The following is a 124,219-nucleotide window of genomic DNA, read 5'->3' on the forward strand; positions in this document are numbered from 1 at the left end:
AGGGTGGGAGGGAGATGCAAGAGGGAGGAGATATGGGGATATATGTATATGTATAGCTGATTCACTTTGGTATAAAGCAGAAACTAACACAGCATTGTAAAGCAATTATACTCCAATAAAGATGTTAAAAAACAAACAGAAAAGAAATGCCAAGAGAAAAAAAGAAGCAGCTGAAAGGAGGTTTTGCTTAACACCTGTCTGCTTTGACCATGTTGTTAACTTCAGGGTCCTCATCTCAAACACAGTAATAGTACCTACTTTACAGCATTGTTGTGAAGTTTTAGTGAGATAAGAATGTTAAGTGTGGAGAATAATAAGTGCTTAATAAATGGAAGTTATTATCAATCTTAATAATTGTATTTTTGTTGTCAGCAGGGTTCAATTGATGTTCAAATTGACAGGTTTCTGGATCAGAACTAACCTTTATTTTTTTTTTATTAATTTTTACTGGAGTATAGTTACTTCACAATGCCATGCTAGCTTCCACTGCACAGCAAAATGAATCAGCCATACACATGCATATATCCCCTCCATTTAGGACACTACAGTGCATTAAGTAGAGTTCCCTGTGTTATACAGTATGTTCATATCAGTTGTCTATTCTATACATAGTATCAATAGTGTATATGTGTCAATCCCAACCTCCCAATCCCTCCCACCCCACCCCTTTCCCCCCTGGCAACCATACATTTCTTCCTACATCTGTGTCTCTATTTCTGCTTGGCAATTCAGGTCATCTATACAATTTTTCTAGACTCCACATATATGCGTTAATACATGATATTTGTTTTTCTCTTTCTGACTTACTTCACTCTGTATGACAGACTCTGTATGACACTCTCTAGGTCCATCCACGTCTCTACAAATGAGCCAATTTTGTTCCTTTTTATGGCTAATATTCCACTGTATATATGTACCACATCTTCTTTATCCATTCATCTGTTGATGGACATTTAGGTTGCTTTCATGTCTTAGCTATTGTAAACAGTGCTGCTATGAACATTGGGGTACATGTGTTTCTTTGAATTATGGTTTTCTCTGGGTATATGCCCAATAGTGGGATTGCTGGGTCATATGGTAGTTCTATTTTTAGTTGTTTAAGGAACCTCCATACTGTTTTCTATACTGGCTGTATCAATTTACATTCCCACCAACAAGGTAAGAGGGTTCCCTTTTCTCCACACCCTCTCCAGCATTGTTTGTAGATTTTTTGATGGTGGCCATTCTGATGGGAGTGAGGTGATACTTCATTGTAGTGCTGATTTGCATTTCTCTAATAATTAGTGATGTTGAACATGTTTTCATGTGTTTGTTGGCCATCTGTATGTCTTCTTTGGAGAAATGTCTATTTAGGTCTTCCACCCATTTTTTGATTGGGTTGTTTGTTTTTTCAACATTGAGCTGCATAAGCTGCTTGTATATTTTGGAGATTAATCCTTTGTTGCTTCGTTTGCAAATATTTTCTCCCATTCTGAGGGTTGTTTTTCATCTTGTAGATGGTTTATTTTGCTGTGCAAAAGCTTTGAAGCTTAATTAGGCCCCATTTGTTTGTTTTTGTTTTTATTTTCATTACTCTAGAAGGTGGGTCAAAAACATCTTGCAATTTATGTCAAAGAGTGTTCTGGGGGCTTCCCTGGTGGCGCAGTGGTTGAGAGTCCGCCTGCCGATGCAGGGGACACGGGTTCGTGCCCCGGTCCGGGAAGATCCCACATGCCGCGGAGCGGCTGGGCCCGTGAGCCATGGCCGCTGAGCCTGCGCGTCTGGAGCCTGTGCTCCGCAACGGGAGAGGCCACAGCAGTGAGAGGCCCGCGTACTGCAAAAAAAAAAAAAAAAAAAAAAAAAAGAGTGTTCTGCCTATGTTTTCCTCTAAGAGTTTTAATGTGTCTAGCCTTACATTTAGGTCTTTAATCCATTTTGAGTTTATTTTTGTGTATGGTGTTACGGAGTGTTCTAATTTCATTCTTCTACATGTAGCTGTCCAGTTTTCCCAGCACCACTTATTGAAGAGGCTGTCTTTTCTCCATTGTATATTTTTGCCTCCTTTGTCAAAAATTAGGTGACCATAGGTGCATGGGTTTATCTCTGAGCTTTCTATCTTGTTCCATTGATCTATATTTCTGTTTTTGTGCCAGTACCATATTGTCTTGACTACTGTAGCTTTGTTGTATAGTATGAAGTCAGGGAGCCTGATTCCTAAAGCTCCATTTTTCTTTCTCAAGATTGCTTTGGCTATTTGGGGTCTTTTGTGTTTCCATACAAATTGTAAAATTTTTTGTTCTAGTTATGTGAAAAATGCCATTGGTAATTTGTAGGGATTGCATTGAATTTGTAGATTGCTTTGAGTAGTATAGTCATTTTCACAGTATTGATTCTTCCAGTCCAAGAACATGGTATATCTCTCCATCTGTTTTTGTGGTCTTTGATTTCTTTCATCAGTATCTTATAGTTTTCTGTGTACAGGTCTTTTGCCTCCTTAGGTGGGTTTATTCCTAGGTATTTTTTTCTTTTTGTTGCAGTGGTAAATGGGATTGTTTCCTTAATTTCTCTTTCTGTTCTTTCGTTGTTAGTGTATAGGAATGCAAGAGATTTCTGTGTATAAATTTTATATCCTGCAACTTCACTAAAATCATTGATGAGCTCTAGTAGTTTTCTGATGGCATCTTTAGGATTTTCTATGTATAGTATCATGTCAGCTGCAAACAGTGACACTTTTACTTCTTCTTTTCCGATTTGGATTCCTTTTATTTCTTTTTCTTCTCTGATTGCCATGGCTAGGACTTCCAAACTATGTTTAACAATAGTGGCAAGACTGGACACACTTGTCTTATTCCTGATTTTAGAGGAAATTCTTTCAGCTTTTCACCATTGAGAATGATGTTTGCTGTGGGTTTGCTGTATATGGCCTTTATTATTCTAAGGTAGGTTCCATCTATGCCCACTTTCTGAAGAGTTTTTATCATGAATGGGTGTTGAATTTTGTCAAAAGCTTTTTCTGCATCTATTAAGATGATCATATGGTTTCTCTTCTTCAATTTCTTAATGCGGTGTATTACATTAATTGATTTGCATATATTGAAAAATCCTTGCATCCCTGGGATATGTCCCATTTGATTGTGGAGTATGATCCTTTTAATGTGCTGTTGGATTTGGTTTGCCAGTATTTTGTTGAGGATTTTTGTGTCTATGTTCATCAATGATATTGGCCTGTAATTTTCTTTTTTGTGTGATTTCTTTGTCTGGTTTTGATATCGGGGTGATGGTGGCCTCGTAAAACGAATTTGGGAGTGTTCTTCCCTCTGCAGTTTTTTGGAAGAGCTTGAGAAGGACAGGTGTTAGCTCTTCTCTAAATGTTTGATAGAATTCACCTGTGAAGCCACCTGGTCCTGGACTTTTGTTTGTTGGAAGATTCTTTTTTTTTTTTACATCTTTATTGGTGGAGTATAATTGCTTTACAATGGTGTGTTAGTTTCTGCTTTATAACAAAGTGAATCAGTTATACATATACATATGTTCCCATATCTCTTCCCTCTTGCATGTTGGAAGATTCTTAATCACAGTTTCAATTTCATTACTTGTGATCGGTCTGTTCATATTTTCTGTTTATTCCTGGTTCAGTCTTGGAAGGTGGTACTTTTCTAAGAATTTGTCCATTTCTTCCAGGGTGTCCATTTTATTGGCATATAGTTGCTTATAGTACTCTCTTATGATCCTTTGTATTTCTGCGGTGTCAGTTGTAACCTCTCCTTTTTCATTTCTAATTTTATTGATTTCAGTCTTCTCCCCTTTCTCTTGATGGGTCTGGCCAAAGGTTTATCAGTCTTGTTTATCTTCTCAAAGAACAAACTTTTAGTTTTATTGATCTTTGCTATTGTTTTCTTCTTTTCTTTTAAACTTTACTGGTTGCTTTCTTATATTTTTAATTTATTTTATTTATTTCGGCTGCGTCGGATCTTAGTTGCGGCACGTGGGACCTTAGTTTCAGCATGCAGGATCTTTTGTTGTGGTGTGCGGGCTTCTATCTAGTTGTGGCGCACGGGCTCCAGAACCTGTGGGCTCAGCAGTTGCAATGAGCAGCCTCTCTAGTTGTGATGCACGGGCCCCAGAGTGTGCAGGCTCAGTAGTTGCAGCATGCAGGCTCTCTAGTTGTGGCACACAGGCTCTAGAGTGCACGGGCTCCATAGTTGCAATGAGCAGACTTAGTTGCCCTGCAGCATGTGGGATCTTAGCTCCCTGACCAGGGATCGAACCCATGTCCCCTGCATTGGAAGGCAGATTCTTCACCACTGGACCACCAGGGAAGTCCCTGCTATTGTTTTCTTTGTTTCTATTTCATTTATTTCTGCTCTGATCTTTATGATTTCTTTCCTGCTAACTTTTGTTTGTTCTTCTTTCTCTAGTTGCTTTAGGTGTAAGGTTAGGTTGTTTATGTGAGATGTTTCTTGTTTCTTGAGATAGGATTGTATTGCTATAAACTTCCCTCTTAGAACTGTTTTTGCTGCATACCATAGCTTTTGGGTCATCGTGTTTTTGTTGTCATTTGTTTCTAGGTATTTTTTGATGTCCTCTTTGATTTCTGCAGTGAGTTCTTGGTTATTTAGTAGTGTGTTATTTAGCCTCCATGTGTTTGTATTTTTTACAGTTTTTTTTTTTCCTGTAATTGATTTCTAATCTCATAGCGTTGTGGTCAGAATAGACGCTTGATATAATTTTAATTTTCTTAAATTTACTGAGGCTTGATTTGTGACCCAAGATGTGGTCTATCCTGAGGAATATTCCGTGAGCACTTTTGAAGAAAATGTATTCTGCTGCTTTTGGATGGAATGTCCTATAAATTATCAATTAAGTCTATTTTGTCTATTGTGTCATTTAATGCTTGTGTTTCCTTATTTATTTTCTGTCTGGATGACATGTCCATTGGTGTAAGTGGTTTGTTAAAATTCCCCACTATTATTGTGTTACTGCTGATTTCTTCTTTTATGGCTGTTAGCACTTGCCTTATGTATTGAGGTGCTCCTTTATTGGATGCATAGATATTTACAATTGGTATACCTTCTTCTTGGATTGATCCCTTGATCAGTATGTAGTGTTCTTCCTTGTCTCTTGCAATAGTCTTTATTTTAATGTCTATCTTGTCTGATATGAGTATTGCTACTCCAGCTTTCTTTTGATTCCCATGTGCATGGAATATCTTTTTCTATCCCCTCACTTTCAGTCTGTATGTGTCCCTAGGTATGAAGTGGGTCTCTTGTAGACAGCATATGTACGGATTTTGTTTTTGTATACATTCAGCTAGTCTGTGTCTTTTGGTTGGAGCATTTAATCCATTTACATTTAAGGTAATTATAGATATGCATGTTCCTATTACAATTTCCTCAATTGTTTTGAGTTTGTTCTTGTAGGTCTCTTTCTTTTCCTGTGTCTCCCACCTAGAGAAGTTCCTTTAGCATTTGTTGTAAAGCTGGTTTGGGGTGCTGAATTCTCTTAGCTTTTGCTTGTCTGTAAAGCTTTTGATTTCTGTCGAATCTGAATGAGATCCTCACTGGGTAATCTTGGTTGTAGGTTTTTCCCTTTCATCACTTTATGTTCTGCCACTCCCTTCTGGCCTGCAGAGTTTCTGCTGAAAAATCAGCTGATAACTTCATGGGAATTCCCTTGTAGGTTATTTTTTTGCTTTTCCCCTGGTGTTTTAATATTTTTTCTTTGTATTTAATTTTTTTTAGTTTGATTAATATGTGTCTAGGTATGTTTCTCCTTGGGTTTATCCTGTGTGGAACTCCATGTGCTTCCTAGACTTGATTGACTATTTCCTTTCCCATGTTAGGGAAGTTTTTGACTATAATCTCTTCAAATATTTTCTCAGGCCCTTTCCCTTTCTCTTCTTCTTCTGGAACCCCTTTAATTTGAATGTTGGTGCATTTAATGTTGTCCCAGAGGTCTCTGAGACTGTCCTCAATTCTTTTCATTCTTTTTTCTTTATTCTGCTCTTCGGCAGTTATTTCCACCATTCTATCTTCCAACTCACTTATTCGTTCTTCTGCCTCAGTTATTCTGCTGTTGATTTCTTCTAGTGTATTTTTCATTTCAGTTATTGTGTTGTCCATCACTGATTATTTGTTCTTTAGTTCTTCTAGGTCCTTGTTAAACATTTCTTGAATCATCTCAATCTGTGCCTCCATTCTATTTCGAAGATCTTGGATCATCTTTACTATCATTATTCTTTATTCTTTTTCATGTAGATTGCCTATTTACTCTTCATTTATTTGGTCTTGTGGGATTTTACCTTGGTCCTCTGTCTGCAACATATTACTCTGTCGTTTCATATTGTCTAACCTACTGTGTTTATGGTCTTCTTTCTGCAGGCGGCAGGGTCATAGTTCCTCTTGCTTCTGTTGTCTGGCCCCTGGTGAGTGAGGTTGGTCCAGGGGCTTGTGTAGGCTTCCTGGTGGGAGGGACTGGTGCCTGCATTCTGATGGGTGGAGTAGAGTCTTTTCCCTCTGAAGGGGAGGGCCTTGTCAGGTGGTGTGTTCTGGGGTGTCTGTGAGCTTAGTACAACTTTAGGCAGCCTGTCTCCTGATGGGTGGGGCTGTGTTCCTGTCTTGCTGGTTGTTTGGCATGAGATGTCCAGCACTGGAGCCTGCAGACTGTTGTGTGGGGTGGGTCTTGGTGTTGATATGGATACCCCTGGGAGTGCATACGCCAATTAATATTCCCTAGACCTGGGAATTCTCTGGTGGTCCACCATCCTGGGCACTACGCTTCCACTCCAGAGACCCAGGGAACCAAGAGCCCACAAGCCTTGCAGTGCAGCCAGACAAAAGAAAGAAAAGGAAAGAAAAAAATGAAAAGAAAGGAAAACAAACAAACAAAACTCAAGACAAATAGCAAAAACAATAGCAAACAAAGAGTAGCAACAGTATACACACAAACACACACACACACACAGAAAAAAGAAAAAAAAAAGCAAACAGACAAAAAAACAACAACAAAGAAACCAAGGGGATAGACAAGCAAAGAAAAGAATTCTAATATGAGAACAGTCAATAAGGACTAAACTTACAAAAACAAAGAATGAAAAATAACACAATAACAGAAAGCAAACAAACAACAAAAAAGCAAAGAAAATATACACATAAAAACAATGAAAAAAAAGAAAATGAAAGTAAAAAACAGCAATTATACTCCAATAAAGATGCTAAAAAAAAGGAAATAAAAAACAAAGGACAAAAACAAGAAAAATCCACAAAGCAAAAAAAAGTAAAAACAGAAAAATAAAAAATTGTATATATTGAAAAAAGATTAAAAAATTAAAAATAAAAGCTACAACACCAACAACTGAGCAAAATGAAACAAACAAAAGAAGAATAATAGTACCAAGAATATTCTCCTAGGGCCTCGTCTGTCAGTGTCCTTGCTCTCACAGTGAGCCTGAGCCTATCCCCGCCTCCCCAGGAGGCCTTCCAATACCTCTAGGTAGGTCTCTGGACCTACTGTGGGCACTGTGGAGCCAGCTCAGACTCTGACCTGGCCCAAGTATCGCATATACTTGTCCCTAGAGTCCACTGCTGTGAAGGCTGGACCAGTCTCAATTGCTGAAACGCTCATTGCCTATTCAGGTTTCCACAGACACAGGATTTACCCAGCAGATACTGGGGATTTAATCCACAGCTTGTGCAGCTGCACAGAAAGATTTCCGTTTCTCTTCCTTAGTCGCACCGCCCCTGGGGCTCAGCTTTGACTTTGACCCCACCTCTGTGTGTGTGCCGCCCTCAGGTGTCTTCTCCTTGCTCAGGCAAGAGGGAGTGAAAGCAGTGGCTGCTTGGGGCACGTTTACTCACTCAAGCCGGGGCAGGGTTACTGCGGCCACAGTTGAAGTGTCTACAAGTTGCCTGCGGCAGCGGGACTGACAGGCAACTGGAACAGACTGTGGTGTGCTTGCTCTGGTAGGTGTCCCTCCCAGTGCCCACGGAGGAGGAACTGGAGAATGAGGGCGGTGGCGGCCCCACCCCCATCGCACCTGTCAACCATGGCGCCTCACTTTCCAGGCAGACCATGCTTCCCCTGGGGGCATTCCTGGTCACGCGTCCCCTCACTCCCGTCCCCTCTGCTGTATCCATGCAGCCAACAGCGTTCCTCTCCCCGGATCCATCCTCCCAACCCCACGCTTTAGCACCCAGCCTCCACCAGCACTGACAGACTCTCATCTCAGGCAGGGACACCCAGGGCTGATTCCCAAGGAGGCTTTGGGATTGGCAGCGCTCTGGGCCCTGAAGCCCGGGCGGATGGAGGAGACCCCGGCCCGAGGGGGGAGGACGTCCGCTCAGGTGGGAGCCCCTCCCAGCACCCGCGGAGGCGGAAGAAGCTGGCAGCTGGGGAGAGGGGTTATAATGGCAGCTCCGCCCCTTGCACACCACTCAACAATGACACCTTACTTTTATGGTATCTCAGGCTTTTTCTGCAGACTTTCCCGGTTGTGGAGCTCCTTACTCCTGTCCCTTCAGGCTGTCTTTTCACAGCCAACAGCTGTCCCCTCCCTGGGTCTGCGCTGGAAACTCCACTTTCCAGCACCCAGCCCCCTTTCGCAACAGGCAACTCATGATTCAGGCTGGAATGTGCAGAGCTGTGGTGGAGACCTTGCATGCAGTTCCTACTCTGTCCTGCCTTCCACAGAACATCTGCTGCATTCTCCTTTGATCCCCTGAAGGTCCTTTTCTGTCCCAGCTGACTTCCCCACCGTGACGGAGTTTTCCTGAGTGTGGGGACTTCTGCTTACTTTCAGCTTCCCGCCAGGGTTGCTGTCCCTTTTTTTTTTTTTTTTAATTTTTGTTGTCTACTTTTATTGAGATATAATTGACATGCAGTGCCGTATAAGTTTAAGGTGTACAGCATAATGATTTGACTTACATGCATCATGAAATGATTATCATAATAAATTTAGTGAACAACCATCATCTTATATAAATACACAATTAAAGAAATAGAAAAAAATATTTTTCCTGTGATGAGAACTCTTGGGATTTGCTCTCTTAACAACTTTTATAAATAACATGGAGCAGTGGTAATTATACTTATCATTTTGTGCATTACATCCCTGGTGCTTATTTATCTTACAACTAGAAGTTTGTAACTTTTTTTAAAGCACATAACTCATTTTTTACTATTAAAAATGTTTTTTAAAGAAGCTACACAAAGCATGAACACATCTACAAATCTCTATGATGTTTTCATCTCCTAGCTGGTCCCTTTTTTGATTCCTCTTTTCTTTTTTCTTCTTTCTTTCATTCTTTTAGGTGTCCGAAGTCTTCTGCTAATGTTCAGTAGATGCTCTGTGGGAACTGTTCCATCTGTAGATGAATTCTTGATGTACTTGTAAGGAGCGACGAATTCTGCAGCCTCCTATTCCACCATCCTGACTCCCCACCCACTCACACGCCTGCCACTTACTGTGTTTTCTTAAGGCTCTAGCTCTCCACGACTGATAGTGGGTCTTAGTGTATAAGAAAAGTAAACATCAATGCTCTTTGGCATCCAGTCAACCTTCTCAATCATGCAGTTCTTTCTTAATTACCTTTCAAGGGTACAGCGACACCTAAGAATTTTGTCTCCGGCAACAGTATGTCAATATGTGTAACGGACCATAAAACCCATTTTTAAAAGTGCCTTCACTACAAGGAAAGTCTTGGTACTCATCTGACGGCTTTTTCCTGTCTCCCATTCCTTCTTGTTTCCATAGAAAAGGTTAGATACCATTGGACACTCCTTCCTTCAATTCAAGTTCCCAATCAGTTGCTGAGAATCTACTCACTATGGGCCAGGCCGCAGGGCACCTGGACGGGAGCCTGCTTGACATTCAAGGAACAGCGAGGAGGATGGTAGGCATGGAGTGGAGTTACTGAGGCAAGATGAGGTCATAAAGGTAATGCAGCCAGATCATGTCTACCTGAGGCCATTGCTAGGACTTAGACTCTCACTGTGAGAAGAATGAGGTTTGGAGGGAAAAAGCAGAATTTTTTTTTCCTTTGTTGATAAGAGCAAAATTACCAAATTATTAAAAATGGATGCCCCAGTATTAGGTACCATGTCCCCATCACCCTGGGCATTGTCACAGGGGCTTCCACAGACACCCCCAGGCACTGCAGGATTCAAACAAATGTTCAGAGTGGACTATTGCTCAGTCTTACAAAGTAGCCCATGGACTGGGACCTGAACAGGGGCTTTGGTTCCGCGTCAGTCACCTCCCTCTTGCTCCCTAACACTTGCCTACCCTTCCTACTTTCCCTAATCTCCTCTCCAGAAATTCCTCATCAACTATAAGAGTGAGCGCGTTAGTGGCTGTTCTGTGGGATGAGCAAAGTCCCTTGTTCTAGCTGAGATGACAGAGCCGTGGGCCCCTCCTCACGGCTTATGGACTCTGGTGGACCGTGAGCTGTCTTCACTTAGCTTTGCCCCTGAGCAAAGGGAGCATAAACGTCAGGAAGAAAGAAACAAAGTGTCACCCACAACGGCCTTAGTGCTACATGTTTTTGCTGGCCCCTAATTAGAAACTGATTTTCAAAGCCAACCCTGGGGGAAATTACGGCTACATTTCCATCCTGACCATGTTTAATGAGGCCTCATGAAGAGAACAAGGAGTTTCTCCTTGATGGTTTCCTCCTATGGTTGAGAAGGTGTGAATGAATAAAGGGAGACAGATAACAGCAACTGGTTTCCTATAATACAGCTGGCAGTGTCTGCTATTCCAGCGATTGAACTTAAAAATATAAACAGGATTCAGAGAATAAAGGTTAATGTGACACCCTATTGTGATGGTTATTGCTAACAGTAGAAAATAGTCATTACTGTGTTAACATTTCCAAGTGCTGATATAAGCCACAGCCTATTAGCATGACTGCTGTTCTCATTATGACAGATTAAATAGCAATCATATAAATAATCACACTCTGTCCAGAACTTGAAAATAAATTCAACAATGCCTGAAAGAATCGTAGCCTATATGTACATCAGTCTTCTTCACAAAGCCCTCTTACAAGCTACTTTTTCAAATCTTATTGGATACCACACTCCCCATCATCCCCAGTTGTCTAGTGAATGGTTTTCCATATGTTGATGTTCATTAAGATTGTGCAGACTGAGCATTATTAGGGGGATGGGCTTCTTTCTCAACATTCCAGTAAAGAGGGCTCGATTAATATAACCCCTGCCTCTCTTTGCTCCTTTATTCCCTGGGAGAAGGGCTGACTTATCTGGCGCATTTGTCAAGAATAATTCCACCTTGGCATGTGACGAGTTCTGGCCAATGTAAGTGAAAGTGGGGCATGCAATTTCAAGAATGGGTCCTCAAGTGAAGAGCTTGTCCTCCTCCTTCCTGTCTGCTGTAATACAGAGACTATTGCTAGAGCCAGTCTGGACCGCAAGGCAGAAGCTGCATAATAAGAACAGAGGGGTAGCAGCAAGCTGGGAGCCTGGGCCCCTGATGACTGAAATCATCACACCAGCCTTGACTACCAACCCAGACTTTTAACTTAAGAAATAAACTTCTGCCTCATTTTAGCTCCTGTTATTTTGGATTCTCTGACAATTATAGCCACAGAATGGCAGCAGAGACTCTAGGAATGCAGGGGCAGGGGGAGATGCAGCCCAGGAAAAGGAAACTCAGTCAATAAGTCCAAATCAAAGAGTAAAGTGATGAAGGGTGAACAGAAAGTAGATGAATGGTGGTGGGGGGGAAACATATCTGGGGAACAATCTAACAAGTCGTGATCTATATTCATACACAAGATTTGTATTCACGTGCACATATAATGGATTCTCAATAAGCATAAATACACTAAATAAGTTAATATTTATAAAGCACTTTGAAAAATCCTTAGCACACAGTAAATATTATAAAGGTGCTACTAACTAAAAATAAATAAGAATGAATGGTGTGGTGGTTAATTTTGTGTCAAGTTGGCTAGGCTATGGTGCTCAGTTGTTTAGTAAAGCACTGGTCTAAAGTCTGTGGTGAAGGTATATTTTAGATATGATTAAAGATTACAATCAGATGACTATAAGTAAAGGAGACTGACCCTGTACTGATTCTGTTTCTCTAGAGAACGCTAATACAAATGGAAAGTTAACATAAACCTGTACTAGAAGCCACTGGAATTTGTATGTTGACAGCTGGGAGGTGGGTTGAGGGACCAGAGTAGTCAGACTAGAAGCCTTGTTCAACACACCATCCATCACTCCCCATACCTCCTCTCCTCTCACAGCCGCCCTGAGGAATAACCTCTCCAGGACCCCAAATGTTCAGTCACCCTCCTTTCCTTGCCACTGATTTAGAGCAGAAGATGAGAGGGCCCATAATGGTAACAGTCTACCCCAGCGCTGGGAGTAAAGCTTTATAGGCACAGTGTTTCTTTTTGGGGTGATGAAAATGTTCTAGAATAAGAGAGTGGTGATGGCTAAGCAACATTTCGAATATAACAAATGGAAGTGAATTATTCACTTTAAAATGATTGATTTTATGTTATGTGAACCTCACCTCAGTAAATTCTTTTCTTTTTTTTTTTGGCCATGCCTTGCAGCATGAGGGATCTTAGTTCCCTGACCAGGGATCAAACCCGTGACCCCTGCAGTGGAAGCACAGAGTCTTAACCACTGGACCGCCAGGGACGTCCCCAATAAATTTTCAGTGATGAATTTTATGTGATGCGAATTTTACCTCAATAAAAAAATTTCCACCTCCTTCCTGCTTGACGAGACATAGAAAGCCCAAGCTCTCCTAGTGCCTCCATGTCATAGCTTTCCCAGGGAAGCATTTCCTCATGGGCAGCATAGAGCTCAGTATCACACTCACTTGGTAACAGACCTCAAGCCAAGTCCACCAACTAAGCTACTGTCGATAATGAAAGGGATAGCTTGGCCTCCATATTGACTCTTTATTCCCCAACCTCAACAGGGCATAAAGGCTGAAGGACGCCAGGGCTGATGGCTCCCAGTAACTGAGGTTGTCCACACCAACTCAGTCTTATCTCCCATGACCACGTGTACCCCAAGTACAGAGTGGCTGCGACATTTGGAAGCCTTACCTGGAGTCAGGAAACTTCTGCTCTGCTTTTACAGTACATGCTTTCTTTTTCCCCATCCTGAATATAAGTAACCCTAGAGCTGGATGCAGCCTACTGTGTCTTGTGAGTTTGTCAATCTGAACGACCTGAACAGAACAGGTGGTACAATCAAATCAACTGCATCGACGGTAAAATATCATTTCTATACTGTTCTGTGACAGTATGAACATCTATGTGGACCAAATATTTCCATCAATATAAAAATAAAGATAACAGCAAAGATGAGGGATAAGACGTTGAAGTGAGCTTCCCTCCCACCCCATGCTACGTCCCTACCTATGACATTAAACATATTTAAAACTACTCAAAAATGTCCAGTATTTGCTGATATTTCCTCAAAGAATAAAAATAAAGGAATTGTTTGGTCTGCTTTGTTGGATTTTCATTATCTCTTACTCAAAGAGATTTATAATTTTTTTAATAAAGATTAAATTACATTTAACACTTTAGGTTTTCAAATAAGTGTAACAAACTCCAACAAACCATTCTGTCTGCATCAATAAAGATTTTTTTCCCAGTTTTTTTTTTAACCATAAAAGCTGTATGCTGAACCGGTTTTGATTTTGTGGACAACAAGGGATCTCAGGGGATGAAAGTTTGTAATGGCTTGAAGCAAAGAACACAGACCAGCTATAGAAGAGTGCCACAGGAAGCTATTCTAAACCAAAAAAAAAAAAAAAAAAAACTCTGTGCCACACAAGGTAAGAGAAAATAATACCCCTTAGTTGCATCCTTTCTTCAACAACAAAAATAGCATGTCCACAAACCCCTCTAAGGCCCAATATACTAATTCGGAACCAACTCAGAGAAACAGTGCCATCTGCTGATTATACATGCTGTTTGCTGCAAGTCACAGAATTTCAATCTTGCCAACATTAATATGACAAACACTAAAGTTGCCAGGCAAGGGACTTCCCTGGGGGTCCAGTGGGTAAGACTCCCCACTCCCAACGCAGGGGTCCTGGGTTCGATCCTGGGACCCCTGCACTGGGAACTAGATCCTGCAGGCGTGCCACAGCTAAGAAGCCTGCAGGCGGCAACTAAAGATTCTGCATGCCACAATGAAGATCCCGCATACCACAACTAAGACCCGGCGCAGACTAAGTAAGTAAATAAATAAGTAAATAAATAAATAAATAATAAAGAAAATGAACACCGATACTGGAAATAGAATTATACTGTATTATCAGTGGGTAATTTTTTTTTTTTTTTGCGGTACACGGGCCTCTCACTGTTGTGGCCTCTCCCGTTGCGGAGCACGCAGGCTCAGCGGCCATGGTCACGGGCCCAGCCGCTCCGCGGCATGTGGGATCTTCCCGGACCGGGGCACGAACCGGTGTCCCCTGCATTGGCAGGCGGACTCTCAACCACTGTGCCACCAGGGAAGCCCAATGTGGGTAATATTTTTTTTAACATAAATAAATAAATAAAGTTGCCAGGCAATGTGATGTACGCCTAGATTGCAATACTCAGAAACAAAATGACAGCAGGGTTTTTTGACTTGTTCCTTTATCATACACCCTGTTTAATGGATGGATAGGCTGCCAGGAAGTTGAATTCTACAGATCAGAGCCGCTCACGTTTTAATTCATCACTAGTGATTCAGTCCTAATGAGAATGTGATTAAAATGTATTTGAATGTGATTAAAATGTATTTATGTTGTCATTTAGAGCAAGATTTTCACATGAATGTGTCAAAGGTGTATTTGTGTAATTAGAAACGAATCATGTATGTAACTCAAATAATACCCATTGCGCTGACAGCTTTTGTCAGCTCGTGCAGATTGATGGAAATCATGGAATCAAAAAGAGAAATCTCTATGCTGCCAGAAGGGAAAAAAAAAATCGCTGGCTCTGCCTCCTTCAGTGTCAAGCATAGCTCCATGCTCAGAAAAAGGCTTTAAAAATACCTTGGAACTGAGATCTCTGAGCAAGGAACCCGATCATGGCGGCTAAGGGGGAAAAACAATGAAGTATTCATTCATTCATTTCTTACTTAAAAGTAGCTGTCTTGTACCAGGGACTATACAAGGTACTGAGGTACTAGGATGAATAAGATAAAATCCCTGTCCTCAAAGAATTCAGCTTAGCATGAGAGGGAGAAAGGTAAATAAACAGTTACAAACTATGTTAAATGCTACATAGCAGAGGTACGGACTAGGAGTAGATGATGGACGAAAGAAGAGAATTTTTTATAAATTGAGTATCTACCACAGAAGAGGTGCTTTGTATGTGTAAACCAGATGTTAACACATACTCTTTTTTTTTTTTTTTTTCCTGTACGCGGGCCTCTCACTGCTGTGGTCTCTCCAGTTGCGGAGCACAGGCTCCGGACGCACAGGCTCAGTGGCCATGGCTCTACAGGCCCAGCCGCTCCGCGGCATGTGGGATCTTCCCGGACCGGGGCACGAACCCGTGTCGTCTGCATCGGCAGGCGGACTCTCAACCACTGCGCCACCAGGGAAGCCCAACACGTACTCTTTACCACTTGCATTCAATGAGTTTGAACCCCCGCAAACCTCCAGCCTGTCAGAGTCCCAGAGGCTTCCTCAATTCCCAAGGGCTGGGCACTGTGCTTCTCAGCCTCTGGGCTGCTGTGTCATGCACGCTGCCTTTGTCCCATGTCACGTGGATTCGCTCACCAAACTCAGCCTCTCTTCTGAAATTCTGGCAAGATTTCAGGGTGGGGCAGAGATGAAGGGAACGTTACTTTCCACACTACTTAGCAAACAACCAACTGGAGAACAACTATAATTCAAATATCCTCCCTGGTTCTCATCACAGAGAGTTTCCCTTATCTAACCCAGTCCCAGAGTCCCTCCGTATTCTCCCCTCACCCTTCCCTCTCAGATGGTCTCCAAACTTCCAAATTTTCCTTCCTCCATTACACTTTGACAGCAACCAACACCCACGGTCTTGAAAGGCTCACCCAAGTATTAACACGTGTTTTTCTGAACTCAGTAAACATAATATTTCTCCACAGACACAGAAAACACATTTATGGTTACCAAAGGGGAAAGGGAGTGGGGAGGGATAAATTAGGAGTTTGGGATCAACAGATACACATGACTATATATAAAATAGATAAACAACAAAGACCTACTGTATAGCACAGGGAACTATATTCAGTATCTTATAATAGTCTATAATGGTAAAGAATCTGAAAAAGAATAGATATATATGTATAATTGAATCACTTTGTTGTACACCTGAAATTAACACAACATTGTGAACTAACTATATACTTCAACAAGAAAAGAAAAAAGAAAAAGATAATATTTCTCTACCTGGCTGGCCATATATTATTTCATTTAAGCTTCACAACTACCCTTGGACATATCATTGAACAGACAGGAAAACTCAATTCATCTAAGACAATACTAACCCTATGTCATAGGTTGCTAATGCATGGAAAGCACTTAGCATTTAGAACACAGTAATCAACACTTAATAAATGTTAGCCATTATTATTTTTATCACTATAATATTCGTTCTATCTCTTTTGTAGCTACACTTACTACCTAGGTAATATCCTCCAATCTCATGACTTTATTAAATACCATCTACATGCTGACAAATCCTAAATTTATCTCCAGCCTTGACCAATGCTTCTGAATTCAACTCATGTACCAAACTGCTTATCTGACATCTCCACTGGATATCTAATAGGCATATCAAACTTGACATAATCAAATGTGAACTTGTGCTTTCCCCCCACAAACCTCTCCTCTCCCAGTCTTCTTATCCCAGTAACTGGCAACTCCACTTCTCCTTTGGCTCAGACCAGAAACTCGATGATTCCAAATGACTCCAAGATCACTCGTGATTTTTCTCTTTTTCTTATACCTTTCATTCAGACATCTTATTGGCCCTGCCTTCAAAAATATGCAGAATTCAACACTGCCCTGCTGCCACTTGGTCTAAATGACCAACACCTCTTGACTGGATTATGGCAAGAGCCTCCTAACTCATCTCACTGTTTCCACCACAGTCTGTTCTCATCACAGAGCAACTCAGGTCATGACTTTCCTTGGCTCAATTTCCAGAGGTTTTCCATCTCCCTCAGAGAAAAACTAAAGCCCTCAAAGTGGTTTTCAATGCCCTGTAACATTTGATCCCCCATTGCAATTGCCTCTTTCACCTCAGCTCTAACTTGCTTCTTACTTTCTCCACACGGCCTCTGGCTGTTTCTCAGATATGTTGAACACTCCTTCACCTGTCTCAGGACCTCTGCATTTGTGGTTCCTTCTGTCTGGAACACTTTTTTCCAGAGAATGTCATGGTTCTCAGTCCCTCAGTTTTTTCAGGTCTCTGCATAAATCCACCCTATATAAATAGCAACCCCCATCCCCACCTTGTTTAGTATCTCCCTTATTCTGCTTATTTCTTTTCATAGCAATTATCACCATGTACAATATTATATATGTGTATTACTCTCACGGTGCTAGAACGAAAGCACAATGAGGGCAGAGACTTTGCCTATTTAATTGTTATAGGCATAACGCCTAAGACAATGTCCAGCATGTACTAGGTACTCAATAAATATCTGTGGAATGACAAATGAGTTTAATCATTTAATCAAAATTAAGAAAGGCAGGAATTTCAAGAAGTTTACCAATACCTAATGTGAACAGAAGTCAAGATAAAGACTGCAGAGTTCACTGCATTTGTCAACTAGGGAGTAGCTGGGATGGAGGCCTTGAGTGTTGGGAAGGGACACACTAAGAAGAGAACTCTCTTCTGAAAATGGATAGTAGTGACGATTGTACAACACTGTGAATGTACAAATAGTAATTCATTTCGTCATGGTCTATTTTTCAAATGTGGTATAAAGCAAAACTTATAATACACGATTATCTGTAAGGCACTGGAAAGACAGAGAAGCTGGACTGCAATGAAGCTGCAACACCGGCCTCAACTGAGGAGCTCTGGAGCTGGAATGATCCTGAAGAGTTGTCCCAAATTGAGGCAAGGAGGCTGGGCCTTTCTACCCTGCAACAACAAATCACTGGATGCCAGCCACCCAGGGGAGGGAGGGTAACCTTGAGCTCCTTTCAGCTGTGGGATATTCTTAGGGAGAGATCTGGCTATGAGTGGTCAGAGGCAGCACCCCCAATAGATGGGTAAATGAGCACATTGGTCCTGAAGGGGGCAATCTGGGCAATACACCCTAGTATCCACTACAGTTAAGATAGACAATAAAGTTGCTAGTCTCTTATTTTTTTTTAAGATTTTACACCTGAGAATATGTGATACAAGATACATATTGGAAGACGTTTTATATGCAAAGCCTCATATAAGAGGCATATACAAAGGGCCAAGAAACACCATTTTTGCTTTTTATTAGTTGACTACTTCCTTACCGACAAACTTGATCCCCAAACTGCCAGTTCATGAATCCTAGATGTACAAGTGCCCAGGCATGGCACCACAGATCCAAAGAACTCAGATTTGATGATACACAATTGAGTCTTTATTCAACATCTCAAGACAATATTCAGTCTAAAAGAAATTTCCCTGAAAGGAAGCAAAAGCTGATTGCAGAAACCCCAATTGGAGATTAAATGAGTAACTCCTTTCTCCTTGCAGACTTCAGTCTTCTAAAGCTTGCTTTGTACATTAAAACTTCCTATTTAATGTCAAAAATTACTACAGAAACCCCTTGACATGATGGTAGCTGAACCATTAACCAGAGTACAAACAATGCTTGCTGGACATGGCTTTACAGTCTGAAGTCCCAGATTAGAAACCGGTGCTTTGAAGTGTCCAGTACTCCTCCGCGTCCTGCCACAACCCACAGACCACTCTCACCCAAACCGCCCTGCAGCAACTATTATGTCCAACTGAATCTTCAGCATTAGCAATCCTAGTCTCTGATTCTCTTTCTCCTTTGAGCTGTAGTTTAAACTTACCAAATTTTTCAGTTGTCTCCCACATCTGTCTAATATTCCTAATCAGTTTAGATTTCCCAAAGATAGAAACAGGGCATTTTACCTTTTAATACTGAAAATTCCTTAGAAATTACTTAATGAAACTGCATGAATTACAGAATTATTAATAAACAATTATAGGATGATACAAGTATGTCTTTAATGTTTCAATATTTAAGAATATATACAAAAAATTAAACAACTCAGTTTTGATTATTATATCAAAACTATAATACATTTTGCAATAAAATATATTATTATAATTAAAATAATTCTATTTGTTTTCCAAAATTACATTTACTTACTAGATTAATTTTTTAAAGGGGGTTATATAGCAGTAGTTTGATTGGTTATATTCTGAAAAAAGAATGACACATTTTCTCTTATTCTTTCAAGAAAAGGATCTGTAAGATTTAAATGATCTCCAGAAAAATGTTTCCATTGCTTCAGCTGTGACATGGAGACAGGTTTCAGGGAGTCAGACTTCTGCTGATGTGTACCAAGCTGACAATTTCTAAAGACAGGGAATTTTTCCAATGAATCACCTGAAATAAGTAAAACAATGAGGAAATCCTTAGGCCAATCAATATCCTATTACATACAATACTTTTTAAATATATAATGAGTTTATATGATTTGTTACATTTGATCACCATGGTTTATGTTAAAATAAGCAAATTCAATTAATTCATTCCTTCTACAAATAGTTATAAATTGTTTACAATGTGCTGATTTGAGCAATGGGGGCCAAAATGGTGAACAAAAATAGACATGGTCTCTGTTTTCAAGGACTTTATGGTCTAGCAGGAGAAATACACATTAAACAAATTAATCTCCAAAGAGATGTATTACAGGTCCACAGTTTCTTACCTAAAAGCCTGTGGAGCCAGATATGTTTCCAAATTCAGAACATAACTGTAACAATGTGGCTTAACACTCCATAATCAAACTCATTAATATTCTGTAGCAAGGGCTTCCCTGGTGGCGTAGTGGTTAAGAATCCGCCTGCCAATGCAGGGGGCGTGGGTTCGAGCCCTGGTCCAGGAAGATCCCACATGCCGCAGAGCAACTAAGCCCATGTGCCACAACTACTGAGGCTGCACTATAGAGCCCGTGAGCCACAACTACTGAGCCCTCGTGCCACAACTACTGAAGCCCACGTGCCTAGAGCCCGTGCTCCGCAACAAGAGAAGCCACCACGCACTGCAACAAAGAGTAGCCCCTGCTCGCCGCAACTAGAGAAAGCCCGCGTGCATCAACGAAGACCCAATGCAGCCAAAAATAAATAAAATTAAATCTTTAAAAAAGAGAACATCACACTGGATAAAATAGAAAATCCAGCCTCATATTATTTACATGAAAGATACCTAAAACATAAGGACACAGAAAGATTCAAGATAAAAGAACAGAAAAAGATATACCAGACAAATACTAACAATAAGAAAGTCAGTGTATTTGCTGTACACCTGAAACTAACACATCGTAAATCCACTATACTCCAATAAAAATTTTAAAAAGTCAGTGTAATACGTTAACTAAAGACAAAATGAAAGCAAAAGACATCAGAGATAATGCAATCACTACATAATAATAAAATAAATGAATAATAATGAAAAAATTTTTACAAAGAAGATACAAAATATATAAAGCAAAAATTGACAGAATAACAAGAAACTGACAAATCCACTGTCATACTGTAAGATTTTAACATATCTCTTTCAATAACAGATATGCCTAACACAGAATTAGGTCATTAATAGAAAAATGGGCAAATGATATGAGCAGGTGGTTCACATAAAGGAAATACAGCTCTTAACCATAGGAAAATACACCCAACTTCACTCATAATAAGGTTAAATTAAATTAAAACTAGACCAATATACCATGTCTTTTACTATCAGATTGGCAAAAATCCAAGCAACTGATAATCCTAAACTGGTAAAGCTGTGGGGAAATAGTATATTGTTGGTGGGGTATAAATGATACAACCCCCAGTGGAGGGCACCTTAGCAAGACCTATCAGAATTACAAATGCACATATTCTCTGACACGGCAACACTGATAATTTACCTTATAGAGATATTTGAAGATATAGAAAAAGATGTACAAATAAAGATATATACTGACTGGAAGGAACCTAATTATACAACTGTAAGGTCAGATGAATAAATTATGGTCTATTCATCCAAGGGAGGATTACATAGCTGAGAGAAAAAAAGAATGAGGAAACTCTTTAATGATACGGGAGATCTCAAGATACTATTCAATGAAACAGGTACAGAACTATACACATATTACACTACCCTTTATTGGGGGAAAAACTGGGCAAGAGTTCCTTGCATATGCATAAAAATATATCTAGAAGGATACACATAAAACTAATAATACTGGTTTTGCATAGGGTAGCAGGACTAGAAACTAGGCAGATGACGGCATTATGGGAGGAAGAGTTTTCACCATATACATTTTATATTTTTAAATAGTTGAGACAGGTAAATATATTATCAATTTTTCAGTTAAATTAGTAAATTTTTAAATCTGTAAAATAAGAAAAAACTAATTCGGTAACAGAAAATTTGACTAATATGGCAAACTCTAAACTAAGTAATTAAGAGAATACACATTCTTTTCATGTACAAAAATATTTACAAAGTAAACACACCAGGCCACACACCAAGTCTCTAGTTTCCAAAGAATCAATATCATGCAGACCATATTTGTGACTACAGTGCAGTAGCTAAAATTCAATAACAAAAACTAAAATACATCATAAAACATACTTTTAAACACCTCTGAGCCAAAGAATAAATTATAATGGAAAAAAACTATTTAGAACTGAATAATAAAAAGACTGCATATGAAAATTATGAGATTCAGCTTAGAGGAAAATTTACAGCCTTAAATTCCCATTTCAGAAAAGAGGACTGAGAGCCATTAAGCTAAGGATTCAGCTTTAGAAAATAAGAGAAAAAAAAATTTAGATAAATACAGGGGAAAAGAGAAATAATAAGAGAAGAAATTACTAAGATGGAAAAATCATACTATAGAGAAGATCAGTGTGGATTATATAAAATGTAAATTCTTCCATGTTAGTCTTATACAGTTTTACTTCTTAAACCCATCTCAACACAATTTATCAAGTGATTTCCAACTACTGGACATTGGTTGCTCAAGTGCTACTCCTGATCCAGTACCTATTTGAATGGTACTAATTCTGGAGGGTTGACGCTGTCAGCCTCATTTAAGCAGCACAAGCAGGGCATGAAGCACTGAGAAGTATGGCAGCTCACGCTTACTGCCCCGGAAAATATGACCTCACTAGGAATAAGTTCTACACAAAATAAACTTTTTAAAAATAAAAGTTCTACACAAAATCCTAGACAGTAGGATTATTCTGTCAAGTGTTATGTTTTTTTGTGAAACAGAAATAAGGATTAAAAACATTTCCCTAATTCTGAAGTCATTATTATCAGGATTTGAAAGATTTTACCAATAGGCCAAATTTTTCACAACTGATTCGTAAATAAGAAGCTGAATTGAGAGAACTAATAAGGTTCTAACTAAAATTTTCTCAAATACCCATGTGGCAGCTGCCCTGTGACCTGAGGAGAAAAGAAAACTAACATATGCAAGGGGTAATTATTTTAGTTATTCTGTATTTAAATATTTTCAACTACTAAAGGGAGACCAATTAACTTCATCATCGTAACAATTAAAATACAACTAACCTGTATGATTTTCTCCTGTACATTCACAGTCAAGCAGGTCATGAGTAACACAATGTGAACTTTCATGTAATGTGAACAAATTTTTAAGCTCTTCTACTGAAAACTGAATATGATCACATGTCTTGGTTAGGTCTACAACTGCCCCAGAAAGACCTTGCTTACTGATCTGCCTTTGATAGATCTTTTCTTCTATCGTACCTGAAGAGAAAACATTCATTAGATTTCCTTCAGATCTTTACATCTGTTATTTTTGTTGGGTAAAGCATGTTTCTTAGTATACTAGCTAACAAAATAACAGTATTCCTGATACTGAAGCACAGATTAACAACAAAAAGAATCTTTAATTATTCAAAGGGAATACATTTTTGTCACACTGAAGGGTTATTACCTGTGGTTAGGAGTCTGTAAATATGTACAGGATGTTTCTGACCATCTCTCCACACTCTAGACATTGCCTATAGAAAATTAACGAGAATTCTGAGAGTACAAGTAGAAACTAATGATAACCCTTGCCACATAAGCAACTTGCATTAATACAATTAAGATTAGGATTTCACTTATAGCTTCAAAAAACAAAGCCCAGGCATACCTAAGCATTCTCCACTTCAAATTTTTTTCCTGGGATAAGGAAAGGGATGAATGAACACTCATTGTGGTACTATAAAATAATTACAGGGCGCCATGCAACAGTGAGAGGGTCTATCTGCGTCAAAAAATGGGACAGCGAGTTTGGGCAGTAAGAATGCAAAGAATCAAGTATAGCATAGCATGGAAGGCTTATTCTCAGTCTAAGAGGCTAATGACTCACCCCTAAGGAATCCCTAGGATACCTGCAATCAGCTCAGGCTCTACGTAGATCTCTGTGGTGTTAGGATTTATCACTGATACTGTACAGTAAAAGGTTGATGTTCAAACCTTGCACATTCCAAAGAAAAGTCGGGCCTTCAACCAGCTCCTGGAAGCCCTGGAGTATCCTGCCCTATAAGAGCATCTTAGTTTACTTGGGACCTTGGACCACACTAAGTAGTTTATGCTAACAGTGTGATTTAGGTGGGGACTTGGGCCAGTTGACCTCTGCAGGGATTGAAGACTGAGCAACTAAGGTCAGTCACACAGGTATCCATGCCTACATGACTGACCTCCAACAAAAACTCTGGACACCAAGGCTCAAGTGAACTTCTCTGGTTGACACCATTCCATGTGTTGTCACTCATTAATGTTGGGAAAATTAAGTGTTGTTCCATACAAGTCTAGTGGAAAAGGACAACTGGAAGCTTGTGCCTGGTCTCTCCTGGACTCTACCCTATGCACCTTCTACCTGTGTTGATTTTAGTCTGTATTCTTTCACTGTAATAAAACTTAACTATGAATATAGCTGTTTTTCTTGATTCTGTGAGTCCTTCTAGTGAATCATTGAACCCGAGGGTTGTCTCCAGGTCTCCTAACACAGATACCATATGAGGTGCAAATCCATAGGTAGAAATCCCAAAATACATGAAAATGGACTGTATTCTGAAGAAAACCAAAGGCTGCTTCTGAAATATTTCCCTAAATAAGCTAATTTTATATCTTTACCATACCCTGCACAAACACTGATCATAGCACCTGTAACACTTTATTGTCTTCCCCTGATGGTCATGAGGATCCTGAAGGCCCAACTACACAGTATATTAGAGCCTGGAGACATAACAGGTTTGGGTGTGAATCCTGGCTCTGCCTCTAATAAGCTATGTGACTGAGAGCAAACTTCCATAACTTCATCTGTAAAACAGGGCTTAGAATATCCACACTTGTAGGATTATTGTGAAGATTAAACAGATGTAAAGCACTTAGCAGAGTGCCTGATACAAAATAAGGGTTCAATATGCAGCAGTTATTATACATCATCATCCTCCTCATATCCCCAGCAGGCCCTGTATCCCCCATAGGCATTCTATAATGTTTGTTTAATACATAAACAGTCGTACCTGGATATCAGTGGCTGGATTCCAATCAATGTCATAGAGAATTAAGTGAGATCCTCCAATAAGGTTAAGTCCCACACCACCAGCTTTTGAACTTAACAAAAAAATAAAATCAGAAGAGTATTTACTATTAAAGCCATCAACAATTTGTTGCCTTTGAGAGATCTGTGTTTGTCCATCAAGTCTTGTATAAGCATATCCATGACGCTTGCATACTTCTTGTAAAATATTCAAGGTTTGTGTATAGTTGGATACCAACACCACCCTGTCAATCAAAAAGAAAGAATCTTTATACACAATTTAAAAGCAATATTAGATTTTTTTAATTGAAGGAAAATACCACAATAATACTATCACTGATATTTATAGAACATCCAACAATGACCTTGTACAATTAAAACACAGATTCTCCTTCAAATTCAATTTTAAAATCAGTATCTAAGAGGGAATTCCCTGGCCATCCAGTGGTTAGGACTCTACACTCTCACTGCTGAGGGCACAGGTTCAATCCCTGGTTGGGGAGCTGGGATTCCCACAAGCCACGTGGCCAAAAAAAAAAGTCAATATCTAAGAGACTTCCAGCATCAAAATAGTGGAGTAAAGAACTTTCTGCTTTCTTTACCTCTCTTAAGTCACCCTAAGAACAGCAGGAGAATAAGAAACAGAAAGACAAACTCTATCTTTAATGAAACAGGAGACATTTATATATGAAAACAGAGAATAGTGGAATGGTGACCTGCTTAGGAGTACAGAGAAAGTGAAACTTAAGTGCCCAAAGAGAGAGATTCCAATAAGAAACAAGTACAAGTTCATTCACACCATATAATCTCGTAAAGCCAGCTCAGAAGAAAGGAGTTTAGACTGGAGCTATTACAAGAGCACTGGTAAGTAGAACTCAGGCCCTCATCCCATGTAACTAAGTTGGCTTTTCTTTCTCAACTGGAATGTTTATTCTCTGGAGAAAGTAAACCAAAGAAACTTAGACCAGGGAACTCTAGAAGGCAGGGATATAGTGACAAACCAAAATGAAGGTCTGCAAAATGGATGGTAAGATTCCAGTCCCCCTTTTCTGCCAACTCCCAGAACACCAGCAGCAAAGCATTCCTCTCACATTCCACACCCCAAGAATATTATTGGAAGATTCACCTCTGGAATGACTCATTTGAATGACCCCAGAGAAAAGGTCCACAGATAGGGAATCCCCAAGTAAAAAAGCCAGCTCGCTACCTGTTACCTAACGCAGGTCAGCAGTCCACAAGCCCTGCCCATGCACACAGAGCATTCAGTTAGTGTTTTACTGCCTTACTCTTAAATATAAATGGACACCAAGGGCCACCAGCTACTTGAAGCCAGCCTCCAACATGAAAAATAGAAACCAAAACAAATAAACAGAAAAAAAGAAACATGAATAAAACAGAGCAATGGAGGAAACAGAAGACAATTTTAAGGAAATAATTAATACCCTCATATAAGAGATAGCATTCACAAGAAGAGGTGGCAATAAAAAAGAACAATCAAGAATAAGAAAATTATCTTGGAAATTTAAAATGACAGCCCAAATAAAAATTTAATAGGAGATTTAGAAGAAAGAAAGAGAATCTTCCCGGAAAAAGATTAAAAAGGAAAAGTGATGACCAATAGGAGAGGAAAGAAAAAAGAATTATAGAATCAATCCATGAGGTTCAATATATGACTGACAGAAATTCCAAATAAAACAAAAGAAAATTGTTTTGTGAAAGAGGCTGCTTCCCAGACATGGGATCTTCAGATTAAAACGACTTACTATAGAGTTTTCAGTTCAATAAATGAAAACATGATCCATATTAAGGCACATCAAGATTATAACTCAGGACTTCCCTAGTGGTCCAGTGTTTAAGACTCTGTGCTTCCCCTGCAGGGGGCAAGGGTTCAATCCCTGGTCAGGGAAGTTCTGCGTGCCACCAAAAACTAAATAAAATAAAATAAAAGCCATGGGAAACTATCAAAAAGCATTATCATATTTAAAAAAAGATTATAACTCAATGTATAAAGAATGAAGAAAAATTGCTAGAGTTTTTCATGAAGAAAATATGGAAAAGACAAGAAATAGCCGTATAAGTACATGGTCTGGCAACATACAATGGGAGCTGGTGATTGACTCTGAGAAACAGGATGCCAAGGGGAAGAGATGGAACTATGAACTCCTGTCTTTTTTCATGATAAGCCCTTTTAACATTTTGATAAAATAAAAATTTTAAACAATAAAATATGCTAAAAAGTCAAACCAGAATTTATATAATAGCTAAAGTTTGATAAATTAAGCAAAAAATAAAAAACAGATCAAGAATATTACCTACAAGTTTTACAACTAGTGGGATAATTATTAGCAATAGAAATTTTTAAAATAAAGCAAATGTTTAACAGTTAGAATTATCTTAATTATCTATGCTAACAAGGTAAAGATCATGTATATTTGTATTCCTGTATCAGTTACCTTTGGCTACTTAACAAACCAAACCAAAACTCAGTGGCTTAAAACAGCAACCATTTATTTTATATTCAGCTCACAATTCCGTAGGTTGGCAATTTGGGCTGGGCTCAGCTAAGAGGTTCCTCTGCTGGTCGTGGCTGTGCTGACTCAAGCATCTGCAGTCAGCTGCCAAGTAGACCGGGAACTGGCTGACTGGTGAGGGGCCTCGGCTGGGAAGCCTCATCTGAGTTTCTGAGGTCTCTTACCCTCTAGCAGGCTAGCCCAGGCTTATTCACATGGTGACAAAAAGTTTCTAGGAAGCACAAAGGAGGACAAGCCCCACTGCACAAGATCTTTTCAAGCCTCTTCTTCTGCCATGTTTTTGCCAGCACCTCATGGACCAATTCAAATCACGTGGCTGATGGTAGATCAGCCAAGTTAGACCAGCAAAGTTAGATCAGAATGGTAGATCACCCAAAGTTACCCAGCAAAGGAACGTGGATATAGGGAGGGAGAACTTAAGACCATTTATGCAATCTGTCAAAATTCCTATACTAATAATTCAGTCATTTTTCCCTTCCTTTTCTATACTATTACGGGGATGAATAACATTATCTAAACATAGTTTTGCTGATACAACTTTACTGGACTGGAGGAAATCTGGCTTTAGAATATTTTCCCCCAACAAGTTCTTACAAGGCTAGATGTAGATTGATGGGATAGGTGACTATCTTGGTAAAGAGCCTTGGACAATCCCCTTCCAGAGGTCTAGAGCCCCGCCACACATACGTACCACTTTCAAACAAGGTTATTATTTTTATGGTCACTATACTGTCCCTGAAATCAGGTGAAATCTGTAGGCAAGGCTGCCATGTCAGGTACAGTGCAAGCTGCACCCAGCACAAGACTGTCCAACCAAGAGATGCAGGGGGGTGGAATTCGGCATGAACTCTACTCTCCAAGCCATGAAGCCTAGTGCATGAATGCAACAACCAGGAGGGAAGAGGAACTTTTTAAATTTTGAAGTATTCTTTTAAAAAATTCCATAAAAGGGCCACCAGCCAGACAAGCCAGGAGTTCTCAGATATGCCTCCACCCAATTCTAATTCATCTCAATATGCACAAAAGCACTGCAGAAGAGTTCTGCCTATAGACCGAAAATAGAACTATCCGGTTCTAGTTAACAATAACACAGTAGATCAGGTGTAGACAGTAATACTATCGCTGAAATCAAACACTGTGAGCAACTTCTAGCTACATATTTTAAAGGTTTAGGAGATGTTTGTGCATAGGCAGCTCAGATGTGGAAAACCTGGCCTCTATATCCAATTGGCCATTAAAAAAAGGGGGGGAGGGGGCTACAATTCAATAACGACAACAATAAAAAAAAACAACCCAATTTAAAAAAATGGGCAAAGGACTTGAACAGACGTCTTTGAAAGAAAATATACAAATAGTCAACAAGTACAACAAAAGATGCCCAACATTACTAATTACTAGGGAAATGCAAATCAAAACCACAATGAGATATCACCTCACACCCGTTAGGATGGCTACTGTCAAAAACAAAACAGACCAGAAAATAGCAAAGCTGGAGAGGTTGTTGAGAAGTTGGAACCTTTGTCCACTGTTAGTGAGAATGTAAAATGGTGTGGCCGCTACGAAAAAGATTATGGAGGTTCCTCAAAAAATTAAAGAGAGAATTATCATATGATCCAACAATCCTACTTCTGGACATATATTCAAAGGAACTGAAAACAGGGTCTCAAAAAGGTGTTGGTACACCCATGTTCACAGCAACATTATTCATAGTCGTCAAAAGGCAGAAGCAACCCAACTATCCATCGACAGATGAATGGGTAAACAAAATGTTATATATATGCAGTGGAACATTACTCAGCCTTAAAAAGGAAAGAAATTCTGACATGCTACAACATCGATGAACTTTGAGGACACTATGCTAAGTAGAATAAGCTAGTCATCAAAAGACAAAACATCATATGATTTCACTTATATAAGGTACCTACAGTAGTCAGATTCATGGAGACAGAAAGTAGAGAAAAAGCAGGAATGGGGAGTTGTTGTTTAATGGGTATAGCTCAGTTTTGCAAGATGAAAAGAGTACTGGAGATTGGTTGCACAACAGTGAGCGTATACCTAACACTAATGAACAATACACTTAGAAATAACTAAGATAGTAAATTCATGTTATGTGTATTTTACCACAATTTAAAAAGAAAGGTCTATCTCTTCAGATAATGTGAAGCACCAGAACAGTCTGTGCCACTGATGGAAGTGCTATTTCTTCTTTCATCGGACAAGGCAGGATTCAGTTTTCTTAGGATACACAAGCAGTCAAAATGACTCCAACCCAACCCCTACCCCTAAATTATATTTTTCTTCCTCGTTCCTTCCTTCCCACCACAAGAGGGGAACTTTCCTCTAGAACATCTTCAAGGATAAATTCTCAACTCTACAGTCACACTTGATCTCTTCTCATTTCCTCTAAAATTCTGTTCACTCATATTCCTTGTCCAACAATAATCACTTATCCCATGTTCAGAAAAAAGGGAAAAACAGAATCCAGTGAAGACAAGATGCAAATAAAAGTCTAACTAAAAGTTTATACTCTAAGTTCAAACTGGGTCACAATCTGCATATATATATATACATACATTACACACTCTTGTATATATAAAATATTATCTAATAAAACATTTTAATCAAACTGTATTAAAGAGTTCATAGAAAGTTTCTTTATTTTAGTCACTTCATTATGAAAAATAAATCTAAAAATTTTCACAAGTCAAATGATACTATTAATGCTCCAAAGAGGTTAAGTAGTATCCTTGACAATTAAATATAATTATTATTTTGCAATTTTTTCTCTGCATTTTTGCCTTAATTCAAAAACAGTTTGAATACCTCCTACAAGAATAATTAAGACATAGTCCCTGCACTATAGGTGCTGACACAGAAGAGAACTAATGATTACAATATAACGTGAGAAGAGCTCCATTAGAGGGAGGTACAGGATGCTAAGGGAGTACAGAAGAGGGGCATCTAACTCACTATGAGGCCAGTGGCTTCTAAGAGGAGAAAGCATCCGAGCTGAGTCTTAAAGAAGAGAAAGTTGGTCAGAAGAATGAGAAGTGCAGGTACACCAGGCATAGGAACCTGAAACAGGTAAGAACAGAGGTGAGAAGTAGAGCAAATTGCCGGTTTTGCGAATAGTCTGGTATGATTGGACCACATGATAAGTGTGATGGAGTCAAGAGGTATGAGGCTAGAAAAGGAGGCACCACCCAGGTCATGAAGAGTCTTGCTCAATGTGCTATAGTTTAGAAATTTCTGGAAGGCAACTAGGAATCTTTGAATGATTTTTAAGTAAAAGAGTAACATGTTCACATTTGTATTTAATATAATTTAGGGCAATATTGATATGTAGTGGGATTGAAAGTAAGAGGGACATAATTTATAAGAGACCACCACAAGCCAATCAGTAATTACAAGAATCAAAACAAATATCTTGGTGCTGTACAGCAGTAATTAACACAACATTATAATTCAACTCTACGTCAATAAAAAATAAATTTAAAAAAATTAAAAAATTAAATTTTTTAAATAAAATTTAAAATAGTTACTAAAAAAAAAATCTTGGTACCTGAAAGGAAACGGATTCCTGAAATTAAATAAAATCAATAGAATAGAATGTAGTGACTGATGACACCGGGAAAGTGAAGGAGAAAAGTAAGTCTAGAATGACGAGTGTTTTTTGCTTGCATTATGGTACCATTCATCAAGCCAAGGAATAATGAAAAAGGATCAGTCTTGCAATGGCAAAATGATAAAGCTGGTTTAGTACACGAGAAGTTGAGGTCCAGACAGATTAAGATGTCCATTAAATAGAAAGAAGGATGTGGAAACTAGAAGAGAGGCTTGGACTAGAGATACAGATTTTGAATCAACACCATGCGGGTGATAGCTGAAACTACGAGGAGTAGAGCTAAACCAGGAAGGGTGTTTATAGAGTGAGAAGGAGGCTGAAGACAAAGCCCTCAGGAGTATCAACGTTTCAGGACAGAAAAAGAACAAAGGATTCTGAAAGTGATAAAGAAACGAGTTAGGTGTTATAATATCAAAAGACGTCTCTAGGGTTTTTAAAATATATGTATTTACATTTAGTTTTTCTTAAATAAAAGCTTACAGACACATTGTTAATGATAAGTTTACAAAAGACTGGGAGCTAACCATGCCCCCAAAGAAGAAAACAACTTATTTTTAATGTTTTCTTTTCAAAAAGAGGCAGTGAGGGGAGGGAATAAGGACAGAGTCTAAGCTGAAATTCCATAAGCACTTACAAGTAGTTTATTAAATTGACTTACTTTTCATCAGGACAAAGTTCGTGGATAACAGCTAAGAGCTTTGAAAGCACCTGTAGTTTTCCTGACTCTTCTTCAGTAAACATGAGTGGGTTGTAATCAGCGGGAAACACATTTATCAAGCCTTCATATAGATTCCTTTCTTCATTCTCATCCCAAGTTGAGCTGCATTCTTTTTCCTGTTCAAAAGGATGACTGTCAACACTGGTTCATGTTTTTTTAATCGGAAGGGAAAAAATGCTAAAATTATGGGGAAAAAACTGAAGATTAATAGCTACCTGAAAAGCCCAATCTTATTGCTATGTTAATCTTCATAGGTCACAATTTGGTCATTTTTGATTACAGAGCAGTTCTAATGCTGTCTCCAAATGCCTGTTCCCTGAACCCCACAAGCGCAGTATCATTGCCGATGTGTGATTGATGGGGAAGTGGGTAGCAGAGAAATAAACAGGAGGAAAATAGAGGGCAAACAGTTCTAGGAAATCTATCCTCTCCAAAACCCTGAGACTTCTCATCATTGCTACCTTTTTCTCTCTCCTTCCCGCCTTCCCTCCCTGCTATTACTTTTCTCTCCCAGTTTGCAGGCTCACACAGCACCTCCCAGGTGATACTCAAGATCAAGCGCAACAGTCCACTCAATCTTATCAATTTCTTCTACAAGAAGGAACAACTCTGCCAAGAAGTTAACAGAGAAATCTATTGTTATTTATAATGTTTTGTTTATTTTATCAATAGTTTTTATATAATTTTATTCCAAAGAGATTATCACCACCTCTGAAATTCCCCCTGAAACTGCCTAGCTGACATGTGAACACATACTGGAGATTACATTTGTTAATGACTGCATCACTTTTTTAGATAAAATTTCTGGGATTGGCAGTTCTCGTCACTCTCTCCCACATTTACCAGATTTATCATTGTTCTTGAAACTTTGTTCAACCTACTACCCCTGCCTGGAATGCGCCATCTTTTTTTTGCCCAATTATCCCAATCCTATAAATACTTGAGGGCCCAATGCAAATTCCTCCTGATTACTCACATGCCCCCTTTTGGCGGGCATTGACTTTTAACCTTTGTGGTTACACAGTACATTTCAACTTCGAATTTATTTAATTATTCAATTAACTATATACTTTTTTTAACAATTCCCTAATTTTTTAATGTGTGTTGTAATCCTTTAACAATACTAGAAACATCTTAAGGGCAGTGAATCAAGTAGTATAAAATGCTGGGCACAAAGTACTAATTTTAATCTGGCTTATTCCCAAAACATAGCAATATTTGGGTAAAGTCACTTGATTAAAAATACTTGGAACCCTAAGATATTTACATAACTGGGATACACATGAGAGGAGAGATGGTTGCTGGCTGCTTGGGTTAGGTTTCCTAAAATGCCTACACCTTGGCGAGGTTATCAAAGGACCACAGACCCAGGGTCTAATCCACAGCTTTTCATGTTCAGAAACTTGCATATGCTTAAGCTCTAGGGAAATGAGCCATACTAACAAAATTAAGAGACTGAATAAATCAGAATATAAATTTATTGACCTATAAATGAGACCTGCCTGTTTAAACCAACTGGTCTATGCATTCTGTCCTATGAAAGGTGCATGGGGAAGCAAATCATTAGCAGAAAGTTGTCTGGTGAATATTAAATCAAAATACAAGGGAGATGAATGATCTTAATGCACAAGTTCTTAGCCAGGAACACATAATCAGAATCACTTGGGAGAGCTTTTTTAAAATCTTCATGACTGGGTCCTACTCTCAGAGAATCTGAAGTGGCTCATATGTGCCTAGGCTGGACAAATGTAGTCTTAAAAGCTTCCCTGAAGACTGTAATGTATAATCCTAATTAAGAATCAACTAACAGACAATATCTTTATGCTGAGACAGCCTGATGCATGGAGGTGCATCACAGAGATTTACCCGTTAGATTCCTCACATCAACTAGACAGGGCAATCTCTTCTCTGACTCTCTGCAACCCAATACTCTTCAGTTATGAGTTGTAATATTCAGTTACAGTTGTAATAAAAATTCATCAAATTGCCACAATAACATCATCGGGAAGTTATTATTGTCTCTGAGTTTCAGTTAAGACAAACTGAGGCTCACAGACACAACCTGGCCATGGTTAAACTTGTCTTTAATTAAACAAGTAGTAGAGTAGGGACTGATACCTAGTTCCAACACCAAAACAGAAAACTCTCACTATACCCCAAACTGCCTTATGTTCATTAATATCCAAATGGTCAGGTCAACTATGTAGCCATTAAAAATCATACTTGTAGAAGTCATCTAATTTGGGGAAATGTCCACAATTTATTTAGTAATAATAATAATAATAGATTTTTAAATAATAAGCATAGCATCATTAGAATTAAGTTCCTCTAGAAAAGACTACTTATGGGTATCTTTGAGTCCGTTTCCTCACCCAAAAATGGGGATGGTAACAATAGTACTTACTCCATAGAATTTTGTGAAGAATAAAAAAAATAATACTAGAAAAGTACTTAGTGTTTGGTACATGGTGTTTAATGAGTATTAACTAAGATTATTAATACCAAATGTGGTTTTCTGTGGCTGGAGAGCTTTATCTCTTTATGACAAATTATTCAAAGTGGTATTACCAGGTCACAAGATACATTAAATTTTAAGGTTTTTGATACATATTGCCAAACTGTCTCCCAGTTGTACCAATTTACATTATAACCAGTAGATGATCTTTATTTTCTTCTTTGGGATTTTTTTGAATTTTATAGATTTCATACAACAATCATGGATTACTTTTATGAGGAAAAAATAAATTATTTCTTAATGGTAAATTTTGTATTTGTTAGCTCCAAACACACTGACTGGCTATATTAATATAAAATAGGAAGAGAAACCAGGACCGAGCATTAGATGAGGCACCAAAGGGCAGGGGCCACAAACTCTAGAAGGCAGAGCCTCAAGCCCATTTCATCCCTCGTTCAGCTCTATGAATATGGTCATGCTCTGAAGAACAAGTAGAAGGCTGGATAAACTCTAAAGAAGAATCACACTGGAGAGGCTGCACAGCTTTTGGAAAACCCACAAATGCAACCCTAGGGATTAGTCCAATCTGCCCTCTTAGGTTCACATGACATAGAACCCTCAGCTCATATCCCTGACGTAGGCTCATACACTACTTACCTTTACTGAGCTGAACAAAAGGCAGGGGTGATTGCACAGTTTTTTAAGAGCTCCAATACATATTAGATGAGAACTATTTTCCAACAATCCTTGAAGACAGAATCTGACAGCCTGAGAATTCAACAGTTTTCGATAAAGTTCAATCTGTAGGGCTCCTGGTCGGCAAAAGACTACATTCTCTATCTTAGGTGGGAGATATTTATTTATGACTTCTTGGGTTCTTCTAAGGACAAAGAGCCCAGTGAGGCAAGTAAGTTCAGCTGCTCTTCTCTCTCCTAACTCCTTTTCTTCCTATGGAAAAACAGCAGACTTAGAAATGTTTTAGACAAAAAAAAAAAAAAACCCACTGGGCTGGCCAAAAAGTTCCTTCAGTTTTTAAGTAAAAATAAGAGACACATTTTTCATTCTCACCAAGATCTTTATTGAACAACATATTCACTGTTTTGTTCCACTACCTTCTGTCATTTTTCAGGCAACTTCATAATTCCATCTTCCCAAAACTTTCTGTCTTTTTGAGCAAAGAACTGTTCCAGGTGCCTTTTACAGTCTTCTAGGGAAGTGAAATTTTTTTCCACTAAGAGAATTTTGTAAAGACCGAAATAAATGGAAATACTAAGGTGCAATGTCTGGTGAATACGGCAGATGAATCAGAACTTCCCAGCCAAGCTGTAACAGTTTTTGTCTGGTTATCAAAAAACATATGTTCTTGCATTATCCTGATGGAAGATTATGCGTTTCCTGTTGACTAATTCCGTATGCTTTTCATCAAGTGCTGCTTTCGGTTGGTCTAATTGGTAGCAGTACTGTTGGAATTAATCGTTTGGTTTTCTGGAAGGAGCTCATAATAGAGGACTCCCAATCCCACCGTATACACACATCACCTTCTTTGGATGAAGACCGGCCTTTGGTGTGGTTGGTGGTGGTTCATTTCACTTGCCCCACGATCTCTGCCATTCCACATAATTGTACAGTATCCACTTTTCATCGCCCGAGACGATTTGTTTTAAAACTGGAACGTTTTCATTACATTTAAGTAGATAATTGCATGTGGAAATACAGTCAAGAAGGTTTTTTTTGTTTGTTTGTTTGTTTGTTTTGCTTAACTTATGTGGAACCCAAACATCAAAGTGATTAACAAAATCAAGCTGGTGCAAATGATTTTCAGTGCTTAATATGGATATTGTGAGTATGTTGGCTATCTTCCATGTGGTTTAATGTTGATTAATTTTTCTCAATTAATGTCTTGATTTGATCGCTATCAACTTCAACTCGTCTACCCGACCATGGAGCATCATCCAGCAAGAAAACTCCAGCACGAAACTTCGCAAACCACTTTTGACACATTCAATCAGTCACAGCACCTTCTCCATATACTGCACAAATCTTTTTTTGCATTTCCGTTCTGTTTCTACCTTTCTTGAAATAAGAAAGCATAATATTCCAAAAATGTTGCTTTTTTTCTTTCATCTTCAATATTAAAATGGCTACACAAAAAATCACCAATTCTGATAAGTCTTTTTTTTAATGCATGCTGATGTGACAGCTGTCACAATACAATCTAACAAAATTGTTTCGAATGAAGTTAAAGACAACTAAGCGCTACTAGAGCCAAATCTTACAGAAAAAAATCAAACGAACCTTTTAGCCAACCCAGAACATGCAGTTAAATGAACATTAAACATTTTATAATGATCAACCATTTACTAATTGCTTCCCTTCAGATTTTTTTTAAATAAAAGAAATGAAATACAGTTTAGAATAGAAAAACCAACAATCATCTCTTTAAATGTTCAGCATAATCATTTAATCAAGTGAAGCCACAGTCTCCGAATCCTTGATTGTTTGGCTATTGCCACCATTGAGAACCACTGGAAGTCAATAATCCACAAACCAAATTGTCTGAAAGTAAGCTTTTATGAGAAGACTGTAACAGTACATGGTCTTAAAATCATTATCAAAGCCCTAATAGAGCAAATTCTTGGAAGAAAATATTTTGACAAGTAATTGATCCTAAAACTAAGCTTACAAGAAATTATTGGCACAAGGTACTGCTGACTCTTTCAAAATCATTACACATTGTTCGTAAAATAATAGTACATTTTTAAAGTCAAAATACAGTATGAATGAAATTTATGTTTACGTTCTCTACATAGGGGACTTCCCTGGTAGTGCAGTGGTTAAGAATCTGCCTTTCAATGCAGGGGACACGGGTTCAATCCCTGGTCCGGTAAGATCCCACATGCCACGGAGCAACTAAGCCTGTGCGCCACAACTACTGAGACTGCGCACCTAGAGCCCATGCTCTGCAACAAGAGAAGCCACTGCAATGAAAAGCCCGCACACCACAACAAAGAGTAGCCCCCCACTTGCCGCAACTAGAGAAAGCCCAGCGCAGCAGTGAAGACCCAACGCAGCCAAAAAATATAAATAAATAAAAAAATAAATTCTCTACATAGAATCTTTTAAGTGTATAGAACTTCACAGGGAAGCTTAAAATAAATCCCATATGTACATATTTGTTTCTATATAAATCACAGAAAATTTCCCTTATATTTTAAAACTATTCTCAATTTTTATTACAAAATAATTGGTTCACTGGAGAAAGGTCAGAAAATATAGTTATGCAAAAATAAGAAAATTAAAGCCAACTTTCATCAACCAGAAACAGCCAATGCTGCCAAGACTTTTTATGTATATCTTCAAAACCATTTTGTTTGCATAAATATGTAAATATATTAGATATTTTATTTTTATTTGTAACAAAAACAGTATCTCAAACCACAAAGCTTCATGGGAACAACCAACCAGTTTGGCTTATCACCATATTCCCCAGTGTCTGGCACTTAGCATTTGGCCCACTTTAGGTATTTAATATGTAAGTGTTGGGTAAATAAATGAATGTGATTTTATTTTTAAATAATGTATCATAAACATTTCCTATTCTATTAAATATCTGCTTAAATCATTATTTTTCCTTTAATTTAATTTTATTTATTTATTTATTTTTGGCTGTGTTGGGTTTTCATTGCTGCACGCGGGCTTCCTCTAGTCGCGGCGAGCACGGGCTACTCTTCATTGTGGTGTGCAAGGTGCGCAGGCTTCTCACTGCAGTGGCTTCTCTTGTTGCAGAGCAGGGCTCTAAGCGCATGGGCTTCAGTAGTCGTGGCACATGGGCATCAGTAGTTGTGGCTCACGGGCTCTAGGGCGCAGGCTCAGTAGTTGTGGTGCACGGGCTTAGTTGCTCCGCGGCATGTGGGATCTTCCTGGACCAGGACTCAAACCCATGTCCCCTGCATTGGCAGGTGGATTCTTAACCACTGTGCCACCAGGGAAGCCCAATCATTATTTTTTATATAGTTCCTAGTTCATGGAAAATGCTCAGTAAATATTTATACCCAATTTTAAGGCTTTTGATATATATTGCCAAACTATCCTCCAGTCATATCAATTTATATTCCAATCAGTAGAGAACAGTACTCCTATGTACACTTGCTATTACAATGTAAATCTAACCAACTAAAACATCAGTAGAAAAGTACGAAAGTTACTTCATGGTTATTTGGTTTACCTTTTTCAATACCAGTAAAGATGAACGTTTTTATGTGTTTTACTGTCATTTATAATTCTCTGTGAAGTGCCTATTTATGAATCTTTTTCAAGTGATAGCGTCATTTTCTTAAGTAAGATATGCAAAAGGAGTTGAACGATTGTGGGTAAAATTTTAAAAATCACTCTATTAATTTACTTTTTCCTAAATTAAAATAATACCCAAGTTATGAATGATTTTCCCAAACTGCTCATTTTTAACCTACTTATTGAGTAAATTATACCTCAGAAGCAGAAGGTTGTCTCGATTTAATAATGGGTTCTTCATATATTTTTCTATAAGACGGCAAAGAGCCTAATATTCCTGGATTTACAAAATCAATTAATGCAAAAAATTCTTGGAGATCATTCTGAACTGGAGTACCTAAAGAGATAAAAGTGATGAGAGGTCAAGTTTGTGTTTTACAGTATCACGTCTTTATAGAAATTTGTACTCTCTTCCCTAAGAACACTAAATACAAGCAAAGTCTCCAACTAAGAAAGACCAGCTAAATCAAGTTTTTAAAAATTAATAATCATATAAAACTTTAACTCTGGTTTTAACTGTGAACTGAAGTCTATTGAGTACAGCATTTTGGCTGAGTATAGGCTCTAGAGTCTGACTGCTTGGGTTCAAATCCTACCTGCATCACTTATTCTCTGAGTTACCCTGAAAAGTTACTTACCCCAATTTTATTTGCTGTAAAATTAGGATAATAATAGCAGTTCCTAGAGTTGTAAGGATCAAATGAGTTAATTCATATACTATTGTGCCTGCAGCACAATAAACGTTCCATAACTGTTAGTTGTTATTATTATAATTATAATTGTGTGACTCTGGACAAAGTTACTTAAGCTCTTTTAAGTTAAACTCGGGATTTTTTTCCTTATAGAAGTGGGAAGATAATAATTTCCCAGTGTTATTACAATGAAAAGTAAAGACAATGGATGTGAAGTGCCTGACATTTAGTAGACACGGTGAATGGTACCTATTATTAATACCTTACAAAGTTATCAGATAAAATTGGGATCTTCATTGATCCTAAAGACTGACACAGACTGTAATTGATTGATATACCCTGCACATACTACATACTCAATAATATTTGGCTAACTAATTTTCAAAGAGACACTAGCATGTTTCAATAATTATAATAATATCAAGTGAACATATATATCAGCATAGTAAAACAGCATAATTTCAGATGAGTTTCAAATAACAGACTACAAAAAGCTGTCCAAAGATATAAATAATAGAAGTAAATAAAAATGCACTTATTTCAATAACAGACAACACAAATTTTTACAATGTTAAGGAGTTTCATGATCACCTCCTTTGAAAGTCAATGCATAGACTCGAGGTTGGACCAATGCTTACTAATTTTTTTTTTTTTTTTACTAATTTTTTTTAATACACCTAGTTAGTTCTAAATTTTTTAGACACATCACAGAATTAGAGAAAATATATTTATGTTGGTATGCATTTTGTTAAACCTTTAAAAGAATATCCATGACAATGATTAATAAAAATAGGGGGAATGGGAAAAGCAAGAAGGAAAGAAGGGAACAAAAGGTACAAGGATCACTGTGATTGGCTTCCAGACAGCCAGCCAAATGATGAATCCAAGCTAATCATGCTAGTTCTACCCCTTTGCCAATGACTTATGTAAGAAAGCGTTTGTCTTAGACTGGTTTCTCAGAAGCAGAGCCTGAGATAAGGATTAGGCTACACATGATTTATGGAGAAAGTATTCTCAGGAGAAAGGGAATAATGGAATCAGAAAATGCAGGGGAAGAAACTAACAATTTAGCTTGAGCAAAATTACAGGGAGCCTTAGAGCATAAACTACATTATAAAGGTGCTCCTGAAATTATCCTGAGGCAAAGGAGCTGGCATTTTACTTGCTCCTCTATACGAGTCAATCACTGACCAAGCTGCAGGGGAGAGAAGGACCTCTCACTCAACCAATGATAATTCTCCAGAAAAGGCAGGAGACATGGGTTGTTTAATCAACAGTTCCAGCAGCTATGGGGTGGGTCCAACAGCCCAGAAAAGGGGAGCTCGTGGGGCACCGACAGTTTCCACCAACAGCATGTGACCGACCCATCCTGTCCAATGAGATATAAAAGGAAGTCAGGGAGGAGCCTGGGATAGTCTCCTCACTCTTAAAGATGGAGATAAAGGCAGAGCCAGCCCCTGTTCTCCTTTAAATATCACCACATCTAGATGTGATGTCTGCAACTGCTCTGGCCACTTGTTACAAGCATGAATATGAAGTCAACACCAAACATGGCACAGCAGAGAACAAAAAGAATCAGAATCCTTGACAACACTGTTAAGCTGATGTAACCCCACCCCTGGAACATGCCCTAGCTCTAGACCTGCAGTTATGTGGGAGAATAAGCACATTTGATCCACATATCTGTTACTTACACCTGAAATCACGCCAATTGATACACAAGGGAAAGAGGCAAAAGCAAAACTGGAAAAAAGAAAGGCAGACAATAAGAAGGGGATCAGGAAAAGGATTTAGGGCAGAAAATAATAAGGAAAAACAGTAAAGAAGAAAAAGAAAAGAAAAGAAGGGCCTACAAGATAGCCAAAACACTAATATAGTATCATTCTGAGTTGTCACAAATGTTGTCTAGAAGTAGTTTAGTCCCCAGTTCACTGCTTTCAGTATTCTTTTCTAATTCTAGACTATGCAGAACCTGTAGAAGAAGCTAAATAATATAACATTAATGCAATAATTATAATAATAATTATAATAGGTACTTTATATTATAATTAATAATAGGTACCATTCACTGTGTCTACTAAATGTCAACATTAAAAAACTCCTGTGACAAGAAAAAAGGAAACACTAAAGATTTTCAAGTAAAGTTTGTATGTTTACTAAAACTATTTTCAGGGCTATGGAAGTGAAACTTCTAGGGAAACTGAGAGAACTCTTTCTCTTTCCCTACCTCTATCCCAGCAATAAAAGCTTTTTCTTTGTTTTACTGTTTACTTTTTAAGGAGACATAAATCTACCACCCAACCAAAGTACTGGAACATTGCTAATAACCTACAGCTATATCCGCATCTATTATCTCCATAAAAAGCTCTAAGAGCTCTTTATACATATTCATACATGTATCTTTCCTTCAGGTCCTATAATTCCACTTCTAGGAATCTATATAGAAAAGTATGTGCTTGTAGATATCCATCACCACATTTCAAAATTATGCACTATCATAGGAAAATGTTTACATTAAGTGTATTTTGCTGTGCATGTGTGTCTATGAATAAAGACGGATTTTGTATGTATATATAAAAAATATGTACGTACGTTCTCTGTGTGCATGTGTGCATGTGTGTGTGTGAATAATGAAACATGACAAAATGTTAATGGCTCATTAAGAAATTGAGATTGAAGGATGATTTCCATTCTCTACTTTCTAAGCATGCTATAATATAGCAATATGTGTATGTATCTCTGTGTGTCTGTGTCTGTGTGTGATATATATATATATATTTTTTTTAAATCGTATTTCTTTTTTTTTTAATTTATTTATTTATTTTTGGCTGTGTTGGGTCTTTTCTGTGAGAGGGCTTTCTCTAGTTTTTTAGCAAGCGGGGGCCACCCTTCATCGCGGTGAGCAGGCGTCTCACTTTCATGGCCTCTCCTGTTGCGGAGCACAGACTCCAGATGCGCAGGCTCAGGCTCAGGAGTTGTGGCCCACGGGCCCAGTCGCTCCGCGGCATGTGGGATCCTCCCAGACCAGGGCTCGAACCCATGTCCCCTGCATTGGCAGGCAGATTCTCAGCCACTGCGCCACCAGGGAAGCCCGATATATATTTTTAACTCTCACTTTTTAATAAGAATTTTTTCAAATCTCAGATTTTTCTTTTTTATAATATAAAGAAAGGATATCTAACATCTAATGAAGGATATCTAACATAATAAGAGATTGTGGATTGAACTGTGTCCCCTCAAAATTCATATGTTGAAGCCCTAATTCCCAATGTGACTATATTCGGAAACAGGGCCTTTTAGGAGGTAACTAGGGTTAAAGAAGCTCATAAGGGTGGAGCCCTAATCCAATATGACTTGTATCCTTTCAAGAAGAGAGAAAGACATAGGGATGCACACACTCAGAGAACAGGCCATGAGAGGACCCAGCGAGCAGATGGTCATCTGCAAAGCGAGGAGAGAGGCCTCAGGAGAAACCAAACCTGCTGACATCTTGACACTGGACTTCCAGCTTCCAGAACTGTGAGAAAATACATTTCTGTCATTGAAGAAATCTACCACCCAGTCTTTGGTATTTTGTTACGGCAGCCCTAGAAGTCTAATACACCTCTATTAAATTTTAATTTAATTTAATTTTAATATTAAAATTTCCAGTAAATATTAACTAAATATTCTTCACAGCACTGGGCTAGATAGCAGCAGGAAACAAAATCAAAATTACTTTCATTTGATTCTTAAATAGCTTTTGAGCACCTATTATATATGAGCACTGTACATACTCATATATAAATGTTACTTCCTAATAAGACACAAAACACATTGGGAGTAAGATATGCTGCCACTATAAAAAAGAAGAATTTATTCAGGCAATTCTAAGGAGATAAAAACCAACTGTAAGTATTTCTAAATGTAAGAGGTTAGTTAGTGCTAGTTTTCACCTACATTCACAGCTCAGGAGCAACAGAGACAAGGACAGGAAAACAGAAACAAGATAAAGAAGACAAAGTACGAATAAAGGGGGCAATGCTAATTCCTCAAAGGAAACAATCTCACTGGTCATCATCAGGACAGTCCTTCTGAATGAAGTCCCAGAATCAATTTCTACTGAAAATATTAAATTTAATCTGTAACGCTAGTTGAACTGGTATTTGCTTATAACTGAGAATATTAGTAAAACTGTCCGTTTTTGCTAAAGGACATTATCTGTTTTTCAAATAGAGGAGAATCTATTATTTTTTTATTATTCTATTATTATTACCTAAAAGTAATCTTAGTTTCTCACTCTCCCTTTTTATTTTTCTTTCCCCTTCAAATGCCAATCTTTTTAACTCCATAGCTGTTAACTCCATAAGCAATATTGACCCCACATTGAGCAGTAAAAAGAAACAGTCTCTGCTTTTTTCTTCCAACACAGTGTAACTAAATTCAGCTAAATCTTTTTTCCATTGCTTTTCTGACCCCAAGGATCTCAAAATCAAAAGCTAGTTAAGAAGTATAAGGAATCCACTTAGTTTCTCAAATAGCCAAAGATACAGAAATTACCTAGATTAAGTTTTCCATTTCCCCAACTCATTTTTTTCTTTAAAAACAGCCTCTACTAAATGTTCAAAGTCCGTTTTTCTATTCTCTGGTTTCCATATCACCAGTATTACTGACAAACATTTGTTGAACATCTACTAAATTTGGGGGGGCAGATATAACTGTAAGATTTGATCCCTGTCCTTTTTATCTTTATTATCTTTAAGTGACTAAATGTGAAGAATGTAAAGGTCATTTAACAGTTCCCAAAATCATTTCTAAAAAGCACATATAGTTTTAAAAATCACATTTGGTAATGGTTAATACAATCCTTCTTCACAAATTGGAAGTCAAATGATCATAAATTACTTAAAGATGGTACCCTCCACACCCCAACTCAATGAGAGCACAACAGGGGGAGTTTTCTCTGTTGCTCCAGGGCATACTTCTACCCTAAAGATGTGGAATGGAGGAATAAGCTGTTGGTCACACCCTTTCTCCCTCCTCATTTAAACTTCAGAGGAGAGCTCTGACATGCATATAGGACACATGAGACACCATGAGATATGATGTAATAAGGATAATCATGCCCTGCCCATCCCTTCCAAAAGGTTAAAGATGATAGGGAAAGAGAGCCTTAAGAAGAAAACGGAAGGGTCGCAAACCTTAGTAATGAATACAACTCTCTTCTTTCCTCTGCTACCACATAAGACCAGAGTGAGGTGTGGGAGAAAAGCTACACTGAGTTATTCAGGCCTAATTCTAGTGTAGGCCTTAAGCTAAAAAGGATTGGGTAGAAACAGATTCTTGTATTTACACACAGTCTATCTCATCCTTCCGGACAGTCTGGGCCAGAAGCTTTGGCCAGCAAAAAACCATATGCATACAGCACAAACATATAAAAATAGAGGATATTTATATTAAACACTTACCATGTATAGGGTAGTCTTCCAAGACCTTTACATTGATTAACTCATTTGACCCTCACAACAACTCTGTGAAGTAGATGGTCTTACTATCCCTGTTTCACACATAAGGAAATTGAGGTACAGAAAAGTATAACTTGCCCAAAGTTGCACAGCTGTAAATATCAGACTTGGAAAGCAAGCACAAGCAGTCTAGTCCCATCTCCTACCTTCTTTACCATGATACCATTGTGTTTATTCCTCAAAGAATCCAAAATCTGGATTGCAGAACATTACATAGGATTTAAATAATTCAGAATCCTACCAAGACTCAACTAACATAGGTTTATTAGTATGAATTCCACTCAATACCATCAATTCTTTGGATGCCAAACATCATATTACAAGTTTTGCATATTCACTAGGCAAAAATACCATCATATCTCCCCCAAAGTAAATACAGACCAGTTAGAATTATCCTTTTCTCACAGGCGAGGCTAATGAGGGCTGTAGTTGTCTTAATGGTACTGTTCTTCAAACGATGCCCTTCATCACAAATTAGAAGATCAAATTTTATATTCTTAATTTGATCCAGGGAACGAAGTAACATTTCATAACTGATGATAAGAACAGAATAAAATGGACATTTGGTGAATTCTTCTACTTTGTGGTCCTAAGAAAAAAAGATAATATTTAACAAATCATGGGCAAAAACTGTGTGAAATCAAATTTAAGCAGCGTATTCCTGACAACCATTAACTAGGTATTAGAATATGTTAACTCATGACCAAATTGTAGGGCAAGATTCCATTTATCTCCAAAGAGTCAGAGCTACTTACACTTGAAAAACTGCTACGTAGACAGTGAAAACTGCAGTATTGATTTGAAAATCTAGAGATTTAGTAAATGACCGGGGCTAAACTTTTAAAAGTCTCTTACCTGATCAACAGTAAATATCTTGATCCTTTCAATTCCTAGCCATTTTTGAAATTCTTTCCTCCAATTATTCACCAAGCTTCCAGGTGAGACAATAAGTGTCTTCTTTATTACTGGCTTGCCACCATAGGGTCCCTGACACTGTAGAGTCCAGATGAGTGAAATACATTGCAATGTTTTCCCTAAACCCATTTCATCAGCAAGAATAGCTCCACATCTGCCATTCACCCTGTTAGAAACAATTATACTTCCTTCAATTACAAAAGGAAAATATTTTATGTCCCTAACATCATCACCTATTAGTCAAGAACCAGAAGCTGATATTTTGTACGTAGGATGATCCTAGCCCCCACTAAACACTTTTTCTAGCTCTTCAATCAGCTGATTTATGACATATCTCTCTTTTGCATCTTTGCTAATTATACTCATTACATATTTGTGAACTAAATTACTAAAACAACTTGAAATTAGAGTTGAATCTAAATCATCTGTTACTATCATGTATCTATATTTAGAGATTAGAAATGAATCCCAATTTTATATCTACCTTTGAATAATTTAACTATAACCATGCTTCTCATCACCAACAGTTGAGCAGTTTTTATCAGTTTCAGTATTAGATATCAAAACAGTTTAAAATACATTGAAATGTAAACCAGAAAGATCTACTGGTCTGTATTTATGATTCTCTGGCAGTAAATGAAGTCCTCAACCAAAACAGCTCCTTGAGCTGTAAGAAAAAATAAACACTAACTATTTGATCTAATACATGTAATTTAGTAAAACTCTCATCCAACAAACCTACTTGGTTAATGTAATTTAAAATTAAATATTATAAGGAATATAATATAAGTAAGTGGCATTTTATAACACTTCATAGTTTTTAAAGCTCTTTGAAGGTATTAGACATACATTTTTAAAGTTACAAAATCCAAAGGAATTAAGGATATTACCAAAAATATAAGTGTAGTTTGTTAATCTATTGTATTTCTTACTAGTAGAAATAATAACCAAAAACAATTTTATAGGGGACTTCCCTGGTGGTCCTGTGGTTAAGAATCTGCCTTCCAATGCAGGGGACGCAGGTTCGATCCCTGGTCGGGGAACTAAGATCCCACATGCCACGGGGCAACTAAGCCTGCGTGCCACAACTACTGAGCCCATGAGCTCTGGAGCCTGCACACCACAACTAGAGAGAAGCCTGCGCACTGCAACGAAGAGCCCGCACGCCGCAATGAAAGATCCCGCAGGCCTCAACTAAGACCTGACGCGGCCAAAAAAACCCACACCATTTTATATATGTTCTCCATTTCAAAGTGTAGAGAAAAAATTACAAACATGCATCATAGCCACTATTATTATTTTAGGTCAACAATTTGCCACTGCAAGATGCCAGCTAACTGAGACATAGTGAGTGGCAGAGAGAGAATAGTGATCCATCATCCACCATCCATCATCCATCATCATGGTATAGGGAAGAGAACAGGAAGACTTCTCTTGAAGAAGATGAAACTTGAGCAGAGTTTTAAAGATAAACAGGAATTCATTACATTAATCAGGTAGATCAGTACAGTTGGAGCTTGAAATGAATTGCAAGCAAGATAATAAAAGCTAGGAAGCTGGCAAAATAGGAAGAAGACAGAAGATGAGGATACTTATCCTTGAAAGCTCAGACTGTATCCTGTAGGTCAGCATCTCCCAAACATCAGTCTTTCATGACTACCATTACAATTTTTTGCCATACATGTGATACTATATGCTATTATTTATTATTTTTCTCTAAACCAACTCACTTTTTAAATTAGATTTATTTGAAAACTCTTTCTAAGCATAATTTATCTGTGAAACAAAAAGTTTAATGTGCTATTTCTTTCTAATTATTCATTAACTCAATATGCTACTATTAAAAGTTAAAAATAAAGTTTGTCCACGTATACCTAAAATGATCCCATACACAACCCAGTAAAGTGCATATCACAGATTAGGAAACACTGCTCTAAGTTCTGAGAATTGTAATAATTTTAAGCAAGGAAATGCCATGTTCAGAATTGTTTTCAGAAAAATCAAGCTGGTGGTGCTAAGGAGAATGAACCTGACAAGTATCAGAAGCAGATACACAAGTTAGAAACCACTGCAATAATCCAGATAAAATATAATTTTATGACACCAGTTACTAGAGCTGCTACAGTGAGGTGCCAGAAACAACTAGGATCCAAATGATATTTGGGAGGTCAAAATAATCAAAAGTTTAGGTTTGATTAGATAGAGAAGGTGAGAGAGAAGAAATCAAAGATGATTCTCAGGCCAAGCGAGATAAGATCTCCAAAAGGAAGAACAGATTTGAGAAAGAACATGAATCTAGAAAGTTTCTAGGAAATAGTTTTCCCTTAACTTGTCATCATTCAACGGGTTCTTAGAGTTTGGGGAAATTTACATTCCCAACTCCCTAGTAAATGACCAATATAAAAGTCAAGGTCCTATGCATTAAAAACAAAACAAAAAAGGACTGGAAGGAAATGTACTAACATGTTAGCAGAGACCTTTGATTTCTTTTTACCCCCTTTGTCTGGTTTGTATGTATGTGTGTGTCTTCTATTGATACTTCAACTGTACTTCGACTACAATTCTTTAAGAAAACTCAATTTTAAAAGGAGAGGAGGGGGACTTCCCTGGTGGTGCAGTGCTTAGCAATCCACCTGCCAATGCAGGGGACACGGGTTCCATCCCTGGTCCGGGAAGATCCCACATGCCGTGGAACAACTAAGTCAGTGAGCCACAACTACTGAGCCTGCACTCTCGAGCCTGCAAGCCACAACTGCTGAGCCCACATGCCACAACTACTGAAGCCCACGCGCCTAGAGCCGTGCTCCACAACAGAGAGGCCACCGCAATGAGAAGCCTGTGCACCGAAATGAAGAGTAGCCCCCACTCGCTGCAACTAGAGAAAGCCCGTGCACTGCAACGAAGACCCAACGCAGCCAAAAATAAATTTAAAAAATAAATTAAAAAAAAAAATCTGCTTAAAAAAAGCTGGGGGGCGGCTTCCCTGGTGGCGCAATGGTTGGGAATCCGCCTGCCGATTCAGGGGACGCGGGTTTGTGCCCCGTACATGCTGCGGAGTGGCTGGGCCCGTGATCCGTGGCCACTGGGCCTGTGCGTCCGGAGCCTGTGCTCCACAACGGGAGAGGCCACAACAGTGAGAGGCCCACGTACTGCAAAAAAAAAAAAAAAAGAACTACCTGCGGAATAAACATACACATTAAGTACCATTTGCCATTCCTACCAACTAAAATATATGCTGTACCCACTGAGATGCATTATATATCAGGCTTGTCCTAGAAAACCATTATGTTGCAGGTTAAATCAAAGCTCAGATTAAACAATTTATTTTCCTACCTCATTCCCATCACACATTCATAAAGGAATATGATCCCTTCTTTCTGATGTGGTCGAAGGTGAAATACAAGGTGAGGATCTATCACTACATCCACAACAGGAAAACAGTTCTTACTGAACATCCACTGGTGATTATTATCTGGTCGTGGCATAACAAGGGAATCTTAAGAAAAACAGAAAAGTATAATTATAAATGTATTCCAATTTCATTCTGTCAGTAACTACATTATCTTGCTCTAATTACTCAGAAGGTAGAACTATTTGCCACCATTTGTGGCAAAAAAACTTTGAAATTCAGTAACATCAATGCTAAGCAAAGGTACAAAATTAAAAAAATAAAATCTCTTGCCTTATTGATGTAAGATTTCATGCAAAGAATTGCGAAGAGCTTTCCAAACTTCATGCCCAAAAGTGCTTTGAAACCACTGAAATTCACTGTTGTCTAATAAAGAATTCAGCCACAACACTTAATAGTTCAGTATTCAGAGCAAAGAGAACTATTTCCAACTGAAAGCACAGGCTGGAATTTTGCCAAGATGCTCTTGCTAATACTCACAACTTCTTATTCTGGAAAGGCTTTCTAAATTTAATATAAAGGCTCCCTTTTTTCATTCTTGTACCCACTAACAATGACCATTACTCCTATTATTCAGAAGAACTGAGAAAGAATGACAAATTTTCCATTGACTTCACCACCATTATTTGCTTAAAGTTAATTACTTCGTTCATAAATGTAAAATTCATGAATCTTTGCAAAGCAGCATTAAGTAACCATCAAATAACAATGGAATTCTTTAGAAACACGCTAATACAATTTAAAAGATTTATTAAAAGTCACCCAAAAAAACAAAATCAAACATAACTAGAAAGCTGGTCTCAACTGATAAATCTGAAATCAGAAAATAAACTCACCAAAATAATTTTTGGATATATTTGTATATTTGGATATATATATGTATGGTTAAAAAAATAAATTTTAAAAAATAAACAAAAAGAAAAAAAGGAAGAACAAAGATGAGAAAAGGAGATTTTTAAAAAATGGGTTCCAGGAGATCAAATATGGGAATTCCCTGTCAGTCCAGTACTTAAGACTCTGAGCTTTCACTACCGAGGACAAGGGTTCAATCCCTGGTCGGGGAACTAAAATCCCACAAGCTGCATGGTGTGGCCGAAAAAAAAAGAAGATTAAATAAATAACTATCAGTGTGGAAATACACAGTCACAGGAATGAGAGTCTGGTTGTGTTTACTGATAGCAATTACCCAGAAGAAAATTTTCTGTCATCTTCCCACGTTTCTGAGCAACCAGGAATTCACCTCTCATTTTTGAGGTGAATTCCTGGCAGGCAGGGGACTAGGGAGTGAAAATGGAAAACTTGGCCTTTGGGTTTCCTCTATATCCCAGTAACAAAGCAAGAGTGTATGCCTTGTGGATTTCCAACCAAGAAATGGCCCCGTTTTTTTCTATCTTTTAGAAAGGACAAAGGGAAAAAAAGAAGATAGAGGTAAAGACGATACACAGCTCAAGCAAGAAGGACCACAGAATCTTAAGTCATCTAACAAAGTACCCAGCTTCAAGAAAAATAAAACCTAAAGCACCACAGCAATAGGACACCAATTCAAATCTTAAGATGCTCCTCAACCTTCACAATGATGAGGCATCGTTCAATGCTAACAAAATCTGTCATGCTTTAGTTTTAAGTGTACAATTTAGTCCTAACCTTAGCAAGATTAAAAAAAAGAGAGAGAGAATAATCAACTATTTACCATTTACAAAAAGGGCTTGTTACACACACCCACACATGCTCATATACACATATATATAAATTATCACAATAAAATTTTTCATTCATTCAGTCAACAAATATTTATCATACACAACATATACCAGGCACTCTAAGTCTCTATGGTAGTTTTTAGAACCCACATTTTACGCATGAGGAGGCAAAAATATTAATGAAGTGACTCCCCCAACAGGTTGAAGAACCAGTTAGTTCAGTGGTAAAACCAAGACTCTAACTCAGGTCTTTGACCAAGTACAGTATTCTTTTCAGTTCCCCACAGCCCTCTATTTTTACATGACAGGAAGGCAAAGAGAAATAAGAATAAAGGAGAGAAGGAGGCTTGTTAAAAGAGCTAGTGGGACAGACAAAATATTTAGATAAAGAGAAAAATCAGAAGCATAAGCTTCCACTCTCTAAATTTCAATTAAGTCTCAAACAAGCTAGAATAGAGCTAGGAATTTTTAATTTGGGGGTTTTAATCTCAATTATGCCAACAAGTTATTTTAATTCAAGCAAGTCAGTTCATCCTTCTGGGACTCAGTTTCCTCGAATGCATAGTGAAGGGATTGGTCTAAATTACCTAAAAGGTCCCTTTATTTCAAAAATTCTATGTTTCCATAATACTTGCAAGAGGGGAAAATAGTTATTCTAATACTTTTATTTATGATTATTTTAATAGTTATTTTAATGCTTTTATTTTACTACTGTTACAAAAAAAGCTTATTCTCCAACTTCTACATCTACTACACTATAATTCAAATTCCTTGTCTGTCTCCTCTCCAAATGAGAAGCTCTGTCACGACAGTTTCACCTCGGGGCCCAATGTATAAAAGGCACACAAAAAATACTTGTTGACTGAACAATCAAATTTTAAAAAGTCATAAACAGACATGGTTTTATTTTTTATGTAGTTTTTTAATTAAATTCATTAATGTGCAAGTTAACTTGATGAACTGAATTCTCGTGAATAAAATTTGAATTCTTTACATGACATCTGACCTTTCAATATTTTAATACTGAATTAAATCACTAATATACGTGATCAAAGCATATGGTCTTCAAAACGGAAGCTCAAAAATATTCCTAACTCATGAATTTACTAATTTTTCTCCCTACTAAAGATATCAGATTTTACTCAAAATCATATACATGTATGTATGTGTGTATACATCTACAATTTACACAATTTTCCTTTAACACATGTATAGTATTTTGATTACTGTATTCTTGCAATTGTACATATACTTATGAAATAATTTTCACACTATATTGTTACTCAACTTCAACATTATCCCTTACGTCAGACTGTATGTCTGAAAAATAATATTTACTTTTACCTGAAAGCTTTAATACAAAATTTAAACTTTAAATTCACATACCAAAACATCTTTAGACAGTAAAAACATAATAGGTTTTATTATGTTCAAATTAGTTTTGAAATCTTACTTGGTTCATATGGGTCATGGCGTGGTTTGCAATTTTGGAAACTTTTCTGTCTATTTTCCTTTGAATTTAGTTTACAGACACTTTTGAAAGGGTTAGAGAAACACTTCTTGACAGCTTGAGAAGAATGTAAGGCAGCAGAACTTCCTCCTCCAAGCTGAAAACATCTGCCACTGTTGAAATCATCTGGAGAGATTATACCCATGACTTCTATTTCTTTTCCACCAATCGTCATTGTTTGGCCCTCTTCAATCTTTTCAAGCTCTTTGAATTTATATCCAATGCCTTTAAATTGAGAAGAAAAAAATTAATTTAATTTATTGACACTCTAAAATGACTTAATTAGTGTAACCAGAGTCTTCTTCCTGTAACTGTACAGAATAAAAAACTACTTGGAATGCAAATAGCCTCATATAACCATTAGCCAGAACAAAAATATAATTTATCATTTTAGTAAAAACACACACACATACATGCAAAAATCAGAAGGCATAAATAATTATATAGTTATAAAAATTAGCCAAGTTTTAGAGAGGCAAGGCTTTTCTTAATTACTGAAAATACAGCCTATTGTATTCATAGTTTTGCCATCTGCTGTCTGTAGAAAATCAAGCCAAGAAAAGAGTTTGATAGACTATATGGACCCTCCTTTCTTGTGAACAAACTAGAGAAATACCAGGGCAGCTCTATTTCCACTTGGAAACAGCTGGAAATGTGCAGAACTAGCAATAAAAACAATTTCTACCACAACTAGTACTGTACTGTTCCACCTGAGATAGCATAGTAAAAATATATTTGTCATAGAGGCCACTGATAGTCCAAGTTCTAGCTCCTGAATAAAAAGTGGCATAGGGCTTCCATGGTGGCGCAGTGGTTGGGAGTCCGCCTGCCGATGCAGGGGACACGGGTTCGTGCCCCGGTCCAGGAGGATCCCACATGCCGCGGAGCGGCTGGGCCCATGAGCCATGGCCGCTGAGCCTGTGCGTCCGGAGCCTGTGCTCCGCAACAGGAGAGGCCACGGCAGTGAGAGGCCCGCATAACGCAAAAAAAAAAAAAAGTGGCATATTTTATAATAACAAACTTGAGTTATTATTAATTCAACAGACATTTATTAAGTGCTGCCAGGTGTAAGTAAGGTGCTGATGCAATATAAATATGAGTAAGTTAGTCAGAGTCTGTTTAAAATGAACTCATTAACCAGATAGAGTGAGGGAATTTAGATTCCTATGCTTGTCTACATTAAATGCATGGTTTTTGTGCCACTAGGAGGGGCAAAAACTGTGTACAACAAAAACTTTTTAAAGTCTCTAAAAACAAAAAATAAAAGATCATCACATTTTAGAAAACATGACATGACCCTTTTAAAACTAGCTGGAAATTGCTACAATTCCCTATTAAAACTGGGCTAATCGTTATAATCTATGCCAACTGGTAACTACATAATATACATTCTTCAATTATTTATGACAGAGGTCTGATATAGGAAGAAGGTATTTGGCTGGAGCTCCTCAATGCTAAAGACCCATCCCTCCATTTCCCAGACTATCTCAATTCAACAACAGTCTTGATCTCTCCACACTAAGGAAGAGAATAGTTTTATCTTCATATAGAATCCAACACTATTAATCCAATTCCTATTAATCACATGAAAATGGGAGATAAGAATAAACATAATTTTGAGGCATCTTCAAAAGTCTCTAATTCCAAGATCTCTCATTTCACTTTGATCCATGGTGATGACTGTCTCAAACATCTCTAAGTCTCCAGAAGACTTTCTTTAAACTCTTGAACTCTGTTTCCCACACCTGTTCTTTTCTGGGTATTGTGTAATGACAGTCAAATGAATCTGACTACATTATCACAAGCTATTAGCAATTTCAGCATTACAGCCTTCAGTTTTCTTAAGAGTGTTTATGCCTACATTAACAATATTTAAATGCTGTATACCCAATTTATTTAAAAGAAAAACCGCTTGCATTATAGGCAATAACTTGCAAGATTAACTCCAGGTTGATATATTTATTAATGTTATAATTAAGCAACCAAGTCTTATGTTTGGATGTTTTCACTTTGAAAGCCAATTAAAACCTCCATTAATGTTTAAACCAGTGGATTCAACTCCTGCTGGATATGAGAATCATCTGGAAATCTAAAACATATGGATGTCCAGCCCCTCTCCCCACCATCCAGACCAAATAATCAGAGCCTCAGAGGTCAAGGCCTAAGCACTGGCATTTTTTAAAAGCACCATAGGTGACTGTACTTGGGTAGTCAGAGCAAAAACCCACTGTTTATAAACTAATCTGCATTTATCACTACTTGCAACTGAAAGATCATTTTATTACAAACTATACATACTCAAAACCATATATACTATACCTTATGGGTAACAGATGTTCCAGAGTAATTTTGATAATTTTTACCTCTCTACCTGGCTTTAGAATATAATTTCACTAAATAGGTATAAACAAGTTCTCCAAAAATTTTGCCTCAATCTACCCTAACCAACAACATGGAATGTGTACTGCAATTTTTCTTTTTAAATTTCTCTAAACACTAAGAATAATAGTGAATATATAGCATTTGTTCAATATTTTTATAATAAAAAATTCTATTGCAGATAATTCCATACAGCCTCAACTCTTGCCTCTTTGCCACTGCCCTTCATATACTATATTCCTGAAACACTGAAGTAGTTTTGCCTTTGAACCTGTACATATGCCTTGCCCCTTTCTCATCCCCTACAAAATTATCCATCCTTCAAATATTACCTTAAACAATAACTCCTATGAAGCTTTCCGTTAGCCTCGAAGGTCAACTTAAATGGTCCTTCTGTATATGCTTGTATTGTGCTTAGCAAAAATTCTCATTGAAACAATTACCTTAGTGCTTCCTAATTATTAATTACATTGCCCTGTCCCCACTAAACTGTAAACTATATCCATCTTTGAATGCTTACTCCTAGCATAGTGCTTAGCACATAAGTTACTGAAAGCTATAAATTATGGTGTTTTCAAATGAATGAGTGAACTTGTAGAACAGATTTTATAATTATGGGCCACACTCAGAACTGAACAGTAAGAGACAATGCAAAACAACCATAATGGTTTTAGGTATTCTGAATTTGTGGACTAATTTGTACAAATCATGCTGGCAACACTTTATAACGGAAATAATGGTAACCTCCAATTTGTATGTATTAATCTAGGTCATGTCTAGTCATTATCTCCTTGCTATTTTTCAAATTTTTTTAGGTATCATTGAAGTTAAATTTATCATTCCACTCCTAATACCAACATTTTTTAAACTTTTAATCACTCAGCATTCTGGAAAAAAAAAAAAGATGTAAAACACACCAAGACAAACTGCTTAATCTCACAAAAATGCCAATGTAACTGTATATACCTGGATGGCCATTTTTGGAGAAAATGAAACCATGGGATGAGATTCATCTCACTGAGTATACGTAAGACTGCCAGACTCACGATTAAGAGATAATTTTATGTTTATGAGATAATTTAGACATGAAAGTCAATTAAGGAACAACTTTGTAAAACCCAATTACATTTCAATTTTGTTGCCAGAGATATATATTAATTATAGACCAAATCATAAACATCAGGTAATATAACAATACCTCTTCCAATGTCTTTGCCTTCCAAATCCTTTAATGTAAATGACTTTCCTTTTACAATAAGAACAGCATCGCCTTCCCACTTTTTGTGTTTTTTCTTTGAAGGCTTACACCAAACAACACTGAAATATTTAACTAGGCTATCAGGCTCCTCTTCTTGTCCCTTAGACACTGTTATTTCTTTAGGGGCTAAATGAACTAGAATAAAAAATAAAATAAAAACCACATTATTAAAGATGACTTTAATATTTAAATAGTAAGATCATGCAACAAATAAAAGCACAGGTGAATTAGATTGTATTAAGTATTTTTTCATGCACATGTTAGCATTTTATAAACTGGGAAATTGCAAATGTCACGTGCTAACATTACCATGAGTATGATGAATGTAAATTTCTTATCATCATACAAACTATGTTAAAATAAAATAACATAATAATCACTGGCAAGATTTTAAACTCTACTAATTAAAGATAAAATTTCAGCATCCATGGAAAAAGATCTATAATCACATTCTGAATAAACAACTGATTTAATTAACAGTGACATGACAAAATCAAGGAAAAGTAATATAAGATCACAGAGTTCTCTCAAAGAAAAACCTGTAGTTTTTTCAAATAAGAACAAAGTAAAACAGTAAAGTAGCAATCAGACTAAATTTCATTAATATACTCTTGTCTCCTAGTTAGGGAGCAATCAGGTTGGACCACTGATTCTGAGCATTCAGTAGTATATAATCAGGAAATCAAAAGTTTCTTACGAAAGTCTATACTCCTCTTGAAAACATTTCCAATATCACCTTACAAAAACATATCCAAACAGTCTAACACAGAAAATTCTCCAGCAATGGAGAAACTAATTTATGGTGATAGAAACCAGAAAGTGGTTGCTGCCTCTACAGTTGGGAAATTGACTGGAAAGAGGCAGGAGAGAAGAATTTGTTCTATTGTCATACTGAGTGAAGTAAGTCAGAGAAAGACGAATATCATATGATATCACTTATATGTGGAATCTAAAAAAGGGGTACAAATGAACTTATCTACAAAACAGAAACAGAGTTACAGATGTAGAAAACAAACTTACCGTTACCAGGGGTAAGGCGGGGGTGGAGAGGGGGAGGGATAAATTGGGAGATTGGATCAACACATACACACTACTATATATAAGACAGATAACTAATAAGCACTTACAGTATAGCACAGGGAACTCTATTCAATACTCTGTAATGACCTATATGGGAAAAGAATCTAAAAAAGAGTGGATATATGTATATATATAACTGATTCACTTTGCTGTACACCTGAAACTAACACAACATTGTAAATCAACTATACTCCAATACAAATTAAAAAAAAATAAATACAAGAATTTGTTCTGAGTGACAGGTACATGCGTATACACATTTAACAAAAATCATCACTGATCATTTAAGAGCTATACATTTTATTGCATGTAAATTATAGTTCAACTTAAAAAAGATAAAACATAATAAAATAAGACAAAGAATAACAGCAGAATAGGTTGAAAGGCATGTATATGATATTCTATATAATGATATCTTTTAGTGTTTTGAAGCAAAAACACTAAAAGTTATCTATTAATTCAAAGTACACTTGACACTAGAGACAAAATCTCCCCTTATTTCTGTCTTATTTTCTCTTTTCCCCTTGGCAGTTACAGTTAAAACATGAGCACTTCCTTGAGGAATACAGACCACCCTCATACTGAGCCCTAGCTCTTACTTCTCACCTAACTTGTACACTATATTTTCAATGGCTAGATAAAAGTTATTCCAGCTGAAGAGAGGAAAATCTCATTCCCCCATCACTGAAGAGCTATTCACTATGTCTTTTACCAAATACACACTTGACCCGTGGAAGCTATCAAAACAATATAATTTACAAAACAAAAACCAAATGATTACTTTATCTTTTAAAATACACCACCTACTTAATGGGACTTCCCTGGTGGCACAGTGGTTAAGAATCCACCTCCCAATGCAGGGGACACCGGTTTGATCTCTGGTCCAGGAAGATCTCACATGCCACGGAGCAACTAAGCCAGTGTGCCACAACTACAGAGCCTGCACTCTAGAGCCCGTGAGCCACAACTACTGAGCCCACGTGCCACAACTACTGAAGCTCATGCACTTAGAGCCAATGCTCCGCAACGAGAGAAGCCACCGCAACGAGAAGCCCGCGCGCTGCAACAAAGAGTAGTCCCCACTCGCCACAACTAGAGAAAGCCTGTGTGCGGCAAAGATCCAATGCAGCCAAAAATAAATAAATAAATGAATTTACAAGATACACTTCACATCCACTAGGATGATAAGTATCAAACAGATAATAAAAAGTGTGGTGCAGACGTGGAGAAATTGGAATCCTCACACACTGCTGGTGGAATGTAAGATAATACAGCCACTTTAGAAAACAGATCTGCAGTTCTTCAAAAGATTAGAGTTACCATATGACCCAGCAATTCCACTCCTAGGTATATGCTCAAGAGAGAGAAAAACACATTCACACAAAAAACTTGTACATGAATGTTTATACCAGGATTATTCATAATGGCCCAAAGGTAGAAACATCCCAAATATCCATTCAACTGACAAATGAATAAACAAATTGTGGTACATCACTACAAAGTAATATTATTCAGCCATTAAAAGGATTAAAATACCGATACATGCTACAACATGTATAAACCTTGAAAACATTATGCTAAGTGAGAGAAGCCAGTCACCAAAGGACTACACATTACATGATTCCATTTATATGAAATGTCCAGAACAGGTAAATCTATACAGACAGAAAGTAGTTTAGTGGTTACTTAGGGCTGGGAGGTGAGGGTGAGTTGTGGGTGGGGGGGGGCACATGGTGGGGGTGGGTTGAAAGCTAAAGAGTACAGGATTTCTTTTTTTTTTTAATAAATTTATTTGTTTGTTTTTTTATGGCTGTGTTGGGTCTTGTTGTGTGCAGGCTTTTTCTAGTTGCGGTGAGCGGGGGCTACTCTTTGTTATGGTGCACAGGCTTCTCATTGCAGTGGCTTCTCTTGTTACGGAGCACAGGCTCTAGGCGCAAGGTCTTCAGTAGTTGTGGCTCGTGGGCTCAGCAGTTGTGGCTCATAGGCTCTAGAGCGCAGGCTCAGTAGTTGTGGTGCATGGACTTAGCTGCTCCGCAGCATGTGGGATCTTCCTGGACCAGGGCTCGAACCCGTGTCCCCTGCATTGGCAGGTGGATTCTTTTTTTGTTTGTTTGTTTTGGTTTTGGTTTTTGCGGTACACGGGCCTCTCACTGTTGTGGCCTCTCCCGTTGTGGAGCACAGGCTCCGGACGCGCAGGCTCAGCGGCCATGGCTCATGGGTCCAGCCGCTCCGCGGTATGTGGGATCTTCCCGGACCGGGGCATGAACCCGTGTCCCCTGCATCGGCAGGCGGACTCTCAACCACTGCGCCACCAGGGAAGCCCTGGCAGGTGGATTCTTAACCACTGTGCCACCAGGGAAGTCCCCAGGATTTCTTTTTGAAGTGTTGAAAACATCTTACAATGGTAGTGATAGTTGCACATAACTGTGAATATACTACTAAAAATTATTAATTATATGTTTTATGTGGGTGAATTATATGGTATGTGAATTATAAATCAATAAAGTTGTTTCAAAACATGACATATCACCACACACTAAATTGACTAAAATTTTTTAAACTGACTATATTAAGTGTTAACAAAGATGTAGAGTCAATTATAACTTAAAAAAAAAGAGATGTTGAGCACCTAGAAATATCACACACTACTGGAAGGAATGTAAAGTAGTACAGTCACTTTGGAAAACAGTTTGGCAGACTCCTAGAAAGTTAAACATACACCTCCTATAACCAGTCATTCCACTGGAAGGTATTTACCAAAGAGAAAACATATGACAAAAAAAAAAAACCTTGTACAACTTCAAGCCAGGTAAACCAATCTCCTGAAAGCCTGAAAAACCAGTCACTACTAGAATTCAGTTAATGCATATGTTGATCATTGGTATTCATGGATTTAGAAAGTGAATCTTGACTCTCTCCAAACAATAAATTATCTTCAGAACCATCAAAGCTTTTTTCTGAGAAAACAAATGATTGATATGCAGCTGAGACAGCTGTGTTCAGAATGCTTGGCCCAATGACCTTTTATCAGTCCTTGAAAGGACTCTGGCTGCTATAATCCTGAACAGAACAGTCAAGCAGGCAAAGGACTTAAGTGCAGTGGCCCCAGTTTCCGGCTTTCCTCTCATAATGAAGGTGTTTGAACAAAGGGTAATTTTATATACTTCTTTGGGGGAAAACATGCTTCTAATATACCAGGAATTATGATGTAGAGTTTTTAGCCTCCTCTTTTGATATATTATTGTGAATACATTTCCCATATCATTAAATTAAAAAGTAAAATGGTGTTTAATATCTGCATAATGGTATTACCAATGATATTCCCACCAACGGAGAGGATCCACTTCACTACTATATATCAGCATAATATATTACCTTACGAATTTTTCTCTAACTGTAGTTATTTTTTGTTACAATTATCATACAGTAAAACTGACTTTTTCTCTTGGTGTACAGTTTTACAAATTTTAACACAGGTATAAATTTATTTACCCACTACCACAATCAGGATATAGAAGAGTTCTATCACTCCAAAAGTCTCCCTCAGGCTATTCCTTTTTAGTCAGACCCTAACCCTATTCAGTTACTGATCTGTTTTCTACCAATATAGTTTTGTCTTTTTGAGAATGTCGAATAAATGGAAATCATACAGTATACAACCTTTCAAGCTGGTTTCTCCCACTCAGCATAATGTCTCTGAGATTCATCCCAAGTTGCTGCCTGTATCAAGCTTCTTCCTTATTATTGTACGGAATACTGACAGTTGAGGTGTTTCTAGCTCTTAACTATCACAAATCAAGCTGCTATGAACATCTATGTACAGATTTTTGTGTAAACATTCATCTTTACCAATTTAACAAACAGAAATGGCATTTACTTAACATTATAATTTGAATTTCATTATTAGTGGTTTATATATATATATATATATATATATATATATATATATATATATACACACACACATCTCTTCTTTGCTTGACTCCTCTAATTTCACACTACAAAGGATGCACCTAAAATAAGTTTCATTTCTTTAAACTGCATTTTCAATCTGATCTGAAAACCCTCAACATTCATTCATCCAGCAACTTATAGATTGCCCAAAATGTACTCTAAACCCAAACTCTTATCTTATTACAACATTTCAGTGAAGTCTATGAGTAGAAAACAGGCATTAAAGAGAACCTGAATTATAAGAAATTATGTCAAAATTAAAATATAAAACACTATTAAATTTTAGTATGTAAAAGGCTAACACTTAAAAAGTGTTGACTGTTGCTAGAAGAATCAAGAATCCATTTACATCTTCTTTAATATAAGGAATTCACTATACCTTCTATTGTAATAAAATTTTACATAACTTGTGGAATTTTAAATAAGCCATCATTTAAACACTCCTCTCTATCCCTCCCCCCTAAAAAAAGAAAACTATTATGTTTTGGCAACATGTAGCATTTAACAGATTTAAATGTGCCAGGTTGAAATAAGCCCACTCACTAGAAATTATTAAACATCATTCTGTAACTCAATAAATGATTATGTTTTAGCAACAGGTCCAAAGGTTGATTCTTTTTATTTCTTAATGAGGATTAGTTTCTCATTAAGAGAAACTTAATAAGAGAAACAATGAGGGATAATTAGTGCATTATTTTAGGGGTAATAAAGAGCTCTTAAAAAGATCACTCTTGACTTCCCACTTGCTAAACTCCTTTCCCCACAATAAATCACAGAAAGAGGCCACAGCATGGAAAAATAAAGTTATTCTGTGATGCGTTATGTTCAGGGATAAACTAGAACACATGCATAAAAAGGGAACTTATACTGCCTGAAAAAGCTGCCTGCCCCCATGTTTCCACTTCAAGCACCCAAACACCCACTTAACTCCCTCCGTTTCTTCAAATTCCCAGTCACTCCTCAACTTCTCCAATCTGGCTTCCAGTCTGATCCTCCCCCAAAGCTGCCTGGTTAAAAGCCACTAAGGAGCTCTTTGTCAATAAATCCACAGGTTACTTTTTAGTCCTGACCACAGTTCTCAAAAAGCATTGGACAATGTTGACCACTCTACCTTGAAATATTGAACTCCATTTTTATAGCTTCTAACACACTTCAGATTTTCCTCCTCCTTTCATTGCTGTGTCTTAAACATCTTTGCCAGTTCTTACGTTTTTGTCTAACCTTTGTTTATTGGAGTTCTTCCTGAGTTCTAGGCCCTCCTCCCCTCACTGTGCACCACTTCTCCTTAAAATTAGCTCATCTACTCCCATGGGTTCAATACCTTCCCTGTACTAACTTAAAATTTTTTCTCTAGCCCAGATCATGACTCTAGATCTGTAAGTATACCAGTATATCCAGTTGGATCCACATGAATGTCTCATAAACATCTCCAACTCACCAGGTCCACTTCTCTTCTCTCCAAAAACTGCTCCTCCTTCAGTTTTCCTATTTCTCAGTGAAATTACTACCACCCTTATCCAAGCCAAAAATTGGAAATCATCCACGACATTCTTCATTTTCTCAGTTCCAGAGCCAATCAACCACAAAACCCAGATGATTCTATCCCCTCCATGGTTCTCAAAGCTGTGTACTGTTTGCCTTCTGCATTATCTCTACTCTTTCCAAGTCATCATCTCTGGTCTGGACTACTGTACCATTATTGTTGGGTCTTCCAAACAGTTCTGTTGAAGTCTTCTCTTGCCACCTCTACTCCCTAAAGCCATTTTCCATACTTACTATATCTATTTTTAAATGTAAATCTGATCATGCATTTGTCTTAAAGGTATTGAAGAAAACACTACTTCCAGCCAAAGGGCCTTCTACCTCTCTTCCTCCAACACACTGATCTAAATTAACTTCTACTCAGCTTTCCATAGTTTAAATTTCCCTGACTGCCAAACTATGTCAAGTTGCGTTATTATCTCAGCATTAACTCAGCAATTAATTATGTGACAAATGATTTAATGTAAACCTTCCCCACTAAACTATAAAGTGTTGAGAGGAGGGTCTCTTTTGATCTTGGTCATCACCATATTCCCATAACAACAGGTAGTTTTCAAAACTGCCATTTTGATTCTAGGCACATTTTTCCTTCATGATTATAAAAATATTAAATGAAAGCAGAATTACCTCATTAGAGAAATGCAAATCAAAACTACAGATCAAAACTCACATCAGTCAGAATGGCCAGCATCAAAAAATCTACAAACAATAAATGCTGGAGAGGGTGTGGAGAAAAGGGAACCCTCTTGCACTGTTGGTGGGAATGTAAATTGATACAGCCACTATGGAGAACAGTATGGAGGTTCCTTAAAAAACTAAAAATAGAACTACCATACAATCCAGCAATCCCACTACTGGGAATATATCCTGAGAAAACCATAATTCAAAAAGAGTCATGTATCAGAATATTGATTGCAGCTCTATTTACAACAGCCAGGACATGGAAGCAACCTAAGTGTCCATTGACAGATGAATGGATGAAGAAGATATGGCACATATATATAATGGAATATTACTCAGCCATAAAAAGAAATTGAGTTATTTGTAGTGAGGTGGATGGACCGAGAGTCTGTCATACAGAGTGAAGTAAGTCAGAAAGAGAAAAACAAATACTATATGCTAACACATACATATGGAATCTAAAAAATAAAAGTGGTTCTGATGAACCTAGGGGCAGGACAAGAATAAAGATGCAGACGTAGAAAATGGACTTGAGGACGTGGGGAGGGGGAAGGGTAAGCTGGGACGAAGTGAGAGAGTAGCATTGACACACACACTACCAAATGTAAAACAGCTAGCTAAAAAAAAAAAAAAAAGCTAGCTAGTGGGAAGCAGCTGCATAGCACAGGTAGATCAGCTCGGTGCTTTGTGACCACCTAGAGGGGTGAGACAGTGAGGGTGGGAGGGAGATGCAAGAGGGAAGGGGATATGGGGATATATGTATGCATATAGCTGATTCACTTTGTTATACAGCAGAAAGTAACACAACATTGTAAAGTAATTATACTCCAATAAAGATGGTAAAAAATAAATTTTTTTAATTAATTAATTTTAAAATTAATCTTCATTGAGAAAGTAGCCTGAGAAATTAACTTTGAACCCAGCTGCATTATTGTACATACTGTACATTCAGGATTATTTTCCAAGTAAATGTTATTACAAAGATTTGATTCATCGGTCACTTCTTTATATATCGTATTTTCCTGATTATAGCTTTTGCCAACATGAATTTTCTTTTATAACTATAATTTCTACCAAATACAGTTTTGCTAAATCAGATTTTGCCTAAATATTATGAAGACTGTATTACTCCATTAGTTTTTAGTCAAAAAAAAGTTACCAGTTTTTAGGTAAGTTAGTTGTCATGTGTTAGTTTTGCTGTTTCACGAACCTTGATTTTTCCAGATAAAGTTTTGAGGGTTTTAGCATTAACGAAAAAGATGGGATGCTTTGATCAGTTTTTTAATTCTAAAAAAATCTGTGATGTGCAATTTTGGACAATTTCAATTAGTTTTCTTTTTACACTATTTCTACCAGTAGCAGTCTCTGTACACTAAGTAAAAGACTGACAGGGCTTCCCTGGTGGCGCAGTGGTTGAGAGTCCGCCTTGCCGATGCAGGGGACATGGGTTCGTGCCCTGGTCCGGGAAGATCCCACATGCTGCGGAGCGGCTGGGCCCGTGAGCCATGGCTGCTGAGCCTGCGCATCCGGAGCCTGTGCTCCGCAATGGGAGAGGCCCCAACAGTGAGAGGCCCGCATACCGCAAAAAAAAAAAAAAAAAAAGACTGACAATATCTTTCTGCGTTTTTCAAAGTTGTTCCCATTTTTTACTTGGTTATCTAACAGAAAAGTGCAATTCCTCAGGATTGCTGTTAAAGAGGGGATAAAAAGCGTGTCTTCATCAAAAATGTTTGGGAAAAACATTCCTAGAGTCAAATATCCTGTTATATTCTCAGGAGCTGACTGTTACGCTGTTATGTCCAAACTTTCCCCTGCAAAAGAAAAAAAAAAGCTGACTAGAACAAAAGACAGTAGTTAAATTCTAAGAATCCAGAATTTCTTATAATCACTTTGAAATACCATAAGACTCTCAGAATTAGATATATCCTTTCTTTTGCAGAACAGAAGAAAGATAAAAGCATGAACCCGGAAGCCAAGACTAGTTGAATATGAATCTTGAGTCTGTCCCTTACTAGCTATGTGACCCTGGACAAGTTACTCACCCCTCTGCCAGTTTATGAATTGCCAAATGAATGTAATACTAATACCTACCTCACAGACTTGCTGCAACCATATTTCATCTAATTAGCTAATATATATAAGATACTTAGAACAGTACTTGCCATGCAGTAAGTGCTCTCTAAATGTTAACTATCATCATCATCTTGCACTAGTCCCTTCCCATTTAGCCCCATTTTAAATGTAGGCTATAGGGCAGGGCAGGGAGAGGGTGAATGACTGCAAAAAAGTAGAATGAAGATAACTGGGAATTAAACATATATGGAACATAACTGCCTTCATCTAGACTATTTGTAATGTATAAAATAATGACGAATTTGCTATATCCCAGACTAACCACCACTAACAATTCCACTCTACCTGTAATTTTTGTTTCTGAACTTGGTTTTGATCTATTTCCCCCTTGACCCTGTAATTTACTTCCCAAATAAACACCAAAAATGGTCTTCATAAACAAGAGGCTTGAATTCCTACAGCAAGATTCACAAGGTAAGAGTGCTTAAAACCATGCTTTGATAAAAGAGGAAGGGGGAGACACTGTCATTTTAATATTAATAGTGGACATTATCATCTTTTTTTTTTTTTTTTTTGCGGTACACAGACCTCTCACTGCTGTGGCCTCTCCCGTTGCGGAGCACAGGCTCCAGACAGGCAGGCTCAGCGGCCATGGCTCACGGGCCCAGCCTTTCTGCAGCATGTGGGATCCTCCCGGACCGGGGCACGAACCCGTGTCCCCTGCATCGGCAGGCGGACCCTCAACCACTGTGCCACCCGGGAAGCCCGGACATTATCATCTTAATGAATGAGTCCTAAGCATAGTAACTCTAGGGTTGCATGGTTTAATTATACATTCCATAAACCCAAGCCTTTAATATTCTTTTTTTTTTAACAATTCTAAATACACACACTGTTTTCAACGGAGCAAATAAAATTTAAAATCTCATATATCATCAAATTCAATAAAAAATGTAAATACTCTTGCAGACTGTATTTTTTGAGTTTCAAAATTACCAAAAGCTACCAGAACTTTTAATATGCATTAACATATAACTGCAATATAAATATAAGATTTAAAACATATAGTTTTTATTACACTAAAGAATATACAAACATTAATATACAAATTACTTCAAACTGCTAATCATCCATAGTTTTCTTTAACAAAACAGAATGAAGGTCAACTAAGTACAAGTATCATAACGTACAAAATAAACCTAGAAGTTATTTCTTTGCATTAAAGATCATTTCAGAATGATACTTCATGAGCATGGCAGGGACTATATATACATTTTATCATATTTCTCAGTACTTCATGTCAAAGCATATATGCAATAAGTGCTAAAATAGAAAAAAAATCAGTAAAACTATAATATTCCCAGATATCTAAACTATCTGCCCAGCATTTTAAATTCATTTAAATATCAAAAAAAGTTATTCATCAATTTCAATTCTGACATTCCAATCAATGAACACGCAAAGCTTTATTTAAAAAAATAGTAATCCATACACTATGGAGGGAAGTGTAAAATGGTACAATCACTTTGAGAAAAGGTCTGGCAGTTTCTTAAAAAGTTAAACATATATCTTCCTTAATCCAGCATTAAGTCCATAACACATTTATACAATAATATACATAATAGCCAAAATCCGGAAATAGCCCAGAAGTCCGTCAAAAGATAATGGATAAACAAACTGTGGTATATTTATAAAATGGATACTACTCAGCCACAAAAAACAATGAACTACTGATTAGAGGATGGATGAATATTAAAAACATTAAGACGGGTGAAAAAAACAGAAACAAAGGATCTACACTATATATGATCTCAATTATACTGTGTCATAGAACAAGCAAAACTTATCTGTTTTTTTAGAAATTAGTGTTTTTTTAAAAACAGTGGTTGCCTGAGGTACCAGGGTATTGGTTAGGAAGGGGCAGGAGAGAACTTTCTGGGGTGATAACTTTTAAAATCTTGATGGGGGTTTAAGCTACACAGGTGTAGTCATTTGTCAAAACTCATCAAATGGTGCATTTAAGATTTGTGCATTTCACTGTTTGTAAATCTTACCTAAAAAATCATACACACACAAATAAATATTGAACTTCCAGTTCATAATACTCATGCTGAAGTGTTTATGGGTAAAGTATTCTAATTCTGCAACTTGTTTTAAAATAAGTTTTCTTAAAAAAAAATGTATGGATGGATAGACAGACAAACATGTGATAAAGCAAATACGGCAAAACATTAATTGTAGAATGTAGGTGGTAGGCATATGAATGCTTACTATAAATTTTTTCGTTTCTATACATTTGAAGGATTTCTTAATCTTTGTAACAGAGGTGAATTCACACTCATGAAAGATCTACTAACAAAGTGTAAGTCTAATGATACATCCATTTTAGTTTAAATTGTTTGGGCTAACTTGGGTGGTATTTTTATTTATTTATTTACTTTGCTTTCTACTATTTACAAAGGAAGTGGAAACTAAAAATAAATTATATAAATTCACATTATAGCTGCTACTTTTAATGAAACAACTTTAAGAAGATACATTTAAAAATACAGAACAAATTTCTCAAAATTATATACAAGATCTAGCATGACTGCTAATGTTTAATTAGGTTGCATATTTTAAGAATTTACTCTTTTGTATTTGTTAAGTACTGCAACCATATTTCATCTAATTATTTTTAACTATTTATAATCAAAGTCACCATCAAATATTTAATTGATTTTGAGAATTTGTGAATCTTAACATTTGAAAAAAATAAATATATTATGAAATTTAGACATGGTACATTTGGCATCTATTATATCACCTAAAGAAATGTATTTCAATTATGCCTCATCAAAAAAATTTACCTCTATAGTACTGAATTCTTTGTTTCATGGCACACACAAAGAGTACACAAATCAGTACAATGTATTACCATGTATTTAAAAGAACATGTATTAACAATGCATTTAACCACTATCATCTACAGTATATATTAATTACAATTTACCACACTTAATTATTTAAACATATCTATTTAAAACTTGACATTACTCTAAAAGAAGGCACATGGAAAATAATTCATATTTCAAACATTTTCATGTAAGTAAAGAGGCAAGGGTAGAGTGAATCTTTCAAAAATAGAATAACACCAAGTTGATGTCGCATTATACAAAAAAGGAAAATATTTAATTTGAATATTTTAAGAAATCTGGCATTTGTTAGAAATGAAAGAGCTTCATTAACTTTTTCAGAATGCCACTATAAATCATACCTAGGTTTATAAAATCATAACTTGTAAAAAAACAAACATCCATTTAAGTTCAAATGGATAAGAAAAGACAAGAAGGTGGCAAGAATAACTAGGCACTATCTAAATTTCTAATATGTTGGATGAAATAGTATTTCTACAGAACCAAGTCTACATTTTAAAAATAAAAACACTCTTTCCTATGTTTTTCCAGCATTACATTTCGTAAGTAAACTCATGGCCCCAAACAGCTCTCTATAGTAGGATGTCTGGTGGCTTCAATTGTATTCCATTGGTACTAATAGAATTTGCCCTTATATATTCCCCTTAGTGAAACTTGTCCTCAGCAAAAACTGCTAATGTAAGTTGGTAAGTAGTCAAAAACTCAAAAAAGTCTCAATATAGAAAGAAAAAGAAAAAAGCTTTAGCTCATAATTTCCCTAAGATACTCTGCAAGGTAATAATAAACAGCCTCTAAAAAGAGTTCAGTCATCAAACAAGTCTTCTTTACACAGAAATTCCCATAAACTATACTATGCTAATTATAATTGCATAGGTGGGGAGATGGAGCAATGAAAATGGAGCAGAACCACATTCACTTTAATTTTTGCAGATTAAAATTAAACAAGATTGACTCAGAAAAACTGCTGCAGTAAACTCACTGCAATAAGTGTAATTCTGTTGTTTAAAAATATGTAAAATAAGGTTTTTATTCTACTCAGTCCCTACATGCTAACAAGTCTGTCACATGACATAAGCAACGAAACAACAATCTTGAACACTGCTGGAGAAAAACAGACTGTAGCAGACTATGTTTACACTGTTTTCTGGGCAGCAAAAAAATTTTCAAGGGCAATTTTATATAGTATACATTTTTAGCTTCCACACTTATATTAGAATCTAACCACCAAAAAAGATGTATATTGCACTTTTTTGAACACATAACTTGGCTAAAAACATTTCACAGAATTAATGTTCCACAGAACACACCTGGAAAACTGATTTAGCTGTACAAAGTCAGCATTCAAATTGAACTTTCATTAACAATTCTGAGTAGTACCATGCTAAGATTATAACATGAATTACATTTTGTATGGTAATTTGCTTTCAATCATTTCAAAAAGTTAAAGCTTACTACCTTAAAGATTTATTGGAATAATATTGTAAAAACATTACCTCAAATAAGAATTATAAGATTCATTAGACTGAAAGAAAAGTCAAAGCACAGATTAAAGATGAAATTGTCAAAAGGATATATCATACATTCAAGGCATTTTTATAATAAAATATTTAACTCTAACAGCAGATACAAAACGCCAATGAAATTAAGCGGTCAACAAGCTAAAACGGTACTGTAAGAGTCCGTTTTATTTTTATTCTTTCTATTCCTATAGCCATAGTCTAAATTTCAGATTTAATTTCCCCTCACTACAATACCCACCCTGAAATGCTGCTATTATGACATTAAGTCAGCGCTCTAGTCATATGTCCCTAGTCAAAAGCCTTCCATGGCTTGCCATTATATATTCACATTCGATTCCTTAAAAACAGCATTTAATGTAATCCATAATGTGGCACCAACCAGCTTCCAACTTCCAAATTGATATCCCTCAATTTACCTTCACCCACTCTTCGACAAAAATTTCTGAAAATCTAATATGATTTAGGCACCATGTTAGGTTTCAAAATACTCTATTCCAGTGGTTCTTTGAGTGGTTTTTTCACTTGCATCAGAATCTCTCTAGAGAACTTACTAAAACAGATTGCTGTACTCTACCCCTCAAGTTGCTGATCCGAAAGGAATGGATTTACACATCTCACAAGTTCTCAAGAGATGCTGATGCTGCTGGTCAGGGTCTACTCTTGGTGAACCACTGCTCTACACCACAGGCCATGAGCCGAAAGCCCACTGGCTGAATGAGGCCCATTCACGTTTCGTCTATTTATTATTTTAAATAATTTTAATGATTTGCAAATGTTTTACAAATAAAAATTTCCATAAAAATGCAGATTTCTGGCTCATTTCTGCATGTAAAAATTCTGCTGGAGCTCAAGGGTAGCTACACCAGTTAGTCAAGGTCTATGTCCTTGTCCAGATTATCACAGCCCTAATTGGCCCTATGCTCACTTAAAATCACTTAAACATCACCTGGCTTAGCACTGTATTTGTGCTTATACACTCTGACCCACTTTTTCTCATTCTCTATGCCTTTTTCATGCTGCTCACTCTAGCATAAACATCCTTTCTCCCCAATACGGCTGAAATCCTACCTACCCCATTCTAAAGCTTGGCTTGAATATCCTTCCTCAACACAGTTCCAGCAAAAATAGAAATCCTTAAGTAATAAACATATTAAAGATTTAACATAAATGTCTATGTGTGCTTTAAGAATCAAGGTTTTATTTCCACAAATACTAAAATAGCAATATTTACAAAAACATAAAAGACTATAGATATCATAAATTATAAACATATAATTTTTGCTATTTTTATTCTAAATAAAATTTTAATTTTGTTCATTAAAGTTTTTACTGTGATTTTACTGTGAAAGAAATCTTTTTCATACTAAGACATTGCAAATGAATTGACGTATTAAATCTTGTAGTCAAAATATATAACAGCTCCAATAGAATATCTTATTTTGCTGGACAAAAAAAGGAGGAGGAGGAAGGGGGTAATTGACACAATTCCCCTGATTTCATAACCCACCAATTTTTAAAAGCAATTTTAATGAAATAAATGTTTCTAATTTTTTAACATGTAGGATATTTTTGTGGATTTTTACTTCTGTGGAATGGCAGGGGGAAAAAAATTACAGAGAAACAAAAACTGAGTGCTGGTCATTGCTCTGCCATAAAGAGCTTTGTTACATCAAATAAATCATTGAGTTCTCCCTGGACCTCAGTTTCATTACCTCAAAACTGAGGTGGGAAAAAGTGTTCTCCAAATACCTTCCATCCCTAAAATCCTAGGACTTACTCCGTCAAAGAATGAAAGCATAAAAATCAATGTCATACAGACATGCTTCTATTAGGCTAATATTGCTTCTAAATTAGATTGACTTAAAAACTTTGAACTACACACAGCTTTCAAAGTGCTAATTAAAAATGCTGAAGATTCAGAACTTTGAAAGAATACTTATGTATTTATATATGTTATTTATATATATGTTAATAACCAAAATAAAACATCTTTTGTAAGGCCAACAATTAAAACATCTTAGGAAAAAAATTAGAGGAAGACAAAAAAATTTATAACCATACCAATCAGCATTTTAATATATATCAAAGGAAAATTAAATAATTAGAAAATCATGTCAAAAAAGCCTTTTTCATAATAGAGATTAGCAATATTTTTTAAGAATATGTACTCTGGGACTTCCCCGGTGGTCCAGTGGTTAAGACTCTGTGCTTCCACTGCAGGGGGTGTGGGTTCGACCCCTGGTCAGGGAACTAAGATCATAACATGCCGTGCGGCGTGGCCAAAAAAAAAAAAAGATTATGTACTCTGCTTCAGGATATTCCCAAATGAAAGTAATTTGGCCAAAATTAAAATTATCAAATTGCAAGACTGCAAAAAAATCTTAGAGACTATTATATTCAGATAGATCATGCCGTAAGCGAATTGCTTTCAGCTTCTCCACTTCAATTTTTGCTCTTAGCAGCTCTTCCTCTAGCTGCTGCCTTCTTTTCAATCCATCCCTCTTCTCCTGAACATATAATCCAAAATTTTTTTGATTTTCTAAAATTATCTGATGCTCCTCTTTCAGCATTTGCAGAATCTGAGGATCATACCCTAACTGTGACCTAAAATTTTCTCCACTTTCATGCCGAAAAAAATCATCTCTCCTTGGGATAGAAGATGGAGACAATGTCATTCTCATATCAACAGAGGAAAGTGACGGTGACAAAGATCTTTCCATAACATGTACTAATTCATGTTCTTCTCTTTGCTCTAAAGTATCACTCTGTTGAGAATTTAAAACCAGTGGAGGAGGGGGCTTAATGTCTTCTTCTTGCTTCACCTCCACTGTAATAGCAACTGGATGGTGGTCCAACATTACCTGTAGTGAACTTGTACCAGCCTGTGCTTCCTCATCCAAGTTTGCACTACAGCACACAAAAAAGCATTATAAAATGTAAATCAAATGAATATAAGAGCATTTTAAAGCATAATTTCATATTTAATATACATTAAATTATCAAGCTATAAAGAAAACTATGAAACAAAAAATATTTTTAACCCTTGCAATAATAAATTAAAGTGACTATGGTTGGGATTTTAATTATATATATATATATATATATATATATATATATATATATATATATATATATATATCTCCATCCTTAACTTTACAATTGGCCTCTTAAAAGAACAGGAACTTACAAATACTACACAAGGCTATCGAGGTAAATACAAAAGAAAAGGCATTTTTGATACTCTCAAAGAGATACCAATTGTCCCTATAAGTCTGAGGTTCTTAAATGGTGTAAAGTGTCATTTAATTCATTCTGGGCCTTGCTATCCCGACACCTTAGTCCTAGACCTCCTGCTTCTCCTCTCCTGTCCTGATCTAAAAATCACCAGGGTCTATGACTTCCAGCAGGACAGTGGAAGGCAATCTCTGAGACGTATTGATTTCTCAATAGTCTCTCTCACACACACACACACACACACACACACAGGAAAAACAAGATTGTGTATGATTCTGGGTATGCCCAACTATCAGGGGGTTCTCCTAACTATCCAATTTCAGATGTAATGGTGTTTCCCCTTTACCTATCCTAAACTACATGACTCAGGTGATCTTTAAGTCTTTTAACCAGTGGTCAGGTGAAGTGTACAAGGGCAAGGGTTTAGATCTACCACTGGATCATCAGTACCCAGTATAATACTCTACTTGGAACCTCACAGGTACTCATCATATGTTGAATGATTGAATAAATGAAATGGGTTTTTTCAATGCAATGTTTTTTTAATGGCCTATATATGATATATTGAAAATTTATTAAATTTACATGAAATTTCCATAAAATATGCATTCCTATTAGAGGCAACTACAGTTTTAGCATAATTTAAACTTTGACATTACAATATTTGTTATGACATAAACACAATGTTCCTGAAAATTCTGTTGGTTTTTAAATAATTTCATGTATAACATGAAGTTGTGAATTAAGAATACATAATGTTTCTTGAGGGTTTTTCTTTTTAATTTATGTTTCTGCTTAACTTAAAAGTTATCGAGGTGAAAGAGATTATTGGAACATTAATGGAAATGCTACACTTCACATTATTTAAATAACATTTTATAAATTATAAATAAGTAATATAGGTTAGAATACATTCTACATGGATGATTAAAATGCTGGAACAAGTTTAAGTAGAACATAAGGAAAAGAATTTAAACTCCCCATATGTCACTTACTAATAACATTAAATTGCCAGAAATATCAGATATTTGTCTAAGAGGCACAAATGAAATAATAAGATATTTAGTATGTTATAAAAAACCTATTTGTAGATTATATAAATTCCTTCATTTTCATTCTTGTCTTTTTTTGTCATTTTATGATTTTCAAAAGCAAAACAATGGAATATAAATGTAATTCAAATTAGTAAGATTTGCTTTTATTAACATCTCTAAATCCTAGATTGGGAAAAAGTTAAAACAACAGATATAAATTAAATTTTTTAAATCCACATAATTACTTTTCCAAATTAGTATGTATAATAGACTATAAAGACAATTAAACATAGACAATATACTCCCATGTAAATTAAAAATACGCCTTATATCTGGAATATTCCATTCCACTTTAGTTAAAACATTACAAATAAGGCATAACAAAGTCTAAAAATGACTTAGAGGTCACAAAAAAATGATAAAACAGAAAAGAACTTCTAAAATGTATGAATATGAACTCTGAGGATCAAATTGATTATAAAAACATAAAATATAATCTGATGTTAAAGAGAGGTAAATATAAAGACATAAATCAATGTCACTTGTAGAAATAAACAGCCTTACAAAATAGCTGTATATACTTAAATATGTTAAATTATATAAGCAGTAATATTTTCCTTATTAAGTATAGAGAGTTTGATGAGATTAACTGTCATATTTATATAGAAGTATAATTAAGATCATGAATTATAAACTTCTGAGATAATTAAGATTCAAGATGATGTCAAACAAGTATATTAAGTACATAAATATATTATAAATTAAAATGCTAGTACAGAGAAAGTGGCAGAGCAGACACACGCTAACAAAAATAAGCATTTAATTGGCGTATTTCTGATATTCTTACCTTTAAAATCTGAAAAACTGATTGTTTAAACAGTAGGTATAGAAATGTGTAAATCAACGCATTTAATCAGAGAAATGTTGATGCCCCAAAGATTGACTGTGTAGGTATATATATTCTATGTATATACATGTATATATACCATACATACATACACACACACACAAGCGGTCAAAATGTAAATATATCTTTGTATCTTATATATTATTTTTCTTCTATATCAGTGTATTTTTAAAATACACAACTTGATAAAACTACAGTTTCTATGTGTAGTTTTCAAATTATAAAAACCTAGACCCCAAAGGTAGTTTTATACCTATAATGCAAAGCCACTGTTCTTTATGATTCAAAGAGGGAAAAAATTTTAATGAGTATAAAACAGTCCTACTGTGGAGTTTTTTTTTTTTTTTGGACATTCAGCATACTAGGATTTAATCATCTGTCATCACAGTGAACAGTTTAAGCAGTGACCCCATGAATTAATATACTGTGTATCCACATCTTGGATTCCCACTGGTGCTATTTTTTTACTATGCTATCAACTAGAAATAAGAAGTATATGGTAAGAAGCTGGGCTCAAAAATATTATCCTAGTAAATTATCAAAATAACAAATATGTTTGGCTAAAAAGGTTTTTCCATTTCTTCCCTAACTTCAAAGGGATTTCATAGGTAATTAATAATTTTGCTTATATAATGACTCTTCCACCAATAGGAAAGTACCTTGTAAAGTTTTGTTTGAAGGTTCCTCAACTAACAAGGAGTTTACAGTTTGCTTAAATTACCCTAAATGATTCAGAAGAAGCCTTGTAGCTGCCATTTTTATCTTTTGCCAGAGGTTAAAATCTGAATCAGCAGCAGGATATTAGTTTTTGAAGATTTCCAGGCAAGTACTTATGTAGAGCACAAATTCAACCAAAAAAACTGTTTCTAATCCAGTTGCTCTTATTGATATATTAAAATTCATAATTTGATACCCTTGCAGAATAGTATGGGAGAGCTTACCCTTTCCTGTATGACCCCAAATCAAAGTGAAACTAGACCATTATTGTGTAAAAACAACAAAAGTTTTTAGTTTTATTAAGTAATCTGAATCCCTAATTAGGCATTAACTCCTTTTCTTGTGTTCTTGTCTTTTTTATTTTGAATGTTAAATTAGAAAAATACTTTAAACTGTACATTTAAAAATACTTTAAACTTTAATATATACAATGATGCCATTAACAAGTTTACTTAATTGTTCATTTTAGGTTTTTAGCTCAATTAATATTCAGTAAGTGTAGACACTGATAATTCATTAAAAAAAGCAAGGGTTCCATTTTTCCTGAAACTGCTAACTTTATACAAAATTGAAAATTCTAATGAAATGTAATCTTAAATGAAATAAGAAAAAGGTATCTCTCAGAAGCTAATTAAACAATTTAATTTTAAAAGTTTATGAGGTAATGTCACAAATTACATCCCATTTATTCTTCCCTAACCTTTACTTTTTAGAAACTACAGAAGGAGGGAAGGGGGAGGGGAAGACAATAAAAAGTGGCTTAAATCCAGTGCAGCAGAAAAATTCCTTATAGCCTCACTTTTCTTTTTTAAGAATACAAAACAAAGACACTATTCACTGCTCCCGTAGTGGGGATGCTTACTATGCATATCTTTATCACAACTAAGCCAGAGCCCAATAGATAGGAGGCGCCATAATTTTCACAACAAAATAAAATAAAGCTTACCTTTGTATGTGGTTCCTGTCTCTTATCAGGCAAAAACTGGAAATCTGGGGAATCATCTCCATAACTTTCTTGGTTGGCTCAGAAATATTGCTTTTAAAATCTGATTGGGTCTCTTTTTGCTGCAATAGCTCCTGTTTGGCATATTCTTTGAGCCTTTTGTAAAGAGTGCGTAGGCCCTGCGCTGTTCGAGGAGGGCGGTCTACTCCACTTGCATTATAGTTAACTGCTATGATATCCCAACATCTATTCTTTTCCACTATTACTGAATGTTTGTTAGTGTGTTCTTCCAGAATTTTAACATATGGCTTCACAAGCTTTAACAAATCAAGCTTTTCAGATAAGGTAAAATTGGAAGATCTAGCTTTTCCTACCATTGTTCTTTTCAAATTAAGTAGGCAGTTTCTGAAACCACCATGCAGCCTTCAGCTCTGCTCAGCTCTTTTCACAAACAGAAAAAGATCAGGCTTAACTAGGCTAGCCTCATTTAGGCCCACGCCTACAGGGGAGGGTTTATTAAAATTCCTCCAGCTTAAGCTGACGCAGGTTCAGGAAATCTGCTTAAGCCAAGCCTGACCTACATAAAGCTTCTCACTGAAGAAGACAGGAAGGCACAAGCAAAACACACTTGTGTATAAAGAGAACAGCTCGAGGTAGGATTTAATACACAAAGGTCTAGAGATAAGCATGGAACACAGCTAAAAATTAGCTAATTTAGGGAGAATATCGAATTCCGACACGTTTGCCTAGCTGATAGACTGAAAATGCACTGCAGTATCACTTTAATAAAAACAAAAGAGGAACTGTTTTGTACTATTTGTTTACAAATCCAGTAGACAGAAAAATGAAAAACTAAAGATATGAGTGGTGAATGTAGTGATTCCTAACAGATCCCCTAATCACTGTTTCTGAGCTGCTGTTCTCTCTTACAAAATCTGCATAATGCTGGACCTGCTGTCAATCAGGAATTGCATATCCTCTAGCTAGTTAGGTTACACCCAGCTCAGACTCCACGGTAAAGCTAAGCTTCTCCTTCATTTTACAGTCTACAGTAAATACCGTGTTTTGTTTTTTTTTTTTCAGTTACTTAAGAAGAAATTTTTGTTGAACACTAAATCTAAAAAGCAGATAAAAATTGTGTTTTTAAAGCAACGCATTATGCTAGCCTGCTTTAGCATGTGTAAAAAACACCATTCACAGTAAGAACAGAATAATAACACCTTAAGACTGCACACAACAAAATCGCATTTGCTATTATTATAGAGTACGATCTTTATTTAGCCATTTTCACACAATTTGGACTATGAAAGGAAACAGCTAGTCTAGTCATTTGCAAGGCCACCAATTTGTGTGTTTAGGATATATTTTCTAATCTCTGTCTGAAACATGATAAATAACAATGTAAACAAATAAGCCTATTTTCTCCTGATATACATGTTTCTCCAGATAGGAAAATGAACTAGAACATACTTGAACACAGTTCCATTCAATCAATTACTGAACACCTGTAAAAATGTTCCCAAGCACTGAGAAAGGCCCAAAGAAAACAAAGGTAAATCTAGATACAGCCCCTATCCAGAGAACTATAGCTCTACAGAAATGCCATCAATTTTCAATTACTTTGTTTTTCATTCTTTCAATAGAAGAGAATTAAATTAAATTTGTTAAGTTCTCACTTTGAACCAGACAATGTGCTAGAATGTGTTATTTGTCAGGAAATGTGTTATTTGTCAGGAAAAAAGTGAAAGATTGCTGGGTACACTATAGGATGCTAGGTGTTTTCTGGCATACTCTACTGGGTAATCTGATTTTTAGTAGTCCTAGCCTTTCACCGTCTTTGAGCAGTTTTATTGCTGAGTAAAATTGTAGAAAATAGTAATGCAAATGATTCTTGCCCCTAGAGATGCAAACTGAAAATTGACCTGCTCCAACAACCTGACCACAGTTACTCAAAGGAAAGCAAGAACACAGGATATATACTGTCTTTAAACAATATTATTATTTTTGGAAGAAATACAGGCATTGTGTTAAGAAATGATGTGCTAATGGAAATGTGAAAAAACGTTCAATCTCACTATCAAGGAAATGTATACCAAAAATGATTTTCATCCATAAGACATCCATAAGGATGTGAAAAAACGTTCAATCTCACCATAAAGGAAATGTATACCAAAAACGATTTTCATCCATAAGACATCCATGAGGAAATGTGAAAAAACGTTCAATCTCACTATCAAGGAAATGTATACGAAAACTTATTTTCATCCATAAGACTGGCAAAATTCTTAAAGAATGAAAATGTCAGGAGTGGATGAGGGTGCAGGGCAGAGTACTCTTCTGTACCGTTCATGAGAGTGTAAAATGGCATTTGTGATGGCAATCTCAGAGTACGTATTAATAGTTTACATGTGTAAAAACTTCTAAAATTGCAGTAATTTTACTTCTCAGAATCTACCTTGAAAAATACTCAAACACACAAGGAGCAGCAGAGCCTTCTTAGGTGCCTAGTATTGGAAGCAATCTAAGAGCACATCAGTTGGGGACAAGTTAAAGTCACTAAAGTATATCCATACTATGGTCTACTCTGGGCAGCACTAAAATGCAAAAGGTAGATTTCTGTGTATTGACACAGAACAAGCTCCAAAATTTATGGTAAGTGAAAAAAGCAAGTAAAACAAAAATACATACAATATAATCCAATTATGCTTACCCGAAACACCCAAAGCTAAATATTTCTGTAGGTACAGAAAATATATGTGTAGGTATAGAATGCAGGTCCATACATAGGTATGAAAATGTACTCCAGGAAGGTCTGGAACTCTTTCTGCCTAATTACAGGAGCCATGAGTTGCAGGTAGCTATGGAGCATTTTTTTTTTTTCTTTTTTTGGCCCCACTGGACCACCAGGGAAGTCCAGCTATTAAGCATTTTAAATGTGGTTAATGGGACTGAACTTTTTACTTTATTGAATTTTAATTAAACAAAATTTTTTACCTGAGGCAGCATATTTTTCCATTAAACACAACTTTATTGGTAGGATTACATTTTACTTAACCCTTTTGTCACAAATGATACTATTGTTTCTAGTATTACGGACAAGAACTCCCTCCTGGACCAAACGTTAGTCAGGCTCCTCTGAGCCTTCTTCTCAACTAGGACTTTAGCAAGGATCCTGCTAAACCAGTTTATAGAGAATCCCCCTACCCTTGATACCTAACCAAATTCTTCATACTCCCACCCTTAATACCTAACCAAGTTCCTCTCAGTAATTTTCCACCCACTGACCCCCTTACCCTGCCTATTGGCTGTAAATCCCTGTTGTAGTAGCAGTTGAGTTCAGTCTCTCTCCCCTGTTGCAACAGTCTTTTTTTAAAAAAAAAAAAAATTATTTATTTATTTATTTTGGCTGCATTGGGTCTTTGCTGATGCACATGGGCTTTTTTTAGTTGCAGTGAGCAGGGGCTACTCTTCGCTGTGGTGCGTGGGCTTCTCAATGCGGTGGCTTCTCTTGTTGCGAAGCACGGGCTCTAGGCACGCAGGCTTCAGTATTTGTGGCATGCAGGCTCAGTAGCTGTGGCTCGCAGGCTCTAGAGCACAGGCTCAGGAGTTGTGGGGCACAAGCTTAGTTGCTCCACAACATGTGGGATCTTCCTGGAGCAGCGATCGAACCCATGTACCCTGCACTGGCAGGCGGATTCTTTTTATTTATTTAATTTATTTATTTTTGGCTGCATTGGGTCTTCGTTGCGGTGCATGGGCATCTCATTGCAGCGGTTTCTCTTGTTGCAGAGCACAGGCTCTAGGCGCATGGGCTTCAGTAGTAGTTGCAGCACATGGGCTCAGTAGTTGCAGCACACGGGCCCTAGAGCACACGCGCTTCAGTAGTTGTGGCTCACGGGCTCTAGAGTGTAGGCTCAGTAGTTGTGGCACATGGGCTTAGTTGCTCCACGGCATGTGGGATCTTCCCAGACCAGGGCTCAAACCCGTGTCCCCTGCATTGGCAGGCGGATTCTCAACCACTGTGCCACCAGGGAAGTCCACAGTAGTCTTGAGTAAAGTCTTCTTGCCTGTTTAACTTGTCCGGTAGAATTTTTCTTGACATTACGCATAATCACATCAGCAGTGTAGTCAATTATAAATTGATTCTGGGTTTTTTTGGAAAGAATTAATTAATTAATTATTTAATTCATTATTCAAATATTTTGTCTAATAAGTACATAATACATACAAGAAGAATGTTTATTGTTAACTTCTGAAATCTATTTTACAAAGCACTTGAATAAGCTTTAGTTATCTGGAAAATTTACTTTTGTGGAAACCTCATTTCATGAAAATGCTAGGTACATTGTGTTAGTGTATATAAATTCTGCTTGAATGAATTTTTTCTATGCACTGATATAACATTTAATGGATTTGTTTGAATATTTTATGCAGACAGCATAAATTATAGTGATACCCTGTATAAACTGTAATTGATTATTAATCTGAATTACTTATTCTGTCTTAATTATAATTAAATTATTTTTCTAGCTAAAAAAATAATGGGCAAACTTTTTAATATAAAAAAGTATACTACTGATGCAGAATCAATGCAGATGCAGAAGCTAGTACTCTTACTGGAATAATAAAGAAAAAAATGAGAGACCGAATTAAAGCATATTACATATTTCATACTGAATACCAAATGCAATTTGCTAAAGCAGAACAACAGGAATAAGCTGTTTAATGCATTTTAAAAGGTTAAAGAAAATAAACTAGACAACATTAAGAGACACTGTCAACAGACATATAGTAAATCTGACAAGCAGTTTCCTCTCAACAAACAAGAACTGATGAAGTTTAGGCACCTCAAATCAGAATTAAATATCCAGAAATATTTTTAAATAATATGTAACAACGTCTGACCTTGTAACTTTGGCCAGCTATAAAATGGTTTGGTTTCTTGCACACACAAAAAAAGAAAACCATTTTTAGTAAAGAGATGGTAAAAAAACATATATACGATTTCAGTTATGTAAATTTTGTCAGAAAATTATGGGGAAAAGATTTTAAACATGAAAGATCTTCAATTAAGCAGCCAATAACTGCCTGTAGAATACAAGACCTAACATATCAAACGTCAATTGATTCAATATTTTTTAAATTGCAAGTACTTCTCTTTAGATTTAAATGAGTTATACAATAAAAGTTATACAATAAAAGAGATATTGCCCTATTAACACATGGGTCACATTTTATCTCAAAGGACTTCAAAATTTACAAAGAAATGTTATCAATTCATGACCAAATAGATAAATGAACTCATAACACAGATATTTTTTAATCTATATCTGTCAAAGAATTTTAGCTAGACATGGAAAAATAATAGTTCTACTGCAATAGATGATGCTCTGTTAGGTTAAGTTTAAAAATCTGGATTTATTGAAATTTTAAAACAAGAAATTAATATTTCATTTATTACTCTGTTCCACACACATTATGAAAATATTGTGCTCAACTTTCTAGAGCATACTCTGAAAAGTGTCAAGAATAGGGGCTTCCCTGGTGGCGCAGTGGTTGAGAATCTGCCTGCCGATGCAGGGGACACAGGTTCGAGCCCTGGTCTAGGAAGATCCCGCATGCCACGGAGCAACTAGGCCCGTGAGTCACAACTACTGAGCCTGCACATGCTCTGCAACAAGAAAGGCCGCAACAGTGAGAGGCCCGCACACGGCAATGAAGAGTGGCCCCCGCTTGCTGCAACTAGAGAAAGCCCTCGCACAGAAACGAAGACCCAACACAGACAAAAAAACTAATTAATTAAAAAAAAAATGTCAAGAATATAGTTGTTAAAACCATTTGGAATACATATGCAAATACCAGTTTATGGAACTGGTTAAAAAAGAAAAAAATAGGGCTTCCCTGGTGGCGCAGTGGTTGGGAGTCCGCCTGCCGGTGCAGGGGACGCGGGTTCGTGCCCCAGTCCAGGAGGATCCCGCATGCTGTGGAGCGGCTGGGCCCGTGAGCCGTGGCCGCTGGGCCTGCACCCCGCAACGGGAGAGGCCGCGGTGGTGAGGGGCCCGCGTACCGCAAAAAAAAAAAAAAAAAAAAAAAAAAGGACACTAATGATTTTTTTTGTTCTTTGCCAGTGCTCATTGGTTGAGTCACGGAGAGTTTTTTTTGTGTGTGTGGTATGCAGGGCTCTCACTGCTGTGGCCTCTCCCGTTGCGGAGCACAGGCTCCAGACGCGCAGGCCCAACGGCCACGGCTCACGGGCCCAGCCGCTCCGCGGCATGCAGGATCCCCCCAGACCGGGGCACGAACCCGTGTCCCCTGCATCGGCAGGCGGACTCTCAACCACTGCGCCACCAGGGAAGCCCAGTCACGGAGAGTTTTATAAATTATTGTACTGTCTATAAAATTTATAATTATTATTGTTTATAATTATTGTACTGTTAACTCCAACTCAAGATTTTGTTTAAAACAAAAAGAATACTTGCTAAACATTCAATAATCAAAGACAAAAAAATGGCAATGTGATTTACGTTTTCTCATCAATATCACACTGTATATGAGTGAGCTAAATTTGAAAATCCAAGGAAAAGAAAGGCATATTTGTGACCTGGTTAGATAGGTAGAAGAATATATGTTTAATGTAAAAATTTCCATAAACGTACAACTCAGTAACTAACCATATATATCCCTCTAACATGAATCGACAGAAAATTTTAATTATAATTAAGTTTTATGTAAATTGCATGAAAAAACTACAAGAAGAATTTGAAAAACACTGTTGATACTGACAAATTTAGAGCTGCTTTTAAATTTATACATTGCTCTTTTGAATTCAATGTTAATAATACTGAGTTGACACAAGAATTAGTAAATTTGCTTAACTTGGACTTTTTTTTTTTTTTGAAACTGACATGCTTTTGTTTCCAAGTCATATCAATTCTTCTAAAAAAGATGAACTAGTTTTGTTGATGTAGATACAAATATAAACAGAAACTTTTTTAAAACTCAATTCAGCTAATGGACAACTTTTATGTATGTTTAGAACTTATTTATTTCATAAATATTATGAAATCTAAATACTAATCAAGAATTCAAAATAAAAATACAGCATCCAAATTGAGATATGCCGTAAATGTATAATATACATCAGCTTTCAAAGACTTAATATGAATAATAATAATTAATAACTTTTAATCACATGTTGAGATGATATACATATTGAGTTAATTAAAATTAATTTCACCTGTTTCTTTTTACTTTTGTAACATGGTTGCTAGAAAATTTTTTAATATTTATATATGATTTATATTATATTTCTATTGGACAGCTTTGGTATAGAAGGATAGGCACCAAACTAATGACAGCAGCTATTACTGGAAGGAGACTAAGATTGACAGGGACAGTAAAGAACCTTTAACTTAACTGTATTATTATGAAATTTATAAAAATACATTCATATTACTTAGATAATCAAAATTAAATTATAAATAATTCTTACAAACTAAGAAAATGCAACAGAAAAACAAATATAGAATACAAACAGAATTTAAAGAATAAAATATAAACATCCAATATATAAAGAGCTCAACAAGTAATCAGGGAGATGAAAAGTAAAAGACCATATTTGTTTTTACCCATTCAACGGGCAAAAGTTAAAAAGTTTAATAGCATGTGTTAAGGAATCTGGGGAAATAAATTCTCTCATACAGTAATGATGGCAGAGCCATTTCAGAAGGCAATTAGCAAACCATATTAAAATATAATGTAAACACATTATGATCTGACAAGTGAGAAATATTTGCATAAGTTCATAAGACCACATGTACAAGGATGTTCACCGCAGGATTGTTTTTAATAAAAATCCTAAATAAATCATGTTATATTCATACCATGGATACCCTGCGGCAATTAAAAGAATAGGTACATCTATATGTTCTAAAATGAAAACAAGTCTCCAAAGCATACTAGTGAGAACTGCAAAGTAACTCTCAGCACGGAACAACTCCATCCAAACCCCTGCACTAAGAGACTTGACCAACCCTAGGATGGCCTCTAGCAGCCTAAGGGCCCCAACCTAGCCTCCTTGTGAGCTCCATTCTGGAAAAGCTCAGAGCTATCAAAAGAATTTACTGTTTGTTCTAGCTAACACCTGACCCTAGGCCCCTGACCTCCCTTTGGTAGGGCATTTACTAAATCTCCCACAACTCAGGAGTGTCTTTCTCAAGGACCTGAAAGTCATTCCTTTGAAATGTAATTATCAGGAAGAACAGAGCCAAGGCCTCCCTGTCTTAGTGAGAAGGTAGAATCCTAACTTTGATAACTGCTAGCTAGCAGACAGAGCTGCCCTAATCTCATTTACACAGACCTACCTTTTGTAATTTTTCACTTCCCTGACTCTACTTGAGCTCCCTCTTTGACTCCCTCATCCTCCCTTCAAAAGCTGCACAAATCAGAATGGAGCTCAGGTCTTTACCCCACTGTCAGGAGTTACTGAATAAAATCTGCTTCCACTGCATTAACTAATGTCTGGCTTTGTTTATCTTTGACATTAGTGAATGAAAAAATCAAGTTGTAGGTAGAGTATCATTTATTTGAAACACACCACCCACATCAATAATACCAATTTCTGCGGGCTTTCCCTGGTGGCACAGTGGTTGAGAGTCCGCCTGCCGATGCAGGGGACACGGGTTCGTGTCCCGGTCCGGAAAGATCCCACATGCCGCGGAGCGGCTGGGCCCGTGAGCCATGGCCGCTGAGCCTGCGCGTCCAGAGCCTGTGCTCCGCAACGGGAGAGGCCACAACGGTGAGAGGTCCGTGTATCGCAAAAAAAAAAAAAAATAATAATAATACCAATTTCTACAGGTAAAATATATAAGAGCCTAGCTTTACCTGTAGTATTTTAGATAATTTTATGGGGAAAAACGTATTTAGGTACATTAATCTTTTTTTTTTTTTCTTTTTCTTTTTGCGGTACGCAGGCCTCTCGCTGCTGTGGCCTCTCCCGTTGCGGAGTACAGGCTCCGGACGCACAGTCTCAGCGGCCATGGCTCACGGGCCCAGCCGCTCCGCGGCATGTGGGATCTTCCCGGACCGGGACACGAACCCGTGTCCCCTGCATCGGCAGGCGGATTCTCAAGCACTGTGCCACCAGGGAAGCCCCTAGGTACATTAATCTTAATGAATGCATTAAGTATTCTGAGGAAAATGTACTGATGTCTGCAACTTTAAAATTCATTTTTTAAAAGTAAGATAGAGACTTCCCTGGTGGTCCAGTGGGTAACACTCCGTGCTCCTAATCCAAGGGGCCCGGGTTCGATCCCTGGTCGGGGAACTGGATCCCACATGCATGCTGCAACTAAGAAGCCCTCATGCCACAACTAAAGATCCCGCATGCTACAACTAAGACCTGGTGCAGCCAAGGTAAATAATAAGTAAATATTTTTAAATAAATAAATAAATAATAAAAGTAAGATAGACTGATGGATGAATAGATATGCAATAAAGCAGATACAGTAAAATTTTAATTCTGGAATCTAGGTGGTTGGTATATGGGTAGTCAATGTAAAATGATCAACTTAATGTTTGAAAATTCTAATATGTTCAAAAAAGTATCCTTAAAAATAAAATAATAGCAGCTAATATATTTTAACTCTTTAGCTATTAAAAATGTGAGAAGTTTGAACAAAGCTAAATTTCTAAAATAGAATTTAGATAATTAGATCTATTAAATTTAATAAATAAGGAATAACTGTGGGTAGGAGTGATTTCTTTTTCTATGAACTACTTGTTAGGCAAAAAGCTCACCATGACTACTGAGATTATTTCTATATTTTAGGAGATAAAAAAAAACAACACCAAGGTAAGGATATTATGCCTTATTAATCTTTGTCTTAGCCCAGGTTCTCTGGCAAATAGGGCCTGAAGCAATGACTAGAATGCTGAGGCTTTACTTGGGCGTTGTATATACAGGGCATCAAGAGTGAAAAAAAATAAACTGAAGCAAGGAACTGTGTAAAATGGTGGCTGGGGGACTTCTCTGGCAGTCCAGTGGTTAAGACTCCATGCTTCCACTGCAGGGGGCACGGGTTCGATCTCTGGTCGGGAAGGCCATGAGATCAAAATATAAGTAAATAAATAAATACTATTTTTAAAAGTGCTGGCTACGTCTTTACAACAAGTTATGAAAACACAGAGTAGGTCACTTGGCAAATGCATCCACTTGGTACTCTCTTTGGAACATCTCCTGATAGACTACAAAAAGAAACCATTCCTCGGAGTAGTTCATGGACGAAAATGTGGAATTTATCAGGCAGGTTCCCTCCTGTCTCCCATTTCCCAGTGGCCAAGCTCACCCCACTAGGAATAAACTCTACCGCACTTTCAGCCTGTGTCATCCAGCCTCCACAGGGGCACAGGGTGCTACCCCTAAGCCCTGGTGTGGCGTGTCATCCACCAGACCCTCTCAGAGTGTGGTTCATCGGCCCGGTGGGGTGGCGGCCACCGTGAGGTGGTGGCTCAAGTGAGGCAGCACAGTGCGGTACAGTGAAGCAGTCAGTCTAGGAAGCACACAGTGGCAAGAGAATCTGAGAAGGCATATATCACACTGCAATATGTGAGGAAGATGACACTTTATAAATCTGCCACATAAAAACAGGGTTAAAACCAGGGTGAATCCAAACCCTAAGAATCATTCTGAGTTATAGCATTTATATCTCATACTTCAGCACTGTGCTTTGGTGATGATACCCTGTAATGTTAAGCACTCAAGACAATCAAAACCGTGAATTCCCTGGCGGTCCAGTGGTTAGAACTCAGCACTTTCACTGCCACGGGACTGGGTTCAATCCCTGGTCAGGGAACTAAGATCCTGCAAGCCACGCGGTGCAGCCAAAAAAAGACAATCAAAACCTAGGTTAACAGGGATCTTGAAAACCCTTACAGAACTGAAAGAAGTCTAAGAAGGAAAAACTCAGTGCTTCTGCTACGTTTCTCCTTTACTTTCATACCACTCCGACACCAGCTGGGTGTTCTACAATTCAACTCAATTCTGACACCATCTATCTGGAGATAGCATCACATCCCACAGGTTAAGGGCTCAGTCCCACAAGACTGCTCCCACACCACTTCAGATGCCAATCACAAGTCCGTCCAGGTTCTAAGCTGTGCTTCTGACCAATCGGCTATAAATCAGAGGTTCCTAGGACCCCCTCCTCAGGTTCAATTAATCTGCTAGAGCAGCTCACAAAACTCAGGAAAACAGTTTACTTACTTTTACAAGTTAATTATAAAAGTATATGATAAAACTGGGAGATTGGGATTGACATATATATACTAATATGTATAAAATAGATAACTAATAAGAACCTGCTGTATAAAAAAATAAATAAAATTAAACTAAAAAAACAAAAAGTACATGATAAAAGATGAACATTCAGACAGAAGAGATGCATAGGCAAGGCACAGGTAAAAGGCTCGGAGTGTCTATGCCCTCTCTGGGCACCACCACTCTCTCAGCACCTCCATATGTTCACCAACGCGGAAGGTCTCTGGGGATTTTTATAGAGGTTTCATCACATTGGCATGATCAACCATCAACTCCATTTCCAACTCATCTCCCCTCTCTGGAGAATGGGAATGGGGCTGAAAATTCCAAGCTTCTAATCATGGCTTAGTCTCTCTGGTGACCAGCCCTCAACCAGGAGCCCACCCAGAGTCACCTCATTAGAACAAAAGACATTTCTATCACCCAGGAAATTCCAAGGGATTTAGGAACTCTGTGTCAGGAACTAAGGTCAAAGACCAAGTATTAGAAGAAAAAAAGATGCTCCTAAAGCTCTTATCACTGAGGAAATTACAAGGGTTTTAGGACCTCTGTGCCAGGAACTGGGGGTAGAGACCAATACAGACATTTTCTATTATCTCACAGAGTCAAATTATGAAAACTTAATCCAGCCATGCTATGTGAATCACAGACCTACTCTATACAATCTAAATTTACATACATTTTCTTTAAATAGCTCCCAGCCACCTATTAAGGAACTCAGTTTGACCAAGTCTTATCTTTGGGGTAAAAACATTGTAAGCTAAAGGGAACTAGCCTTTTGTTAAATTTTGTACACTAAAAATGTTGCTAAAGCTATTCATTTTTATTTTAACTTAACATTTTTCACTTAATCATTTTTCAGTATAGTTAACATGGGTGTTCCCCCAGCATGTAGCAGCAAGGAAATTTTGGTGAGATAGCTCCCACATCCAAGGAAGGGATGGAGAGTGTGTATCTGATGATTCTCAGAAGCCACTTAGGCTTCTTCTTCACTGAGGTACAATAGGTCTAAAGTTAGGAATCCCTCTGGACACAGGAAAGTAACTCTATATCAGCACAAAGTTAAGAAACCTTATTTAACGATTATGAGTAGGGACCATCTACATATCATCAGATTGACGAGAAAAAGGAAGTATGTGGTCCCAGTGGTTACTGGTATCTATCATTTAACATGAGGAGAACCAGTCTAAGAATGAAGCCAATCTTGTGGATGACAGAAGTAGACAGAAATTGGGATCATAATGACATCCTTTAAACTGCTACATCAGTCAATCCTAAAGCCTGCAATTTCCAAATATACATGCTAATAAAATTCAATTTTATAATCCAGTATTTTTAACAATACTTGAACCAAAAGCATATTAACTGATATTTAAAAAATTGTTTCCTTTCTTTCCATTGTGCTTATCCTGTTGGCCTATTTTATCTTGCTTAAATCACAACTTCACCCTTTGTTTTTATTTTATTTTTTTTAACATCTTTATTGAAGCATAATTGGTTTACAATGTTGTGTTAGTTTCTGCCGTATAACAAAGTGAATTCGCTATATGTATACATATATGCCCATATCCCCTCCCTCTTGCGTCTCCCTCCCACCCTCCCTAATCCCACCCCTCTAGGTGGTCACAAAGCACCGAGCTGATCTTCCTGTGCTATGCAGTTGCTTCCCACTAGCTATCTATTTTACATTTGGTAGTGTATATATGTCAAGGCTACTCTTTCACTTCATCCCAGCTTACACTTTCCTCTCCCCATGTCCTCAAGTCCATTCTCTACGTCTGCGTCTTTATTCCTGTCCTACCCCTAGGTCCATCAGAACCATTTTTTTTTAAGATTCCATATATACGTGTTAGCATACGGTATTTGTTTTTCTCTTTCTGACTTACTTCACTCTGTATGACAGACTCTAGGTCCATCCACCTCACTACAAATAACTCAATTTCGTTTCTTTTTATGGCTGAGTAATATTCCATTGTGTATATGTGCCACATCTTCTTTACCCATTCATCTGTCAATGGACACTTAGGTAAATGCACATACCTTGAGACCTTTGATACTCAAAGGTATCCTATGAATACATTCTCACATATGATTATAATATACAGTTATTCATTGTAGCTTTGTTTGTAATAAGAAAAGATACCAAGCAACCTAAATATCCATTAATATGGAACTGGTTAAGTACATCTGGCAAATCCACACAATGGAATATTATATAGTTTTTAAAAAGAATGAGGTAGGGGAGTTCCCTGGTGGCCTAGTGGTTAGGATTTCGGGCTTTCACTGCCATGGCCTGGGTTCAATCCTTGGTCACAGAACTATGAGATTCCGCAAGCCATGTGGCAGGGCCAAAAAAAAAAAAGAAAAAAACAAGAATGCAGGAATTCTAAATGTACTGAAAAAAGATTTCAAAGATAAATCAAACATTTATAAATTAATTATAAACCAATAAAATTCAAAAATCACATTAATTTAATGACAGTGTTATTTTACTGAAATTAAACTGCTATTGATCACAATATAAGTATGGTACCAAAAGATTTGGCACATACAAGTCCTTTTGTGTCCAACAAGCCTCTTCTCCAATACAGCATATGAAGGCTCAATTCTTTAACTATCCTTAATCTGAATATACAAAACCTCATTTGGTAGGAGTATACCCCATTCTGTCTACCTCTGTTCTCATTTGCTGACATGAAATCTTGTAATAATACTCAATTAGGGCTTCCCTGGTGGCACAGTGGTTGAGAGTCCGCCTGCCGATGCAGGGGACACGGGTTCAAGCCCTGGTCCACGAAGATCCCATGTGCCACAGAGCAGCTATGCCCTTGTGCCACAATTACTGAGCCTGCGCTCTCGATCCTACAAGCCACAACTACTGAGCCCATGTGCCACAACTACTGAAGCCCGCACGCCTAGAGCCCGTGCTCCGCAACAAGAGAAACCACAATGAGAAGCGTGCACACCACAACGAGGAGTAGCCCCCGCTTACCGCAACTAAAGAAAGCCCATGCGCAGCAACGAAGACCCAACACAGCCAAAAATAAATAAATAAATGTATTTAATACAAAAAAAATCAAGTAGCACTTAAAAGAAAAACTCAATTATATGGTGGCCAACTGAAAGATCCAACATAGGCTTATATACTTTTATTCATATTATTTAAAAGAAAACACAGAATTCTAAGCTTCTCTGAGAATTTATAAACCCCTGAAAATATGTCCAAACATCTCCAGGGACCTAAAAATCATTAGAAAAACACTTCTCTCTCCAACAGAGGTTTTATCACTCCCTTTTTATACCTTTAATCTTCCCCTCTTCAATACCTCTTTCCTCTACAACATACTACCTTTAAAAACAACAACCAAAAAACCTCTATGGTTCCCTGCTATCCCTCAATATACTACTCCTTCCCTTCAAAACCAAATTTCTTTATTGATTTACATACATTATTTATTTACATTCACTGCCTCCATTTGCCTGTCTCCACTCATCACCTATCCATTACAATATGGCTTTTGTTCCAAACACTTTCTGAAACTATTCTAAGTATTACCAATACTTGCAAACTATAATGTTCCAGCAACTTCTTCTTGACTTCCTGACTTATCTGAAGTACTTCAGAGCCAAAGGGCTTAGCCAAGGGACTGAACTACAAGTTTTTCAAGATCCCTTATATCAGTCATAAAATGTTTTTGAATTCATACTGTTTGACTTAAAACCCGAACAAGAGAAAGTTCCTGCCTTTGTATGCCACAGTTTAGTGAAGGAGACTCAGGTAAATAGATAAAATATAAAGAGTATAGCTGAACAGCCTGAGGGAGAATTAATGGTCTCATCTTACACTTCATCACAATGAAAAGGAATCAGAAAGAATGAAAAAATTTCTTTGTTTTTCTAAAGAATGTAAGTATAGCCGTTGAGTATCAGAAGGTCTAGGGCTCCCTTTATTAATTTCTAAGGACTGCTATAACAAAGTACCACAAACACTTAAAACAACAGAATTTATTGTCTCACAACATGGAGACCAGAAGTTCAAAATCAAGACGTCAGCAGGGCCATGCTCTCTCTGAAGGATCTGTGGGAGAATCCTTCCGTGCCCCTTTCTAGCTTCTGGTGGTTGCCAGCAATCCTTGGTGCTCCTAGGCTTGCAGCTGGATTACTCTGATCTCTGTCTCCACTGTCACAAGGCCTTTTTCCCTCTGTATTTCTATGTCTCTCTCCTCATAACCAGCCATTGGATTTGTTAGGGGAACCACTGACCGAAAACTGCCCACCCTGGCCAGGCACCACAGTAACCATCTGCATGAGCTGTTTTACAAAAGGAGGTCCTGGTAAGGAACATGGAACTAACAAGCCACCACCAACCGGAAGAATTCAGGAGAAGTCAAAAGGAGACACCAGCCCATATGTCCTACCAACCTCCCAGAATCCTCCTCGCTGGACTCCTTCTTGGCTGAGCCATGCGTGCACCACCAGGAAGGACCCTGAGTCAGAATGATTGGCCAGAGAGTAACCCAGAAACTAATCCCATCACCATAAAACCCGGGACTGTGAGCCACGTGGCACAGCAGTCCTCCTGGGTTCCCTTTCCCTCCTGCTCTCCACGCGGGTGCTCCTTCCCACTAAAGTCTCTTGCTTTGTCAGCACGTGTGTCCCCTCGGACATTTCATTTCCAAGTGTTAGACAAGAGCCCACTCTCGGGCCCTTGGAAGGGGTCCCCCTTCCTGCAACAGATTTAGGGTCCACCCTAATCCAGTATGACCTCAACAGACTTGATGAGACTTGAAGTGCACAGTAAAATTCAATAGAGTGAAAATGTACTTATTAGGGCTTTTTTGGTTGTTAATAAACCAAACTTAAACTACCTTAAGTAAAAATGGTTTTCCTGATGAACTAGATATTAAATATTATGAATTATTGTTAATCTTGTTTGGTGTAATAATGTGGTTATATAGGAGAAAACATTTATTTTAAGATATGCATGCTGAAGTATTTAGAAGTGAAGTGGCATGATATCTGCAACTTATTTTCAAATGGTCCAGAAAAAAAAAATTGCATACATGGGGTGGGGCTGGGTGGGGAGGGACAAATGAGGCAGAATGTTAACAACTATTGAATTTATGATGATAACTGGATTATTCTTTCAACCTCTCTATATGTAGGAAACTTTTCAAAATAAAAAGGTAACAGGAAATGAGGACATATTTTAACTGGGACATGCAGGCTTGGACCTGACTTCAAGGTGGATTAGACCTGGAATTGAAAGAATGTCAAAAGGTGAATATATACTACACAGGTCTTTCATCTCCATACTTTTCTATATACAACATTCCTCTCCAGCAATCACCATAGAAAGCAAGATGTTTCTCACAATGCTCTTTTCCCCAGTTAACCTCTCTCTAAATGAGAGGCAGGAGGGTATCAGGAGGTTGGCACAGGTTCCCCAGTCCAGTGAATGTACTAAAAAAAAGAAGGGATTAAGGGATTAAAGGTTGAGTAAATTAACTCCCTCTTCAATTTATTTTAACTCTTAACTCCCTTCTCATATTTAACAGGGAACAGAATGAGAAACTATAGTAGAATGCAAAAAAAGCCCCAAATCAGTAACATGAAATGTATTATATTCTAGAGTCTAAATATCATTCTCTGGTGAAGAGATTAGCTACCAAGATAGAAAAGAAACAGGCATAGATGGATCATTATCCATCACAGGCTTGACAGTAGAGAAGAAAGTCTGAGGAAATAGGATATTCACCTAACGAAGATGGAAGGAAGAAAAGAGAAAAGGAAGGAGGTAAGGAGGAAAGTAATAAAGGGAGAGCAAATCCGTGAAACAGGGCAGAAGCTAAACTGCCATACCCAGAGCTATCTCTAGGGATCTCCCTAAATTGATACCACCAAAAGTCCTTCTCAACTTCATCCTGACACTTGTTACAAATTTGAGAGCACGTAAATGGTACTAAGGATCCTGGCCAGTTGGGAAAAATCAGAAGTCCCTTCTGCCCAACAAGAAATGAACTCATTTATATGTAAAATGTATTAATTATCACAAAGCTCCAAAACTTCCTTCAAAAGGGTTAAGCGTTTAAGGCACTTTGTTGATTTGCACTGGTATCTTAAAATAGTAGTTATATTCTATAGACCAGCAAATGAGGCTCTCTCCCTGACACTCCTTATTCAACCAAAAAATAAAATGTTATTTAGAAAAATGTAGTCTTAATGGTGACTTTCACAGGCCAAATAAACATCCATGAACATCCTAGATAAATTTTAATTACCTGAAAAATACTAATCTCTTACAGATGCAAAAAGAACCATAGCCATTATTTTAACTCAATTCAACTTGTTAAATGCTTGGTTTTCCTGCAATTATATACTTTCATAATTCAAATCTAACTGATTTTAAGTTACTCCAATGGACTAAAATGAATCAACAGTTTTACTCATCTAAAGTTCACCACTCCTTTTAGTGCTGTTAATGCATTTTAAAACTTTTTTAAAAATCAAATCTTTAGGACTTCCCTGGTGGCTCAGTGGTTAAGAATCCACCTGCCAATACAGGGGACATGGGTTCAAGCCCTGGTCCGGGAAGATCTCACATGCCACGGAGCAATTAAGCCCATGCGCCACAACTACTGAGCCCATGCACTAGAGCCCGCAAGCCACAACTACTGAGCCCACGTGTCACAACTACTGAAGCCCACATGCCTAGAGCCTGTGCTCTGCAACAAGAGAAGCCACTGCAATGAGACACCCGCGCACTGCAACAAACAGTAGCCCCCACTCACCGCAACTAGAGAAAGCCCACATGCAGCAACGAAGACCCAACGCAACCAAAAATAAATAAGTAAAAATAAGTAAGTTAAAAAAAAATCTTTAAACACTATTTATTTTGCTACTTGAGGTAAAGACCATTATTTGACCAATAAGTTTACAATGAATAAGGTTAGACATATGCCTACTACAAAATGCAAGATTTGAATGATGTGGTTATTAATCCATCATTAAAGATAAATTACAACAACAAAAAATCTGAATTGCCAGCGACCTAGTGGTATTATATCAACTATTTTCAAATATAACATATTCATTCTTGTAAATAATCAATTTAAATAATACTGTAATAAGCCTGGTCAAGTATAAACCTGAACAGTCTTACCTGTATGATGTGGGTCTGATGTTGTCTTTGCAGATGCTTCCAAACAATATTTTTCCCTGTAATTATCCTCATGATTAATTCCTCTAGAACTTTCTTCAGTAGGCAGATTGCATATTCTGGGATCACTTTGTGACTGCAGAAAAGTATTCTTATTTGCAGCAACCTAAAAGGACAAAATATGTATTTTATGCTGATATTAAACTTAATTTCCCATATTTTTACTTAATAGATTCCTAAGTTAAAATGTGAGCTACTAGTTTCTCATACCTAAATGGGGAATATTTAAAAATAAAAATTATAATTTTTATTGTTTGTTTTTTAAGCTACTTTTATTACATAATAAAAGCTGAAAGACATCACAGAATGAAAATTATGCTTACAATTATAGCGTATTTTAAGCAACGTATCAAATAAGGTTTTAAACAAGTCACAATATGCCATTCTCAGTCAACTGCTTTTTTTCTTGCTAAATTTCTCAATATTAAAAGAAACACTTAAATATTGTTAATTTAAGTGTGATAATGATACCTGTACTGTATTGTTGTTGTTTTAACAGTACCTTATGTTTTAAAGACAAATACTAAAATATTTACAAATGAAAAGATATTCCTGGAATCTGCATGAAAATAATGAGAGGGGAAGAAGGGGGGAGGGAGCTAGAGAGGAAAAAATGAAGCAAGAACAACTGCCATAAACTGACAATTGTTGAAGCTGGATGATGGGTAAATGGGGGTTCTTCATATACTCTTTTCTCTATTTTTGTATATGTATTAGCTTTCTGTTGCTGCTGTAACAGATTACAAGAAACTTAGTGGCTTAAAACAACATAAATTTATTTTATAATTTTGTAAGTTTGAACTCTCACTTGGCTCTTAATGGACTAAAATCAAGGTAATCAGCAGGGCAGCATTTCTTTCAGGAGGTTCTAAGGGAGAAAACATTTCCTTGACTTTTCAAACTTCTAAAAGCTACCCACATTCCTTGGCTTGTGGCCCCATTCCTCTACTTCAAAGCCAGTTCCTCTGCATCTCTCTGCCCCTGCTTCCTTAATCACATCTCTTTCTCTAACCCTCTCATCTGTCTCCCTCTTCTACTTTTAAGGACCTCTGTGATTATACTGGGCCCATCTGGATAATCCAGGATGACCACCCCCCACCTCATCTCAAGGTCCTTAACATTAATCACCTAGTCCCTTTTGCCACGTGAGGTAACATATTCACAGGTTCCAGGGATTAGGACATGGACATTTTTAGAAGGCCATTTTTCTGCCTACCATAGTATGTTTGAAATGTTTTTAAAATAACAACTCACAATAACAGACACAGTCGTCATATCTCTATAAATATTCATTATAATAAATTTCAGAGACATTCAAAAACCTGTCTGATAAGATTTTAAAGTAAGTCAGGTGAGGGAGGAGTCAAGATGGCGGTGTGGGAAGATGCGGAGTTAGCGTCTCCCCACAACTAGGGTGCCTGCTGGCCGCTGGTGGGGGGATTCTGACCCCCAAGGAGATGGGAGGAACCCCAAGGTGAACCAGTAGGACAGAGAGATACAAAGTGGGGAGAAGTGGAGGCCAGACAAGATCAGCACCTCTGAGGCCAGGGAGATCAGGAGAGGCAGGTAGGACGGACTCTCCTACCTAGACAGAGCAGAGGGCAACTGTCTGGCCCTCTTGGGCAGGGGAGGCTGCTGAGCTCCCAGGCCGGACCCCTGCCCTCCAAGGCCCCCCCTTCTCCTGTCCTCCCCCCCATACTGGCTGCATTGGTCCTGGGGCATAGGAGGGAGACTAGGGAGATCAGGAGAGGCAGGCAGGAAGGGCCCTCCCAGACCCCAGACCGGAGGAGCAGGAGAGGAGAGGAGGGCGTTTGCCCCACCCACTCAACCCCAGGAAGCCTGCTAGGCTCCCAGGTGCGGTTCCCTGCCCTCTGAGACAGGGGTTGGGGGCACAACTGGGCCCCTTCTGTTCCCCTGCCTAATCCGCACCGCCAGGGCCTTTTCCAGCCCTGTGGGTCCTGATCATGCGCCAGGCCCACCACCCAAACTTCGCCCTTGCTTAGGCCCTGCTCTCCACAGCCAAGGCCTCACCCACCCCTTTTTTTTTCCTTTCCCCCCTCCTTTTTTCTACTCTTGTGGTACTGATGTACCTTCTGGTTGTTGATTCATCTGTATTTTTATTTTTACATTCTTTCTAACATATCTGTTAGTCTCCTAGTCTAATTTTATTTTCTACTTTGTTATTTTTCTCTCTTTTATTTTTTTGCCACCACACACGGCTTGCAGGATCTTGATTCATGAGCCTGGGGCTGGGGGAAGCTCCTGCGGTGGGAGCTCCGAGTCCGAACCACTGGACTAACAGAGAACCTCTGACCCCAGGGAATATTTATTGGCGTGAGGTCTCACAGAGTTCCTCATCTCAGCACTAAGACCCAGCTCTACCCAATAGCCTTCAAACTCCAGTGTTGGAAGCCTCAGGCCAAACAACGAGTAAAACAGGAACACAATCCCACTCATTTAAAAAAAAAGAGAGAGAGAGATGGCAAAAAAGTATGTCACAGATGAGGAAGCAAGGTAAAAACCTACAAGACCAAATAAATGAAGAGGAAATAGGTAACCCACCTGAAAAAGAAAAAACACAATGAGACAACAAGAAAATATGTCACAGATGAAGGAGCAAGGCAAAACCCTACAAGACTAAATAAATCAAGTGGAAATAGGCAACCCACCTGAAAAAGAATTCACAGTAATGATAGCAAAGGTGATCCAGAATCTCAGAAATAGAATGGAAGCATGGATTAAGAAAATACAAGAAATGTTTAACAAAGATCTAGAAGAACTAAAGAACAAACAAAGAGAGATGAACAACACTATAACTGAAATAAAAAATACACTAGAAGGAAGCAATAACAGAATAATGGAGGCAGAAGAACGAATAAGTGAGTGGGAAGACAAACTGGTGGAAATAACTGTTGAGGAGCAGAATAAAGAAAAAGAATGAAAAGAATTGAAGACAATCTCAGAAACCTCTCGGACAAGACTAAATGCACCAACATTTGAATTACAGTGGTCCCAGAAGAAGAAGAGAAAAAGAAAGGGTCTGAGAAAATATTTGAAGAGATTATAGTCGAAAACTTCCCTAATGTGGAAAAGGAAATAGTCATCTGAGTCCAGTAAGCAAAGAGTCCCATACAGGATAAACCTTACGAAAAACACACCAAGAGACATATTAATCAAACTAACAAAAATTAAATTCAAAGAAAAAATATTAAAAGCAGAAAGGAAAAAAACAAAAATAGCATACAAAGGAATCCCCATAAGGTTACCAGCTAATTTTTCAGTGGAAACTCTGCAGGCCAGAAGGGAATGGCAGGATATACTTAAAGTGATGAAAGAGAAGAAATCTACAACCAAGATTACTCTCCCCAGCAAAGATCTCATTCAGATTCCATGGAGAAGTCAAAAGCTTTTCAGACAAACAAAAGCAAAGAGAATTCGGCACCATCAAACCAGCTTTAAAACAAACACTAGGGACTTCCCTGGTGGTCCAGTGGTAAAGAATCCACCTTTCAATGCAGGGGACACGGGTTCAATCCCTGGTCAGGGAACTAAGATCCCACATGCGGTGCAGCGTGGCCAAAAAAAAAAAAAGAAAACAAACACTAAAGAAACTTTTCTAAGTGGGAAACAAAAGAGAAGAAAAACACCCACAAAAACAAACCCAAAACAATTAAGAAAATGGTAATAGCAACATATATATCAATAATAACCCTGAAGGTAAATGGATTAAATGCCCCAACCAAAAGACACAGACTGGCTGAATGGATACAAAAACAAGATCCATATATATGCTGTCTACAAGAGACCCACTTCAGACCTAGGGACACATAAAGACTGAAACTGAAGGGATGGAAAATGATATTCCATGCAAATAGAAATCAAAAAGCAAGCTGGAGTAGCAATACTCACATCAGATAAAATAGACTTTAAAATAAAGACTGTTACAGGAGATAAGCAGGGACCCTACATGAGGATCAATCTAAGAAGAAGATATAACAATTATAAATGTTTATGCACCCAACATAGGTGCACTCTAATACATAAGGCAAATGCTAACAACCATGAAATGAGAAATCGACAGTAACACAATAATAGTAGGGGACATTAACACCCCACTTACACCAATGGACAAATCATCCAAACAGAAAATAAATAAGGAAACACAAGCTTTAAATGATACAATAGACCAGATAGATCTAATTGATAATTATAGAACATTCCACCCAAAAGTGGCAGAATACACTTTCTTCTCAAGTGTACATGGAACATTCTCCAGGATAGATCACATCTTGGGTCACAAATCAAGCCTCAGAAAATTTAAGAAAATTGAAATCATATCAAGCATCTTTTCTGACCACGACGCTATGAGATCAGAAATCAATTACAGGAAAAAAAACTGTAAAAAACACAAATACATGGGTGCTAAACAGTGCGCTACTAAATAACCAAGAGATCACTGAGGAAATCAAAAAATACACAGAAACAAATAACAAAAACACGATGACCCAAAAGCTATGGGACGCAGCCAAAGCAGTTCTAAGAGGGAAGATTACAGAAATTTAATCTCACCTCAAGAAACAAGAAAAATTTCAAATAAACAATGTAACCTTACACCTAAAGCAACTAGAGAAGGAAGAACAAAGAAAACCCAAAGGCAGTAGAAGGAAAGAAATCATAAAGATCAGAACAGAAATAAATGAAATAGAAACGAAGAAAACAATAGCAAAGATCAACAAAACTAAAAGTTGATTCTTTGAGAAGATAAAATTGATAAACCTTTAGCCAGACTCATCAAGAAAAAAAGGGAGAGGATGCAAATCAATAAAATTAGAAATGAAAAAGGAGAAGTCACAACTGACACTGCAGAAATACAAAGGATTATAAGAGACTACTCCAAACAATTATACGCCAATAAAATGGACAGCCAAGAAGAAATGGACAAATTCTTGGAAAGGTACAATTTTCCAAGACTGAACCAAGAAAAATTAGAAAATATAAACAGACCCATCACAAGTAATGAAACTGAAGCTGTGATTAAAAATCTTCCAACAAACAAAAGTCTAGGACCAGATGGCTTCACAGGCAAATTCTATCAAATGTTTAGAGAAGAGCTAACACCAATCCTCCTAAAACTCTTCCAAAAAATTGCAGAGGGAGAAACTCCCAAATTCATTTTACGAACCCACCACCACCCTGATACCAAAACCAGGCAAAGATGCCACCAAAAAAAGAAAACTACAGGCCAATATCACTGATGAACATAGATGCAAAAATCCTGAACAAAATACTAGCAAACAGAATCCAACAGCACATTAAAAGGATCATACACCATGATCAAGTGGGATTTATCCCAGGGATGCAAGGATTCTTCAATATAAGTAAATCAATCAATGTGACACACCACATTAACAAACTGAAGAATAAAAACCATATGATCATCTCAATAGATGCAGAAAAAGCTTTTGACAAAATTCAACACCCATGTATGATAAAAACTCTCCAGAAAGTGGGCATAGAGGGAACATACCTCAACATAATAAAGCCCATATACAACAAACCCACAGCTAACATCATTCTCAATGGTGAAAAACTGAAAGCATTTCCTCTCAGATCAGGAAGAAGAACAGTATGTTCACTCTCGCCACTATTATTCAACATAGTTTGGAAGTCCTAGCCACAGCAATCTAAGAAGAACAAGAAATAAAAGGAATCCAAATTGGAAAGGAAAAAGCGAAACTGTCACTGTTTGCAGATGACATGACACCATATATAGAAAATTCTAAAGATGTGACCAGAAAACTACTAGAACTAATCAATGAATTTGGTTAAGGTTGCAGGATACAAAATTAATGCACAGAAATCTCTGGCATTCCTATACACCAACAATGAAAAATCAGAAAAAGAAATTAAGGAAACAATCCCACTTACCACTGCAACAAAAAGAATAAAATACCTAGGAATAAACCTGCCTAAGGAAGTGAAAGACTTGTACTCAGAAAACTATAAAACACTGATGAAAGAACTCAAAGATGACATAAACAGGCGGAGAAATATACCATGTTCTTGGATTGGAAGAATCACTATTGTGAAAATGACTATCCTACCCAAAGCAAGCTACAGATTCAGTGCAATCCCTATCAAACTACCAATGGCATTCTTCACAGAATTAGAACAAAAAATCTTACAATTTGTATGGAAACACTAAAGACCCCAAACAGCCAAAGCAATCTTGAGAAAGAAAAACAGAGTTGGAGGAATCAGGCTCCCCAACTTCAAACTATACCACAAAGCTACAGTAATCAAGTCAGTATGGTACTGGCACAAAAAAGAAATATAGATCAATGGTACAGGATAGAATGCCCAGAGATAAACCCAGGTACATATGGGCACCTAATTTACGACAAAGGAGGCAAGAACATACAATGGAGAAAAGACAGCCTCTTCAATCAGTGGTGCTGGGAAAACTGGACAGCTACATGTAGAAGAATGAAATTAGAACACTACCTAACACCATAAACAAAAATAAACTCAAAAAGGATTAAAGACTTAAATTTAAGACCAGGCACTATAAAACTTTTAGACGAAAACAAGGAAAAACATTCTTTGACATAAATCACAGCAAGATCTTTTTTGACCCACCTCCTAGAGTAACAGAAATAAAAACAAAAATAAACAAATGGGACTTAATTAAACTTAAATGCTTTGCACAGTAAAGGAAACCATAAACAAGACAAAAAGACATCCCTCAGAATGGGAGAAAATATTTGCAAATGAAACAGCAGACAAAGGATTAATCTCCAAATATACAAACAGCTCATGGAGCTCAATATCAAGAAAACAAACAATCCAGTTAAAAAAATGGGGGAAGACCTAACTAGACATTTCACCAAGGAAGACATACAGATGGCCAAGAGGCACATAAAAAGATGCTCAACATCACTAATTATTAGAGAAATGCAAATCAAAACTACAATGAGGTATCACCTCACGCCCATCAGAATGGCCATTATTGAAAAAGCTAGAAACAGTAAATGCTGGAAAGGGTGTGGTGAAAAGGGAACCCTCCTACACTGTTGGTGGGAATGTAAGTTGATACAAACACTACAGAAACAGTATGGACGTTCCTTAAAAAACTAAAAATAGAACTACCATATGACCCAGCGATCCCACTGCTGGGTATATACCCTGAGAAAACCATAATTCAAAAAGAGACATGCACCACAATGTTCACTGAAGCACTATTTACAATAGCCAGGACATGGAACCAACCTAGATGTCCATCAACAGATGAATGGATAAAGACATCGTACATATATACAGTGGAATATTACTCAGCCATAAAAAGAAAAGAAATTGAGTTATCTGTAGTGAGGTGGATGGACCTAGAGTCTGTCATACAGAGTGAAGTAAGTCAGAAAGAGAAAAACAAATACCATATGCTAAAGCATATATATGCAATTTTTAAAAAATGGTACTGATGAACCTAGTTGCAGGGCAGGAATAAAGAGGTAGACATAGAGAATGGACTTGATGACATGGGGTGGGAGGGCGAAGCTGGGGCAAAGTGAGAGTAGTATCGACATATATACACTACTGAATGTAAAATAGTTGGCAGGTGGGAAGCAGCAGCAAAGCACAAGGAGATCAGCTCAGTGCTTTGTGACAACCTAGAGTGGGATAGGAAGGATGGGAGGGAGGCCCAAGAGCGAGGGGATATGGGGACATGTGTAGGCATATGGCTGATTCGCTTTGTTGTGCAACAGAAACTAACACAGTATTGTGAAGCAATTATACTCCAATAAAGATCTATTAAAAAAGTTTTTTAATTAAAAAAAGATTACTGCTGATCCCAAAAAATAAATAAAAAATAAAGTAAGTCATGGCAATAAACTAATGAAGGCCTAAATTTTATTTTTTGCAACATTTTATTTTTATATAATTTTAAACTTAAACAATCCAGAAATAATACAAGGAAGTCTCATATACCCTTTACCCAAATTCATCATTTGTTTACATTTTGCTCCTTTTACTTTCCCTCTATCTCTCCGTGTGTGTGTGTGTGTGTGTGTGTGTATATACACATCTGAAAGTAAGCTGGACACACTGTGCTCCTCTATGTCTAAATACTACAAAGTGTGCTTGCAAAGAGCAAAGACACTCTCTTACATAATCACAGTAAAATTATCAAAACCAAGAATTTAACATTGGTAGTATAATACTATTACCCAATCCACAGTTCATATTCAAATGGGGTCGCTTACCCCAACAATGTCTTTTGATAGTTCTTCCCTGAGCCAGGATCCAATCCCAGGTCACACAATACATTTAATCAACAAGTTTCTTTAGTCTCCTTTAATCTAGAACAGTTCCTCAACCTTTATTTATCTTTTGTGATTTTTGACACTTTTGAAGACTACAGGCCAGTTATTTTGTAGAATGCTCCTCTATCTGGATTGTCTGATATTTCCTAATGATGAGTTTCAGGTTATGCATTTTGGACAGGAATATCACAGTTCATCATACCAGAGGCACATAATATTAATTTGTCCCATTACAGGAGGCATTCACTTGATTAAAGTGGTGTCTACCAGGTATTCCTGCAAAGCTAGTATTTTTCTATTTGTAATTTTTTTAAGTATGTTGTAAGGAGATGCTTGAGTCTATTCAAATATCCTATTTCCTGACCAAACATTCACCCACTTGTTTTGGAATCCATTAATATTTTCCAACACCATCATTACTTTTATTTTTATGATTTAGCATTCCACTCTGAGAAAGAGCTTACGCTCCTCCCCATTTAGTTATTTAGTTGTATTAGTACGGATTCAGACTCCTAAAATAACCCACATTATTCAGTGGGGTTATTATCCATTAGTATATTTATTTTGATGCTCAATTTGTTCCAGATTTTGTATTTATCAGACCACTCAAGTATAAAACCCCTGAAGTCACCAAAACAATACTTTCTCAGTCTGGATTAATCCAATCTAAGATGAGAAATAATTCAAGAACAAAAATTTAAGAATGGAATAAACAAAGTAACGGGACACTAAAGTTGACTGCTAAGCTTAATACTTTTGCGCTTTGCATGTTGCCTTGCTTAAAATAGCTGTATAATTTCAAAAAATGCCTACTTCATTAGTTTTTAAAGACAACTATTTAGATTCTTGATATTAATTATAACAGGAAAAGAATAAATCAGCATTTTTGGTTTGGAATTAGTCATTAGAAACTCCATCAGAAAATAAACATAAAGTCAAGGGTGTCAAGACGATTCAATGGGGGAAAAATACAGTCTTTTCAACAAATGGTCCTGGAACAATTAGATATCCACATGAAAAAAGATAAAATTGGATTCCTACCTCACACCATACGTGAAAACTAATTCAAAATGGGTCACAGGCTGAAATGTAAGAACTAAAACTATAAAACTCTTAGAAGAAAATATAGTAAATCTTCATGACCTTCTTAGATATAACACTAAAACCACAAGTACTACCAACACCAAAAAAAAAAAAAACAGATAAACTGGACTTCGTAAAAATTTTAAACTTTTATGCTACAAATGAAACCATCAAGAAAGTGAAAGGCAAAAACAGAATGGGTGAAAATATTTGCAAATCATATATCTGATAACGGACCTATGTTTAGAATATACAAAGAACTCTTACAACTCTATAATAAAAAGCAAATAATCCAACTTAAAAAAAGGACAAAGGATCTGAATAGACAGTTCTCCAAAGAAGATATTCAAATGGCTGATACGCACATATAAAGATGCTCAATGACATCAGCCATCAAGGAAATGTAAACCATAATCCCAAATGAGATATTACTTCATCCACAGTATGGTTTATAATCAAATAGATAATAATAAGTATTGACAAGGATGTGGAGGACTGAAACCATCATATACTAATGGTGGGAATGAAACAGTACAGCCACCTTGGAAAAGAGTCTGGCATTTTATTAAAAGGTTAACCACAGAATTATCATATGATCCAGCAATTCCACTCCTAGAAATGCACCCAACAGAAATGAAAACATACATCTAGGGGCTTCCCTGGTGGCGCAGTGGTTGAGAGTCCGCCTGCCGATGCAGGGGACACGGCTTCGTGCCCTGGTCCGGGAAGATCCCACATGCCGCGGAGCAGCTGGGCCCATGAGCCATGGCCGCTGAGCCTGCGCGTCCGGAGCCTGTGCTCCGCAACTGGAGAGGCCACAACAGTGAGAGGCCCACATACCGCAAAAACAACAAAAACAAAAAAAAATACGTCTACACAACAATTTATACGCTAATATTCATCAGCATTATTCATAATACCTAAAAAATTTTTTAAATGGAAACAAACCAAACACCCATCAACCAACAGATGGAAAAATAAAATACGGTATATTAATAAAATGAAATAGTATTCAGTGTGGCAAGCAGAATAATGCCTCCAGAAGGTGTCCACACCCTAATTCCCAGAACCTGTGGATATGTTACCTTATGTGGCAGAAGACGCTTTGCAGATGCAATTAAGGTTAAGGACCTTGAAATAGAGAGATTGTCCTGAATTATCCAGGCAGGCTCAATCTAACCAAATGAGTTCCAGTTTCAGAGAACCAAAAAGATGGCAATATAAGAACTCAAACCACCATTACCAATTTTGAAAACATAGGAAGGGGACCATGAGCAAAGGAATGTAGGTGGTCTGCAGAACCTAGAAAAGGCAAAGGAAACATTCTTTTTTTTTTTGCGGTATGTGGGCCTCTCACTGTTGTGGCCTCTCCTATTATGGAGCACAGGCTCTGGACATGCAGGCTCAGCAGCCATGGCTCACAGGCCCAGCCGCTCCACAGCATGTGGGATCTTCCCGGACCGGGGCACAAACCTGTGTCCCCTGCATCGGCAGGTGGACTCTCAACCACTGCGCCACCAGGGAAGCCCAGGAAACATTCTTAAAACCTCCAGAAATAAATGCAACCCTGCCAACACCTTGATCTTAGCCCAGTGAGACCCACGTTGGGCTTCTGACCTACAGATCTGTAAGATAATACATTTGCATTATTTTCTTTTTTTTTTAATATTTATTTATTTGGCTGCATTGGTTCTTAGTTGCGGCACACAGAACCTTTTGTTGTGGTGCACAGGTTCTTCGTTGTAGCGCATGGGCTTCTCTCTAGTTGTGGTGTGTGGGTTCAAGAGAGCGCAGGCTCAGTAGTTGTGGTGTGTGAGCTTAGTTGCCCTGCAGCATGTGGGATCTTAGTTCCCTGACCAGAGATCGAACCCACGTCTCTTGCATGGGAAGGCAGAATCTTAACCACTGGACCACCAGGGAAGTCCCACATTTGCATTGTTTTAAGACACTAAATTTCTGGTAACCTGTTACAGCAGCAATAGAAAACTAATACATTCAGCAATAAAAAGAAATGAATTACTGATACATGCTACAATGTGGATGAGTCTTTTGAAAAACACTATGCTAACTGAAAAAAGTGAGTCACAAAAGGCCACATGTGTGATTCCATTTATATGAAATGTTCATAATAGATAAATATATAGAAACAGAAAGTAGATTAGTGGTTGCTAAGGGCTGGGGGATTTTGATGGGCTGATGTGTATGAGGTCTCTTTCTGGAATGATAAAAATGTTCTTTTGGTGAGCACTGCACAACTCTGAACATACTAAAGACAACTGAATTGTAGTAGGTAGACTACAGGTATGTGAATTGTATTTAAATAAAGCTGCTTGTACAAAAAGAAACCTTATTTAAAATTAAAAACTATGCTTACATAGTTTTCTCCTTACATTGTGGCCAGAATTCTAAAGGAGTGTAAGATAAAATAAACAGATGCAGGCCAAAAAACACAGAGTCAAAAATCAATAGATGTTTTCAGCAACAAAAAGACAAAACACCAGTTAAAAGCCAAGGACTTGAACAGATATTTCTCCAAAGAAGATAAGCAAATGGTCAATAAGCACATGAAAAGATGCTCAGCATTACTAGTCATTAGGAAAATGCAAATCAAGACCACAATGAAATGCCACTTCACACCAACAAGAATGGCCATAATCAAAACAAACAAAAAAAACAACAGCAATGAAAACAGAAAATAACCAGTGTTGCTGAGGATGTGGAGAAACTGGAACCCTCATACATTGCTGATGGGAATGTAAAATGGTTCAGTAGCTATGGAAACAATTTGGTAGTTCCTCAAAATCTAAACACAGAATCACCATATGATCTAGCAATTCCACTCCTAAGTATATACACAAGAGAACTGAAAACAGGTACCCAAACAGAAACTTGTATGCCAGTGTTCACATCAGCATTATTCATAATAGCCAAAAAGTGGAAACAACTCAAGTATCTATCAATAAATGAGTGAATAAACAAAATACAGTATATACATATACAACTGAATACTACTTAACCATACAAAGCACTGATGTTCTGATACCTGCTACAACATGAATGATCCTGAAAACGTCAGGCTAAGTGAAATAAGCCAGAGACGACAGGGCAAATATTTATGATTCCATTTATATGAGGTACCTAGGGTAATCAAATCCATGGAGACAGAAAGTAGAATAGTGATGACCGGAGGGGAGAACAGGGAATTATTGCCTAATGGTTACAAAGTTTCTGTTTAGAGTAATGAAAAAGTTTTGAACACAGACAGTGGTGATTTTTGCACAACAGTGTGAACGAAATTAATGCCACCTACCTGCACGCTTAAAAATGGTAAAATGGCAAATTTTATGTTATACATATCTTACCATAATAAAAAAAAATAGAAGAAATATTAGTAGACTTTAATCTCCATAACATAAATGAATCAGAGAACTGTAGTGTAGCAGAAGTGTGGACTGCCCATTTTATATATGCTCTATATAGCCTTTATATAACTTCTATATACCTAAGACTAAAACAATCCTTCATCTTAATAGTAAAGAATATATATTAAGACTGCTTCAGGGGCTTCTCTGGTGGCACAGTAGTTAAGAATCCGCCCACCAGTGCAGAGGACACGGGTTTGATCCCTGGTCTGGGAAGATCCCACATGCCGTGGAGCAACTAAGCCCATGCGCCACAACTACTGAGCCTGCACTCTAGAGCCCGTGAGCCACAACTACTGAAGCCTGTGTGGCTAGAGCCCATGCTCCGCAACAAGAAGCCACCACAATGAGAAGACTGCACACCACAATGAAGAGTAGCCCCTGCTCGCCGCAACTAGAGAAAGCCCGCGCACAGCAACGAAGACCCAACGCAGTCAAAAGAAACAAATAAATTTATAAAAATTAATAAAATTTTTAAAAAAAGACTGCTTCGGGACTTCCCTGGTGGTCCAGTGGCTAGGAGTCCGCCTTCCAATGCAGGGAGCATGGGTTCAATCCCTGGTTAGGGAACTGGGATCCCACATGCTGCAACAACTGGGCCTGCGCACCCTGGAGCCCTCACGCCGCAACTAGAGAGACGCCCGCTTGCCACAGCAAAGGACCCCACAGGCCACAAAGAAGATCCCGCGTGCCGCAACTAGGACCTGACGCAACCAAATAAACAAACAAACAAATAAATAAATAATGTAGATTTGTTTTAAAAAAAAGACTGTTTCGAGCACTTACTTTTACAAGCATAAATGAAAGGGAGTGTCCAGAACAGTGATATAAAGCATTATTTATATGTTTTCTCTTTAAAGTGCCTTAAAGTTTTCACGTATTTATGTTACCTTTAAAAAGAACACTGATCAGAACAACTTTTTTTTTAACAAGAATCTCCACCCCTTCCCTTGCAGAGGTATTTTTCACTGTTAACAAAACTTTATTTTACAGACCTAACCCAAGTTTATTTTATGTCATTCCTTTAAAATATATATATTTAGTCATTATTTCTAAGGTTTTTAGAAGAATTTATCAGAGATACAGGCATTAAGTATTACTACCTGTTTAAATGGCACTTTTTAAAAAATACATGCTTCTCTAGATTATACTTCCTTTCCTGTTTTGTTTTGTTTTTTTACCTCAGATAATTTTACATCTGAATTCAGCTTTGTAACCTCTTCATTAGGACTTGGATTACTTCTTGCTGGCGGTATAAATTTTGGCTTTTTGAAGGGATTCCCTTGCAACTGACTTGGTGCTGCCGATCGTCTCATATTCAGCAGTATTAACCTGAAAAATACCCAAAACAAAAATGATCTAATCATAAGTCAGATTAGAATCACCTCCAAGTATATCATAACTACAATCATGACATCTTTAAAAATATAAGAGAATAAACCTGTAAAAAGCCTTAGGAAACAAATTCAACAGCTGGTAGCATTTTATTTTCCATCACAAAAGGCTTCTGAAAAATATTTAAGATTTAAATTACATGGTGTAAACCTGAGCATATATTGTATCAATTTTGATAAAACTATAGATTAGATAATGATTATATAGCCTTAAACTCAATTTAGATAGTAGTTTCAAAATCAAAAGAAACATAATTATTCACAGACATACATCCAACATGTTGCTTTTTTTCTATTCCATTAATCCATAAACTGCATGAGGGTAGCAATCATTCTTGTTTTCTTCACCACTCTGTAAGCTGCTTCGACCACAAAGCCAGATACATTATAATCACTAAAGAATATTTTTGAATGAATGAATAAAATCCTGGCAATTAAAAGAACACATTTACAGTTCAATCTCCTTTTAAAACCATGGGATATGTTAAATATATTAATCAAGAGACTAGAACCAGGTTTCCAAACTTTTGCTCAATATTATTTCCACCAGGACAGGACAGGTGAGACAGATAAAAGGCAAGAACATTACATGCACACATCAGGCTTCTGCAATGGACGGCAGTAAGCACTCTTATTCAAAGTAATCTCACAAAACACTACACAAGATATGGCATCAACAAGGATGTACATGGCTACCAGAATTATTTGTTTAATCCAGAAATTCCACTTCTGGAAATTTACTCTAAGGAATTACCAAAGATATACTCAAAGAATTATGTATAAGGGTAATCATGCCAATATTACTTATAGTAAGAGAAAAAAAAGGAAATTTGAAGATCCATAACAAGGTACTAGACAAATAAGTTACGTCACATCCACAAAATGGAACACACTCTCTTCATACACCACTAAAATGGTGAGTAGTACTGCAGTTTCCCAAGCAAGCCATGTTCTCTTTTCCTCTAGGCCTTTGAACAAACTTTCCCCTATACAGTGTTGGGAATGCCTTTAGCATTTTCCTTTGCCTGACTGATTCCAATTTATCCTTTAGGACTCTTAACTATGAGCCCTCTTCATCTCTGCTCAAAGACTGGATTAGAGACCCTTCCTACGTGTACACTACCCAAGCACTTTTCACACTGTAATGAAACTACCTATTAATTCACCCAAGCTGTAAACTCCTGGATCAGGCATGAAGTCTTACATTCCATTCATCACTATATTGCCAGTACCAACACAAGAAGGCATTCAGTATTTGTTATATAAATAATTCTACAGCCATTAATGGGGGAAAAAAATCACATTTTAAAAGAATGTTTAGGGACTTCCCTGGTGGTGCAGTGGATAAGACTCTGCGGTCCCAATGCAGGGGGCCCAGGTTCGATCGATGGTCAGGGAACTAGATCCCACATCATGCCGCAACTAAGAGTTTGCATGCCACAACTAAGGAGCCCACCTGCCGCAACTAAGACCCAGTGCAACCAAATAAATAAATAAATATTTTAAAAATAATAAAAACTGGTATCAAAAATACTTCCAAGTTAAAAATAAAAATAAGTCCTTAAATTAAAAAAAATAAAAAACTGTTTAATGATGTGAGAAATGTTTTTTATATATCAAATAAAAAATGGCTACAGAAAGCAATTTTAGCAAGGTTGCAAGATACCAGGTTAATACCCAAAAGTCAATTGTCTTCCAACATACCAGCAATGAATAAGTGGAATTTGAAATTAAAAACACAATACCATTTACATCAGCACCCCATAAAAATGAAACACTTAAGTGTAATCTAACAAAACATGTATAAGATCTATATGGGAAAAAACTATAAAACTCTGCTGAGCGAAATCAAAGAACTAAATAAATGGAGAGATATTCCATGTTCATGGATAGAAAGACTAAATATTGTTAAGATGTCAGTTCTTTTCAACTTTATAGATTAATACCATCCCAACTAAAATCCCAGCAAGTTATTTTGTGGATATCAAAACACTGATTCTAAAGTTTATATGGAGAGGCAAATGACCCCGAATAGCCAACACAATATGGAAAGAAGAGAACAAAGAGAACTGACACTACCTGACTTTAAGATTTAACATATAGCTACAGTAATCAAGACAGTGTGGTATTGATGAAATAGACAAATGAATCAATAGAATAAAATAGAGAGCCAGAAATAGACCCACAAAAAGACAGGCTTTGACAAAGGAGCAAAGGCAATACAATGGAGCAAAGACAGTGTCTTCCACAAATGGTGCTGAGACAACTGGACATTCACATCAAAGAAAATGAATCTAGAAACAGATTTACACACTTCACAAAAATTAACTCAAAATGAATCAGAGGCTTACATGTAAAACGCAAAGCTATAAAACTCCTAGAAGATAATATAGAAGAAAAGCCAGATGATCTTGGGTATGGTGATGACTTTTTAACTACAACACCAAAGGCACAATCCATGAAAGACGATAACTGATAATCTGGACTTCATTAAAATTAAAAACTTCTGCTCTGAAAAAAGGCAATGTCAAGGGAATGAAAAGACAAGCCACAGACTGGGAAGAAATATTTGCAAAAGGTGCATCTGATAAAGGACTATTATCCAAAACATACAAAGAAATCTTAAAACTCAACAATAAGAAAACCCAGTTAAAAAGTGGGCCAAAGACCTTAAAAGACATATCACAAAAGATATACAGATAACAAATAAGTACATGGAAAGATGCTCCACATCAGATGTCATCAAGAATGAAGAAAATCCAGAACACTGACAACACCAAATGCTGGTGAGGATGTGGAGCAGTACGAATTTTTGTTCATTGCTGGTGGGAATGCAAAATGGTGCAGCCATTCTGGAAAGCATTTTAGCACTTTCTTGCAAAACTGAACATACTTTTAACATAGGATAACTCCTTTCAACAAAGAGTTGAAAATTTATGTCCTCACAAAAACTTGCATACAAATATTTATAGCAACTTTATTCGTAACTGCCAAACTTGAAAGCAACCAAGCTTCAGTAGGTGAATGGATAAATAAACTGTGGTGTATCCAGACCATGGCATGTTATTCCACACTTTAAAAAAAAAAAGCTGTCATGCCATGAAAAGACATGGAGGAACCAAAAATGCATATTACTAAATTAAAGAAGCAATCTGAAAAGGCTACATACTGTATGATTCCAACAATGTGACATCCTGAAAAACTATGGAGACATTAAAAAGATCAGTGGTTGCCAAGAGTTAGGGGAGCGGCAGGGATGCAAAGGCAGAGCACAGAATTTTTTAAGGCAATGAAAATATTCTGTATAATGCCCTAATGATGGATACATGTCATTATATATTTGTCCAAATCCACAGAATGTAGAATGCCAAGAATGAACACTATTGTAAACTATGGACTTTGGGTGCTTATGTGTGTCAACTGTAAAAAATGTACCATTCTGGTGAGGGATGCTGATAATGAGGGAAGGCAGGGATATATGGGAAATCTCCACCTTCCCCTCAACTTTGCTGTAAGCCTAAAACTGCTCTAAAAATAATAAGTTTTAATTTCACAAATGGCTACCAAACATGTTCAGCATCATTCCAATTTTATTTAAAAAAATAGTATGTGTGTTTGTACTTTTTAAAAGACTAGAAAGCAAAGGGGCATGAGGAACTTTTCGGGGTGACTGAGATAACCTGCATCAGATTGTAGTATGATTACAAGTTTGTCAAAACTCATCTAAGTATACGCATTGAATTATAAACTGTAAATTACACATCTATAAAGATTTTTAAAAGACTAGAAAAACACATGCCACAACATTAACACTGACTATGTCTAGATGTTAGAATTACCAGTGATTTTTTATTTTCTTCTGAGTTCTTTCCTACATATTTCCAATTTTCTACCAAAAAAAAAAAAGAACTGCAGCCAATTAAGCTGTGACATGCCATCACTGATGGTTAGACATTTCCCAATTACAGCAACTTAAAAATGATGACATACATGAGTATTCGATAAATAACCAGGCTTTATATAGTTTGAGGGATTAGTAGTGGTGTAAGAATTAATAAACAGAAACCTCAATTAAAATACAGACCAGAGGACTTCCCTGGTGGCACAGTGGTTAAGAATCTGCCTGCCAATGCAGGGTACACAGGTTCAAGTCCTGGTCCGGGAAGATCCCACATGCTGCAGAGCAACTAAGCCCGTGCACCACAACTACTAAGCCTGTTCTCTAGAGTCCACGAGCCACAACTACTGAGTCTGCGTGCCACAACTACTGAAGCCCGCGTGCCTAGCAACACGCACAGCAACAAAGACCCAACACAGCCAAAAATAAAAATATATTAATTACTTAAAATTAAAAAAAACATGATGTCCACATCATGAAATTTAATAGGTTCCATTCTCTACATTTAGTCAGACCCGCCTGCAGACTGACACCTTTTTAAGAGGAACACTAGAAAAATACAGTAACTAGAAACTTTGGGCAAGCTATTTAAATGCTCTGTATATCAACTTCCTCATTTATAAAATAAAGAGAACAGACTAGCTGCTAAAACTTCTTTCAACACTAAATCCTAAGAATCACTACCTTAAACCCTTAAACTTTTCTACACCTAATACACAATGTCTAATTTTTCAACCCTTCTATTTAACCTGTAAACTAAAGAAAATAATAATGAATTTGAGTATGCAGGCATATGAGAAGCAGCACAGGGCAGTGGTTAAGAAAACACTCTGGAGCCAGCCTGCCTTGGCTTGATTTCTAGCTCTGCCATTTATATATGACCTTAGGCATCCATCAAGCCATTTAACTTGTTGATGCATTTCAAAGTAAACTGCAGACATCAGTATATTTCCCCCTAAATGCTTCTGGATCATTATTACTTCTTAAATTAGTGCTATTTGAGCCCTCTTCCCAGGCCCTAAAAATAACACCCATTTGGCAGCCCTACTGTGATGTTCCAACATCTCTTACACCCTTAACACCTACTGCTTCTGTTCTCCCAAGTAAAATGGCAAATCCACGCTGATGATACATCACAAGGCCTACAGTACTTGGCAATTTAATACACTGCACTGTGTAATAATTAAGAATACAGTTTTGGAGGCAAATGCCTGAATATAAATCTGGACTGACACTTCCAAGCATGTGATCTTGCACAGTTTACATAACCTCTTTGTGTCTCCCTTTCCTCATCTATGACAGGCGGTACAACAATAATTACTCATAAGATTGTTGGGAGGATTAAATGAAATACTTAAAAGTACAAAGTCTGACACACAGTAAGCACTCAATGTTACCTGTAATATTACTATCTATGATAATCATTATTAGATGTTTCATACACAAGGTCCTATAAGAGCAGAGATAACAAAGTTTCCGCGAGGGGGGATAACAAAGGATGAAGTTCGACAAAGGGGATTATGACCAGAATCTGTGGATTCGGTTTGGCTTTGAAGGGGGGATGGGGTGCAACCATCAAACCTCTAGTATGAAAAAAAAACCTCTAGGACGCAAGAATGCAAATAAAACAGTCAAGAACCAGCAACGCACCTCCCCTGCTGTTTCTGCTTTTCGCCTTCTAACTACATTAGGTAGCAGTTATTTCACTTCGTGGCTTAAATCGCTCCTTTGATTTTGTGGCCTCGCTAAACCGGCCTACAAAAATCTTCCGTTACTATTAATTAATACCGTGCAGGAGAGTGGAGATTAGTCCTGGGGAAAGAAACCCAAGCGCCACAGAAGCCGAGCGGGCTGGCCACAGAAGCCGAGCGGGCTGGCCACAGAAGCCAAGCGGGCTGACCGCAGTGCGGGCGCGGAAGCACCACCGTCCGGAGTCGCCTCTCGCGTCGGCCTCCCCACCACAAACACACCCCCAGGGCGCGCCCTCCGCCACCAGCCACCCCACGGCCAGCAGCGAAGGCGCCCCTCACACTTGAGACCCCTCCGCGCTCCCAGACCCGCAGGAGGCGGCCACAGGCGCTCCGCCGCCTTTCTTCCCTCCTCCGTCGGAGGCCTACTCCGGCGCCTCTCCCCTCTTTGTCCCACACAAGCCTACAGGCTGTCGCAGCCTCACAAGCCTCCCCCTCCAGGGACGCACCAGAGAGGATCCGAAGGAAGCTGCGCCACCAGCCAGGAGGAACCGGAGACAGCGCTCCCTCAACGACAGATCAGCTCAAGGTTCCCGCCTCGGCGCTGCCAATTGCGGACGAGCCCATCGCGCGTGCGCACTACCTTCCTTCCGCAGATCCCAGTCCAGCTCGACTCTGATTGGACGACCTTATCGCATCACTGCGCAAGTGTTTTTGCGTTTCTCCTTGACCTCTGCCAAGTTTGATTCGGGATTATGGTTCAATTCGAAAAGTATTTATTTGCTGCCTACGGTCAGGCATGATGTTCATGCTGAGGCTACAGACCACATCCTAAGACAGATGAGGCATATTTCTTAAATCTGAGAACATCTACATGGATATGTTCGTGCAGTTTGATGGTCTGTCTGCATTGTAAAAATATACAAATATAATGGATTTTTACCATATAGCTCCTAAATTATGCCGCATTTTAGGAATGAGGGAATTTCAACGACTTTGTTAATATGTTCCTTTTAGGTACCCAGCTGAAATAAGTGAACTGACGTTTTAAAGTTGGTCCAACACCTTTTAATATGGTGACTAGTTAGAAATACATAGGTCGTGGGCCCTTTAATGTAAAAGTATCCCCAAACCAGGTCACCGTCTGTTAATATGTAGAAAAATATTCCGGTTTGAACAAAACACTTTAAAACGTGTGAATACAATAATTTTCATTATTTAGCATGATTTTCAAAAGACATTAACTCTAAAATACGTGAAGAATTACAGTATTAAATCTTACCAAATTGTAGTAGAGTAGCTATCTTTTTTATATAATAAATTGTTACAATTTTTTGGACTTTATTTTGGTAAAATCAGGAAGTGGTAGCTGAAGCAGAGTGAGTTCAGGGAGTAGTAGATGAGGTCAAAGAGATAACGAGGGGGAAAATCATGTAGAAACTTGTGGACCATTATAAGAACTCTGGCTTTTATTCTGAAATGGGAGGGTTTTGAGCTGAGTTAGAAGACTATTTACATAATTGAGACAAGAAACAATGGTGGCTTAGCCCGGGTGGCTGCAGCAGAGACGGTAACATTTGGAGTCAAGATATGTTTTGAAGGTAGAAGCCAGATCGGAGGTAGAGTGTGAGAGAAAAAGAGTAGATAAGAATGACTAAGGTTTTTGGCCTGAGAAACTAGAAACATGAAGTTGCCATTTATTGAGAAAAAGAAAATATCAGAGGAGTAGTTACCATGGAGGGAATGGGTTCCTCATCCCCTTTGTGATGTGGGCCCTTTGGTGTGAGGTGGTTCCTGCTTGGTTCCTCATCCCCTTTGTGTTGTGGGCCCTTTTGTGTGAGGTGGTTCCTGCTGGGTGCTTACTAGGCAATGGTGGAGATGTCAAGATGCAAATCTGGGGCATCACAGGAGAAGTCTAGGTTGGAAATTTAGAGGAATCAGCATGTATAGGTGCTATTTAAAGCTGTGACCCCAAGAACAAAAAATTTAAAAAACAGACAAATAAAATAAAGCCATGGCTCTGAATAAGGACAAGATAGCGAATATAGTTTAAAAAAAAAAAAAAATCTTCATCAGGGGAATTCCCTAGCGGTCCAGTGGTTGGGACTCAGCGCGTTCACTGCCGTGTCCTGGGTTCAAACCCTGTTCGGGGAACTAAGATACCTCAAGCTGTGAGGCGCAGCCAAAAATAAATAAAAATAAATAAAAAATCTTCATCCAGGCAATTCTATGGATACAGATATCTTTGGAAAAAAAACATTTTGGTAAACTTTAGTTCCTTTCCTTCTTTAATCATTAATTAAATACTAAAGTGTTATCACAATTAAATACTTTTTATAAAGACATTATACTGTGTCCTCAGGTTCAGTTAACTTTAGAACTACTGAAAGTAAAAGTTTCTGTAACTTTAAATTTTGAATTAACATTTGTTAATTGGGTTTTGATAATGTTGGCTAATTGATTAACCAACACCAACATCAGAGCTGAATGTTTCTCCCAGGGGGAATGGAGAGGAGAAAAAGAATTTGAATGCCTCCTTTTCGTGAGATTACCCTTCTTTTTTCAGTTGTGTTTATTCCACTTATTTCTTAGCCACTACATTTCATCAATTTTGGACTGCTACTTTTTACTTCAACTGTTCAATAAATATCTGTAATAACATCTCTTATGATTCATACTCTACAGTACATACATTCTGAATCCTATTTTTTAATTTATTTTTTACTGAAGTATAGTTGAATTACAACTATGTGTTAGTTACTGCTGTACAGCAAAGTGACTCAGTTATATTTTTTAAAATAATTTTTCATATTATTTTCCATTATGGTTTATCACCTGAATCCTATTTTATACTTAAGAATATATGAGAAAACAGAGGTCCACTGATAGTTTAATTTGTTCATATCACACAGCAAGTTAATGAATAAGAAAGTCAGGACTAGTGCCTAGCCTTTTTCATTCCTAATTTTTATGCTTTTTCATCAAAATGAGTTTTGGAGATACAGTTATTGAACAGCTTTTTAAAATTTCACATGTTTATGGAGCAGCTTTGGATATTTGTTTTACATGACTTTGGCTTACAAGTGAATTCTTTTTGATTCCTTATTTAACTTAAAGGAAACAATGACTCCAGAGGACCCTAAATTGTTCTAGCAGAGCCAGGTGAAATGTTTAGTCAGAGTAAGTAGCAATTGTACTGTTCCAGGTTTACCAGAACATTGAAAAGCTTCATCCCTAAACAACTTAAAGCAGCTGCAGACTTAAGGGGGACCATTAGGCCTGCTTTAGTTCAAACCTTTACCAAAATACTCCCAAAGCCTCTCTTTAGCAAACAAAGAGAACTTCACTGAGGAATAATATACAGTTTGTCAACACAAATCATTTTTTAAGATTTATTAACTTGAAGGACTTCCCTGGTGGTCCAGTGCCTAAAGACTCCATGCTCCCAATGCAGGTGGCCCAGGTTCAATCCCTGGTCAGGGAACTAGATCCCACATGCTGCAACTAAAAGTTCACATGCCACAACAAAGAATTCGCATTGCCACAACTGAAGATCCTGTGTGCCACAACTAAGACCCAGCACAGCCAAAAAACTAACTAAATAAATAAATATTAAAAAAAGAAAAGATTTACTAACTTTAAAAATTTTTGAAATTTTCTTTGGCTATTTTGGTCTTCTCCTTTGCTTTAAAATGAAAACCTTGCAATTCAGCATTATATTTTTCCAAATTAATACCTCAAAACATTATTCCATTTAAAACCCTTAGGGAGGGCTTCCCTGGTGGCGCAGTGGTTGAGAGTCTGCCTGCCGATGCAGGGGACACGGGTTCGTGCCCCGGTTCAGGAAGATCCAACATACCGCGGAGCGACTGGCCCCATGAGCCATGGCTGCTGAGCCTGCGCATCCAGAGCCTGTGCCCCGCCACGGGAGAGGCCCCAACAGTGAGAGGCCCGCGTATCGCAAAAAAAAAAAAAAAAAAAAAAAAACCCTTAGGGAATTCCCTGGTGGTCCAGTGTTTAGGACTTGCCACTTTCACTGCCATGGCATGGGGTTCAATCTCTCTGGTCAGGGAACTAAGATTCCACGTGTGGCTTGGCCAAAAACAAAACAAAACAAAATAAAACAAAAACCCAAGAATACATAATATGATAAACATACTAACCAGAATAGGGTCATTAAAAAACTACACTTCGGGGCTTCCCTGGTGGTGCAGTGGTTGAGAATCTGCCTGCCAATGCAGGGGACACGGGTTCGAGCCCTGGTCTGGGAAGATCCCACATGCCGCGGAGCAACTAGGCCCGTGAGCCACAACTACTGAGCCTGTGCGTCTGGAGCCTGTGCTCCCCAACAAGAGAGGCCGCGACAGTGAGAGGCCTGTGCACTGCGATGAAGAGTGGCCCCCACTCGTCGCGACTAGAGAAAGCCCTCGCACAGAAAGGAAGACCCAACACAGCCAAAAATTAATTAATTAATTAAGAAAACAAAAAACAAACCAAAAAACTACACTTCGAGGATACTTAGGCAGCATGAAACAATGCAGCATATTTAAGAACATCTTAGATATGAAAGAAGCAGATATAAGAACCTAGAACACAACAATCAGAAATGGAATTTCCAAAGCAGTTGGTAACCACAAAAAGTACAACTAGATTCTGCAGTTACAATCTAGGACAATAAACCCAAAGGTAATCTTTATATGTAAACTATTGGAAAGAGGAGGGCTTTGGCACACATAGCTTTTAGCAATCTCTTCTTTGTTCCCCACAAATTGAACATATACTTTCTTACTTCTCAATCATGCTACAAATAGCATTATGAATTCTGCATACTTTCCCACAAATTCACACTCCAATGTAATTGCCATGACAAGTTATAAAATCTTTCAAATTGCCAAATCTAGGCCATCTTTTCATCTTCACCTTTTGTGATCATTTGGAGCATGTGGCACATATTTACCACCCCTAAACCTCAGGTCTCTTCAGCTGTTTCAGTTCTGCTTTACTAACATGCTAACTTATTCCTCAACCTGTTCAAGCACCTGCCCGTCTCTTTTCCCACTAGAAAGTACTTTCAAACCAGTAACTGCTTCATATAATTTTATGCCATCATGGCCTAACATAATTCTAGAGGTATTAGAGTGTCTTAGAAATATCTTTTCTATTTGATCCTTCCATTTCCATTACCACTATCTTAGCTGAAGACATTACTTTTCATCTAGGTCACTGGATCCAAACCTGGCTGATGAATCTCCTGAGAAGTTTTTAAAAATAGATTTGTAGCCCCTGGAACTTGGATTTTTTTAAACTTTTTATTCTATATTGGAGTATAGCTGATTAACAATATTGTGTTAGTTTCAGGTGTACAGCAAAGTGATTCAGTTATACATATACATGTATCTATTCTTTTTCAAAATCTTTTCCCATTTAGGTTGTTATGTAATATTGAGCAGAGTTCCCTGTGTTATACAGTAAGCCTTGTTGGTTATCCATTTTAAATATAGCAGTGTGTACATATCAATCCCAAACTCCCTAACTATTCCTCCCACCCCATCTCCATAAGCATAAGTTCATTCTCTAAGTCTCTTTCTGTTTTGTAAATAAGTTCATTTGTATCATTTCTTTTTTGCATATAAGCAATATCATATGATACTGCTCTTTCTCTGACTTACTTCACTCAGTATCACAATCTCTAGGGTCCATCCATGTTGCTGAAAATGGCATTATTTCATTCTTTTTAATGGCTGAGTAATATTCCACTGTATATATGTACCACATCTTCTATATCCATTCCTCTGTCTGGAACCTGAATTTTTAATGACCTCCCCAGATGATTCCTAAATTTGAAATCCATTGATATACAAACTTTGGGGGGCATCAGACTTTAGCACAATCACTTGCAGGACTTGTCAAAGCACACATTGCTAGGCCCCATCTCCAGTTTCTTACGTCTGGGGTGGTGCTTAAGAATATGAACATCTAATAGATTTCCAGCTGATGCTGGGCTACTGGGCTGAGAACCATTCTTTGAGGATCACTGATTTATCAACAGATCTTTGCTGTAATTGCTTAACTGCTCTTCCTGACTCAGACTCTTCCCTCTCTAACCCGTCCTCCCTGCTGCACCAGAGGAAGAGTCTTTCTAACGCAGATGATTACGAATTAATTTATGGAAAACGCCTTTTATAGCGACTGGCTAATAGTAGATCCTCATAAAAATGTACCAAATTTACAAATGTCAGGATTCCCTGGTGGCGCAGTGGTTGAGAGTCCGCCTGCCAATGCAGCGGACACGGGTTCATGCCCCGGTCCGGGAAGATCCCACATGCCGCGGAGCGGCTGGGCCCGTGAGCCATGGCCACTGAGTCTGCGCGTCTGGAGCCTGTGCTCCGAAACGGGAGAGCCCACAGCATTGAGAGGCCCGCGTACTTCAAAAAAAAAAAAAAAAAAAAAGTCATTCAAATTAACAACAACCAAACTTTAGTTACTCCCTATGGCTTATATAGCAAATAAGACGACCTTTAATAATTTTCATAATTTAGGCCTAATCTCCAAGTACACCTTTCCTCCATTTCCTCTACTCCCACCCCTGCATTCTACACTGGCCAAAGTAGACTACTCACTGTTCTCTCCATTTTCATACCATCTACAACCTTTTATAAAGTATAAATACTGTATTTTAAAAATACTACCACATGCCCCAAAGTATCCTGGAAATTCTTAGAAAGTAGACTATTTTCACTTACAATCTATAAATAGTGCCCCCAAACTAAAAATCTCCCCCAAACTAAAAATCTAACTTGTCTGGTAGAGCTATAAATTAGTATAATTCTACTAACTTACATGTTATTTCTCAAGCAGGCATTAATTCCAATGACTTCAGAAATAATTTATCAAGAACGTCATATATGGTATACTTTTTTCCAGGAAAACACTTGAACCAATATTGCTCTACATATTTTTTAAAAAATCAAATAAATATGGACTTTAATCTCCAAAATTCAGTGAGGTAGGCATAGCAGAGATTTGGCTCCAAAGTACTTCTCTACAGTATCATGTCCTATCACAAACTTACTCGGTAAATTTTACCATCTCAAATGAAAATAAGTTTTTATAGTAATCAAGTTCCAATTTCTAAAACTGATCTTATCTTCGGGCTGGAACCCTCTGGCCACATTTTGCCCTGCACATTTGCTTGGCTCATGTAATGTTTTAAATTATTTAATTTCAATTGCCATACTTGAAAACTGATTACACATCAACAATCCAGATTTTTGGCTTCTTTTTAAGAGTCGAAAGCACACCCATTAGGATGGATATTATTAAAATAAACAAAAAGAAAATAAGTGTTGGTGAGGATGCGGAGAAATTAGAATTCTTACTGGTAGAAATGCAAAATGGTGCAGGCACTATGGAAAACAGTATGGCGATTCCTAAAAAACTTATATAAAAGGAACTACCATATGATCCAGCATTCCTGTTTCTGTGTATGTTCCCAAAAGAATTCAAAGTAGGGTCTTGAGCAGATATTTGTATATCCATGCTCATAACAGCACTATTCATAATAGCCAAAAAGTAGAAGCAACTCAAATGTCTATTGACAGATGAACGAACAAAATGTGGTATATACATACAATGGAATACTATTCAGCCTTATAAGGAAGGAAATTTTGACATATGTTACAGAATAGATGAATCTTGAGGACATCATGCTAAATGAAATAAGCCAGTGACAAAAAGGCAAATGCCACTTAAATAAGTTATGTAGTCAAATTCAGAGACAGAAAGTAGAATGGTGGGTGCCAGTGACTGGAGGAGGAGGGGATGGGGAAGTTGTTGCTTAATGGGTATAGTTTCAGATGTGCAAGATGGAAAAGTTCTGGAGGTTGGTTACACAACAATGTAAATATACTTAACACTACTGAACTGTAGACTAAAAAATGGTTAAGATGGTAAATTTTGTTTTTTTAACCACAAATTATTTTTTAATTTTAAAACTTAAAACATTAAAAACAAAGTTTTCTAGAAGATGCATCAGCATTGTATCTCTCAGTTTTCCAACGTATCAATCAGCTGAAGCAGAGTAGTTTAACACTGTAAGCCCTCTCCAGGACCACCAGCTCCAACTCTCCAAGTTTTCTCCCTCATACCAAGGCCAAAGTGTCAACGGCCAACTCTTCCGCAGTTTTCACTGCCTATTCTTCACCTGGTTCTCTTCTCTCATTTGTTACTTTCAAGGCCATTGCTAGTACTTGAGTTTGCATCCTTTTCTCTGGCTCATGAATTTACAGAATAAGATCTTGCTCATTGGGCTTCCCTGGTGGCGCAGTGGTTGAGAATCTGCCTGCCAATGCAGGGGACATGGGTTCAAGCCCTGGTCTGGGAAGATCCCACATGCCGTGGAGCAACTAGCTCCGTGAGCCACAATTACTGAGCCTGCGCGTCTGGAGCCTATGCTCTGCAGCAAGAGAGGCCGCAATAGTGAGAGGCCCGCGCACCGCGATGAGGAGTGGCCCCCACTTGCCGCAACTAGAGAAAGCCCTCGCACAGAAACGAAGACCCAACACAGCCATAAATCAATAAATAAATAAATTAAAAAAAAAAAAAAAGATCTTGCTCATTACTTACCAACCTGTCCTTTGAATTTAAAAATACAAATCACATGCATATTTTTTTCCATCCTAACTAGGCTTTATACAAAAACCATTTCAAAGATGTTATTTATGGTCTAACAATATAATTGTAATGTCAAGTCTTTTCTTTTTTTCCTCTGGTTATTTTAAATATACACTTACTTTAAAAACTCCACAATAAAATCAGTTTGAAATGTACTAGTTGGATTAGTCAAGAACTCCAAGTTGTTCCGTATTCATACACTCACCTACTTTAAAAACTTGTTTACATGATTGTTTTCTCTATTAGATATGAGTTTCTTGAGGGCAGAAATTGCATCTTCTTCATCCTTATATTCCCAAGGCTGTACTACAGTATATGGAACACGATACTTAGAAGACTTACTCTCGTTCCTACATTCTGTCTCTGTTTTTGCAATTTCTTTGCACTAAGCAATAAAACTAAACTGGAACTGGTACTGCTTCACACACCCTGATTACTACCATTGCTCTTAAATGAAGCATAGCAATATTTCAGGGCATTTTTTTCTTTGGGACTTCCCTGGTGGCGCAGGGGTTAAGAGTCCATCTGCCAATGCAGGGGACACGGGTTCAATCCCTGGTCCGGGAAGATCCCACATGCCGCAGAGCAGGTAAGCCCGTGCGCCACAGCTACTGAGCCTGTGCTCTAGAGCCCGCGTGCCGCAACTACTGTAGCCCGTGTGCCTAGAGCCCATACTCCGCAACGAGAAGCCACCGCAATGAGAAGCCCATGCACCGCAACGAAGACTAGCCCCCACTCAATGCAACTAGAGAAAGCCCGTGCACAGCAAGGAAGACCCAACACAGCCAAAAATTAAATAAATAAATAAATAAATAAATAAAAGCAATCATTTAAAAGAAAACAACAAATACAGATCATTCTATCAAC

At 37.4% G+C, this 124,219-nt stretch overlaps 2 protein-coding genes across 2 annotated transcripts; both read right to left on the reverse strand.

Moving 5' to 3' along the window:
• Positions 1-19,366: 19,366 nt before the first annotated feature.
• RAD54B (RAD54 homolog B) lies at positions 19,367-109,015 on the reverse strand. Its single transcript, XM_065895581.1, has 14 exons — positions 108,881-109,015; positions 94,817-94,979; positions 55,678-55,872; positions 52,044-52,325; positions 48,815-48,977; positions 45,422-45,647; positions 44,948-45,155; positions 38,568-38,707; positions 34,738-35,028; positions 31,566-31,741; positions 24,735-24,996; positions 23,156-23,222; positions 22,768-22,965; positions 19,367-19,584 (listed from the first exon to the last, which is right to left on the reverse strand). The coding sequence occupies exons 1-14, from the start codon at positions 109,013-109,015 to the stop codon at positions 19,367-19,369; spliced, it is 2,724 nt and encodes a 907-aa protein (XP_065751653.1).
• Positions 71,884-76,714, reverse strand: FSBP (fibrinogen silencer binding protein). Its single transcript, XM_065895729.1, has 2 exons — positions 76,341-76,714; positions 71,884-72,409 (listed from the first exon to the last, which is right to left on the reverse strand). Exons 1-2 carry the CDS (start codon positions 76,712-76,714, stop codon positions 71,884-71,886), a joined length of 900 nt encoding a protein of 299 aa, XP_065751801.1.
• Positions 109,016-124,219: the final 15,204 nt, after the last annotated feature.

Source organism: Phocoena phocoena, chromosome 17 (genome assembly GCF_963924675.1).
Source record: "Phocoena phocoena chromosome 17, mPhoPho1.1, whole genome shotgun sequence".
NCBI classification, from domain to species: domain Eukaryota; kingdom Metazoa; phylum Chordata; class Mammalia; order Artiodactyla; family Phocoenidae; genus Phocoena; species Phocoena phocoena.

Excerpts from the sequence above, each read along its gene's own strand:
- FSBP (XM_065895729.1), bottom strand. The coding sequence starts at position 76,714 with ATGGTAGGAAAAGCTAGATCTTCCAATTTTACCTTATCTGAAAAGCTT. Across the intron at positions 72,410-76,340 it reads GACAGGAACCACATACAAAG|TGCAAACTTGGATGAGGAAG; the intron begins GTAAGCTTTATT and ends TGTGTGCTGTAG.
- RAD54B (XM_065895581.1), bottom strand. The coding sequence starts at position 109,015 with ATGAGACGATCGGCAGCACCAAGTCAGTTGCAAGGGAATCCCTTCAAA. Across the intron at positions 55,873-94,816 it reads ATCAGACCCACATCATACAG|TTCATTTAGCCCCTAAAGAA; the intron begins GTAAGACTGTTC and ends TTTTTATTCTAG. Across the intron at positions 45,648-48,814 it reads GAATGTGTGATGGGAATGAG|GGTGAATGGCAGATGTGGAG; the intron begins GTAGGAAAATAA and ends TGTTTCTAACAG.